At 47.3% G+C, this 133,283-nt stretch overlaps 7 protein-coding genes across 24 annotated transcripts; 6 read left to right on the forward strand and 1 right to left on the reverse strand.

Annotated features, from left to right (window-relative positions):
- The first annotated feature begins 2,028 nt into the window (after window positions 1–2,028).
- On the forward strand, window positions 2,029–9,212 carry atp6v1c1b (ATPase H+ transporting V1 subunit C1b). Its single transcript, XM_061821395.1, has 13 exons — window positions 2,029–2,243; window positions 2,818–3,000; window positions 3,723–3,790; window positions 4,143–4,228; window positions 4,308–4,402; window positions 4,653–4,744; window positions 5,143–5,241; window positions 5,538–5,606; window positions 5,694–5,786; window positions 6,421–6,514; window positions 6,579–6,676; window positions 7,678–7,801; window positions 8,240–9,212. Exons 2-13 carry the CDS (start codon window positions 2,869–2,871, stop codon window positions 8,336–8,338), a joined length of 1,149 nt encoding a protein of 382 aa, XP_061677379.1. The 5' UTR covers window positions 2,029–2,243; window positions 2,818–2,868; the 3' UTR covers window positions 8,339–9,212.
- Window positions 9,213–9,369: 157 nt separating this feature from the next.
- On the forward strand, window positions 9,370–11,968 carry si:ch211-215i13.3 (brain and acute leukemia cytoplasmic protein). 4 transcript variants are annotated; one of them, XM_061821400.1, is made up of 3 exons: window positions 9,370–9,759; window positions 10,306–10,469; window positions 10,966–11,968. In XM_061821400.1, exons 1-3 carry the CDS (start codon window positions 9,630–9,632, stop codon window positions 11,047–11,049), a joined length of 378 nt encoding a protein of 125 aa, XP_061677384.1. In that variant the 5' UTR covers window positions 9,370–9,629; the 3' UTR covers window positions 11,050–11,968. The 4 variants fall into 4 exon arrangements, with proteins under 4 accessions (XP_061677384.1, XP_061677380.1, XP_061677392.1 ...); XM_061821396.1 differs by having other exon boundaries at window positions 10,995–11,968; XM_061821408.1 differs by having other exon boundaries at window positions 9,372–9,759; window positions 10,306–10,457; window positions 10,966–11,966.
- An 819-nt stretch (window positions 11,969–12,787) lies between these two features.
- spire1a (spire-type actin nucleation factor 1a) lies at window positions 12,788–35,308 on the forward strand. 8 transcript variants are annotated; one of them, XM_061821365.1, is made up of 19 exons: window positions 12,788–13,364; window positions 16,443–16,474; window positions 22,093–22,350; window positions 24,907–25,032; window positions 25,268–25,342; window positions 25,421–25,585; window positions 26,246–26,332; window positions 26,429–26,558; window positions 29,089–29,136; window positions 29,375–29,508; window positions 29,603–29,681; window positions 30,709–30,857; window positions 31,107–31,127; window positions 31,444–31,473; window positions 33,060–33,320; window positions 33,403–33,473; window positions 33,542–33,569; window positions 34,611–34,762; window positions 35,004–35,308. In XM_061821365.1, the coding sequence occupies exons 1-19, from the start codon at window positions 13,022–13,024 to the stop codon at window positions 35,278–35,280; spliced, it is 2,466 nt and encodes an 821-aa protein (XP_061677349.1). In that variant the 5' UTR covers window positions 12,788–13,021; the 3' UTR covers window positions 35,281–35,308. The 8 variants fall into 8 exon arrangements, with proteins under 8 accessions (XP_061677349.1, XP_061677358.1, XP_061677368.1 ...); XM_061821384.1 differs by having other exon boundaries at window positions 12,789–13,364; window positions 33,156–33,320; XM_061821390.1 differs by having other exon boundaries at window positions 12,790–13,364; window positions 33,183–33,320.
- A 2,315-nt stretch (window positions 35,309–37,623) lies between these two features.
- On the forward strand, window positions 37,624–46,913 carry fam91a1 (family with sequence similarity 91 member A1). Of its 2 annotated transcripts, XM_061821422.1 has the most exons (23): window positions 37,624–37,930; window positions 38,670–38,754; window positions 38,852–39,003; window positions 39,274–39,331; window positions 39,912–39,979; window positions 40,124–40,237; window positions 40,308–40,398; window positions 40,487–40,549; window positions 40,622–40,728; window positions 40,787–40,825; window positions 40,899–41,011; window positions 41,087–41,196; window positions 41,271–41,470; window positions 41,549–41,678; window positions 41,815–41,963; window positions 42,878–43,012; window positions 43,227–43,340; window positions 43,408–43,480; window positions 44,603–44,749; window positions 45,180–45,281; window positions 45,349–45,472; window positions 45,541–45,610; window positions 46,404–46,913. In XM_061821422.1, exons 1-23 carry the CDS (start codon window positions 37,859–37,861, stop codon window positions 46,587–46,589), a joined length of 2,502 nt encoding a protein of 833 aa, XP_061677406.1. In that variant the 5' UTR covers window positions 37,624–37,858; the 3' UTR covers window positions 46,590–46,913. The 2 variants fall into 2 exon arrangements, with proteins under 2 accessions (XP_061677406.1, XP_061677415.1); XM_061821431.1 differs by lacking the exons at window positions 45,180–45,281; window positions 45,349–45,472; window positions 45,541–45,610; window positions 46,404–46,913 and adding an exon at window positions 45,022–45,173.
- A 2,561-nt stretch (window positions 46,914–49,474) lies between these two features.
- triqk (triple QxxK/R motif containing) lies at window positions 49,475–108,803 on the forward strand. Of its 5 annotated transcripts, none has more exons than XM_061821554.1 (5): window positions 49,475–49,604; window positions 53,478–53,635; window positions 99,993–100,067; window positions 100,183–100,268; window positions 102,940–105,497. In XM_061821554.1, exons 3-5 carry the CDS (start codon window positions 100,007–100,009, stop codon window positions 103,045–103,047), a joined length of 255 nt encoding a protein of 84 aa, XP_061677538.1. In that variant the 5' UTR covers window positions 49,475–49,604; window positions 53,478–53,635; window positions 99,993–100,006; the 3' UTR covers window positions 103,048–105,497. The 5 variants fall into 5 exon arrangements, 4 of the variants coding, with proteins under 4 accessions (XP_061677538.1, XP_061677518.1, XP_061677545.1 ...); XR_009795242.1 differs by lacking the exons at window positions 49,475–49,604; window positions 53,478–53,635 and adding exons at window positions 97,634–97,774; window positions 107,119–108,803 and having other exon boundaries at window positions 102,940–103,103; XM_061821534.1 differs by lacking the exons at window positions 49,475–49,604; window positions 53,478–53,635 and adding an exon at window positions 97,634–97,774.
- Window positions 49,598–52,654, forward strand: lratd2a (LRAT domain containing 2a). 2 transcript variants are annotated; one of them, XM_061821511.1, is made up of 2 exons: window positions 49,598–50,323; window positions 51,411–52,654. In XM_061821511.1, exons 1-2 carry the CDS (start codon window positions 49,781–49,783, stop codon window positions 51,729–51,731), a joined length of 864 nt encoding a protein of 287 aa, XP_061677495.1. In that variant the 5' UTR covers window positions 49,598–49,780; the 3' UTR covers window positions 51,732–52,654. The 2 variants fall into 2 exon arrangements, with proteins under 2 accessions (XP_061677495.1, XP_061677504.1); XM_061821520.1 differs by having other exon boundaries at window positions 51,447–52,653.
- Window positions 55,001–61,218, reverse strand: trib1 (tribbles pseudokinase 1). Of its 2 annotated transcripts, none has more exons than XM_061821491.1 (3): window positions 60,664–61,218; window positions 59,816–60,108; window positions 55,001–57,657 (listed from the first exon to the last, which is right to left on the reverse strand). In XM_061821491.1, exons 1-3 carry the CDS (start codon window positions 60,979–60,981, stop codon window positions 57,210–57,212), a joined length of 1,059 nt encoding a protein of 352 aa, XP_061677475.1. In that variant the 5' UTR covers window positions 60,982–61,218; the 3' UTR covers window positions 55,001–57,209. The 2 variants fall into 2 exon arrangements, with proteins under 2 accessions (XP_061677475.1, XP_061677483.1); XM_061821499.1 differs by lacking the exon at window positions 60,664–61,218 and adding an exon at window positions 60,293–60,642 and having other exon boundaries at window positions 55,002–57,657.
- Window positions 108,804–133,283: the final 24,480 nt, after the last annotated feature.

Raw genomic sequence — 133,283 nt, forward strand, 5'->3', positions numbered from 1 at the left:
GTGGTGCCTCAGTTCTCGACCACAATCCGTTCCAGAAGGCGGTTCGAGAACCGATTTGTTCGAAAACCGAGTCAACCGCCGCGCGAGTTACCTTATTTCTGTGGTTTTTTTCCGGGGTTCGTTCGAATTGACAATAAAAGAAGCGCGTCGTGGGTGGGTCAGCTGGTCGGGCCGCTTATGTTCTGTTATTTCTGTTTTTTTTTGGGCAGGTGGGAATTCACAACAGAGCGCACCGTGGGTCAGCTGGTCTGGCCGCCCAGGTTCTCTTACATCCGGGTTTTGTTAGGGGCGTTCGAGTGCCGATTTTCGTTCGAAAACCGAAGCAAAAAAATCTACAATGCAGGATTCAAATATCATATTGCAGTGGTGCCTCGGTTCTCCACCACAATCCGTTCCAGAAGGTGGTTTGAAAACCGATTTGTTCGAAAACCGAGACGTTCGAGAGTCCAGTGTTCGGTCTTTAATGAGCATCAGACTCAAGTGGTCGGACGAACCAGTAGCTAACCTGAGCAGCGGATTTCAGTGCTTTGGCTAACTTGTAGCGGCTAACATACGTAGTTGTCTTCAGTCGCCGGCTTTGGTGTGAAACGTTCATCTGTTTCATCCCGTAGGGCAGAAACGCACTCACAGGATATTTTCCCCATTTCACGCTGGTCACGCATCTGGTTTAGGGTCATTTAATTGCAATATTTCAGTGTTGGAAAAGGGAAAAGATTGGTTCTGCTTCATTTTGTTCCATTAAGCGTGTCGTCGGTCACGAGCTCGGATTCGGAAGGCCAGCGGGGGACAAGACAAGACAACAGTTTTTTAGGCATCTGCCCTTTGAGCACTCTTTGTTTGCAGATTGCACGACTTCAGCAGGCGGAAAAACCACAGCCGAATGATATACGGTACGGTATGTGACTGGTTTGGTCTTGTACTGATTTAAAAAAAAAAATAAAAATCATCTTAGCCCGGGGAAAAGGAAATAAACAAAGCGGTGTGAATAATGAGTCCAGCTCGGTCACCTAATCGATTATGCAGCGTCGTAAGGATGATATCTATATGCAGTATCTGGATCAGATTGAGTCGGGAGGACATCCACAAGGTCACGAGGGAAGTCTTAATTATGCCCAAATTATTGTTTTTTTTCCCTTAAAATTTCGATGTTCAGCCATCCATTTTCTGAGCCGCTTATCCTCACAAGCGTCACGAAAGTGTTGGAGCCCATCCCAGCTATCTTCGGTCACTTGCAACTGTGAGGATTAATGTTATTATTTTGCTCGTTTTTATTGGGACACTTTTTTTTATCATCAATATCCTATTAAAATGTATTATTTTCTATTTGTAGTTCATATTTAACTGTTGGGAAAGTACTTGGGATGATCAACCAAAAAACTGACATTTAATGACTGTTGAAAATAATGATAACAGTAATAAGTTCCTTAGCATGCTATAATTCGGTATTTAAATCATAGACTCATAATAATGTTATTTTAATCGATTTAATTTTCAAAGAGACTTTTTTTTGGTCCTTGAAGGCAGCATCTTCTCCATCGATGCAAAGAAAAATAATGCTTTTAAAGAAAAGATTTCCTTGCGCATGAATCACAGATGACCCATTCACAATTTCCGCACTTAAAAGGGTTTTATTTGGTCTTGGACTTTTTTGTTGTTGTTGTGTTTTGATAGCAGATTTCAAGTTAACGAAGCTTTTTCGGTCACTGGTGGCAACATGACTGGAGGGTCATGTGTTGCAATGCTTCAATTTCACCAAGGGCGTCACTGTTGAGTCAAAATCGCTTTGGAGTCAAAACAAACGCATTATGCGTGATGCGTTTAATCATCCGAAAATAGAAACCCCGCTTTACATTCATTTACAGTGCTCCGCCGAGAATACAACAAATAACGATTTAATACGTACGATAAATTGTGGTATGTACAATGTAATATATATACATTAACTAATACGTTTTAAACACTCCTTCTTTTTCCTTTTAAAAAAAAGTTTTTAATTTCACGAAGCCGTTTCGGACAATGAAGGCGGCGCGGTGATGTTCAGCATCCCGGTGCGCATGCGCACACCCCATCCGCCAATCAGCTGACTTGAGAAAGATGCTAGCAAGGCTGAATTGAAGGACCGCCGCGTCTAAACGCCACAATTATTACCAATAATAATACTTTTCTGTGATGTGAATGGGAATCTGCGACCTTTTGACTGAATCGCACCGAGACATCACACGGTGAAGCCTTTTCACGTTTCGGTAAGCACCGCGACGAAGCCATTTACTGGTGTCGTGACACGGCTAAATGCTAACTGCAGCTAGCACGCTAGTCAAATATTTAGTTGCGTATGTTTCAGTGTACAACCGTGTACGTGTTTGAAGTTTTTTTTTTTTTTTAAATAGTAAATTTGTCGAGATCATGTTTTGTAGCTTCTCTTTTGCGTATGACGGTCATATGACAGGTCTGACGTCATCAGCATGCTGCAGAGGTGAGCGAGAGAAATAAAAATGGAAGCGAAAAGAGGAACAAGTCTTGAGGATTTCAAATGACTCACATGAGGACAGATCATTGGATACATTTACACCAGCTATTTTCATCCCATAATGACAATAAACCTTCCTTTGCACATTTTATCAAGCACATTTTTAAAAAATTACATTGTGGTAGTATTTTGCAGTGTTTTGGCTCAGACTGACAACTGTTGTTACTAAAATTGTGGCCAGTGAGTAAATGTCTTGTATCTTTTTATATATGTATGTTAAAAAAAAATGTAGTACACCGTAGAATTGATGTATTTTTGCATCTTTTTCACACTGTTATTCTGTCCTACAGTACTCCTCCCAGTTTTAGTTGAAGCATCCCAGCCGCCTGAGAGCAGCAGCCATGACGGAGTTCTGGTTGATTTCGGCGCCGGGTGAGAAGACGTGTCAACAGACGTGGGACAAGCTGATGGTGGCCACCACGCGCGCCAACAACCTCTCCGCTAACACCAAGTTCAACATCCCTGACCTCAAGGTGATCAGACAGGGAGTACCGTTATTTCCGGCCTACAGAGCGCGCCTGATTGTAAGCCTCGCCCGGTACATTTGGAAAGGAAATACCATTTGGTACACGCACAAGCCGCACGGGTGTAAAAGCCGCAAGTGCCCACATTGAAATCCGAGGTATTTACAAAGAAAGACGGTACACAGAAAGAGTTTTCAAAGTTTTAATACCTTAGCTTAGCTTAACAGAGCAACAACACGGTAGCACAGCACTAACAGGGCCGGTTAAAAAAAACAAAAACATACCTAAATCACTTGACACATGACAGTAACACAGCAGCAATGCGTTAATGCTAGCGCGGTGCTAACAGGGCCGCTTTAAAAAATAAAACATGCCGGTAAAAATCACTGAGACACAGCAGCAAGACGCTAGCGCAGTGTTAACAGGGCCAGTTAAAAAAAAAACATACCGGTAAAAGTCACTTCCTCGGCACATCTATTCCACCATCCAATCTTACCTTTTCTGCTCGATTGCCCCCCTGGCGGCCGTTGGAAAAAACTGCACAAATTAGCCGCATCACCGCATACACCGCAGGGTTGAAAGCGTGTGAAAAAAGCAGGGTTGAAAGCGTGTGAAAAAAGCCGCATATTATAGGCCGGAAATTACGGTAATAGCGCTACTGACGGTATGAGCTGCGCGCAACCGAGGTGGCATCTGTAAAGCTGAAGTACTTATTTTGCCGTGGGCGACAGGTGGGCACGCTGGACGTCCTGGTGGGTCTGTCGGACGAGCTGGCCAAGCTGGACACGTTTGTGGAAAGGTGACCAAAAAAACTGAGCGTTATCATCAGAATGAAGGGACATTGCTATATCTAATATTGTGATCAGATGTTGTCAAAATGAATTTATTCAAAAAAAACAAATTCCATTAGATTTTTATTAATGTAAAATTATTTTAAATCACAAATGATAGCTGTCAATGTATTTGGACTTTTCAGATTATTTTTTTTTTATATATGAAAAGCAGATTTTTGATACATAATTGGCCATTGACCCTGATACAGTAGGATTCGGCATCAATGTAAATAATATGAACAAATAATATTTTAAACATTTGGGACGGTATATTGGTGATTTTGAGAAGGTTCAAAATGTCTTTTTTGGTGAATTTAGCGTGGTGAAGAAAGTGGCTCAGTACATGGCCGACGTCCTGGAGGACAGCCGGGACAAAGTTCAGGAGAACCTGCTGGCCAACGGACGTAAGACACCGAAAACACGTCCGCGGTTCTCCTCCTCCTCCAAAACCTGTGCCGATGAAGTCAGGTTGTCTCTGCGCAGTGGACCTGGTCACTTACATCACCCGGTTCCAGTGGGACATGGCCAAGTATCCCATCAAGCAGTCGCTGAAGAACATCTCCGAGATCATCTCCAAGGTGGGTCGGAGGAGAACTCGGACCGGTGGCGCCGCTTCCCCGACGAGCTTTTTCCACACGCGAGCCGTCATCTGGATAGCGCTGTTCCAACCCTCTTAAGCAAGGAATATTCGAACATGTAAACTGCTTATAACAATACTAAGGCATATATTCTTTATCCTCTGCGAAGAGCAACAAAACTGATTTAGTTGTACAGTAAATAAAGTGACAAGATGGGTCACGGAACCGGTTTGTCCTCCGTGCCCCTCAGCAAGCGACGCAGATCGACAACGACCTGAAGGCCCGGGCGTCGGCGTACAACAACCTGAAGGGGAACCTGCAGAACCTGGAGCGGAAGAACGCGTGAGTTCATTTGTCCACATCAGGGGTGTCAAACTCATTTTTGTCGCCGGGCCGCATTGTACCTGCGGTTTCCCTCACAGGGCCCGTTATGGCTGTGAAACGATAAAAATCTTCGACCGCCTCGTCATATTTACACGTGAAATTTATTAACTGGTTTTGGAATCAGAAATCAAGTGGAATGGGTTTTTCCAACTATTGTTATGACGTTATCATTTATGGTACGACTATTTGAAATTTGGGTACAGATTTGAACCAAAAAAAAAAAATCACAGAAGTTGATGCACATGATTTCCCTCCGCGGGCCACATAAAATGATGCGGCGGGCCGGATCTGGCCCCCCGGGCCTCGAGTTTGACACCAGCCATTGACGCGATCTGCGCGCTCGCGTCGCCCCCTAGGGGGAGCTTGCTGACCAGGAGCCTGGCCGACATCGTGAAGAAAGACGACTTCGTGCTGGACTCGGAGTACCTGGTCACCATGCTGGTGGTTGTTCCCAAGTAAGTGAACATTTCCGGACTGGCAACCAAGCCTTGACTTAAGAACTGAATCCGTTTCGTTAAATCAGAACACTCAACTGGAAATTTTCATCCATTGGGAAAAATGGAAATGCCAAAATAAAAATGTTTGCGCCGTATTCTAATTTGAGCTGTAATAATAATAATAATAATAGTACCGTCATTTCCTGCCTCCAAGCCGCGACTTTTTTCACACGCTGCGGTGATGCGGCGCTAGCGTTAGCATGGAGCTAGCGTTAAAAAGCTGCTGAAACGAGCTAGAATTTTTTTTTTGTCAGGACGAGCTTCGTGGACTGGCAGAAGACGTACGAAACCCTGGCGGAGATGGTGGTGCCGCGTTCCACAAAGTAAACGCTTCTACGCCTTCCGGGCGGCGCCGAGGCGTCAGACGTCCGCGCTAGCTTCCAGCGCTAACCAGCCCGTCGTGCCCGCAGGTTGCTGTTCGAGGACAACGACAGCGGCCTGTTCAGCGTCACGCTCTTCCGGAAGGCCGTGGACGACTTCAAGCACAAGGCCAGGGAGAACAAGTGAGCTCCTCTTCGACGTTCGCAAAGTCAAAGCTGGAAGCTTCCCGTCCGAATAAACAGCAATTTACAGGGACTATAAAAAGTGTACACACCCTTGTTCCATTGGGGGGGGGGACCCAAAATAATCATTTCAAGACAGTAGAGTGACCAGCAACGGATATTACAAAAATATTTTGGACTGAGAAAGTAACAATGAACAAAGAAAATGTGGTTGCAAAAGTGTCCACACCCTCTTGAAATTGGTAATGTGTTCAGCGCTAACCACATTTCCAAGCGTGCTAAATAAATGGGAGTCAGCACACAGCTGCCACCAATGAAGGTGCCTGTGGTTAACCTGGAGTAAAGTTCTGATGTTCTAGAAGGCTTTTCCTGACATTTTTATCATCACGTTTAATAGCACAAAGTTGGGTCCACCGGGGAACTTCCACAGCACTCACGATTTAAAGGTATCAGCCAGGAGAAGGTTCTAGAGTATTTCCTTAGGCCTAAGTGGTGGCAGCATTGTGCTTTTGGTCTTTTGTCAGTGTGGAGGGAGTCGTCGACAGTTTCCGTTAAATTATCCTTAATAAATGTATGTAAATAATGCATGTTAGCAAACGAGTGGCGAAGTTATATGACCGCGTGTTGTGTTCAGGTTCACCGTGCGTGACTTCCAGTACAACGAAGAGGAGATGAAGGCCGACAAGGAGGAGATGACGCGCTTGTCCACCGACAAGAAGAAGCAGTTTGTATGTTGCCCGCACTTGCGCGCCCACGCCGGGCCTCGCGGTTTACCCGTTCCTGGGTTTTTAGGGCCCTCTGGTGCGGTGGCTCAAAGTCAACTTCAGCGAGGCCTTCATCGCGTGGATCCACATCAAAGCGCTGCGTGTTTTCGTGGAGTCGGTCCTCAGGTGAGAGAATGGAAGTCGGGCCAGGAATGCAGAAGTGATGAGTGGAAAGAGACGGGAGAGGAGGCAGCGACATTGCAGCAGGAGCAAAAGTGCAATACGGACACGGGAATGACTAAATTGCTCATAACGTAAATAAGTTGGTCCCGTCTAGTGACAGAAACGAATGCCAGCGGTAGTGACAATAGTGAGGATTACGTGTAGCGAAAGACTATAGACAGATGTAGTGGAAAGTATTAAAAATTAAAAATTAGCAGTGGGGGGGGGGGGCACAAACATCTTTGAGTTTGATTAGTATTCTTGTTTTCTACATATGAATGTAAAAATATAGGAATATTTAAAAATCTGAAAGAACGAGTTAGTAATATGTACATATATCTGGTGACGTATGTATGGAAATTTAATTAATATTTAACATTTTTAAATAAAATGTTTAAAATGTACTGACTTTAATTGATGTATTTTTTTCAACATAAGTAATGACTTACAATTGTAACGTCTCCATATTTCAAAAAATGAATAATAATAGATGGATATAGATATAATCATAGAATAATAAAAAAATAAAAATTGTATCTATCTCTATATATATATATATTAATTATATATTACATCATATATATATGTGTGTGTGTGTGTATATATCATATTTAACTGAATTGGTCTCATTGAGATTAAAAACCCTTTTTTAAAAAGAGAACTGCCCTCCATTGACCATACTTTTTTTCATTTTTCAAAATAAAATGCATAATAACTATTTTAAATGATTATTTATATAATTTCTATTTGGAAGAGGGAAAAAAATGCAGATTTTTAAAATGTTGGAAAAAAAATTGGTCACGACTTAAATAGAACGTTGTTATTTATAATTACAGACATGTACAGATATTTAATATATTATAATACCAATGCGGTGGAAAAAAAAGCAGCGGCATTAGTTGGTTGGGCAGCACTTTGCGTGCGATGGAGTGCCGGAACACTCTAAATGTTTTTGTCGCGCACAGGTACGGTCTTCCGGTGAACTTCCAGGCCATGCTGCTGCAGCCCAACAAGAAGAACATGAAGAAGCTGCGGGAGGTGCTGTACGACCTGTACAAGCACCTGGACAGCAGCGCCGCCATCATCGACGTGAGCGAAAAACCGCAAACTAGCACGCCGGCCACCTCCGCACGTGTTCGACAAAGCCCTCATCTATAAGCGCACACGCTCTGTCGTCGCCGTGGCGACGAGACGAAAACACATGCACGCGGTTAGCGCGTCAGCTAGCATCACCGAGCTGATATTGAAGTTTGCGAGCTTTCAATATGGCGGAAGCTTCATTTTATTTTTATTAAAAGTGTTTCAGTTCGCTTTGAAAAGATGAATTCCAAAAGAAATTGTCCCTGCCACCACTTTCATCGATTTGATAGTAAATTAAATTGGATGACGCGCGAAACGTGTTTTGGATCCATGCCTGAAATTGAACAGGAAGTCAGCCATTTTGGCTCAAAGCAGCCATTTTGGGTGACGATAAGGCTTTCATTTTTTTCTTCTTCGTCTTCTTTTTTTTTTTTTTGTCCCCCACAGGCCTCCATGGACATCCCCGGCCTGAACCTGAGCCAGCAGGAGTACTACCCGTACGTCTACTACAAGATAGACTGCAACCTGCTCGACTTCAAAGTCTAGCGGCGGCGGAGGCGTCACGGTCGCGACGGGTTTTACATTCGCCCGTTTCCCGTGCTCACCTTTGTCTAACTTGCGTTGAAAAGTCAAGAGGGATCAATAAAAAAATCAATATTATGAAATAGTGGCTGTAAAACCTTCCAGATTTACCCTCTCGCCGTCCAAAGACGTTCCATTTTTATCATCGCTTCATCGGGTATCGTCACGGCGGTACAAAAAAAACGGAGACGTTTGTGATAAATATAGTATTTATTTTAAGCCTCTGAAGAGTCTGTGAATATTTTTTTTTGACAGTGACGTGTGTCTTTAGCGTGTTTGTTTCCAGTTAGGTGTTGATCATTCCCCCCCCCCCCGGTTGAAGAAGCAATACGTTTGCTGTCTGCGCGCTCCCCGTCAACTTCTCTACATTCGATCGGTCGTCGGACTTTTTGCGTGGACGCTGTCATGTCGCTCTTACGTGAGTCGCGTAAACATATTTCAAAAGAGAATTCAAATAAATGTGAACGTAAGACTCATGTGAAAGACTGGTCGCTTTATTTCACCTTTGAGCAACCTGAAAAAAAAATACATCTTAGCAACTGGAATAATTGCATTTGTATTTATAATTTGTTTTTGTTAGTAACCATCAAAGGAAATGTGTACGTATGTTTTTTTTTTTGTTTGTTTGTTAGATTTTTAATCTTATGAGAGGAAATTTTTTTAATGTATTACCTATAAATTGGGACCAGGATGTCATTGTAGGGTGTGCCTAATATTTTATTTTTATAGTACGGACCTAAGTGACCTAAGCAGGATCATTTTACGGCGTGTCATAATTTGTACATAATAAATGACAGGGTGTGCACTTCATAGCTGTCACCAAGCGTTGCTGTCATGCCAATTGACATGAAAATGATTGCATATCTAAAAATATGAACAGGACGTTCTCCTGATTTTGAATCTAACCCAAATCATTTTTCTGTGTTAAAATTTGAGTTCGCCACGTGTACCTAATGTTTTGTCCCGTGAGCGCTTGACAACGGTCATGACGACATTGATGGCTTGCGCTCCCAGCCAATCAGCGCCGTCGGCTCGACTCGGCCACGCCCCCTCTCGCTCCGATGACGCACGGCGTGTGGTCACGCGGGTCAGCTGATGTGAACCGAGAGGACCACCACACCGCCGGACCACCAGAACCGCAAGCTCACCGCGGACGACGGCGTCCGCGCTGGAGGTCATGAAGCACGGCGGCCGGGCGGGGATGAGCGACAGGACGTGAGGGGCCCCCGCGCCGCGCTCGGCACACCTGTGGCGGATGATGGGCTGCGGGGGGAGCAGGGCGGACGCGATCATCGAGCCGAGGTACCACGAGAGCTGGACCAGGGAGACCGAGTCGACGTGGCTCACCAACACCGACGTGGAGGCTCCTCTGCCGGTCGGCAACGGTAAGAAACGCCGCCCCACCCCCGGACTTTTGTTGTTGTTGTTGCTGTTGTGTTTTGTTTCGGTCTGTTACGTGCACGCGATACGTTCATCCTGAGTGGGAAGCCTCGGTGTGGACCGGAAGGTCCGTGGGCCTTCGGTCCCTGTTTATCATTTTTAGACATGTTCACCCATTTTTTTTTTGTTTTTGTTTGTTTTGTTTTTAATAACGTTCATAGTTCAAGTGTGGCGAGTAGGTGTGTGAGGCAGGCAAGCAGTGGAAAAAAAAAAAAAAGCAAGAGCTCGACTATTTCACCTCATAAAATGTTGTTCTTCTTCTTCATTTTTGCATAATTGTCCACCAATCAACTTGTTGATGATTCATGGTAGTTTTGCAAGTGTGGCAAGTCGGTTATGAGCGTGAGATTTTTTGATTTTTGATTTTTGCTGTTATTAGACTGCTAAGAGACCATTTCCGAGTAGAGCGAGCGGCGATCCGTGCAAGCCGGGCGAACGGCGGAAGAATCGCTTCCGTTGACGCTCAAAAGGCCGTGAATTGTCGTCGCCAGGTAAAGCGTTTGAGGGAGGCTTGCGTGAGAAGAGGATGGTGACCACGGGCACGCAGTGCGGCAAGCAGACGCTCGCCGCCGCCGCCGCCGGCGCCGCCGGCTCCGGCTCCGGCTGCAACCACCATCGGAGGCCCAGACGCTCCTTCAGTGACGTAAGCCTGACGGTACCACATTCATTTCATGAAAATATGAATCAATTATTGGATAGCAAATTCAATTATCCAACCATCCATTTCCTGAGCCACTTATCCTCACGAGGGATGCGGGAGCTGGTGCCTATCCCAGCTATCTTCGATTTATATTTAATATGAAAACATTTAAAAAAAAGATATTAGGAGATGTCATGTTAAAAAGATGTTACGGATACTGAATGTCGTCTACATAGTTTTAGCATGACGCTATATGAGGCCGTAATGCAAGCATGTACAGATTGAGCAGAAGGGGTCCTGAGATTGACCCCTGGGGTGCACCTCGGGTCAGAGCTATTTGGTCTTTGAGACGCTGTTGTCAATTTCGACAAAGTTATGCCTGTCCTCTTGAGATATGATTTGAACCAGTTTCGAGCATTAGCAGATTATTAAAAAAAAAAAAAAACATCACAAGCCATGGACATTATGTCTGCATTTCCTTTATGTAAAAATGATTTTTTTTTTTTTTTAGCTGAACTCGCTTTTCCGTCCACCTTGCAGCAAGCCGGTCGCGACCCCAAGCAGAAGACGACGACCAAGGAGGCGGGCGCCTTGAGCAAGGACGCGCAGTCCGTCGGCGGCGGCGACAACGAGGCCGCCAAAGCGCGCGACGAGAGGTGAACGCCACCCAACGGAGCGGATGCCGTAGACGGGCCAGCCCCTCCCCGCCCCCTCGGTCGATGGGCGCGGAGATCGCCGAGAACGCTTCAACGCACCGCGCCGAAGAGCTCGGGATGCTGCATCTTTTTGCCCCCCGCCCCGGCCCCTCCACGCATGCCAAAGCAAATCCGGCGGTCAGGGAGCGCCGCGCCACACCGCTTGCGACCGGCTTCACTTCATTTCTGTGCACACGTGGTTGGTTCCCCTTTTCAGAGTGCGTGAGGTGACTCCCTTGTTGTTTTTCAAGAGAAACCAGAAGTGCTGTTTTGTAGAGAGTCTCTGCAAGATGTACAAATATGCCCGCATGTGCCTACACTTCATACGGACGAGCCCCATTGTTGACGATATTGTGTGGGTGTTTTGACACTTTTTCTTGTTGTTCGGAGTCTTGTGTTACTCACGTGTACAGAGCACCAGATTAAAAAAAAAAATAATAATAATTTGCACGAAAAATGGTTTATTTGCACAAAATACTAACTGGCACACACAAAACGCGACCAAAAACAGAAACAATGCTAATTATCGCACACAAAATACTCATTTGTTTGCATGAAATTGTGCAAACAAATATTGAAACTAATACCCGATAAAAAGCAAATTTGCACAGGAATTGGAGGATTTGCGACACAAATTAATTTGTATTTTTTTTTCAAGTTACGTCTGGGGTTGTGTTCTTATCTGCATGTCCAAAAATGGAGGGGAAAAAAAAAAGATACATGTGCCAATAAACAACCGGTGTATTCGAATGACATGCAATGTGCTAGATGGCCGCCGGAGAGCGCTGTTGACACGGGAGTGCTCCTTTGACGAGCAATTCTAATTGATGCTTTTCATTTAAATTTAATAAAATGTAAACAAAACATGTCTGATGAGTCATTAATCTACTATTATGGTTTAAAAAAAAGATCCATCTCACATCATTAGTATGGAAATGGATGATAATCCAATACAACTGAGCTGAGATAAAAAAGCATGTATTTTATTTCATTTACTTTTTTTTAATCATTTATTTTCATTACAATATTATTTATAGAAACCATTTTCCCAATTTTGTTAAACTTCATTTCATATGCTATTTATAAACAGTAGTTTTTTTAGTTCTAATATTTTAAGTTATTAAATTCAGGGTGTAGTACGCCTTTCGCCCGAGGTTAGCTGGGATAGGCTTCAGCGCCCGCGAACCTTGTGAGGATAAGCCGCTCGGAAAATTGATGGCTGGATAGAAAGGGAATCCTGCCAGGTGATTGTTCATTGACGTCATTCTCCGCAACGGAATACAGATGACAAAAATGTATATATATTTTTTAGGATTCATCTTCGAATAATGTTGACAAATTATTTGACAAATAAAATTAAAGTAAATAATTTTCTCAATTTTAGACGGCAGTATTTTGGGGTGGGATATAAACATTTTCAAATGCCGTGGCGGACGAAGCGGATAGCAGTGTGAAATCCAGATCCGGTTACATTTCAGAATAAAGTTAATAACTGGACGAAAACGCAATTTTACAAAGTAATCATTTGAATAAAAAAGGCGTCTTATGGTTGTGTAAAATCAGTACAAGAGCTTTGTATATATATTGTAAACCTTTTGATGACAAGTTCCATGGTAGGAACGGAAGGGTGTATTTCCGGTTCCGGACGCAGAAAGCTTCAAAGTTGAAAGGCTCAAGGGCTACGCGGAAGGTTGTGGACGAGCTGGAATTTGCTCCCGGGCGGTTTGTCAGTCGTCGCTCGTTCGTTCTACAGCCGCCAGCCGAGTGGTCGCCGCCGGCAAACATCTCGGCGTTCGAACGCTTCTTTATTCGTTCAAATAGTTTTCCCTCGTCGTCGTCGTCGTCATGGCGGTGAAGTAACGCCAGCCGGGCATGTCGGGTACCGACGACGGGCCCCAGACGTCACCGAGCGCCCCGCAGTCCGACTTCGCCGGCGGCGGCGGCGGCGGCGGGCACGTCAACATGGACGCGACGGCGGAGGAGACGGAGAAGATGGACGTCTCCCTGGCGGAGATCCTCGCGCTGTACAGCCAGCCCATCAACGAAGAGCAAGCCTGGGCCGTGTGCTACCAGTGCTGCCGGACGCTGGCGGCGAGGCGGCCCGCGCGGAAAGGCTCCAAAACCCCCGGCGACTGCCCGCGGAGGATCGAAGGACCCGGGGACGTGAGGATCGGGCGGGACGGCACCGTCACCCTGCGCTTTGAACGCACCACAGGTAACAACAACAACAACAACAAAAAATCCCTTTCATTTCATAATAAAAGGAAATCTCTCAATGGCGCAGTGACGTCACTGCATCGCATTTCCCACAGTTGTGCCATTTTGAAAAATGGCATGAAAAATGACATCATTCAGATTATCGGAGGGGTGTGCGCGCTTGTGGTGGGCCAGTAAACAAAGTACCACGTGACGGGGGCACCGGCTGGTTTTACAGGCTGCAGCAAAAAAAGGCTCGAAATGCTAACATGGATGCGCCTGATATTAACTAGATTTAAAAAATATATATACTTTCGTCACAATAATGACAGCTGCTGTATGCTAATTTCGATGAATATCTTGCAAATGACAGCGGTTATTATTTGTATCTTGCTCACATGTACAGATATGGAACAAATACTTTGAAGATTTGTGCACGAAATAAGAATTCGGAAGCACGAAATTGTCATCCGTCCACAAATATGAAAAAAGTAGTTTGAACAAAAACTCGTCAATTTTGCTAAGAAAGCCACTTTCGTGAAAGTTGGCAGGCACAAAAAAAAAAAAAAAAAGTTTCAAAGCCGTGCTGGAGAAAACACGAAAAAGTTCTCCGTTGTGGTTTGAAGCGGCCATTTTAGGCCCAATTTCCAAGGGACCACCAAAGGTGCAGCAGTCTCTGCGGAAGGAATTTCACTGAGCAACGTGAACTTTGGTAGACACGTCCGTCACGAGTCGACCCACAAAAACATCTCAAGAAGCCTTGTTCAGAAACACAGGAAGTTGGCCATTTTGTTTCTAAACAACCATTTTAGGGTCAATTTGGCCATCAACGTTTGCTCCAAAGACGTAATAATCATCTTTGACAATTTTTGCGATTGATACAAAACTTGCCATTACATTGCAAAATATTGACGTTTTGGGATTACGTGTGACTGCAAACCTTGACGTGTCCCAGAACGACCGTATAGGGCCCGTGGGCCGCAGGTTGCGCCCCCCCCCCCTTTTCGCGAAGGCCTCCCATGTCGCGAAACGAGTGACCGCGAATGTTCATGAGCGTGTCGGCCACGCCCTCGGATCGGAACAAACCCGACGCGAACGCGTCGTCGTGCCCGGCCCGCGCCGGCGAATATTTTGGGGAGGTTTCGGCCTCCCAACGGGGCCGCTGATGAGCCCGACGTGAGACCAATTAGGATGAACGGAAGTACGAGCGCTCACTTACGCAACAGACCCGTGGCGGCCCGGTCCGGACGCTGTCGCGTGCGTCAGTGGGTGTGGAATTTAATCGCATGGGCAGCATTTTTTTTTTTTTTCGCACGCTTTATAATAAAAAGGACAGACGCCACATCATAGAAAAAGTCACCATCAAAGTATGAAATATTTCATAGATTGCAGTATGACAAGTGCTAGCAAGGACTTAAAGTAGCCCCAGTTTCACGCATCTGTTTTGTCCACCCTTATGAGGTCATTAAGAAGCCTTCTGGTGAAATCAGTGAAATCAAAACAGCAATTTGTCTACGCTGAAGACGGAGGATTAATATTTACACGTGTCGCATAATTCTCATCCTATGACGTTTGTTTGGATTTTGTCTACGTTGAGAGAAATACCATCTGATATCAAACATCTTTTAAAATTACATCTCAAGCTATGTGCTTATGAAATGCTAACATTTGCTCCAAAATGTCCACAGCTGTCATAGCGAAATATCAATTAATATTAGAACCCATTCCCAGATGTGAAATACATTTGTCAAAACCGCACACAGTCCCCTTTGCTGTTGCCACCTGAAATGCTAACATTAGCCAAAAATGTCAGCAAACGCTCCCGTTTTGCATTTGGCAACATTTTGGGACGTCTCCAAGGCAACGTACGGTTTATCGACTCAAACTGCTGTAAAAACATTGCCTCTTATCCTCACGAGGGTCGCGGGGAGTCCTGGAGCCTATCCCGGCTGTCGACGGGGCGGAGGCGGGGTGCGCCCTGAACTGGTCGCCAGCCAATCGCAGGGCACGTAGAGACGAACAGCCGCAATCACGATCGCACCTAGGGGCAATTTAGAGTGTCCAATTAATGTCGCATGTTTTTGGAATGTGGGAGGAAACTGGAGTACCCGGATAAAAGCCACGCAAACTCCACATAGGGGGAGCCGGGATCGAACCCGGGTCCTCAGAACTGTGACGCCAACGCTTTACCAGCTGACCCGCCGACTCTGAAACATCAAAAATATTTACTTGTCTCATCATATTTGCATCATCAATTTATGAACTAGTTTAGGAATCAGAAATCAAGGGTAATATGTTTTTCAACTGGTCACACAAAAAAATGCTTGTAATATCTCGACTTTATCGTCTATGATATATGACAATTTGAAATTTTGGTCCGGGATGTTGAAAATGTAGATTTGGCTTCGCGGGCCACATAAAATCACGTGGCGGGCCGGATCTGGCCCCCGGGCCTTGAGTTTGACACCCGCGCTCTACAGTCCCCCCCCCCCCCCCCCAAAAATAATATTTCGGATTGGTGTCGGTGAGTTGGACTCTGGAAACCGCCGTTGTCGTCTCCCGGTCTGCGACACAGAGCTCCTCCTTTTATTTTATTTTGACGTACCAACACGGAAGAAACCAAGACCGCCGGCGGCGGGGTCAAAGTACTCGCCGACTGCGCGGTGGCAAAGTCTGCAGTCCGCTCGGTTCTGCAGCCCACTTGTACGTTTCCGCCACCGAAATGTGCGAAAAGTCATCTCACGTGTCACACATGTAGCACTATTTTTATCTTTTTTTACGATTTTCACACGCACAAATACATTTTGGTTCCATTTTAATTTTTTACATTTTCATATTTGACAAGACTTGAATGATTTTTGTACATTATTTATTTATTCTTCTTACACTTGCAATATTTTTGAAACCTCCATTTTCTCGCCCCGACGCGACCGTAATGGGCCCCCAGTGCAAATGCGCAAGTCCTGCGTTGTCTTCGGCGCGTCGTCCGCTCACGGCGCTGGAATGTCCCTCACTCGATGTTCCGTCCTCGCGCAATTGTTTATGAACGATGCGAATAACACGAGGGCGTGTGTCTGTCTTTCTTTTTGTGTTGCAGATAAATATGGATCGGCGCCAACGTCACTGGAGGTGAGTGTCGCGCCCGACGCGGCGTTTTGCCCGCCGTTGCATTGTGGTTGTCAAATGCGAGCAGCGCAAGATGGCGTCGGCTAAACATCTTCTTTGAGATAGCTTGATAGCACTTTGGCCCTTGATTCTCCCATGTTTTGCTTTTTATTCGGCTTTCCTGGACTTGTTTTGGGCGACTTCATTGCTCAGGATGAGCGCCCCAGCGGTTTTTCTTTCCAAGACTTGTTTTGGCCGACTTAATTGCTCAGGACGAGCGCTCCGACATGTTTTTTTTTTCCCTCTCCTTTCTACCAGATTTGTAGCTTGTGCGCTAGCTAGACGGGTGACGCTAAGCCGCAAAACATTTCAGTCGGCCGTAAAATAAAATTCTTTTTGTGGTTGTGTGCGTACCAAGCGGCATGTGACGACTTAACATGTACGCGCATTTCATATTTGGGAGTAATTGAATCAGATAAGTAACAGTCTTTATGAAATTAGCTGATGAAATGGCCGCCGAAATCGCTACATTTTTTTTTCCCGTTTTAATTCACGCTAACTTTTCCACGCGCAGTCGCGGCTTGCTCCCATTTTTCCCGCCGCCCTCAGTCTCCCCTCGGAAAAAAGTGACGGTAATCACTTGTGAGGTTTTCGGCGCGCGTCGGACGAGCTCGTGCGTGCAGACACGGCGGCCCGTCGTCCAGGCCGTCGTGTGGAATCCTTGACCCACTTCCTCCACCTCGTCAAACTTCATCAGCGAATACAAACCTGCATGATGAATGATTTCTTTAAGTTAAAGACTAAACGATTTCTTTCGGAGACTTTTTTTTTTTTTTTTTTTGGCGAATGATTGCGAGGGTTCGGCGCGAAGTACGGCGCCGCGTCTCCGCCCGCCGGACAGCCTTAACCCGCTTTGTCCCCGAGTCCAAGTCAAAGCCGAGATAAGGCGGCGATATCCGATTTACTCGAGCGGCCGGCGTTGGCGTCTCCGTCCGCAGGGTCGCGATCGCTTCAATTGGCGAGCGCCGCGCGACGAGGCGGAACCCCGGATTTGCGAAATTGATCCGGGGCTCGGGGGTCAGATTAGTCCGCTAACCGAGAGTCCCGTTCAGTCCGTTTTCTGACAATCACAAAGCTCGCCGAACGAGCGCTGCGATGCACCGTCGCGCTCGTATTGCGACCTTTTTATACTCGTCCGTCCATCGACTCGTCTTTCGCTTAGCGCTCGTATTACCCAGCTTGCCTTTCTGCAGACGCGGCAGCGTCGACGAAAAAGCCGCAGGCAAGCACTGGAGGGGTGGGGGGGGGGTCTCCCGACGATTTGCGGCGTCAAAATAGCATCTTTAGCCTGAACTCATTCGCTCCCTCGGGCGTTTAGATTTTTCAACCGTTACCTGCCATAGACGAAAATGTCCGCCAAGTCCGTTTTTCAGTGGGAGTCCTGGAAGAACGGATCCCGGCGGGCGGCCATGTTGCATTGTTGTAGATTTCAGATTAGCACAGCTTTTGAGGAGAAGATAAAAAATTGAGTGGAAGTTACATTTTTCTGTCCTGTCACTGAAATGTCTGAATAGTATTTTTTTTTTTTATTATTTCAACTTTGGTTGCCAGGAACCCAAAAAGATTTTCCACTGGACCGGATTGCTTGGTGGAATTTTGCTCGCGTTAGCTAATAACAAATAATCAATATTGTGCTGCGTCGTATATTTTATTTTTCCTTATGATATTGTCTTAATGGAGCACGTAGATTTTGATTGTGACCATTGAGGTGTATGTCAATATTTTCAAAAGTCCTGGAAAGTATTATATCATTCCCCAAACAAAATATCATGATAGTATTGTGACTGATTGCAAAATATCATCATATTTTGCCAAATGGGGGGCGGCACGGCGGATCAGCTGGTGAAGGGTCGGCCTCACAGTTCTGAGGACCCGGGTTCGATCCCAGAACCCTCTGTGTGAAGTTTGCATGTTCTTTCCGAACCTGCGTGGGTTTTCTCCGGGTGGGCACTCCACTTTCCTCCCACGTCCCAAAAACATGCAACATTGATTGATTGGACGCTCTAAATTGCCCGTAGGTGCGCTTGTGAGTGTGATTGGTTGTTTGTCTCCATGTGCCCTGCGATTGGCTGGCGACCAGTTGAGGGGCTACCCCGCCTCCTGCCTGTTGACAGCCGGGATAGGCTCCGGCACTCCCCCGCGACCCTCGTGAGGATAAGCGGCAAAGAAAAGGGATTGAGCCCGAGTAGCATCCCAATTCTCGTACTGGCAACCGGGAAGCGACTCCTCGGCCATCGCGCGACGTTCCGCTCGACTCTGTAGATTCCTGCGTCCGCTGGCGCGGTCCAAAACCTGTGGATGGATTTAGCTCCGCTTACGTAAGCGTCTGCGTTCCTCCGGCCGAGTGCCGCAGCGCTGCAGCGCCGGCGGCGGCCTTTTTTTTTTTTTTTTTGCTGACATCCTTAAAAGCAACGGGGAGCGTTCACCGCTCTCCCAAATGTTTTGTTGCTGATTCCCCGGCCTGCGCGCTCACGCGGGTCGACGCCGCCGACACACAAACGGGCCATTCTTTAACCGGGTCCCGCGTTACTGCTTGACTCACCGACGTCACGTCAGGACCGTCCGAACCGCTCCTCCGGTCGGTTCGCACGGGCTCGATCGCGTGGCTTCAGGTTGTGTCAGCGTTAAATTCGACGTTGACGAGGAAAAGAATTTGGACCGCGTCGCCGCTAATTGATTTTAAATTAAAAATGTGCTTTTCAGTTTTAAAATTGACAAATTGAAACTGTGACAAATGAGCACTTTTTCCTCATTTTTCTGTTTTTCCAAAATGGAAAAAAAAAGTAGTTTAAAAATTAAGAAAAGGGAACACCTTTAGGTAAATGCCAATGATTGTCACTATTTTTGTATCATTTTAAGTTTAAAAATCACACTTATTTGTTTTAGCAAAAATGTTTAAAATCTCAAGATATAACAAATTGTTTATTTTTTAAATGTTTGGACATTCCAAATGCTAAACAGTAAAATATATAATACAAAAAAAAATAAATTAAATAAATATTTGTAAAATATGCTGGCTGCTCCAAAGTAGTATTCTATTTTAAAATGTATTTAAATGTTTCAAATATTGAATTTTACAATTTCACTCTTTAAATGAATGAAAATGGGTTGAATATTAAAAGCTAACACATTATTTACATCTATCTATCTATCTATCTATCTATCTATCTATCTATCTATCTATCTATCTATCTATCTATCTATCTATCTATCTATCTATCTATCTATCTATCTATCTATCTATCTATCTATCTATCTTTTTACTGTAATTAAAAAGTGAAATTTTACATGTTTATGAATTGTTAGGCGGCACGGTGTATCACCTGGTCGAGAGTTAGCCTCACAGTTCTGAGGTCCCGGGTTCGATCCCGGCCCCCGCCTGTGTGGAGTTTGCATGATTCCTCCGGGTGGGCACTCCGGTTTCCTCCCGCATCCCGAAAACACGCAACACTCCAAATTGCCCATAGGTGTGATCGTCAGTGGGGTTATTTGTGTCTATGTGCCCTGCGATTGGCTGGCAACCAGTTCAGGGTGTACCCCGCCTCCTGCCCCTTGACAGCTGGGATAGGCTCAGGCACTCCCCGCGACCCTTGTGAGGATAAGCGGCTAAGAAAATGGATGGATGGCTGGCTAATAATTGTTACCTTAGCGGCAGTGAGAAATTTCTCACGCCGCCAACCGAGGCCGTTTTTTTGTTGCCAGGTAGGTTTCTATTTGCGTCGCGCCGTTCCAAGCAAAACTGATTTCGCGAAAACCATTTCCAAGCCAGAACTGGGCGGAGGCGCCTCAGCAATTATCCGGTTAGCACCGCAGAACCAGTCCCGCTCAAGTTACCAACAGCGCAGTTGTTTACCGCTTCGCGCCGTTGTCCGTTGGCATGAGTCATTGTTCCTCCAAGAGAGGCAGAACCGACTCAGTGGGTCTTGAGGTTGGCAGAAGCGGGCCTCGGGCCCCCGAGGATGAAGTCACACCAGTCGAGAGTTCTAGAAAGCTCTTCTTTGTATGGACCCGTGCGACTCCTCCTTCCGTGCCGCGGGTCTCCGGCGGTCCGGTGCTCCACTCTGTTGTCCTATACGCGGATTATAAAATTATATAATAAGTCAACGAGGGATGGGATATATCCTTTGTTTTTTCAGCCTTGCAGGATTATCAAGTCCAAACTGACACTTCGTGAACAATGTGGCGCTAAAGCCTTGAAATCCATGGGGGTGTTTAATACCACGGCGTTCCTCAAGAACTACTTCCTGGCACACTGTTATTAGCACTGCGGTGTTTCCCAATGATGAGCCTCATAGTCCGCTGTGTTTCTAGGACCCGCCCTTAGTCCTGTGTTATTAATGCTGCGTTGTTCTTTAAGGATTGGAGCTCAGCCCCTTTTAATTTGGTCCGCGGTATTCATCAAGGACCAGGACTTGGTCTGCTGTTGTTTATTTACCCTGACCTTAGCTTGCTGTTGTTTATGGGGTGGCGTTCCCCAGTGACAAGACCTTAGCTCGCCATCGTTGACGATGTGGTGTTCATCAAGGATGAGGACTTGGTCCAGTGTCATTAACGTCGCGCCGTTCCGCAAGGATCAGCCCACAGCCCGCTGTCGAAAACAAAAGGAGTAGCTGACGCTAACCCTCGAGTTTGTCGGCACGTGGTGTGAAAAGGGCTCTTCAAATCCGCGGGAGGAACGGAAACGAAGACCCTTTCGGAGTTTTTACCCTGGAGCTCGTTCCTCAGGAGCACAGAGTGTAAAATCCAAAGTCATCCATCTGTGAAGGAGCGAGCGTGCCACTGACGCAGTATGTCAACAATGCGGCCACTTCCTTTGCCAAGCTAATCAACGCCCTGCAACTTGCGTTCCTTTGCCAGCTCCTGCTTCTTGGTACATCGAATTAAACTTTCCGCCACGCCCCTTGACGCTGCTCACAAGTGTCACCTTGGCATATCGAGACTTGAGGTTATGTCCAATTTTGCGTTGTGTAAAAACCCGTTTAATCTCGTGTGGTCATTGAGGTAAAGTAATCCTGCCGGATCACATTGGAGCCAAAAATATGAACGGGTCAGTCGTGTCTTGGTCCACAAAGGGCCACGCGGATTTGTTTTTGTCGTACAGCCTGCTGGCAAAATGTCAGCGTCGGAACAATAGAAATATGAGACATAACCGGTTCTGCGCATTTTTTGTAAGGTTGTACCCAAGTGCTCCTCTCTTCACGTCCCAAGCTTGGGCTCGTGCTATCTGTTAGCACCTTGCAGCTGAGAATCTTCAGGAAGTTTTTAAAGTTTTAAAAGACACATGTGAAGATGGCACATTTATCGGAAGCTACATGAAGTGAAGTACATTGTACACATTGTATCCTCGTTTCATAACTTGTTTTGATCAGGCGATTTCGGGTTATTCAAGACTAGTTCCCTTAAAGAACAGATGTTAGTGCCCCGTTTTTAATGATGTGGTGTTCCTCAAAGACCGCATCTTGACCCACTGTTATTTATGTTGCGCAACAACTGTATCCAAGTCTGCTGTACTTCGTACTTTACGTACTGTCTCAATTTCATTTCGCACCCTCGGCAGTGTCGTATTCTTTACGGTTCCGCAGGTGATCGACTCGCTGGGCGTCATGATCTACAAGGCCCTGGACTACGGCCTGAAGGTGAACGAGGAGCGCGAGCTGAGCCCGCCGCTAGAGCGCCTCATCGACCTGATGACCAACACGCAGGAGGCGGAGAGTGACGACGCCTGCCCCGATGAGGGGTACGAGGCCACCGAGGAGGAGGAAGAGGAGGAGGAACGGCTGGCCGTCTCGACTTCAGGCGGAACCGTCAGCCAAATACGAAGCTACCGCGACCTGATATCGGTATGACCGTAAGAGGGCAAACAACCGTTACGTAGATGTTACTACACTATAATAAATACATCCTTAAGGACCAGGATGTAGCTCATTATTAATGGTGTGGTCTTCCCACATGACCACAACTTTACCTACTAGAATTATGCTGCAATGTACCTTGAACATGTTCTTGGTTCATTATTTATCCTGTGGTCTTCCGCAAAGATCATATTTATGCCCAAGGATCACTCCTTAGCCTGCTAATATTCATGGTGTGGTGTTCCGCAAGGAGCTTATCTTAACCCTCTTACTTTTTCTTACTCCTAACATTCAATCATTAATGTAGTGGATAAACACGATTCAAAAGAGTTTTCTCCTTGGATTAGATTAATTACCTTGCCATGAACCGATTACCAATATTCATGGTGTGGTGTTCCGCAAGGAACGCATCTCAACCCCTTTACTTTTTCTCATTCTTAACATTCAATGATTAATGTAGTTGATAAACTCAGTTCAAAGAGTTTTCTCCTCGGATTAGAGTGTGATTACCTTGCCATGACCCGATTGCTAATATTCATGGTGTGTTCCGCAAGGAGCTTATCTTAACCCTTTTACTCTTTCTTACTCCTAACATTCAATCATTAATGTAGTTTATAAATTCAATTCAAAGGGTTTTCTCCTTGGATTATAATTTAATTACCTTGCCATGAGCCAATTGCTAATATTCATGGTGTGGTGTTCTTCAAGGAGCGCATCTTTGCCCTCTTACTTTTTCTTACTCCTAACGTTCAATCATTAATGTAGTTGTTAAACTCGGTTCAACGAGTTTTCTCCTTGGATTAGATTGTAATTACCTTGCCGTGAACCCCCTCCACATTCCCACAGACTCTACCACATTTGTACGTGCCGCTGATTGCGCCGATACAGCCCGTCAAGCTGTACATTCCTGCCGCCCGCAACCCCGTAAACAAATTTGTCATTTCGAGCGCAAATAAGCCAGGGAAATATTCACCGGCTTAGTTCCTCATAGGGGATGCTGTGTAGCGGCGCACAGGCACATAAAATGGGCGTGCGTCGCATTGCATTGGCATGACTTGATTCATAGGCTGACGTCCTTCCTGCGCTAGCTCCGCACAGTCATCGCTTGCGTAACGCTTAGCGTTTTTTTTTTTAATGTGTAACAAATAAGCAAATGTTTAATAATAATCATTTGCCGTAGTTTTCTTATACAGCGGTTATTTACAGCAGGCAACGTTAGCTTTTCTCCGGTGGTTCCGCTGTCCAAGGCGTCAGCAAAAAGACGCTAATGCTAAAAAACGCTTCACTTTGGAATGTTCCAAACTGTTGCCTTTTAAGTGCAGTTGGCCGCGCGGCACTTGAATGCGTCACGAGCGTCGAATTCCTAGCGTGCGTGTGTCATTATTTTTGCCCTTTGTCGTTTAAATATATCTATACATCACCGTAAAACTGCATTAGCACAAGAGGACGAGCTAGTTTTGCATAAGTTTGCCGACCCTCCTTTTTAAGGAACATTTTCGTGCATTTTTTTGTCTACAGTAACAACACTAAAAGTCCAAGATGAAGCAATATTTAATGTGTGTCAGCTGTGATTTTTAACTGCGATTATCCCTTTTGTGACAATGACTGCTGACTGGCATAAAGGGATTAAAAAAAAAAACAGACGGGGAAATGTCACCCTGACCGGACGGGCAGGTTTTTTTGGTTTTTAATGAGCAGTCGCGTGACTTCTGCGGCATCGTTAATTTTTCCCAGGCCAAAATATTCCCAGTTTTGTTGGATATAAAGACAATGTGCGACAGTAGTCGTAGAACTTTTAAACCCTTTATCTGGATTCAAATATGTTTTTTTTTTTTTTTGTTTAGCCCCAGCGAAATGATGGTGATGGAAATAATGAAAAATAGACTGACCTTTAAATTTCTGCTGATTATGTGATGTGTGCACAAAAGGGATCATCTCATACGGAAGCGTATTGCTGCCACACCCCCAAAAAAAAAGTCGCTATCACGTTATAACGTGATGTTTCACGTTACAACGTACTTCATGTTATCATATAACATATGCTCTATGTTATAACATAGATTCGATTCACGTTACAATGTAGAAAATAATAAATAAATAAATTTCACCCTGCCCCGCAAAAGGCAATTACTTCTACTACATGTTTTTTTTGGGGGGCGTGGCATCAATACGCTTCCGTAAGTACGGAAGCAACAAGTTGACGCCAACTTTTCAGGTTATAACGTAGAACTAATTAGGTTTTACCATGATATTTTTCATGTTATAATGTGATAAATTACGTGTTATAACATGGTTGATTTCACGTTATAACATGAAAAGTTTCACGTTATATTGTGAAATGAATCATGTTATAACATTAAGTGATTCACGTTATAACGTCTAACTTACCACATTATAATGTGACTTATTTATCTAACCCTAAAAAAAAAAAAAAAGCTAAATGCTGATATTGTCTTTTAATTGAGGCCCATATACATTTAATAACGTATCATTTATTTGTTACATTAGAAATTGAACCAACCCACGCCTTCTCGTCCCCTGCAGCTTTGTTCCTCCCACCTCCCGAGCCCCTCGGACGCGCCGGACCACTACCAGGCCGTGTGCCGCGCCCTCTACGCCGAGTCCAGGGAACTGCGGACGTTCCTTGAGAAGATCAAGAGCGCCAAGGAGGTAAAAAGCCACACAGACGCCATATTTCACCTGCAAATATACGAAATTCACCCGAGAGTAATCTTATGACAACTATTTAAGGATTTTAATAAGTAGCCATGCGCAATATTGCACATACCAGCAAATTAGCGTGTTACTCAACCAGACTTGTTGTTGTTGTACAGTAGACACGTTGCTAGCAATTAGCATGAGTTAGTTCATCCTTTGTTTTGACGTCGTCTCCCCTCCACGACAGAATCTCCGCAAAATGGAAGGCGAGAACCTCCAACAACCCGTTAGAGACCTGGATGAGCTGCAGAATGCAGACTGGGTAAGGAGAACCGCCAGGCCGCGTTCTAAAAATGACAACAAATTTACGCGAAATTGTTTTTTTGGGGGGTCTCGACAGGCGCGGTTCTGGGTGCAAGTGATGCGAGACCTGCGCCACGGCGTCAAGCTAAAGAAGGTGCAGGAGCGTCAGTACAACCCGCTGCCCATCGAGTACCAGCTGACGCCCTACGAGATGCTCATGGACGACATCCGGTCCAAACGCTACAAGCTTCGGAAAGTCATGGTGAAGCATTTTTTTTTTTTTTTTTTTTTTTTTAATTTTTACCCTAAATATTCCAGTAAGCATACTTAACTGTGACTTGTTGTCTTTGTGAGCGTAAAACTGGGACCAGGGATACATTTTTGAAAAACTTTACATATCTTTGAATTTGCCCAAAATGGCAGCATGAAACCAAAATGTCTGACGTGGCATGTCAACCTCAGACATTTTTTTTAATTCTGCGTCCTGTCACGTCTGCCAAATTTGACGTCAATTGGTGTTTTTTCATCGCCACCTTCTGGCCTGGCATGCTTATTGAAATGCTTAATGCAGTTTTTTTTACTGGGTTGCCTTGTAAAAAAATGACCCATATGCAGACTACTGCCCCCTGCAAGTATGGAGTGGTATTTCCTCATGTGCAAATGAGAATTTAACAATTTCTACAAATACAATAAAGTAACGTAGAAATACACAAAATATATTTGATAGTAGTAATATGTTTTGATATAAACAAATACATGGCAGGTTAAAATGCAATCATAGAAATTAAATTCCTTGTCTAGCTGCCATTTTGTCAGAGAGCATAAAATCCCCCAAAGCATAAAATTTTTTTGGGTATTTATGTCATTTAATATGGTTTGATTTCAACTTGCAGACGTTGACGACCTATTTTTGCGTCGGCAGGTCAACGGCGACATCCCCCCGAGGCTGAAGAAGAGCGCCCACGAGGTCATCCTCGAGTTCATCAGGTCACGGCCTCCTCTCAATCCCGTGAGTCGGCGCTCGCGCTTTGGGTCACGGTCACTTTTTTTTTTTGTTTGTTTGTTTTAATAAACATAACGACAACCGACGCTCGCCCGTCGCCAGGTGTCGGCCCGCAAGTTGAAGCCGACGCCGCCGCGGCCGCAGAGCCTCCACGAACGCCTGCTAGAGGACATCAAGACGGAGAGGAAGCTGAGACCCGTCTCACCGGACTTGACCCGGAGGACCCGTCTGGGTGAGGACGCGCCGCCTCCTCCACGGAACCACAAACTGAAATAATGCCGCTGTCACGATTAACAAGCTTTCTTGTTGGGTTTAAACAAAGATCGCATTGAGCGAGCGCTCGTGTTTGCTTTGATCGCACTTCCTCAAATTGTCTCCGCCCATTTCAATAGATGCCATAAGCAAATGACTACAAATAAAAGACCCATTTTCATATCGGGGAAACAATAAAAACAACACAGAAAAGAACACGTTGCTAACACACACACAGCAGGACCGACCAGGACTTCAATAGATCGGAATATGCCGTAAATCCCAGTTTACAGAGCGCGCCTGGTTATAAGCCTCACCCAGTACATTTGTAAAGGAAATACCATTTGGTACATAAATAAGCCGCACCTGTGTAAAAGCCACCAGTGCCCACATTGAAACGCGACAAGACGGGACACAGAAAGTTTGACGCTAGCGCGGCGCTAACAGGGCCGGTTTAAAAAAAACAAAACAAAAAAAAAAAAAACATCCCGGTAAAATCACTGATACACGGCAATAACATGCTAGCGCAGCGCTAACACGGCCGGACCGGTAAAAGTCACTTCCTCGGCACACATATTCCACCCGTCTCACGCTTACCTTTTCCGCTCGGGTGCCCCCTCGCGACAAATTAGCCGCATAAACCGCAGGGTTCAAAGCGTGGGGGGGGGGGAGTACACGTGGAACCTGTGTTGCTAACCGAAACGACAGCACCTACTGAGACCACAAATTGGACGACTCCTCAAATAAAAATAAATATTCTCTCAAACGTCTCATTTTCCCATGATTAAAGGTGCGATTACATCTTTGTCGTTCACAGTCAAGCCTGTTTGAATTTGCGCCGCTAACCAAAACAGCAGCACCCAATGAGGCTCCAAATACACATAAATGAAATGCCTCCCTTGAAGAAATTTCCATCGTTAAAAAAAAAAAGAACCGGGATTACGTCGCCATCCTTCACGCTGCGAATTGAGTTTATGTTGCCAAACAAATGGGCAGCAACTAGCTCATCATACGTGTCATCATATTTACATCATCGTTTTATGAACTCATTTTGGAACCGGAAATCAGGGGTGATTGTCTTTGCAACTCTTCACGTTCGTTAACACAAAAATGCTTAAAAATATCTCAACGTTATCATTTATGATGCGTGACAATTTGAAATTTTGGTCCAGATTTTTACAAGAATCGTGGAAATGGTGACACTGTAGATTTGGCTTCGCGGGCCGCACAAGACCATGCGGCGGGCCGGATCTGGCCCCCGGGCCTTGAGTTGGACACCTACACTTTTGCGTAATGTAAATTGTAATATTGCTTATCATCGCTCCTCACCTGAAATCGACGCGCCCCCACAACGGCACCGGGGTCAATCAACCCCCCCCCCCCAAAGCTGCCGTTTGTGCTAATTCAATTGGAAGTAAAACGCATTAGTGGAGTAAATATGCGCACCGCACGGTGTTCGTCCTGTTCTGGGCTTATACTTGTTGCATAACGCTGCGTATAGAAGAGATTTTACACGAGATGTATTGACTTGGCCTTGTCTTTCTCCAACCTTGCAACAAACGTGTCAGTCATTCGTCCTCTTATCACGTCGTACAGCTTTGACTCGTCAGGTAAAAAAAAAAATTCCCACACCGTCGCCTGTTGCACCTTTTTTGTTCTGCTTTTATTAGCTCCTGCTTTGTTTGGTTCTGTTTTTTCCCGAAGTGGCAAACACACCCACTGTTTGTATGTCTGGCCTGTGTTGTACAAGTATGCGTCCGCAGCACGCCCCCCCCCCGGTCACGCATCGCGCAGTTCGGTTGCTAGACGACGCGTGACGATTGGCCTCGTTGCGACTTTATTCCGAAGAGAAATGCAAATTCGCAGCGTGAGGTCAGTTGCGGTTATGAGCGTGAAATTCGGCAGGTGCGTCTTTCATGAGTAGACGCATAAAAAAAAAAAAAAAAGTTGAAGCAGCTACGCCTGCATAGAAACAGGAAGTCGGCCATTTTGGTTTGAAGTGGCCGTTTTAGAGCAATTTGGTCAGTTCGGTGTCCTGCAGGGATTTAACTACAGCAGCAAATTTTTTTTGTTTTGTTTTTTTGAACAAATGTTTCATCATTGCATGGCAGCCAATTATGATGACTCGTCGCAACGCAAAACCAGCTCGCTTGGCCGGACGTCCCTCAACACCCGGCGTGATGTTATCGGTCGTGTCACAAGAGAGATTACACACGATGGCGGCTGGCCGTCGCCCTAATCCACGCCCGCCGAGGAATATGTTCCGTTACGTAACCGGTGAGCCTGCGATAAAAGCGGCTGAAGGGCCAGAACGCATCACGGACGCGACCTCAACCCCGACGAGTAAACGGGAATAACCCCCCCCCCCCACCTCACCGCACCCCTCACTTGCGTCCCTCTTTGTTTACGCGCACCTCCCTTTAGGCCCCTCCCACTTTCTTGCTCCAGTCTGTTAAGGAGGAGCCAATTTGTCCTGCTAACGATTTTTTTTTTTTTTTTAAATTTCACAGGCGCTGGGAAAAGCATCAGCACGCCTCACGATTTGTGTCGGACCTCAGGTACGCCCGCACCGCGTGCCGGATATTTACAAACTGCAGTCGAATCAGATGGAAACATTTTTAAATTAAGCAAAAGCAAAAATGTGAAAACGCCGAGCAGCGTTTTGCATCGCTGCTCGGCGTGGGCTAGCAAAACAGTTGTCGCTCGGAAACAAAAGAAAACGGCAGCACACACGCTCTCCCCCTTTCGGACGCATTCTGAAGATGTCGCCGACGGTTTGCCGGCTTGTCCCCGCAGACACGCCCGACGCTCCCCGCAAGATGGCCACCAGCACGCAGTCGCTCGTGCGGGGCTCGGCGAACCAGATGAGCCAAAGGAAGAGGCTCCTGCACGCCCCCACGCTGGCGGAACTCGACAGCTCCGACTCCGACGTAAGACGCCGCGCTGGCCGGATTCTTTTTTCTTTTTTTTTTTTTTTTTTTGCATATCGAAGTTGACGTTTGAATCCATGAACTTTGTGGACAGGAGGAGACGACGAAGAGCAGCTCCAGCGCGACCACGTCCTTGATGGACATATCTCCAGATTCTACCAAAGGCGTGAAATGTGAGCACACCTTTTTGATATTAAAATACCGTAATTTCCAGCCAAGAGAGCGCACCGTATTATAAGGCTCACCCAGTACATTTGTAGAGGAAATACCATTTGGTACATACATAACCCGCACGTGCCCAACGTTGAAACGTGAGATATTTACAAAGAACGACGAGTTTTCAAAGTTGTAATACTTTAGCTTAGCGTAACATAGCAAAAACATGGTAGCACTAAGAGGACCGGTGAGAAGAAAAAAAAAAAACATGCTGGTAAAAAAAGAAAAAAAAACACCAGCCACGGTAGCACAGCACTAACAGAGCCGGTTAAAAAAAATATATATACCTAAATCACTGAGACAGGGCAGAAACATGCTAGCGTGGCGCTAACAGGACGGTTAAATAAAAACATACCGGTAAAAAAATCACTGAGACGCAGCACTAACACGGCAGCAACATTCTAGCACAGCACTAACGCTAGCACAACGCTAACAGGGCCGGTTTAAAAAAAAAAAAAAGTCACTTCCTCGGCACATATATTCCACCGGTCTCACTCTTACTTTTTTTCTGCTCGAATGCCCACCTACGGCTGTTGGGGAAAAAAATGCGAAAAATTAGTCGCAGGGTTGAAAGCGTGTGGAAAAAAAATCGCGGATTATAGGATGGAAATTATGGTAACATTTAGATATAATAAATGGTGTTTTGAATTCTTAAGTGGAATCAATTCAGCCGCCACAGTCATAAATCAAAACTCTCATCTATTTAAATTGAAAAAGAATTGATAATACCATTAATCCGTTGTAGCATTCCTCCACACCCCATACAAAAAAAAAATAGCTTTTTTTTTTAAAAGATAAAATAGCATTTTGGAGTACTGTACTTTATTAAAAAAAAAAAAAGTGTAGGTCCAATAATTGAATAGAATGAAAATAATCAAACACTTTGTACAGATTAAAGAGAAGCACTACGCGCACTCAACTTGAAATCTTTCAAGTTTTCGAATATTTTCTGTAATCTAGTATCACACGCTCGCTCCCCCCCAGCCCCTCCGGCGTTCCTGCCCGTGTCGGCCACGCCGCCGCCGGGCAAGCGTCAGCCGTCGGCTTCCCTGCGGCGCCACTCCATCGGGAAGGAGGCCCCCGCCGACGCCGCCCCCTACGCCGCGCCATCCAGGCAGAGCTCCAAGTCGCTGGTACGTACGCAGACGACGGCAGCCGGGGCGCCGCTGCTGACCAAAACGCCGGCGGAACTACGGTGAAACGCCGCTAATAACACGGATAATAACTTTAACGGCGTCACTTCACACGCTTGTCGCTAACCAAAACAGCAGACATCGAAAAACGCAAAGTCTTTTCCCACGTCCCAATTTATCGAATCATCTTTTGATTTACGTTGTCGTCGTCGTCCTCTAACTCGCTGACTTCCTGTTTTCACGCCGCAGCTGATGGACAAGGCCGGCAAGGTAACGCCCACCCGCCGTATTTTTACATCCACCGTTTCGCCCGTCACGAGTCTGCACTGTAATGCGGCGCAGCGCCTCTCAAATTACAAAGCATGAATTCCATCTTTTAAAAAAAAAAAAAAAAAAGAAAAAGAAATATGCAGAGTTTGAAGGGACAACACGTACAAAGCGCTCGATTAGCTGTGCTCTGGCTTTAATTATGTTTAAGCCGGGAGGTATTATTGCGTTAAAAAGTGTACATTATGTAACTCCAAAAGTGTCTCGTGTTTTGTTTCTGAATGTTTTTGTTGTTGTCGTCCTTTCCTGTGTGGTTCAGGTCCAAGCTGGTAGTGCTGCTCAGAACTCGGTATGTCGTGTCCGCCCCCCCAACACCCCAAAAATTAAAAAAAAAAAATGACATCTGGGAACCACTTGAACGCTCGTCCCTTCGCCATCTGCTTTCACGGGACATTTGTGACGTATTTAAAAATAGGAGCGAGACTAAACGCGGTCAATCAAGACGACTCCAAAACACGCCGCAAACGTCTCGCGTCTTCCGTCGCTCCAAAGACAATTCAACGCTGGAAAAGATGAATTTGTCGGCGCATTAAACCGTGCAGGTTTTTTTTAAAAAGACCTTTTTTTTTTTTTAATACTTCCGCTGTGGCGCGTAAACATGCGGCTGATTGCTAAATTTCGGGTGTGCTTGCTCGTTGATGCATGATGGCAGCCATTACGCACCATGAAATGAACGCCGCTACGTTATAATGATAACAATCATAATGACCACAATATAATAGCCTACAAAAAATTAGAAATGAATATAGCATAATTTCTGGCCTACAGAGCGCAGATTATAAGACTCAGACAGTAACTTTGTAAAGGAAATACCATTTGGTACATACATAGGCTGCACCGCACGGTATCTCAGCTGGTGTGAGTGTTGGCCTCACAGTTCTGAGGACCGGGTTCGATCCCGGCCCTCCCTGTGTGGAATTTGCATATTGTACCTTTTCCTGCGTGGGTTTTTCTCTGGGCACTCCGGTTTCCTCCCACATTCCAAAAACACTCATGAATTGGACACTCTAAATTGGCCGTAGGTGTGATTTTGAGTGCGGCTGTTTGTCTCTATGTGCCCTGCGATTGGCTGGCGACCAGTTCAGGGCGTACCCCGCCTCCTGCCCGTTGACAGCTGGGATAGGCTCCGGCACTCCCCGCGGCCCTCGTGAGGATAAGCGGCGAAGAAAATGGACGGATGGATAGATAAGCCACACCCGTGTAAAAGCCGCAAGTGCCCACGTTGAAACACAAGTTATTTATAAAAGAAGACCGTAAACAGAGTTTTCAAAGTTTTAATAGCTTCGCTTAACATAGCAACAACACGGTAGCACGAACAGGGCTGGTTAAAAAAAAAAAAAAAAAAAAAAAAAACAGACGCTGCACCTGCGCAATAATTAACGGCGCTAACGCTAGTGTGGCGGTAACGCTAGCAAGGCGCTAACAGGGCCCGGTTACATAAAACATACCGGTAAAAATCACTGAGACGTGGCAGTAATACAGCGGCAACACGCTAGCGCAGTGCTAACAAGGCCGGAAAAAAAAAAACATACCGGTAAAAGTCACTTCCTCGGCACATATATTCCACCGGCTTCACTCTTACCTTTTCCGGTCGAGGCTCCCCTTGCGGCCATTAGAAAAAATGGAAAAAAAAAAAGGAAATATATATTTTTTTTAAAATTAGCCACATAACCCGCCGGGTTGAAAGCATGTGAAAAAAGTCAGTTTATAGGCCGGAAATGATGGAAATCGCTAGAAATAATCCATTTTTTTTTTTTTTTAAAAAAAAGAAAAAGTTCACAGCATGCTTAGGCACACGTGGTGTACATTTTTTTTGTTTGTTTTTGGTCATGGCTCCTCTCGTCAGTTAACGATGCTTGTCATCTTACACGATAGAAGCCATCAGACTGTCCTCGCGGGCGTCATCGGGTGGGGCGGCGGTTCCGGTGCGGGGCCGGCGGAATAATGCCGCCGTTCTCCTGTGACGCCAAGGTCTCTCGCTGGTGTGCTGTCCCCCAGGAGGAGTTCCGCTTCCCCGTGGAGTGTCTGGCGCTGACGGTGCAGGAGGTGATGCACATCCGCCAGGTGCTGGTCAAGGCCGAGCTGGAGAAGTTCCAGCAGTACAAGGACGTGTACAACGCGCTCAAGAAAGGGAAGGTGGGGCGCGGACGACGGCGGCGGCGGCGGCGCTTTGGGTTTTGCGCCGGTGTATTCACGCCGACATTTGTGCCGCTTTCAGCTTTGCTTCTCGTGCCGCGTGAAGAGGTTCTCCTTCTTCACCTGGTCGTACACGTGCCAGTTCTGCAAGAGGTAAGAACGCTTGTCCTCCATTACGACGATCCGGGTGACCCGTTTTCTGATTTCTGGCTTCTTTCCAGACCGGTGTGCTCTCAGTGCTCCACAAAGGTAAGATTAAGACTCGAATTCACCAAAATTCTTGTAATATTGAGAAATCAAGAAAAAAAAAATGTGGCTAACATGATTATTTTTTTCTCAAATATATCATTTCCGGCCTACGAGCCGCGATTTTTTTTCCACACGCTTTCAACCCTGCGGTTTATGCAGTGATGCGGCGCTAGCGTTAGCGCAGTTTGTTATAAGCCTCAGTACGCAGAGTTTAACGCTCGCGTCGCTTTAATGCTAGCGCCGCGCTAATGCTAGCTCCACGCTAGCGTTAAACTTTCGTGTATCGAGGCTTATAATCAGGTGCGCTCTGTAGGCCGGGAATTACGGTACATTACATTAAAATAATACAACTTTATTATTGTGATATTGTGATGATTTTAATCAAGAAAAAAAATCTATTTATTTCTCAACAGTAAGACTTTTTTTCCCCGACTGATTCAATTCACTCAGTTTCAACTGTGTAACTTTAAAAAAAACAAAAACAAACAAAAAATCATTATTACATATTTTTGATCTTGGAAATCTAGATTACTTTTTTTCCTCCTCCCTTCCAAACACTCTCAAGCCTCGGTTCTCGAACAAACAAATCGGTTTTCAAACAAAAATTTTGAGAAAAGGTTTATGGATTTTGTGAGTGAGGACATGAGGACAGTTGGTATTAAAGAGGAAGATGCACGAGATAAGCTCAGATGGAAAAAGATGACACGCTGTGGCAACCCCTAATGGGACAAGCCGAAAGAAGATTTATATAAAGTATTTAAACTATACATGTATTTCTATTATGCAGTTTATTATCAGGAAAAGCTAAAAAAATGCTTTATAAAGGCTAATTTTTTAGGCTTGTAACGCATTATTTCTTTTTCCATTCATTGTAATGGGAAACATTGATTTGGTTTTTGAACGAATCACTTCTCGAACGGATTGTGGTCGAGAACCGAGGCATCACTGTATGACTTTTATGTCAGCGAAAAATGTCTTATAATATTGCTTTTTATTTGAGATGGAAGTTCACGTTTTGTCGTTTCTGTTTTTGTGTTTCAGATCCGTCTCCCGTCCAAGCCGTACGCCACGTTGCCCATCTACACGTTGGGCCCCAGCGCCGCGGCTCAAGACGAAGCGGCCGCGTCGGCGGCCTCGTCCGAGTCCTTCGGGGCGGCGCAGAACCGCCGCAGCCTCCGCAGAAGCGTCTACAAGTCCGTTTTTACTCATTTTACCAAAAAAAAAAAAAAAAATGCAACAAATAATCAAACAAGCCAACCGTGGGAGTTAATTTCACAAAAGACTTTGAACTTAATGGGAACATGTGAAATGCCATAGGTGGGCTAACAGAAATGAGCATACGTTATTTGCTAAATGAATCCATCAAAAAATATATATATATATATTTTTTTTTTTACACCCGGTTATTACATCGACGTCCGCCACCTTTCCCAGGTTGACCACGTCGGGCGCGGGCGGCGACGGCGACCCGCCGCCCCCGATCCGGGACGACCTGGACCTCCCCGCGGAGCTGACGGAGGACTGGGCGTCCACGGAGGTGTGCGTGGACTGCAAGAAGTTCATCACGGAGATCATCTCGTCCAGCAAGCGCAGCCTCTGCGTGGCCAGCAAGCGGGCGCGACTCCACCGCCAGACGCGCTCCTTCTACCGCAGCTCGTCCGCCTCCGTCGACTTCCGCCGCCCGCCGCGCGTCGCCGTCCACGAGGTGTAGACCGCCGGGTGGGGGGGGGGGGGGGGGGGAGAGAAGAAAGGAAGGACGGACTAAATGCTTGTACATAGCGTGCCCGGCGAAGCCCGGCAAGTTTTCCTCTCGTAGCACTCAGGAACAAAAAAGCGATTGTCCAGACCTTCGGGTCGTGCCCCCTCCCCCCCCAAAAAAAAAAAAAAACAAAAAAACAAAACCAGCCTTTTTTTTTTTTTTTTTTTTCTCCAACCACTTTTTTTTTTTTTTTTGCAAAATTATTCCAAATAGTTAAATAATGCTTTAATGGTGGAAATTGCCACCCTCCAAAAAAAAATCTTTTTTTTGCCCCACTTTTTTTTAAAGATTTATTATTACAGCATGGAAATATCATAATAATAATCCAATAATACTTCAGATTTTTTTTTCTACATTGGAGCTCCCCCCTCCACTGTTTTTTTTTTTTTTAATTTTTGTTAAATTAGGTCAGTCTGAATGGGAGATTGTTTTCCAAAATGTTTTAATCCCCCCCACACACTTTTTTAAATTATTAAACCAGTTAAATCAAATAAATATGTACATTTCTTAATTGCATCAATGCCTGACCTTTTTTTTTCCCCCAACATTATTTATTTATTTTTTTTTGAAAAATTATACGAAATAGAGTAATGCTTTAATGGTGGAAATGACCCCCCCCCTCCACACCTCCAAAACAATAATTTTTTTGCCCACTTTTTTTTATGATTACAGCAAAATATTTTAGACTACTTTTCACATGGAAATGTCCAATAATACTTCTTATTTTTTCTTTCTATACATTGGAGCCCCCCCCCTTTCTGTCGGAATATTTTTTTCAAAAATGTTTGCATTTTTTCCCCACTTTTTAAAATGATTATACCAGTTAAATCAAATAAAAATGTACATTTTTTAATTGCTTTTTTTTTTTTTTGGTGCAACCACGCAAAAACAAATCATGTTGTACTCTGGTGGTGGAAATGCCATCTTACACCCCCCCAAAAAAAAAAAAATCCAAATTGCAAAGTTACACCAAATAATTTCAAAAAATTTCCCAATTTTTTTTGTCTAACTTTGTGTATTTTTTTTTTTTTTTTTAGCGTGGGGGGGTCTCGAATTATTATTATTATTATCGAAATATTTTGAAGCCCTCGGGGGGCTTCAAAATACTCCACGTTGAATACCGATTTTCTTTTCAGAGGATCAAAATGTCTACGACAAATCATAAGTCTCCTCTGGGGTCTTTCTTGTCTTAATAATCATTTTTCATTTAACTTTATTCCCCCCCCCACCCCGGGGATTGCTAATAAATGAAGGATGAATTCACGATGGAAGACGTTGAACAACCTTTTGTAAACGCTGAAACAAAAACCCGACAAACCAAAAGCAGCCGGTCCGGTTCTCGAACGACGACGCTCGCGTTCCCATCAAAGCTGATTTTCATTTTTTAGGCCGCTGCCAGGAATGTGTGCATGCTTTCTTCTTCTTTTTTTTTTTTAAATGGAAGAAACTACAATAAAAAGATGGATTTATTACGCTTGACTGTCAATATCATACTTGGGTAAAAATATGCAAATATTATTTGCCGTTCTTTTCCTGGAATATAAAACATTTTTTTGTTATTGTGAATTAGTAATACACTGAAACAACTATAACTGTACCCAAATCACATAAAACGAAATTCAAATCAGTATAACAAAAAATTTTAATATTTGAGACAAACTGATTGCTCTTGAAAAAAATTACTTTATTCTTGTGTAAATGTAACATCAAAAATTATGAGACGGAATTCTCTTTTCGTGGACAATGTGCAAGTTTAATTCTCCCAATTACAAAAATCTTGCTATATGATGTGATTTTAAAGCACATTTTCCCCGATAAGTGAAAATTCATCTTTATCGTGAGCTCAACCCCAACGCCGCTTTGGTGCCCTCTGGCGACACAAAGTATGTATTGCAAAATCAAAAAATGAGCGACTCGAAAAAAAAAATCTAAAATTTTTTATAAAATAACCTCACTGCGGACGGTTTTGCTGTCGAAACAAATTCAAATCATCCATTTTGAAAAAAAAAACACATCTTTGTTGACATAAGACAGCACGTTTAGCTGGAAGTGTATTTGTTGATCCCAGAACAACTAAAATAAAACGAATAATTACACTCTCTTTACTCAGAATCACTGATTCTGGTCCAAATTTCCTTTTACTTGTAGGTGTCATATTATCAGTGGGGCACAGTTATTCATTACATTTTACATAAAAACTTCAATTTCAAGTTTCAGTCTCATCAGCGAGCTAACAAAGCTAATGCTAACATCTCCCTCGGCGGAAATGACGCAAGGCCACAATGGTGACGCAGTCTTCCGTTGGAAGTGCAACAAGGAAGTGGACGCGTCCACTGATCGCCTCCAGGAGGGAGAAACGACACAAAGCGCAACCACACTCCCCGGAGCGGGTGTCGCGTGGCTTGGTTGTCGAGTACCGGCGACGGGCGAGTCGGGCGCGGGGGGTGTCACTGGCGGTCACAGTGGACGGGGGCGGGGGGGGGGTCTCATCCTCTCGCAGCCAGCTAGCTAGCTCACTAGCTAGCTCGCGATGAACACGGACGTGGAATTCCACATCAGGCAGAATTATCCGTGGAATAAGCTGCCGGCGAACGTCAAACAGGTACGACTCTTTCAATTTTGAATTTTATTTTTAGATCAAATCGAATAAATGAACGGTGATGGGAAGACCACGTCCGGGTGAAGCTGTCAATGTCACCGCGACAAGCGGGCAGCGACCACCGTCATGTGACAACACAGCCGGTGCTGTCATACACGATTAAAAGCAAGGCAAGAAAAAAAACAAAATCATATTTTTTGGGTGGTGTAGAGTAGAGTGGCAACTTCTCGAATTGTTCCAATTTTAATTTAACATTTTGACCAAGGCAGTGAGGGAGAAAACAAGGCAAATGGCCCCAATCACGTGATTAAATTCATTCAAAATTTGACGCAGTGCAAATTCAGACATTTGCACTAAATATTTAAAAAATAATAATTCTGCTGCTCAGATTCTCACCAAAATCAGATTTCTAATTCTAATACATTTTTTTGTGTGTGTTTGTTTACCTTGCCTCGTCACACATCGAAAAAAAAAAAATCCCCGTGACGATATTTTGAGAAGATTTTGCATTTTTAATTTTTCCTCGTAGGATGCGCTTTATTTTTTTCAGATTTTTTTTTTTTTTTTTTAAAAGCGAAATCAATTTATCAGATTAATTGAACGGGAAGATCAAGAGACGAATGGATATATTATAGATTCAATGTGAATTTCCAGGGAGGAAACCACAGTGACAAGCAAAATTGTTATTATTTGTTAAATTATTATTGATTCATTTTTTTCTCATTTTTATCCATCCATCCAGAGTTTGGGCAACTCTCAGCGCGAGTACGAGAAACATGTCATGCTGTACAGCATCCGCAACCAGTTGCGATTCCGCAATAACTTAGGTGAGTGAGCGCGTCGTCGCCCGCCGTTCTTCCATCCTTCCGCCGCGTCGTTTTGCGATCGCTCCCCCCCCCCCCCCCCCCGTTTTTGCGCCGGCAGTGCGGCACGTGCGCAAGGACGAGCGCAAATACTACGAGGAGCTGCTCAAGTACAGCCGCGAGCACCTGATGTTGTACCCGTACCACCTGTCCGACATCATGGTCAAGGGGCTGCGCGTCACGCCCTTCTCGTACTACATCGGCATCATGGAGGTAAGCGTCCGCTCTGGGAACCCCGGCGCAGGAAATTCTCGCGGAACAATGCGTTCCGTTCTTCGGCGTTCCTGGCTGGAGACAATGCAGTTATTCTTAAAGAAGAATTGACTTTTCCAGCAATTTATCGTGGGGGGAAAACATCTTTTCTTTTTTTGGTACATGATGTTTTTTCTTTGGCTTCCAGGAAAAGGCACAATGTTCATTTTCTTTCTTCCTCTTTTCTCTATTTTTGGCCTTTTTTTTTTTTTTTTTTTTTTGCACCCCCAGGATATCATGAACAGCGAGAAGAGTTACGACTCCTTGCCCAACTTCACTGCTGCCGACTGTGAGTTTTGTGCAAATGACATTTTTTTTCCCCCTCAGCCGCTGCTCGCCGGGGCTTCCTTCAAATGCCGTGTCATTTTTGTACCCACTGTACGCCATATTCCAATTACAGTGATGCCTCGGTTCTCGACCGCAATCCGTTGCGGAAAACGGTTCGAGAAGTGATTTGTTCGAAAACCGAATCGATGTTTCCCATTGCAGTGAATGGAAAAAGAAATAATGCGTTCCAAGCCTAAAAAATTGAGATTTTTAAAGCATTTTTTTTTAGCTTTCCCTGATAATAAACTGCATAGTAGAAATACATGTATAGTTTAAATTCTTTATAAAATAAAATAATTTAAGAACTATATTTATTTTTGTTGAAAATGTCTGCTTTACTAGTAGAGGAACAGAATAACAAAAGTGCGCAAGTTGTGCCACACGCGTTACGTCATTTCCATTTTTATTTTTTGTGGGGGGCGTTTGAATTTAGTTATTAATTTATTTCCGGGTTTTGTCGGGGACGCTCGAGTACCGATTTTCGTTCGAAAACGGGGACGCTCAAGAACCGAGGCTTTACTGCACGTTCTGTCGTGACGCAGGTCTGAGGCTGCTCGGGATCGGGAGAAACCAGTACATCGACCTGATGAACCAGTGCCGCTCCTCCAAAGTGAGACGCAAATATTGTTTTTTTTTTTTTGTTTTGTTTTTTTTTTACAGCGCTTTTAAGTGGGCCGTGGACGCCCAATTTCTACATTAATAACGTATTTCATTCATCTGTGCTCCTCCCGATTCTTCACCTCCCCCCTTTCAGAAATTCTTCCGGCGGAAATCGGCGCGGGACCTTCTCCCGTCCAAGCCGGTGGATATCTCGGTGGAGCCGTGGTGGGTGGCACAGACGGGCTACATCACCGAGGATGATATCAGGGTGAGACTGGAATCCACCCCCACCCCCCCACCGAACCCCCAACATAAACGTCGCGTTTGCGTCGTTGCAGATCTGCTCCTCGGCAGAGAAAAAAGCCATCGATAAGATGATTGATTCCGGGCCTCAGCTGGCCGGATCGACGGAGTACAACGTGGTGCTAAGTGAGGAAGCTAATGCTAAAAGTTTTGGACGGCACATCTGGATGAATTTATTTTTTTATTCTGAAAACGTTTTAATTTTTCTGTTGAGGTTTGTACAACCGCGGCTTCATTTACTTGGACGTTCCCATATCGGACGACAGCTGCATCTCAGGTTCGTGGCGCTTCTCGCTCTTTTTTTTTTTTTTTTTTTTTTGCCCGTTCGCACTCACGCGTGGCTCCGCAGTGCCCCCGCTGGAGGGCTTCGTCATGAACCGGGTCCAGGGCGACTACTTCGAGACGTTGCTGTACAAGATCTTCGTGTCCATCGACGAGCAGACCAACGTCGCCGAGGTAGGACGCGGCGACCGGATTCGTTTGTCCCGTCTCATTCGCGTTTCTCTCCGCCCAGCTGGCCAACGTGTTGGAGATCGACCTGGACCTGGTGAAGGTGAGCGGGATTCGGATCCTGCGGAGATCCAGACCCGGGTGAGCGTCATCCGATTTTTGTCTGTCGCGATCAGAACGCCGTGTCCATGTACTGCCGTCTGGGCTTCGCCGTGAAGAAAGGTCAGGCGATCAGCTCCGAGCAGCTCCACCCCACCTGGAAGAACGCGCCGTCCCTCAACAGGCTCAAGTAGGCCCCCCTGTGGTCCAAATCGGCATTGCTCGGCCCGTCCCTATTGTGACTGACTGCCTTGTGGGTCACCAGGAGCACCGTGGACCCTCAGAAGATGCTGCTGTCCTGGGAGCAGGGCAGCCCCGTCATGGAGGGGGGCTCCTCGGCCACGGACACGGACACCACCAGTCTGGAGGACCAAGGTCGGCGTGAAGACCCGCGCGTTTTTTTTTTTTTTTTTTTGAATTTCGTGACCCCCGCGCACGTGTCCGTGCAGCCGAAACGGGCAGCGTGAGCAGCCTGAGCATCCCGGCGGCCCCCGCCAAGCGCATCGCCTTCCTGTTCGACTCGACGCTCACCGCCTTCCTCATGATGGGCAACCTGTCGCCCAACCTGAAGAGCCACGCCGTCACCATGTTCGAGGTGGGCAAGCTGTCCGACGAGACGCTGGACAGCTTCCTGGCCGAGCTGGAGAAGGTGCGCCGGGAAACCCCGTCGGGCCTGGAGCGGCGCGGCGGTCTCCAACCTTTTTTGCCGCTCTTGCGCCCCCTGCAGGTGGAAAGCACGGCGGAGGGCGAGGCTCAGCGGTATTTTGACCACGCCCTCACCCTGAAGAACACCATCCTCTTTCTGCGCTACAACAAGGAACTCACTCAGGACCAAGGACCCGATCTCCCAAATATAGGTCATCTCTCGTCCGTGCAAATGAGCCATTATTAAAGTTCGGCCGGACAACTTTGAGGAAAAAGTCGTCTGGCTCCGTTCTGAAGCGTCAACAGTGCTGGAAATGAAAAATGAAATTTGCGTTACCGCGCCCGCAGGGTTCCCCCTGGACATGCTGCGCTGCGAGAGCCTCCTGGGTCTGGACCCGGCCACCTGCAGCCGCGTGCTCAACAAGAACTACAAGCTGCTGGTCTCCATGGCGCCGCTCAGCAACGAGATCAGGCCCATCAGTAGCTGCACGCCTCAGGTACGTCGACGTTCGTATTCCGTCCATTTTCTTTGCCGCTTATCCTCACGAGGGGCGCGGCTTGTGCCCGGAGCCCATCCCGGCTGTCAACGGGCAGGAGGCGGGGCGCACCCTGAGCAGGGCACATGGCAGGGGTGTCAAACTCATTTTTGTCACGAGCCACATTGTAGTTACGGTTTCCCTCAGAGGGCCGTTATAATGCTGCAATCGCTCAATGTTATCATTTAGGTTAATTGAACAAGAATCATGGGAGTTGACACACAGGATTTGCCTTTGCGGGCCACATCAAATCAAGTGGCGGGCCGGATATGGCCCCCGAGCCTCGACTTTGACACCTCTGGCGTATGAAGGCGCTCACAATCGCACCTAAGGTCAATTTTAGAGTGTCTAATCATTGTTGCACGTTTTTGGGATGTGGGAGGAAACCCACGCAGGCACGGGGAGAACACGCAAACTCCAGACAGGCAGGGTCCGGGATTGAACCCGGGACCTCAGAACTGTGAGGCCAACGCTTTACCAACTGATCCGCCGTAATATTCATATTGTTATTTTTTCAAATGAATTGCGATACCTTTATTTTCTTGCTCCCCGCTCCACCCCAAAACAACCCCCCCCCCAAATTTAGAACTAAGGAAAATAACGTTGTATAATATTTCACACTCTAAAAGCCCGCAGTCATGACATATGTAAATGAGCCATTATTTGTCACATCTTTTTGTGTACATTTTTTACTGCTCCTTGTGGTGTATGCGCACCTCGGCCACTTGGGGGCAGTGCAACACAGACGTCCGCGTCCTTACTTTGATTTTTGCAGAGGATTGGGGGGAAAAAAAAAATCGAAGCCTGTTCATATTTCTCTGCATGTATTTGTGTTGAAACATCTTCAGCTTTTGTATTTTTGTGTGTGCCGGCAGCACATCGGGCCCGCCATCCCCGAGGTGAGCTCCATCTGGTTCAAGCTGTACCTGTACCACGTGACGGGCCAGGGCCCGCCGTCGCTGCTGCTCTCCAAAGGCTCGCGGCTGCGCAAGCTGCCCGACATCTTCCAGGTGACGGATTTGAACCGGAGGAAAAGCTCAAGGGCGAGGGGAGGAGGGAGGAGGCTCATTTTGCGGAATTGGGTCACGTCGTGGCAGCAGAAAAACAAAGAATTGACCTACTTACGCCTTTTGGTGAAAACAGACAAAAAGGAGAATGACATAACGATAATTTAGCATATTTCATGTGCTATCGTCCACCTCTTTTAACGCTCCGTCCGCTCAGGTCTACGACCGGTTGCTGATCACGTCCTGGGGTCACGACCCCGGCGTGGTGCCCACGTCCAACGTTCTGGCCATGCTCAACGACGCCCTGACGCACTCGGCGGTTCTCATCCAGGTGAGCCGCCGGAACCGTCTCGCTCGACGCCCGTCGCAGTTTTTAACGTTCCCGCGCGTGTGCGCAGGGTCACGGCCTGCACGGTCACGGCGAAACGGTCCACATCCCCTTCCCGTTCGACGAGGAGGACCTGAAAGGAGGTCAGTCGCTCATCCGGGTCGTTCGGACTTGCCGCTACACCTCTTCGGCGTTCCGTCACCGGTTAGAACCGTTCCAAACGTCGCTCATTCGGGGCATCTCGGCAACAGTTTGGTGTCAACACGCCCAAATTTTCCTCGTGTCCCACAATTCCATATTTTCCATAAAAAGAAATATGTTAACTTCGACTTCCAACACCCCACAACTTCCTCAAGGGGTTCGAGCCGTTGCGCTCACTCTGATCAACTTTTGGAACAATTCGCACAAAAAAATTCCCCCATTTTCTTTCCTACTCATCAAATTCCGTGAGGCGGCACGGTGGCTCAGGCGGTTCTGAGAACCCGGGTTCAATCCCTGCCAGTGTGGAGTGCGCACGTTCTCCCCGTGCTTTCGTGGGTCTTCTCCGGGTGGGCGCTCCGGTTTCAACACTAGTTGAACACTCTAAATTGCCCAAAGGTGTGATTGTGAGTTTGCCTGTCTCCATTTGCCACCGGTGTCAAACTCAAGGCTCGGGGCCCATATCCGGCCCGCCACTTGATTTTGCGTGGCCCGCACAGGCAACTCACGTAGTCATGTTGTGAGTGTGATTGGTTGTTTCTCGCCATGTGCCCTGCGATTGGCTGGCGACCAGTTCAGGGTGTGCCCCGCCTCCTGCCCGTTGACAGCCGGGCTAGGCTCCAGCAATCCCCCGTGACCCTCGTGAGGATGAGCGGCAAAGAAAATTGATTGATGGATGGATGATTCAAATCAACATTTTCAGATCATTTTGGATACATGTGGAGTCATTTTGAACATTCCCCAAACTGATTCTGATTCTCTTTAGTTGATTCAAACCACTCCAACTTCTATTCTCACATTCTAGCTTTTAACAATATTTTGTACCTCATAATGTCATGTATGATGCAAATATGTAACTACATCACTGGCATTGCAAAAGAGAATATTCACAATTGCCTTACTTGGATGAATCAAGGTTGAATAAAAACAAAACAAAAAAGTATTACGGCTCTTCTGCGTTAGCGTACGTTTCTGATTTTTTTTTCAACATAAATTGCCGTACGTATTTCCATTTAATATTCAACCTGACTCAAAACGCTCTGACGCGGTGTCGTTTCGTTGTGTAGAGTTCTCCTACTCCAACATGTGCGTGCACAAGGCGCTGCGCAAGCTGCGCGAGCACGTGGACCTGGAGCACCAGTGCGGCTACGTCACCATGCTCAACGCCAACCACCGGCACCGGCGCCGGGCCAGCGACGCCGTCGAGTGCGGAGGTAACGTTAGCCCGACGGACGCGTGGAAATCCTCGCCAAAATCCCCTTTGTCCGTTTAAAAAAAAAAAAAAAAAAAAAACATCAGTCCGATTGTGCCGGATTCTTACAAGGTGCCCACAGGGCCGAAATCCGGTTTGACTCTTGATCGGATCTGGGTTGTTTGTTTACATTGACCGTAGAACATCAATTTTGTCAGGAGAATTAAGGACGGGGTTATAAATATGATTAAACTCCAGAAAAAGATTGGAAGAAAATTTCCCATGTGGTTCCAGAAACCAATCCCAACTGTGCTCTGATCCAGATCGCGTGTTCACATTGCGCACGGACGCTCAAAAATCACTGGAACGTGTACCCGACAGGCAAAACCGAATACATGTCAATATTCCAATTGATATCATAATGGTCCTGAGGTGCGCCTCCTTATCTTTAGGGGACACCCACCTGGGAGGAGGCTTGGACACCAACGGGAGCACCGAGTCCTTCGAACTGGTGTCGGAAGAGAACAACGGCGACGGGCGAGCAAAGCCGGACTGTACGTATGCGACGTCCCGCCGGCCCGCAGACCTCGGCACGTTCAAATCTCCCCACCCCGTCCGCAGCCTTGTCGTGCGAGGACCAGTGGGCGCCGCTGGAGCTGTGCTTCGGCATGCCGCTCTTCAGCTCCGAGCTCAACCGCAAGGTGTGCCGCAAGATCGCCGCCCACAAGCTCTGCGGCGGCGACAGGTGAGGGTTTTGGTCTCGCGCTCCGACCGGCGGACGCTGACTTTTTTTTTTTGGCCGTCCCGGCGCAGCCTGCAAGAACTGCTCCACTCCAGCCGGAAGCTGTCCCTGAAGGTGCTGAGCTTCGTGCAGTCCTTCCAGGTAAGGCGGTGCTCAACTGGGACCTCATCCAAAGATTGAGTATTTGAAGAAGCGCTTGGGATTTGTCCTCGTCTCCTGAAACTGGTTCTAGAACACCAATCGCGTTGAATGGGCTGTCCCTTCCGACGTGCCAATCCGCGATCTGGATCGGATCCGTTACGGTTTCTGACTGCATTCACACAGCAGACCTGATTGAAAGTTTTTGATCATGTCTGGGATTTGAACCGGTTTCCCCAACCCAGTTTGCGCGTAGTCCTTTATTATTCAAATTCTGTGTTTGGATCTGCTTGTCGATCATACGAATACGCATCAAAATTTATGAAGAGGAGATGGATGGATCAGTGTAAACCCTCTGGATTCAGATTGGATCAGGACTGGAATTGGTTCAAGCCGCTATACACAATTTTTTTTTTCAAATTGAGTATTATGGTCACGTTCGTAACATGATACTTCATTTGCTATGTTTTTTTGTAATCATAGTCTGGATCAGATGCGGAATTAAATTGATTTCTAACCAAATTTTGATTGGTTTTGGCTTTTATGACATCAACATCATCATGAATATAGAACGTATTTCTTAACGCTTCCCTTTCCTAATTGTCTGTTCCGTATCTAATGTAAACAAACAATCTGGATTCAATCAGGATCGGCACTGGGGATTTTGTTTACGCGGCGTACATTTTTTTTGATTTTACAAAATGATCAACGCCCTTCGGGATTCTCGTCCGGGCATGTTTGTACAGTAAACAAACAATCTGGTTCAGACCGCCTTGTCGCTGTTTGCTACGGGCAGGACGGCGGACCGCCCTGCGAGCCGGACAGCGGGGTGACCAGTCCTCTCAGTAAGCCGCCCGCCGAGTCGGGCGTCCCCCTGCCGGCCCTCAACCTCCTCTACAAGGACGGTCAGCTGCGGGAGTGGAGCGGGCGGGCCCCTCCCCCTCTGGACATCACAGCCCTGCAGCGCCACCAGTCCACGTAGGCCGCGCCCCCCCCATCGGCCACCCTTAATTTTGCATCCCGCCATCGAACAACGGCCTCTCGGCTTCAGGATTCCCACTACCACGAGTGCTAGCGCCCCGCCAGACAGAAAGACCGTTAGCTCGCGCCCCATCCCGGCCTCCCCCACTGGATGTTTACTAGTGGCCCCCCCCCCCCCCCATGTGGTATCGGTGTTCCAAAAGTCACCCCCCCCCCCCCCAAGAACTGAGTCTGCTCTCATGTTTGGTGACCCGATGCATGAAAATCCTTTCGTTTGAGGGGAGTTATTAATTGTTTGCACTGTGCAAGACTTACTGTGGATCAACAGTTTTTGTTTTCATTTTTTTCTCTCCGTCGGAGAGCACCAAAGACTTTTTTTGTTTTTTCGCCACCACTTTCTTTTAACATTTTTTGGAAGAACGTTTTCTGCCTTATCAAAGAGTCACATTCCATCTTGCATGAGCGAAACTGGTAAGAAGTCCCGAGTCTTTGAATCCGGCCTTGCGGACTGCTAGCATCTTTTCTGCTTTAGGGTAGCTTCCTACTTGTACCCCTTCAAGACCAAGTCCAGCTCTGGTAGCTGCCCGCTCGCCTGTCTTCTAGATGGGGTTCGGCTGTACTAGGTGCCTGCTAGTACCCTTTCCTGACCAGCTTCGCATGCTAGCAGACAGCTACCTTTCTTGACCAGGTCCAGCTCTGGTTTCCAAATCCTACGTCTCTTCTGGTCGTAGTCCAGCTCTGGTAGCTACCTTTGCACATCTCTACTCGATCGAATAGCCACCTGCTAGAATACTTTTTTAGGTCCAGCTCTGGTTTCCAAATCCTACGTCTCTTCTGGTCGTAGTCCAGCTCTGGTAGCTACCTTTGCACATCTCTACTCGATCGAATAGCCACCTGCTAGAATCTTTTTTAGATTGGGTCCAGTTCCGGGAGCTGCCTGCTAGCACCCTGTATTGGTCAGCTTAGCATGCTATCAGGCAGCTACCTTTCTTGACTGGGTCCAGCTCCGGCTTTTGAATCCTACGTCTCTTCCGGTCACGGTCCAGCTCTGGTAGCTGCCTTTGCACATCTCTACTCGATAGAATAGCCACCTGCTAGGATCTCTTGTAGATGGGGTCCAGTTCCGGGAGCTGCCTGCTTGCATCCTTTCCTGGTCAACTTAGCATGCTAGCAGACAGCTACCTTTTCCAGGTCCAGCTCTGGTTTTCGAATCCTACGTCTCTTCTGGTTGCGGTCCAGCTATGGTAGCTGCTTTTGTACATCTCTACTTGATCGAATAGCCACCTGCTAGGATCTCTTGTAGATGGGGTCCAGTTCCAGTAGCTGCCTGCTAACACCATTTTTTTGACCTGGTCCAGTCCTGGTATCTAATTGTTAGCACACCTTCTGGTCCAGGTCCTGCTCTGGTAGCCACCTGCTCACATTTCGTCTTGATCAACCAACCATCTGCTAGAGTGTCTTCTGGATGAGTTCCATCTCTGGAAGCCACCTGTTAGCACGACTTCGGGATTGGACTGCCACCGGCTAGCATTTCTTCTCGGTAGGGGTCAGCTGTTGTAGCCCCCCCCCCACCCCCCTTTCCTGATTTTGGAAACAAGTGGCTGGCATCTTGTCCCGTTGGGATCCAGTTCTAGGCCAGTTTATGCAAACGCGTGTCTAGAGGAATGGCATCCCGTTGATTTCATTTTTGTTTTTGTTCTTATTAGCATTAGCATTGTTTCTCTTGCGTTTCTGAAGGATTCGCTGCCTTTTTCTTTTGGTTCTTTACAACAAGTAAGTTTTTAAAAAAAAAAAAAAAAAAAAAGTCTTGTTCACGCATGATTCATGTATACGTGAGTGTGTGTGCGTATCGCACACCCCACCGTGGTTGTGTCGGCCTTGCGCACTTCCTCGAAACGACCTGAAGTCTCCCCCTCGCAATACCGTCAGTGGTCATGAGGCCCATTCGTGGTTCCAAATGTGTTCGTTTTCTATATCAGCCTCACTTTTAGGACATTTTCGTTGTAGCTCGTTCAAGTGATGATGATGAAAAAGTGACATTCCATCTACATTCTACTCATGTTGTTTTCCGGAATAGATATGTATAAAAACAAATATGAAGATATGAAGAATAAATAAATGGTTTTCTCCCAAACGGTGGCTTTCATTTTTTTATTCCCGACCTTCTCGAGTTGCATAAGCGAGGAGAGGCGATGGCGCTAGCATCTTTTCTGGTTCCGAAGCGGTTGTGTTAGCCAGCGGCGGGAACGCTACTTAGGCGACTACCCAGGCCAGAAGTGATGCTCGGGAACGGAATACGTGGTTAGGTTGGATTTCGGTAGCATCCGGCTGCCGGGTATGGACTCCATCATGAAAAAATGGCAGCGGTGACCTACCGATCCAGACAAAATGATGGTAGCCAGCTGCCAAAGCTCGACGCTAGCGAGCAGCGACCAGGAGGCGACTTCGGTTTCGGTAGCCGCCTCCGAGCGTCACGTCTGGGTTGATGCGCTGCCAACTTGCACCTTTCGAGAGTTCGAGACCAAAGGATAGGTTTCAAATGACGTCACCACCACCTTTAGACCAATCGGATAAATTAATGATAGAAAAAAAAAAACTTCAGCTGTCACGTGTTCCCTGACCTCTGTGACACACAAGATGGCGTAATTGGAAACCTATCCATGAACCCAAAACTCATTTAACTCAACTTTATTGTTATTAAAAAAAAAAAACAAAATGCTAAATAAACGTTGAAAAAAAAAAACATGCATTGAAATGTTCACATTTCCCGCAAAATATCTTCCAAAAAGACCCCTTCCTGTTGTTTTTTTTTTTTTTTTTTTGGCATTTCCGCTTGCACTTTATTTGAACGGGCACCGGGACCTCCTTCACTTCCGGTGTAGAAACCGGGATTCGGCCGGCTTCGGGGAGCCGCACGTGAGCCTCGCTTGGACCGGACCAACTTTTTTTTTTTTTATTTTATTTTTAATTTTGCTGTGGATTTTTGTGCCGTCCGGACGCCGAAAAAGACCCCCAGGTGAGTCGGTGGTGGGGGGGGGGGAACACCTGAGGAGGGAGAGGGGGTAGGACGAAGGGTGGCTGGGAAGTCGTTTCCTCCGTAGTCCTCGCCATTTGTCGCGTAATCCGGATTGAAAGTTGCACAAAATGGCTACATTTTGACTCCCGGGGGGTCGAACCCGTTCCTCCGGACGCATGGGGAACCACATGGAGCGGTTAAGTTACGCCGAAGTTCCCACCGTGGACCCGCACGGCGGGGACCGGGATGAGGGTCCCCGCATCGGCGTCTCGTATATTTTCTCCGGCGGGGACGACGAGGAGGACGACGACGACGACGGCGGCGGCGGCGCTGGGGCAGCAGCCGACGGCACCCAAGCGAACTCGCACCCGGAAGAACCGGCGTTCGACCCGCGGGAGGAGGTGGAGTGCGTCGTGTACAAGCTGGACGAGTGCGTGTACGAGAAGAACCGCCGCTCGTCCGCCTTGGACCTGTGCTCTCCGGAGAAGCTGCTCGACCAGTGCCGAGCCGGCGACCTGGTGGAGTTCGTGGCCGCCGGCCAGTACCCGCACTGGGCCGTGTACGTGGGCGACTTCCAGGTGGTCCACCTGCACCGCGCCGAGGTCAAGAGCGCCTTCCTGACGGACGCCGGCCGGGGGAGACCCTGCCGGGTGGTCAACGAGCGCTACAAGTTCCGAGCTCGGGACCCCGAGGCGGTGGTGCAGAGCGCCCTGGAGCAGGTGGGTGTGGACGTCGGATGCAGTCCGAAACCTTGAATTCACTTGTACCGCTGTCAAATTGGAAACTGGACCCTCGGATACCCCCCCCACCCCCACCCCACACACACACACTTTTCCTGTTAAATAGCATTTCCTTCCTGCGTTGAAGTCAGTTGAGGTGCTTCATTTCCACAAAAATAGTGCTTCGCCGCTATCTCTTGCCTTCTTAGCGCCAAGGAACTATGTTGAAGTGAGTAAAGGAATTCAATTTAGATGGTGCTTTGTGAGCATTTGGCATCAGGGATTAATGTTGAAGTGAGTTTAAGATCCTCATTTAGAAACTATGTTGAAGTGAGTTGAGGCACTTCATTTATACATAAACAGCACCTTGGCTCTATTTTATGGCGTCCTGGTGTCAAGGAACTATGTTGAAGTGAGCCGAGGCACGTCATTTAGACAAAAGTAGTGCTTTACCGGCATATTGATGTCATTGAACTATGTTGAAGTGAGTCGAGGCACTTCATGTATACATAAACAGCACCTTGGCTCTATTTTATGGCGTCCTGGTGTCAAGGAACTATGTTGAAGTGAGCCGAGGCGCGTCATTTAGACAAAAGTAGTGCTTTACCGGCATATTGATGCCATTGAACTATGTTGAAGTGAGTCGAGGCACTTCATGTATACATAAACAGCACCTTGGCTCTATTTTATGGCGTCCTGGTGTCAAGGAACTATGTTGAAGTGAGCCGAGGCACGTCATTTAGACAAAAGTAGTGCTTTACCGGCATATTGATGTCATTGAACTGTGTTGAAGTGAGTCGAGGCACTTCATGTATACATAAACAGCACCTTGGCTCTATTTTATGGCGTCCTGGTGTCAAGGAACTATGTTGAAGTGAGCCGAGGCCCGTCATTTAGACAAAAGTAGTGCTTTACCGGCATATTGATGCCATTGAACTATGTTGAAGTGAGCCGAGACAGGTCATTTAGACAAAAGTAGTGCTTTACCGGCATATTGATGCCATTGAACTGTGTTGAAGTGAGTCGAGGCACTTCATGTATACATAAACAGCACCTTGGCTCTATTTTATGGCTTCCTGGTGTCAAGGAACTGTGGAATAAACGCTGCAACGGCTCGCCGCAGGTGGGCCTGAAGGACGGCGAGCTGACCTGGCGGAACTCGGAGGCCTTCGCCGCCTGGTGCCGCTTCGGCCGCAGGGAGCTGAAGGCCGGCGGCGAGCCGAGCGGCGCCGCCCGCCAGCCGTACACGCTGCACGTCCTGCTGGGCGACCGCAAGTACTCTCACGCTCTCGAGTTCCAGAGCCTGGAGGACGCGATCGCCGAGAAGAGACGGGGGGACCACCTGGGCCGGAGCGCCCTCCTCCGGGAGCTGGCGGCCCACCTGAGGACCGAGCCCGGAGCGCAGTGATGCCGACGCGTCGCAGATTTATTCTTCTTCAAATTTCCATCTCTCACTTAAATACTGCGTTCATGGAGTAGGACTTCAATTTGCCAAGTTTTCCGCCAACTCGGCAAGTTTGGCAACACCGCCCTCTGCTGTCCGACGCGATGAACGCCGCGACTGCTGCCTTGCTTAAGACCCGTTGCGGCGGTCACGTGACCAGACCTGAAAAAGACATCGCGAGTCGACGACGTGACGGGTTCGAAGAAAACTTTTGCAAGTTTGGGTTCAAGCAATGTGATGAACCGGCTACGCTAGTTAATAGCGGTCGACGGCGATCGAGTGCGCGTAACGCGGTTTCAAGCTAACGTCTCCTCCTTACGTTACTAGTAACTTTTGCTGCTTTTATAGTGTCATATGAAGTGAACATAATCATAATATTTGCAACGTAAACGCTCCTAATATTGTTACTACTTAGACGTGAGCTTGAAACCTGCCGCTGCTGTTACTAAACCAAATGTTTTCAGTACTTTATTATACATATAATATTTGTTTGCATCTCATATGAATATCTGTGAAACGTTGTAAAACCTGCCCCGGAAGTCGTGGCCTCCGTACTGCACTTCTTGTAAGGTTCAAGCTAGTTGTAGCAGAAATAACCTCTTTTTCTAGTTGTAGCAGAAATAACCTATTTTTAATGGAAATGTATCAAAATTATTTTGAGTGTGGGTATAAATTTGTTTTAAAAAAAAATATTCTTAAAAAGTGATGCAAATATGTGTAATATGTGATGTAAGGGGGCTCCCCCCCCCCCAACAAAAATTTTTTTTTTGGTGCTCGTCCACAAAGTAAACGGTTTAAAATTCCACCATTTTGTGTTCATTACTCTTTACCTGTGCCTTATTAATAATATATGCCATTTTTTTTCCCCAAAGAAAATAAACTGCTTGAAGTTACGATGACGCGCTCCTGTTTATGAAAATGACTTTAAATCACGTAAAGGGTGGAATTGCAAAAAAAAAAAAAAAAAATGAAAAAGCTAGATGAACGATAGAAGGTGACTCTTAATTTCCAAGAAAATTGCCAGTCATGAAAATTGTGAATCTAAATCCCAAAGGGACTCAAATCACATCATAACTACCGTAATTTCTATCTTACATGGCGCACCTGGTTACAAGCCTCACCCAGGAAATACCGCAATTGCCCGCATTGAAACGCGAGATATTTACAAAGAAAGACGGGGACACAGAAAGAGTTCAAGGCTAGCGCGCCGCTAACAGCGCAGGTAAAAATAAACGGCAGTTACATAGCAGCAACATGCTAGCGCGGCGCTAACAGGACCGGTAAAAATATCACTGAGACGCGCCAGTCGCGCAGCGGCAACACGCTATCCCAGCGCTAATGCTAGCACAGCGGTAACTGTGCCGGTAAAAGCCACTTCCTCGGCGCATATATTCCACCGGTCTCACTCTTACCTTTGCATAAATAATAAATTGGCTATAAATCCCAAAAGGGCCGAAAAATGACCAAACGCCATGAAAAGGATTAAAAATCATAGGTTTGATTCTGCAACACTGAGCAAATGATTATTATTTTTTATTTAATTCATAATTTAGAGTATAATATATTTTTTTAATAATTTTTTTCATTTAAATTTTAGAATTAATCTTGCAATTCAATCCCATCCTTTGTCCGTCCCTCCTCGGTCAAGGGTCCCCCTCCGCTTAAGCGTTTTGAAATGTATTTTAATAATTTTTTTTTTTTTTTCCCCAGCACCCACCTGCTCGCGGCGACCGCCGATGCCGCGCCGATGCCGCGCCGAGCAGGACAAAAGCTGAACCCAGTAAAAGGCCCGACGGCGGACCCCCAAAAAAAAAAACAAAAAAAAACAACTCCACGTCGGTGCAGGTGTAAACATCCGCTGGGAGGAAGTAAGCTTTTTCTGTTTTTGTATTTTTATATCAATATATTTATGAAAATGTTCACTTGTAGGAGGAGCCAAATAACCGTCGTCGAATAAATAATGCCTGCGGCCGCTTTGCGCAACACGTTTGTGTTTGTCGAAGGCGTCTGCCAGACATTTTGTCATAACCGCTCCTTTTATTGCCTTCTGACATATTTTGGACCGGTTTTGATCATATGTTGTTTCCCAAGACGCTTTTAAACGCTTACAGATGATTATTATTATTTTTTTTTGTCCTAAATGAACAAATCACAGACCCTAAATGACAAACGATGTCATGAGCAAAATTATTGTGAATCGCAAGAAATAAAAAGGGCTGCAAAGCAATTAAATAAATTGTAAAAGTTATGAAATTGCAGAACGTGGACCCGAAATCCCGAGGGCTCAAAATCCCACCAAACGGAATCGTCGTCAGCCTCTCCAGCCAATCGCAGCGACGCTTTCTCAAGTCACGTGACGTCACACGGTAAGAAAGCGTCGCTGCGATTGGCCGGCTGCTCGGTTCTGACCTGAAGTGACCCCCGCCTGCCGGCGCGGACGGTGAATTTCATGCAGCGAATTGTTGACGGTGAAAAGTTACGCTGAAGGACAACTTTTCAAAATGTGATCACGTTATGTTTATAATTCAAATCCTGGTGTGACATATTTACCTCCATGCGGGAGCGTCGAAAAGGGAAACCGTTGAGAAGCGTCGCCGCAGACTTGTGCGACATTTTTAAAATTAATATTTTTTTCCCGGCCATGTTTTGTGTCCCCCCCCCCCCCCCCGGCCATCTTAATCCCGCCTCACACTGCGCCCGTTGTTGAATTTTCAATAATCTCCCGTTTTCTGTATGGAGATTAACGCAGGAACAGAATTAACATTAATATTCGTCCTGCTGCTCTTAAACACATTTTCCACTTGTAAACATTTCTGAGGCTTTTGTTTTATTATTATTATTATTATTTTTTTTGCGATTAGCCTCAATCGGCTTGCAACAAACAAAAAAGATATTTGGAGCAGCTGGTACTGAGGTCCCGGGTTCGATCCCGGACCCGCCTGTGCGGAGTTTGCATGTTCTCCCCGTGGCCGCGTGGCTTTTCTCCGGGTGGGCGCTCCGCTTTCCTCCCACTTCCCAAAAACGTGCAACGTTAATTGGACACTCTAAATTGCCCGTAGGTGTGATTGGTCGTTGGTCTCCATGTGCCCCGCGATTGGCTGGCGACCACTTCAGGGTGTCCCGCGCTTCCTGCCCTTTGACAGCTGGGATAGGCTCCGACACTCCCTTCGACCCTAGTGAGGATAAGCGGCTAAGAAAATGGATGGATGGATGGAATTGTAAAAGGTTTCTTTTTATTATTTTGCCACATTTTGAATAATTCACGTCACGTGATCGAGACTACTAATGTTATTGTAACTCATACAATATTTTAATCATTTCGTTACAAAAAAAAAATAAAACAATTTGTTTTTTATATATTTGATGGGCGACCTCTCCTTGGCAATATTTGGAATGGCCACACGGGGGCAGCAGACCGCTGCCTTCTTCTCCCAAGCGAACGGCAGGGATGGAATATTTCGTTGAGTCCATGCGCCCGCCTACAAATATGATGTCATGCAATACAATATTCTGCATTCTTTTGAATTTCGCAAAGTCAAAGCAGGATTTGGATCCAGGATCAGCCTTTCAGGTCTGGGTGCTTTCCTTCAATCCATATATAAATGGGGGGGGCAATTTAAAGAAACCATTTTGAAAAAAAAAAAATCTTTATTCTTCAATATCACTCATTTCAAATATACACATATTTACATGTTTCTCCTTAGAGGATGAATATATTTCAGTGGCGATTTATTTGCCGCTGCGTTGTCACACGCACACGAATGCATACACTTCATTGAGAGCGCGCCAATCGGTGCGCTCGTGTCAGCTCGACTGCATCTGAAGCAACTAAAATTAATGGGGGGGGGGGGGGACAAAAATCATATTTGTCTCGAGTCTCTTTGCATTCAACATTCAAAACGTAATTTACAAGTAAACCGGAGACAAAATCCTGGATTGGTCGTACCGTCGTCCGCCGCGCGACACTCGTCGGTTATTGGATCGGAAGTGGGTTTTTTTCCCCCCCTTATCCAGGAAACATTAATAGTCTGAAATAATAATAATAATAAAAAAAAAACGAAGTAGAATCAAAACACTTTTTTGTGTGTATTTTGAATAAAACCAACTTTTTGGTCATGTCTCTGGAAAAAAAAAAAAAAAAACCCCAAACTTAAAAATATATTTTTTAATATTTGTATAAATATAAAAAAAATCTTTATCTGTAAAACAGCCCTTTTGATTTTTTTTGTTTCTGTACACAAAATACACCCAAAAATGTTTTGTTTTACTTCAGCCCCAAAAAATAAAAACACAAAAGAACCCCAAAATTATTTTCGTTCCGGATATATTAATCGTTGCCTTTTCCTCTTCCAGTGGCGATATCAATTATGATGGCTTTAATGCGAACTTGTATTGAATTTGAAAGTCACTCTCTGGGCCATGTGACTCATCCGCGACTGGCGCCATCTGTTGAGCCAGCCGAGCGTAGCGCGACTGCTTGGCTAGTAGCGCTTCACGACCACAATAAATTTGTTTAATCCAAAAAAAAAACTAAACATTTTTTTAAAATACAAAACAAATATTTTGTTCTATACTTTGCATATAAAACACTAGCTTTTTATTTTGATTTTTTTTCTAGCCACGAAACTTGTGGAGATTGCTGTTTCTTTGTTCTTTGGTGTGGGACGCACTTTGTCGCGTTTCGTTAAAAAAAAAAAAAAAAAGACTCCCTCCGTCCCATTGGCCGCCGGCGAGCGCGAGACCGGTTCTGACGGCGTCTTGTCACGAGAGCGAAGCGTAGCTTGAGGTCCTGGCTTTTGCCGCCTTAGCACCGACAGTAGAAAAAAAACCCAAATGCCCGTACAGTACGCAGTGGACCCCGTCGTATTCGTGGTTTGGCGTTCGCACTTTTCTCATTTTCGTCCTCCGTTAGCGAGCGGAAGTCTCGGCTAGTCGGCCGACGCGGGTAAAAGTGGGACTTTGGCGCCATCTGGCAGGGTCTTGATATCGTCGTTAGGTTTCCGCATTTGCGTTTGTCGTTGGTCCTTGAATGCGCCTCTCGCGCAGACAAAACTAATTCTTCTTTTCCCGCTTCTCTCCTGGTCGTCTCCTTTGTCGCTACAATTTTTCCCGTTTCGTGTGCCGATGCCGAAAGGTTAGCCGAATGACTTTAATAGCGTTTGTGTAAAGTGCTAGTGCAAATGTTTGTTTGCCCGTTTCAGATCAGTTTGCGCCAGCGTTGTATTTAGGCTAGTATGCTAGCTAATGCTATCGATGTCGGGTGATTGTTTACGTGCTCGAAGTACGGTGTTGATAGTTTACGATCCTCTCGGTCTTGAAGTGCTTTGCTACATCCGGACTCGATTGCTAACCCCTTTGGGGTGGGTGTCGATTACTTTTCGGGTTTTCCTTATTCCCAACCGATAGCGGGGGTTCACTGTACACAGCCGGGTCCGTTCTCGGTCAGCAGAGCAGACCGTCGTCGTCCTCGGCGTCAAACGACGGAACCGTCTGCTCCGCCGGGCTGGATTCCGGCGTCTGGCGCCGGAACCACGGGTGCGCCAGTAATTCGGAAGCGGTGAGTCTCTCGCCGGGCTCCTTCCTCAGGAGGCTCTGGACCAGGCAGCGGGCCCCGGGCGACAGTCCCTCGGGTAGGCAACAGTGTCCCCGCCGGATCTTGGAGAACAGCGCGGCCGGGTCGGGGTCGTGGAAAGGGTAGCGGCCCGCCAACATGGTGTACAGCACCACGCCCAGGCTCCACATGTCCGCCATCTTGCCCGAGTAGGGCGCCGCCCCGCTGAGGATCTCCGGGCTGACGTAGGCGGGGCAGCCGTGGGTGTCCCACATGGCGTCGTCCCGCGGGTCCTCCAGGACGCGGGAGTCCTCCAGGCTCTCCAGACGCACTTGGGTCCTGGCGGGGAGAAATAAAAACAAAACAAGTTCAGGAGTTACCGAGCGAACAACCCAACGCTCCTAATCCAAATTCCCGACCACGCCGAAAAAGCGCGATGTCGCCTCTCTGCGTCATCATTATTGATGATAAAAATCTGGCATTCCGGGACGGTCACGTGTCGACGCTATCTGACGTGGAAAAATAATAACCTCAAAACAAAAGCCAACGCCCTGGTTCAGATTCCGCGAGTCATCAGTCCGAATCGGCGCCGCCGCCACGAGCGCCCGCCGCCTTGTCCTTCCTGCCGCGTCATTGCTATTTACGGCTAAATACGGCGGCGGCAGGGGTGCGGTACCCAGGTGCGAGGTGGCCGCTGCGACCAAATCCGCCGTGAGTCACTGGCTCCTCCGCCGACTCCTCTCGTCCAGATGAAGTCTGACGGGCCGTCGTAATCCAACAGCGCCGCTCCACTTATCCTTCACGGTCCTGTCGCCGATTCATTTTGCCCCCAATCGTACTTAAACACGAGAATCCCAACTTGCAGGTTAGCATAGTTCTGCCTCAAGTTAGCTTAGCATAGCTAGCGGGACTTGCCTCTGCATTTTTTTTTTTTTTAAAGGAACAAAAATGATTGTGTTCCACAAACTACGCCGGACAGTACAAAAGATTTCACCGTGCGCGAGCGACTTCCTGCTCCCTATCCTTTTTTTTCCCTGCCATTTTGGCGCAACGTAGCGCTTGGACACGAGTTGCCGGGGAAACGTCGAGTCACGCGCAGCTCGCTAATTTTGACGATCACCAAAAGCCGTCGCGTCGCTCCGCCGGCTAGCGTTAGCGTCCGGCCTCGGCAGCTAGCACAGGCTAACGTCTGACTTGACGTTCCGTACTTTAGTGGCTCGCTCTTTGTCGTCCGCGCAGGTTAGCGCGTTTCCTCGGTTTGTTTGACTTCCTGTCGACTCTCCTCTTCCTTTTCTGTTCAGTTCTGGGTCAGAAGCACAGTTTAGCCGCGGCGTCCGAAAACACCGGTTAGCATCGCCCGTCTTGCTTAAACAGGCGACACCCGAGCTCACAACGGAGCTTTTTTTTTTTTTTTTTTTCCTCGCAGATTGGAGCCGACGACGTGCACCAAAAAAAAAAAAATAATAATAATAATAATCTGGCACGCAGCCCGCCAGCCCCCCCTTTTGTTTCCTCGGCGTGACTCATCGTTCCGCAGACTTGGTAGATATCGAGGAGTCGCCTCTCTCGCTGTCTGCTCGCGTTTGTCCGGCGTGACCTCCATTTAAAGCGAGTAAATAGTTTCTCCAGCTGGGGGAGGAAGTCGGAGGGAGGGGGGGGGGGTGTATTTGTACGCCGCCTTTCCCCGAAATTCTTTTGGAATTCGACTCATTCATGCATCGCGCCATCCCGTGTGAATGGAAGCATTTGGACGCATGACATCACGCTTTCATAATGAATGAGGAATTCACGCGGGGGGGGGGGGGGGGGCCTCGTCGTCTGGCGACTTCACCGACGCCCACCCGGCAGACACGGAAATGTGCCTCCGCAAGTACAGAACCGCCTACCCGACCGGGCGGCCCGCGGGAGAGCGTCTGCCGCCATGTTTTTTTTTCTCCGGGACGCTACATTAGGTACCCCCTGCACCATTGCAGTTGGGTGGGGGGGGGGGGGGGGGGGGGGCACAAACCAGGACTATGCAAACAGGGAAAGCAACCCGTTTGATTTGTAATTTCTCGCGTTTCGGTAATTAGCGGTAGCTGCTAGCATCGGTTAGCATTTCACGCCAGTCGTTCAGACACCTCATTAGGTACCCCCGCGGCTAGCCGCCGGTTAGCCGGACGGCACCGACGCACCACCGCACGCGCGATGTCTGACATTTTGCCTCTCTCAGGGGCCCCGTTCACGTTTCCCGGGTTTTTCCTCGACACGAGTCTGCGTTTAGTACCTTTTGGGCAATCACGCTAATGATCAAATAATCGGCTTCGTTAGCCCCGCCGTTCGTATTAAACGCCGGTTCCTGCGCTCAGATGTTGTCTGGAGTGGTTTAGACGCTTCATTAGGCACCCGTGCACCATCCCGACGGGGGCAGAATTCAAGTCTGACCTCCGAGCGTGTCCCCGAAAACTGATCCGTCGCCTCTTTCAAAAACATTTTGCCACCGGACTCCAAACCGAACCTGTTTTCGTCGGCGAAGACGAACTTGCGCAGCTTGAGGTCGCCCAGCACGACGCCGGCGCGGTGGCATCGCGCCACCGCCCGCGCCATCTGCCGGAAGAGCGGCCGGGCCTGCGCCTCGTCCAGCCGCCGCCGGCTCTTCACCAGCGTGTGCATGTCGCCGAAGTCCCGGTCCAGGAAGACGTAGGCCTCGCGCTCGCCCAGGATCACCTCCCGCACCGCCGGCACGCCCGGGTGGGGCGGCGCCGCCCAGTAGGCCCGGATCTTCCGCTGGTAGTCCGCCATGCTGAACACCTGTAAACAGGAAGTGGTCACTTTCGATCGTTTGGATGATTTTGCAAAAAAATTAGCCCGTAGCGCAAATTGAGCTGAAAATGGACGCGAGTCCGAAGTCCAATGGGAAAGTGGCCATTTTGGACACATTTTGAAATTGAGGGTAAAGGAACATTCCCCATCTCTATCGGGTGTCTTGACGGACCCAAAAAAACTCTCAAGAACTGCGGCCTGAAGTCCGACAGGAAGTCGGCCATTGTGGGTAAATTCCATTTTGATGCCGCCGACGCGCGACACTTTTAGTTTTCCTTCTTTTGCGAGCGGAACTTTGAACAAGGCCCGCGGGGGGGGGGCACCAAGTGCGCCTTTTTTTTTTTTTGTTTGTTTGTTTTTTTTATCGCGAGCATCTCTCCGGTTTGCATTTCCGCCGTGTCACAAAGGGGCGACAAGACGCGGCGTGACGCACGAGCGCCTTCGCGTGACAGCGTCGACCGAACTGCGGGTTGAGCAAGCGCCATTCATAGCCGAGAGGGACGTCGGTTGCACAATGGCCGCGGGCGCGCGCCTGCGCGTTACCTTGCACAGAAGCTCGTCGCCGGTGTCGACGTGCACGGCGCGGCAGTGCACGCCGTCGCGCTCGGCCGCGGCGGGCACCAGCAGGAACGGTCCGATCCTGGAGGGGCCCCGCTGGGTGACGGCGGGGACGTCGGCCGCGGCGGCGGTCGCCCCGGTCCCGAGGAGTCCTCCGTGCGCCTCCCCGGTCTCGCCGCTCAGCCTCCGGGCGCGCTTGGCCGGAGGAGGCTGCGGCGCCTCCGAGTCCGAGTCGAGCCGCTTGTGCGCCGCCCCGGCCGGGCGCACGCAGGCGGGCGCGGGGCCGCTCCACGGGACGCTCATCCCGGCTTGTGAGTGGAGGTCGCTGGTTCTTTCTACAGTGCCGTCGTCCCGCTATCCATTTGCGAGTCCTTGTTGTTGTTGTTGTGGTTTTCCGCGGGGGGGGTGGCGACGAGGGTTGAGGTAGGAGGAGGAGGAGGAGGTAGAGAGCCCCTCACGGCTCGAGAGAGAGGCGACGACTCAGCGAGAGGACCGCGAACGCCTCGCTCGAGTCACAAGCTCCGCCCCCACCTCTCTCTTTCTCTCTCCCCCCCCCCCCCTCCCTCCCTCCCTCTCTCATATGCTTATTTTTGCAGTTCAATTATGAAGTACGATTGAACCCCCCCCAACGACTGAAAATTGACACTCATTATAATTGCCATGAATTTAGATTTTTGCATTTCAATTAATTTTTTGTTACTTTTAATATAATATAAAATTATATTTGATAGAATTTATTTTAAAATATTTCATTATTATAATATATAAAATATAAGTGAATTTTTAATATGTTTTACATTTTTTTTCATTTAACGTTGCTGTTCACTTTGAATGTAATATTTCCAAAACAATCATTTGCTCGTCGGATTTACTTTTAATTTAGTACAATATAATGTAAATGTTCCCATTTTTCAAACTTCAAGTTTCAAACGTATATGATGATGAAATAATGAAGTTACATTTGCTTTTTGACTTGGTTTGCTTTCGTTTTTTTTTTCTTTCCAGCATTTATCCACGCCCATTTTTTTCCTTTTAGTAGGACTTTTTATTAAATGGGTCAAATGTTTGTTCCATTAAAATGACCATGAATCTCCAATTTTAATAACTTTTATTGGCAGTATATCAGTCAAAAATGCATTATGACCAGACACAAAGAAAAAAACCCTGTAATGTATCCCTTTCTTTGATACATCACTTTTTATACATATTGCGCAAATAATCTGCCTATTCAACAATTGTAAAGAGTTCATTTTTTTCCTATGCGACGTCATCATTCATACTTCACGTTCGTGCCGTCCCGTCCGACGCCGGCGGCCATGTTTGTTGTGTGAACAAACGTTGGGGTCCAGCGGGCCCGCGTCCGCGTCGTAAACAAGTCGGCCGTCAGCTGAATGCTACGCGGCCTCCGTGACCTCTGACCTGTTGCGGCACAAGGTGTCGAGCGAAAGGGTGTGCGGATTGTGCAATATGTAAACAATATATTTTGAATGTTGTGACTGCCAAACAGCGAATGTAACAATATTTGTTATTAATCGAGCTAGCGTGGGCAGGCTCCGTTTTTGTCATTTGGAACTGCATCCAATTTCTTAGCCGCTTATCCTCACAAGGGTCGCGGGGAGTGCCGGAGCCTATCCCAGCTGTCAACGGGGAGGATCGAACCCGGGACCTCAGAGCTGTGAGGCTAACGCTTAGAAGCTTATGCACCGTGCCAGAAATTTTTTTTTTCCAAAATCTGAGTTAAAAATACAATTTGTGGAAAAACAACCAAAGCGTCCAGAAGAAGTCATGAGAAATTTTTCTGCAGCCGTCGAAATTTGCGTAAATTTCACGCCGTCTGTTCTCACGGAGCGGAGCCGCACTCAGCGCAAAGACTTCCTCAAAAGACGGGCTCGGAAATTGCGACGCCGCGCTCACACGGGGACGGTTTCGAGGAAGGAAGCTCCGGCTGCGCGAAGTCGGGAGTTCAACCGAGGTCGAGCTCCCCGAGTCGGGTTCGGGTTCCGAGTTGTTGTTGTAGCTGTCGTACGACGCATCGAGGTCCGGAAAGTGAGCAAAATCGGCCGGGGCGCTCCCACAGGTGTTCCGGTTGGAGAGATGACGCGTACCGTCACACGATTTCAACCATTTATCGACGACGTTGTTGATCGGAGTTCCGATGGCGTCGATCTCAGGAGCCGCGGCGCGGGTCTTGTCTTTCGGATTCGGCTACACGATGTTGGCTTCCTAGCCGCCAAGTACCAGTGGATTCCGAGTGGACGGGGTCACGGGTTTTCAGCCTGGGATTACGTTTTCAGGACGGGGTTAAAGGTTTCAAAGTCCAGTCTAAGGGTTCCCGTCGAAGGGTTAAAGTTAGGGCTCGGTCTTGAATTTGGGTTTCAAGGATCCGATTCGGTTTTCGAGAAAAGCCTCGGAGATCTGCGACGGACGGGTTTCGAGTCACTCTCGAGGTGTCGAAAGCGTTTTGGTGTCATCGTTGCGCCGTAGAACGAAATTCACACGCAGCAGAGACATCCGCACGAACAACAACAAAAAAATACCGAATCACCTGACCGACAACAACTCGGGCTCATTTCCTCCCGGCCTTCAGAAAAAACGCTTTCGCAATCGGCGTCGTCATCGCGGCGCACATGACTTTTACAGTCACTCAACCGCTTTTATCACCGCGGCGAGGGCGAGGACGAGGACGGGGGGGGTTTCCTCTTTCAAACAGGAAGTGGACGTCCGGCGGGCCGCGCGCGACGTCAGCCGTCCGGGAGGTTACCCGAGATCGGCGACGGGAAGCAAAAGAAAGAAAAAAAAACAAACGGGAAGTGTGGCGGGAGTCCGCCGGCCGAAGGGTTGAAGGATTTGCGCTCGTAACCCCGCCGTGAAAAATATTAGTAATATGACTCGGAATATTACGTGGAGAAAGTCTCTTGGTTCTCCCGACGGAAAAAAAAACGTCGGTCTCGAGGTTGTGAGTCAGTGCGTGTTGTCGTCGTCGTTGTTGTTGTGTAGTTACGTCATTTTCCTCTGAGGTTAAAACAAAACAAAAAAAAAAAACAAAACTGGTTATTGTGCCGCTCGAAATCTGCGCTGAGTCACCGGCGTGTGCCGGCCGAAAGGAAACTTTTGCTTTTGGACGCCACGCAAACTTATTTTTCATTTTTGATTTTTGTTTTCGATTGTGCAGTTTTTCGAGGTCGCCGTCGGGATTCCATTTTTTCTTGCCGGTGGCTCGTCGACATTCCGGTTCTCGCCCCGATCGCCAAGCGAAAAACGTTTTTCATACGTCGCAGCCTTCAGGAATGAGCCCAGCCCGTGTCGTACCTGGAGAGTCACTCCCGACTGATCTATTTTTGGACGTACCGGGAAGAACAGAACAAAAAAAAAAATGTCCGCACTTCATAAACTGCTGGCCTACTTCAGCTGACTTTCCCGGAAAGGCTGCTGGAGGGAGCCAAGAGTTTTCTTTTGGGACCGGATTCTCTCCAGTTTTTCATATTTGTTTCAATATACCACTTATTAAAATCAAATATATTGCGTCGTACTTATCGTTTCATGTTTTGAGCCATGAAAAAATAGCTTCCTGCCATCGCCGGGCTTGTCTACGCTGCGACAACGAGGCGCTCTAACCCGTCGTATCAGACAAAAAAACCAAAATTAAAATGAAAAATGCTCACTTGCTCCCCGCGACGCGCGCACACTCGCAGCATACGACGAGGCGCTCTAAAGCGGTAACGAGCCGCCCGACTGCACGTGCGGTGCTCGGGCTTATTTTTGGCGGTTTCTGTTTATTTCGATTGTGCGAGTCGGCAGTTATCGTTAATAAAAGTGTTGTGAGTCATCCGAGCGCTTCCGTGACTCATTTTTGCCTTTTGGTTGGAAAAAAAAAAAAAAAAAAAAAATGTATTGCGAGACCACAGGCCAGTCCGAGCCTGCACGATTCCTTACAAATGTTGTTTTCCTGTTCCGAACAAAGAAATGAATGATATTTATGTATTTAGGAGGCGTCATCAGAACTCTCCCCCCCCGTCCCCGCACACGGGAGCGGTTTTCGTCGTGGGTATCCGTCCAAAGGTGGTTTCCGTCGGCCTTTTGTTGGGTTTGTTTGCAAACAGGATTGCACAAAAACCGGGACAGGTGCGATTTTGGGTCCGAGGAGACTTTGATTCAGGTTTTGACGCTTATCCATTCACCCCCCCCCCCCAATCCCAACCCCCACCTCTTCACTTTCGCTTACATATTTTCCCTAAACCTAAACCCAACTGTTAAGCAACCCTAAAACCAAAAACCTTGAAACGCGACCCTGAAACCTGAAAGCTTAAATGTCAAAACCAAACCCCTTCAACGCAAACCTCCGCTTGTGTCTCTGCTTGATGGTTGAAAGTGACCCTAAAGCCAAAGTCATTCATCCAATTTTCTTAGCCGCTTATCCTCACAAGGGTCGTAGGTAGTGCTGGTATCAACGGGCAGAAGGCGGTGTAAACCCTGAACCGGTTTCCAGCCAATCGCAGGGCACGTAGAGACAAACAGCCGCACTCACAATCACACCTACGGGCAATTTCGAGCGTCCGATTAATGTTGCGTGTTTTTTGGGATGTGGGAGGAAACCGGAGTACCCGGAGAAAACCCACGCAGGCACGGGGAGGACGTGCAAACTCCACACAGGCGGGTCCGGGATCGAACATGGGTCCTCAGAACTGTGAGGCCACCCCCCCCCCCCCACATTCACTCCCATTTTCGTGCCGGCGGGTTTTGGGAATTTGACGTCAATTTGCGCTTTGCGCTCACTCGGCACCAAAAGAACCAGGATAAAACCCGCATCCGGGAAAAGGGGGGACCGCTTTTTTTTTCCGTCACCCGGCTCGCGTTACGAGCGACGTTACGGCCGGGAGCGCGTCTGGAAAATCCCCCCACCCCCACCCCCCAGCGAGAAAACCGCGTCGAAAAACACGCTTTGTGTCTGCGCGTGGAGGTGGCCGTTCCCGTCGCGCTTCCTCCTTTTCCGGCGAACGCCACGTACGGTAGCGAGCGGGTCCGACTTCCTCGTTCGGTGGGGGGGGGGGGGGGGGAATCGAGTCCAGATTGGTGACGCCTTTCAAATAAATACACGAGCTTCGTGGAAAGGTGCTAACCCCCCCCCCCCCTAGCTAACCAGAGCCTCAATGTTGTTAGCATGAGCTAGCTCTGGCCCGATTCAACGATTCTACCGTTTGTCAGGACATTTTTCAACTACATTTTTTCAAGGGCCTCCTGTAAATGCTAACATGGCTGCAAAGACAGAGGAGTTACTTTATTAAAGCAATTTTTGGACTTATTCCTGTCAAGAATACAGTAAGAAGGTGGGGACTAAGGTATCGTCTGGCACCTCGGGTCTATATAAGGCCTGGAATGCGGACCCCGTACGAGACTTGCCATCTCATCACAGCGCAAAAATGCGTCATGAGATCATAAAGGAACACGTCGGTTTCCCTCAAATCTCCATCGGCGAAGACAACCGAGGTCGGCGCAAACGCTGAAGTCTCGGAAGACGCGGCGTCTCGCCATCAATCACGGCGCGACGTAAACATCCGCAGAGCGCGAGGCGGGTTTTTTTTTTGGGGGGGGGGGGGGGGGTGAGCGAAGCGCGGCGAGCAGGATGTCCTTCGGGTGAGGACAGGATACCGCAGACGGCATCTGGACTCGTTCACATCCGCGCAGCCGGATCCCTTTTTTTTTCGACGAGCTTCGATAGCTGCCGGCCTCTTAAAGGGAACACGGCGCCGTTGCGCAGCTCGGCGGGGGGAGCGACCGCGGAGCCGCTCGAGTCCCTTTGACCCGGGTGTTTTTGCACCGTTTCTGAACCCTGAAAAACGAAAATGAAATCGTTACTTGCGGACGCCGCGAGACGCGTTTTCATACGCGACGTGTTAAAAACGGTGCGGCCGGCGCCTACGCGTCACATTTTTTTCACATTCCGGTTGAAAAGCGCGGCACTTGTGTCACTTTGTGCGGCGTTCCCACGCGGAGTCGAGTGACTCGCGCGTTTGGGAATTCTTCTTCAGTACTTGGAATACGCCATTGTGAGCTACGCTCAATGCTATGCGGGCGCTAATTAAAATGTGTGACTGAGGTTAGCGCGTAGGAATGGCGCGCGCGTACCATGTAACTACTTTGGCGTAGTCAGCGCTCGCATGAAAGTCTTGTCCGTTTATTAAAAATCGGCAAACGCGGAACGGTGACTTTCCGTTTGCGTCGTGGGGAACTGCGCCTCGTGCGCTCGGCGAAGGCGGCGCGTTCTTGGGAAAGGAAAGCGTTTGTACGGTTTTTCAGGTGAATTGTTTGCGCCTCTAGCGGAAAGTGAAAAAGGGATCTGAAATCGACTGTGGATGCCGTCTCGCGAGTATTTCTGCAAAAAAAATGAAAAAAAAAAAAAAAAAAAACGGACACGTGTCATTGAGGTAGCACAGCAATAGATGAAAAGGCAGGGGGCCTCGTACACAACCCGGTGGAATGTCACTTCCTACGGTACGGTCAAGAACTGGAGCCTTCAAAAGAAATGTGCTTTTCACCGCGTCTTTCAAAATAAATCAGTGGGCCTTAGAACAGAGCCGGGTTGAACGCCACTCAACTACTTAGCTATTTTTTCTTTCTAGATAAAAGACAGACGCTTAAAACTAAACGAAAAGTCACTTTCAACACGTGAGAAATTGAAAAAATGTCGACTGGCGCTGTGGATAAAAATGTCCGCCATTCACTCGACGTCATCGATCGTAATCTGGTGATTGATCATCGTGTTTCTGCGATCGCGTACGTCTCAACCAAAAGAGAGAACAACTTAGAACAGAACCAAGCGGAATGGCTGTGATGACTAATTTCTAATTTCCGGCCCACAAGCCGCGACGTTTTCAATATATGCGGTGATGCGGCGCTAGCGTTAGCGCACCTGGTTATAAGCCTCGGTACACAGAAAGAGTTTAACGCAAGCGGTGATAACATTAGCGCACCGCTAGCGTTAGCGCACCTGATTATAAGCCTTGTTACATAGACTTTAACGCTAGCGCTGCTAGCATTAGTGCACCGCTAGCGTTAGCGCACTTGGTTATAAGCCTCGGTACACAGAAAGAGTTTAACGCAAGCGGTGATAACATTAGCGCACCGCTAGCGTTAGCGCACCTGGTTATAAGCCTTGTTACATAGACTTTAACGCTAGCGCTGATAGCATTAGTGCACCGCTAGCGTTAGCGCACTTGGTTATAAGCCTCGGTACACAGAAAGAGTTTAACGCTAGTGCTGCTAGCATTAGTGCACCGCTAGCGTTAGCGCACTTGGTTATAAGCCTCGGTACACAGAAATAGTTTAACGCTAGTGCTGCTAGCATTAGTGCACCGCTAGCGTTAGCGCACTTGGTTATAAGCCTCGGTACACAGAGTTTAACGCTAGCGCTGATAGCATTAGCGCACCGCTAATATTTTGATCGACACTGAAACTGAATTATTCATGAAACATATTTCATTATGATCCTTTTAAACGCAATTCAGTGTGCTTAGAAGTGAGCCAGGCGGGCTGCCCTTACTGGCACTTTTCCACGTAATCCGAACATGTTTGTCCAAGCAGATTAGCTTCCGCCTAATGACGCGCTATCTACAGTACACGCAATAAAACGAAAAAATTGATCGACCTCGCCCCGTACTCAACGCCCGGGGCGTCGAGAAATGCGACCGGACGGCAAAACCGGGTCGCCAGCCACCCACCCGGCCTTTTGCGACCGTTTCGGGAATGCGGGCGAGCGTGCAGGCCCTCGAAAAACATCGCTCGGACGTTGCGTGACTCGCCGGCGGCTTTCATTTCGTTATCAGCGCGCGCGTTGCTCAACTCGGCCGGCGGAACGGAGAATTGTGCAAGTGTGTCAGATGAAAGAGTGGAAAACGAGAAGGGTTGGGGTGGGGGGGGGGGCGGACGGAGGGAGGGAAAAAAAAAAACCCAAACTAACCTTTCGCACAGCTCAACCTGCCTTTCCTCTTTCTTAGAACGACGCCGTTTGCTTTGGGCGAAAGCGGCCGACGGCTTGCGCAACGGCGGAGCTCCTTCACAAACACTGCCGTCGCTTTTCGGGGATACGTTTGATCGACGTGGATTTTGGATTCGGATACCGGAGCGGTGATTAAATTGCGAAATCAATGTTCGTGAGCGGCGGCACGGTGGTTTCGGCTGGCGTCACCGTTCTGAGGTCCCGGGATCGATCCCGGAACCCGCCTGTGTCGGCGTTTGCGTGTGCTTTCCCCGCGCCTGCGGGGGTTTCCTCTCACATCCCGAAAACGTTCGACATTTATCGGACACTCTAAATTGCCCGTAGGTGTGATTGTGAATGTGATTGGTTGTTTGTCTCTATGTGCCCTGTGATTGGCTGGCGACCAGTTTAGGTTATACCGTTGACAGCTGGGATAGGCCCCGGCGCTCCCCGCCTCCCTCGTGAGGATAGGCGGCTAGGAAAATGGATGGATGGATGGATGTCCGTAAGCACGCGTGTGAATTTGCTTTCCATAATGCGAAATAGTCATAAATGGGGCAGGAATGCTTGTGCCCCGTGAAGTCTGCCTAGTAACAAGGGAGCAAGCGATATATGTTGTCATTGCTTTGGATTGGAGTCCTTGGTTACAAGTTTTTATTACAGAACATGAATGCGATTGTGAAATGTATAAGCATAAACATTTTTAGCATTGTTTTCGAAGCAATTTTTTTTTTTTTTCCATATTTTTTTTTTTTTTTGCCCCGGAGGCCATTTTGTCACGCCACGCTCCAAACGATCTTTTCAATCATTTCGTCTTCAGACAAGGCGACGTTCCGTTGTGCGTTTCACGTTTGCCGTTCCCTTAAAAAAAAATAACAAATTTGAAAAAAATTATGGATTCCGGAGCTGGGAAAGTCCACGTCGGTCTTGGGACTAACATTTTTTTTCCCCCTTTTTTAATAATAATAGCAGTGGCATAAGTGCAGCTAAAACAGAAGCGCTTGCACATGAAATTCATTCCACAGGAAATCCCCTCGCAGACAATCATGGGGCCCTCCTATAATATTCATAACACCCCCCCCCACCCCCCGAAAAAACCAAAAACATTCTTTGCGTGTCCTCTCCCATCACGCCGCCTTCGGTTACGTTTTTTTTTTTTTTCCACGCTAGCCGAATCATCTTTCTTCGTTGAGATGAATGAATGAGTGATGTTCACGTTTTCCAACCTTCCCCAAAAATGAAAAAAAAGACGTGTGCATTATTATTATTATTTTATGTTGTGGAAAATACCGACGCACGGGTGAAGATGGTCACAACTGCTCAGTCAGCTGCAGCCGACGGCCGTTCGTTGCGGAGGATCAAGAATATATGCACGTGAGTTTTGTTATCCGTGTGTGTTCAACAATCTGTTGCTAGCTTTTGGTCACGTTTTGGATAATTACTGGCAACTTTTTCGGTTTTGAACAAATTTGTGCACCCGAACGATAATAGTCAACTACACAGCCGTGCTACTATGCAATAATTCATGTTTTGCATTATTCTTGGAGTTATTTTTGATAGCCACTTGTTGCTCGGGTCTGTATGTGATCCAAAAAGAGGTTTTGAGTGTCAGTTTTAGTTTTTTGTTTGTTTTTTTTTTGTGGACTTTTTGGACACCCCGCCGGCAGGACGAGGACGAGGACGCATCCGGATGAAGCAACCTTTGCATCCGCTCCGGGCCTGTTGCGCAATCCGCGGCCGGCGCTTAATTACGCTGCGTCGCCGCGGCAACAAACTTTCCAAAACAACCCAAAAAAAAAAAAAAAGTCGTGACGCGCACCAAAGATTCTACTTTCATTTTTTTTTTTTTTTTGTTGTGGGACACGATTCGCAAGAGTTTTGCCGGGAACACGAAATGTCCTGCGAGCGCTGATCTCGCCGCCTCTCGGGTGGGTGTCACATTCCCCCCCCCCCCCCCCCGGTGGTCTCCTCGAAAGGCCCCCCCCCCCCCCCGTGACCGAGGGTCCTATTCCGAGACGCCTTCCGTCACTTCTCAGTCATGTGCAAGAGGGCAAAGCCAGGACACAATTCGTGTTTGTGTCGCTCAGCCGTGAGAGCCGAGAACCCGCATTCCGCCGAGGACTACTAAATCCTCACGGGATAGACCCCCTCAGTCCACTGACGACCGTTCCCAGGCCGTCCCGGGTTCTCGTTTGGCCGCCCCAGTCTGGCCCGTCCTCCTCCTTGACGTCGGACCTCTTATTTATTCCTGCCGCACCAAACGAAGACACGGATACAGTTAAATGCGGCTTGTCGAGGAGGACGGTGGCCGCGCCGGTACATAAACAAGAACACGCCGGTGCGCAAAGTTTGGAAAGAACATTGAAGGAAAAAATAGACACAGCAATAAAGGTGGCACTGCACAGAGATAGAAAAATAACAACACACCGTGACGACGACGACGACAACGGGAATACCACACAGAGATGGGGGAAAAAAAAGTGGCATGTCGAGGAAGGTGGTGCCCCGCAAAGACAGAAAAACGGGAATCCGTCAAACACACGCAAAAGTGGCATGTCGAGGATGACGGTGCCCCGCAAACATAGAAAAACGGGAATGCGTCAAACACACAAAAGTGGCATGTCGATGAAGATGGTGCCCCGCAAAGACAGAAAAACGGGAATGCGTCAAACACACGCAAAAGTGGCATGTCGAGGATGACGGTGCCCCGCAAAGATAGAAAAACATAAATGTGCTAAAGACACGCAAAAGTGGCATGTCGAGGATGACGGTGCCCTGCAAAGATAGAAAAACGGGAATGCGTCAAACACACAAAAGTGGCATGTCGATGAAGATGGTGCCCCGCAAAGACAGAAAAACGGGAATGCGTCAAACACACGCAAAAGTGGCATGTCGAGGATGACGGTGCCCCGCAAAGATAGAAAAACATAAATGTGCTAAAGACACGCAAAAGTGGCATGTCGAGGATGACGGTGCCCTGCAAAGATAGAAAAACGGGAATGCGTCAAACACACAAAAGTGGCATGTCGATGAAAATGGTGCCCCGCAAAGACAGAAAAACGGGAACGCGTCAAACACACGCAAAAGTGGCATGTCGAGGATGACGGTGCCCCGCAAAGATAGAAAAACATAAATGTGCTAAAGACACGCAAAAGTGGCATGTCGAGGATGACGGTGCCCTGCAAAGATAGAAAAACGGGAATGCGTCAAACACACAAAAGTGGCATGTCGATGAAAATGGTGCCCCGCAAAGACAGAAAAACGGGAACGCGTCAAACACACGCAAAAGTGGCATGTCGAGGATGACGGTGCCCCGCAAAGATAGAAAAACATAAATGTGCTAAAGACACGCAAAAGTGGCATGTCGAGGAAGATGGTGGTACATAAGTTGTGAAAAAAAAAAGAACCACAACAAAATTATGTCCCCAATTCTTCATATTCCACATCAAAATATGCATTACTATTTTTTGTTATTGCTTGAATTTGTACGGATTGTACACAACGCAGTATGGCGTATTACTGGCAGGTGCGTGTTGTCGTCAGTACCGAGAACCCGATTTATTTTGGAATTATTTTATTATTTATGTCTATGAAATTATGATCATTTTCTCTCATTCTGGGCAATATTGTTTGATTCCAAAGCAAGATGGCGCTGCCTTTAAAGGGCCGGTTGCGACGCTTCGTTGTCCTGATCCATCCTCAAAATTCCAGGAAGCTTATTGATTTTCATTTCAAAATCAGCAGTTTGCTCGTCCTCTGCGGCTCATTGATGATAATCATAATAATACTAGTATTATTAATAGTAATACTAATAATAAATCAGACCATCCGACAGATGCATTGAAGAAACTGACCAAACTTCAGACACACAACACACACAAATGGACACACACAACACACATACACAGTCACACAACACAAATTGACACACAACACACACATACACACACACACACACACAGTCACACAACACACACAAACTGACACAAAACATGCACACACGCACACACACACACAAACCGACACAACACACACAACAGACACACGCACACACATGCAGGCACACAATGCACAGGCACACAACACACACACAAACAGACACACACACAGGCACACAACAGATACATGCAGGCACACAACACCCACACAGACACACAACACACACAGGCACACAACGCACACACACACACAACACACACAAACTGACACAAAACATGCACACAGGCACACACACACACACACACACAACACACACACAGGCACACAACGCACACACGCAGACAGCGCACACAAACTGACACAACACGCACACACACGCACACAGGCACACACACACACACAACACACACACACACACAGACACACAGGCACACACAACACACACAAACTGACACAAAACATGCACACAGGCACACAACACACACACAAACCGACACACAGGCACACACACACACACAACACACACAGGCACACAACACACACACACACACAGGCACACAACGCACAGGCACACAGACACACAACACACACACACAGGCACACAACACACACACAGACACACACGCACACAGGCACACAACGCACAGGCACACGACGGATACACACGGACACACACGCAGGCACACGACACACACACACAGGCACACAACACACAGACACACAACACACACAGACACACAACACAACACAAACGGACACACAACGTACACACACCCACACAGACACACAACACACACAGGCACACAACGCACACACGCAGACAGCGCACACAAACTGAAACAAAACACGCACACAGGCACACAACACACATACACCGACACACAGGCACACAACGCACAGGCACACAACACACACATACACACACAGGCACACGACGGATACACACGGACACACACGCAGGCACACGACACACACACACAGGCACACAACACACAGACACACAACACACACAGACACACAACACAACACAAACGGACACACAACGTACACACACCCACACAGACACACAACACACACAGGCACACAACGCACACACGCAGACAGCGCACACAAACTGAAACAAAACACGCACACAGGCACACAACACACACAAACCGACACACAGGCACACAACGCACAGGCACACAACACACACATACACACACAGGCACACGACGGATACACGCGGGCACACACGCAGGCACACGACACACACACACAGGCACACAACACACAGACACACAACACACAGAGACACACAACACAACACAAACGGACACACGCCCACACAAGCATACAATACACACACACAGGCTCACAATGGACACCAACCGACACAAAACACACAAACACTCAGGCGTACAACACACAGACACACAACACACGGACGGGCACAACAAGGCCGCGAGTGAGTCAGCGCGTGAGTCACGCCCCAGCAATGTCGCCCCAGGATTTCATAACAACGATCCACCGTGCACGCACACTCTTGCCGACAACCGTACACATCCGCACGCAGCGAGCGTCGCCCGGCGATGACGGCGGCGCGGCGTCAGGGAATCCCGACTGCAAAAGTTTTTCCGTCCCCGCGGGAGCGGCGGCCATTTATTTACGAAACGGCGTCTTTCCTCGAAGAAGTCCCGACGCATTAAGCCAACCGTGAAGTCATTAAGCCCAAACACGGCAAAACTTTGCGCTGCAAATGATTCCGCGCATCTGCATATATATATATATATTTTTTTTTTAAATAGAAGATTTCAATTCCATGAATTGAATTAACGACAGTAGCTGCGTCGCGTTGCGGGCAATTTCCATGCATAAATTAGTCATAAGTAAGCCGCGGTAATATTAGTCATTCTTCGCTGACGATAACAAATATGCGCCTGTGAGTATGGTCCTATTATGTCTACATGTGTTGCTCCACTGTTTGTGATCAAATATCCTCGCTTGCACTCCATACCAATTGTAGCCGTTAGCCCCTCTATGGCGTTTTGTATTGTTTGGTAGCATCGAGCGAATTCCTGGCTACTCAAATCGGCAGCGTGTATTGAAAAAAAAAAAACGATCCGAACGACGGCTCGCGTCGTGGAAAAACTCGAATGCGACGAAGTTTTTTGTAATTGCGTCCAAGTTGCGGATCAGGCCCATCTTCATGCCTTCTTGTCTTTGTGCCGCGTGTGATTCAACCTCTCGGGCTTTGGCCCATGAGTCACCGGGTGAGGAGTTTCGCTACGATATGAAAGGGGGGGGGGGGGGGGGCGAGTGATTCAGAGCCAAGCGCACAGATGAGAAGGAAAGGGGCGGGGCTAAACGGCAAACGCCACCGACGGAAAACAAACTCCTGTCATCTATTTTTTTTTTTTAATTTCCCCAACAGTTCCAGGGCCGTGCGCCGCCACAATCGCTCCCCGGTACGCTTCGGCACCCTTTTGTGCCCTTCGCTCTTCGCAATGTACCGCTTTGCAAAAGTCTACACACCCCTCTCCAAGTGCCCGCGGTCGAAGAAAATTGAACACAAGATCAATTGTTTCAAAAGTTGTTGTTTTTTTTCCCCCATTAAGGTGAGCGATTGTCTTTTGGCAAAGTTCAAACTAGCTAAACTTTATTTGAAGTTACTCGAAAGCACTTTAAGTCGTGGCAGGTTTAGCGCAAGTTTAAATATAAGTAGGTAATTGACTGCAGGTATGAGGGGGTGTGCACAAATGTGCAACCCCATTCGCTCGTTTGTTTTTTTTGTGCGGGCTGTTTGTCAGATTCACGGTGGCAAATTTTGGGAACTAAAGGAAAGGAAGAAGAAGAAACTGTTGTCATTTATGATCTCGTTATTTATTGTTGGGATGTGAGGTCGTCCTGTACTCCATTTTCCACGTAGTAGCGCCTCCTATACAGAGTTTGTAGTACTGCACTGTGTAAATGATAACATAGGGAGACTCAAGCAAAAGTAGTGGGACGTTATCAATGAAGCAACACTGCCCTCTAGTGGCCAGACTGGAGAGGTACAGGGCGAGAGATGGCTCAAATGCCTTTGCTGTTTTCCGCTGTTAAGCCACCAGAGGGCGCTGTTTGGTTTTGCCGTTTAAGCGTCAGGTTTCCGGGTTGCGTTTAAAGGTTTTGGTTGTAGGGTTGCTTAACAGTTGGGTTAAGGCTTGGACACCCTAAATTGACCCTAGGTGTGACTGGTTGTTTGTCTCAATGTGCCCTCCGATTGGCTGGCGGCCAGTTCAGGGTGTACCGTTGACAGCTGGGATAGGCTCCGGCACTCCCCGCGACCCTCGTGAGGATAAGCGGCAAAGGAAATGAATGGATGGATGGTTTCCTTTGTTTGTGAGGCAGCTGATAGCCGTCTGTCACTTCTGGGTCACACGTCTTGCCCGAGGACACTTGCGGCAGTTCGGTTTTTAAATCAGCGGGTCACCCGGGCCGCAACCGCCCGTGGGCAGGAAGTCGGCCATCTTGCTTTTGGGCACACTTCCGGGATTTGGACTTCGGAGTGACTAATTTTGCCAAAGATCGGCGGTTCGAAAATGGGTCGTTTGAAGGGTTTCCCGGTTTTAACTCGTGAAACCGGATCTTTAAAAATCAAGCGTTCGGGGATGTGCCGCTAGCGGCGGAACGAACGAACGAACGGACGAACGAGTGTGCATTCGTGCGTGTTCGGGAATGCACGAACGTCACCAGCTGGCGCAGCTGCTCGGCTGGTGGGAAAACGTCCAAAAAGCTAAATTATCGAGCATAATCATGCGTGAGATTGAAGCCAGGGAGCGGCTTGTGCGTGCGTGTAAAAAAAAAAACAAAAATAATAAGAAAATCAAAATAAATAAAATAAAACACTCACGGTCGCGCGTCCCGAGAGGCCCGGCGTGGGCGTGTTTGCCGTGTCGCGATGTTGTCGGTTAAACTCCGCTAATTGAAGCTTTCTCCGGCTCCAGCGTCGTTTCGCTTTGTGCAAATATTTGGCCGCAACGGCACGTTTACCGACATCGCTTACGAAACACTTCTCGAGAGCGGCGTCGGACACAAAAAAAAATGTCTCCGATCTCGCGTTAGCCTTGGACGACGTTTCTAATGCAACTGCTGCTCGTTCCGGCTGCTAGCGCGAGAAGCTAACGTGGACGCTAACACTCGATGATACGACTGTGTTGCAGCGTTCCCTGAAGGACTCAAAGCTCCGGAATCCCCCACCAAAATGGCCGCTTGGAGTAGAAACGAACGACTTCCTGTTCAAGTTCAAGCACGCCTAGCGATGTTTTCTATCGTTCGTCCCGTTACGAAAGACTTGTTCCGCGAATTACGTGCCGATCAATGAACGCGGAATCGCGCGCTATGTTTTTGTTGCTAACGTTTGATCCCCGGAACTGGCCCAAAATGGCCGACTTCCCGCTCAAGTTCAAACACGTCTTGAGATGTTTTCTATCGTTCGTCCCGTTACGAAAAACTTGTTCCGTAAATTACGTGCCGATCAATGAACGCGGAATCGCGTGCTATGTTTTCGTTGCTAACGTTTGATCCCTGGAACTTGCCCAAAATGGCCGACTTCCCGCTCAAGTTCAAACACGCCTTGAGATGTTTTTTCGTACGTCCGGTTACGAAAAACTTGTTCCGTAAATTACGTGCCGATCAATGAACGCGGAATCGCGCGCTATGTTTTCGTTGCTAACGTTTGATCCCTGGAACTTGCCCAAAATGGCCGACTTCCCGCTCAAGTTCAAACACGCCTTGAGATGTTTTTTCGTACGTCCGGTTACGAAAAACTTGTTTCGTAAATTACGTGCCGATCAATGAACGCGGAATCGCGCGCTATGTTTTTGTTGCTAACGTTTGATCCCTGGAACTTGCCCAAAATGGCCGACTTCCCGCTCAAGTTCAAACACGCCTTGAGATGTTTTTTCGTACGTCCGGTTACGAAAAACTTGTTCCGCGAATTACGTGCCGATCAATGAACGCGGAATCGCACGCTATGTTTTTGTTGCTAACGTTTGATCCCCGGAACTGGCCCAAAATGGCTGCTCGTCACCAAAATGGCCGACTTCCCGCTCAAGTTTAGGCGTAAATCCTCGCGACAATCGCGATAAACATAACCATGCCGATTTCTTGTCAATCGGTGAAACCGGTTTCTCGGGAAAATTATTTACAAACAAAACACGTTGACGTCATTTTCCGCCGTTCAAAACGAAAGCGCTAACACGTGTTATTTTCTCAAAGATCATCTTAGATATGTTTTGTAAATTTTTGCATTCCGGCTGTGAAGATCCGGTTGGACATGGCGCTGTCAACTTGCAAATGAGGGTAGAATAAAATGGCCCCCCCACGTGCATTCATTAGCCCCCGTTAGCATAATTAATTCCCAGCGCTGCCGTAAAAAAAAAAAAAAAAAAAAGAAAAAAAGATGGCCGCCTCCTCCGGTTCCCCCGGCGCCCAACTTCCATCATCAATCATTAACTCGGCCCGAAGGGGGCGCTCCCCAGAGTGGGGACCCCCGGTGGCCGATATCTAAATCACAGGGTGACATTTTTATCGCCACTCCAGCTCAAATTATTAATTTATCAAATAACTCGCCGGGATGAAAGTCAGTAGAACGCAAACGCGGCGCGTGATCGCTGGTGAAGCAGCACGTGGTTCATATTTTACGCAATATTTTGTCGCCGATGACATCGCCGTGCAATTTTTTAAACAAAAGTGCAATACATAATGCCTGTATTATGTTTTTTTTCCCACTTTTATCACCATTTTGTACAACAATTAGTACGTGACTACGTGATGATTGTGACATCGCGAAAAGAGGAAAAACATCCAGTCTAAATAATAATAATAATAATATTTGATAACAGGAAGGATCATATATTAGTAGCACACGTCATTAGCATACAAGCTAATTAAAATGCTAACATTCGCGCCGTAGCTTTGAGGCGCCGTTAAAAGAGGCTGCACCACACCATAATTCATAATCTGATATTCTGTCGCCGTCATTCATCTTTAGGGTGACGACCCTTCAAACGGTGCCGCCCCCCCCCCACATCCCGCCCTTGAGATGCACGGGGGCACCTTGCGAAATAAAACAACATATTCATAAAGATGATTCACGACGCGCACAGATGGCGCGGAAATTGACTTTGCGTGGAAGACGTGGACCCGGGCAGGCATATTTAATGCGAATGATGCATATTCATAATTTTCAATGATAATGTGTCCACTTTGGGAGGGGTGAGGGGAGACGGGAAGTGAGGCTTCAGGCAGGAAGTGGTTCATATTTCCAGTCATTTTGTATTTTTGGGATTTCTGCTGTTCGGATTGAAGTCAAACTTCAGTTGCGAAATGACTCCGCTAGAGGGCAGTCAAGCTCCTCTCTCTCACAGATGACAGCCACTTTAATTCAGCGCTCATTCTTCTAATGTTCACTATTATAATTTTTATGAATATTATTATTTGCATTTATATTTATTTCAGATTAAACAATATTTTTATCTTAGCTTTAGTTGTATTGAAAATATATTTGTATTTATTTGTTTTTAATACTACTTGAAAATATGTAACAAGATTAACCAATTTTTAATAATATCTAGTTTTATTGAAAATATATTTGTATTTATTCATTGTAATTTATTTGAAGACAACTAAAATTGTTTTCTTTGTGTTTTACTGGTATTTTCTTGACTTTCATTTATTTAAAAAAAACCTTATAATTAAATTTATACAAAATTATAAATATGAACTACATAAACAAATCTCACCAAAGTGAAAAATATGAAATGGGAAAAAATGAAAAAAAAAAAAGAATTTTATATAAATGTGTGTATATATATATATATATATATATATTTGTTTTTAATACTACTTGAAAATATGTAACAAGATTAACCAATTTTAATATTATCTAGTTTTATTGAAAATATATTTGTATTTATTCATAGTAATTTCTTTGAAGACACTAGTGACAACTAAAATTGTTTTACTTTGTGTTTTACTGATATTTTAAAAAAAATGTAAACTTTCATTTTTTTTTTAAATAATTACAAATGTGTATTAACTACATAAATCCAACCAAAGTGAAAAATATAAAATGGGGAAAAAATGGAATAAATCTAATAATGAATAATTCATATATACAGTATATATATGTTGCAATACTACTATTAAAATGCTTTTTTAAAATTAATTTCCACTTATTCCATACCTTGTTATTGCTCCAAAGTACGTTATTAAAAACGACCTGAAGCGTGGAAAAAGGATAGTAGCATACTCCAATCTAAAAATAATTGTGAAAAATGTGATCATCCCTCGCGTTGTATATTACGCGTATCCCCACGCCAACACGCAACACACACGCACACATCCCCTCGTCACCTTGACGACCCGTTTTGGTCGTCTCCGAAACGAGTGGCGGCAGGTGGCGCTCATCTATTTTTAACCCGCCTATTTGCACGCCGCCCGTCCGCACCTGTTTTGTTTCAACCCCCCCCCCCCCCCCAAATACCATAAAACGGAGGCGAGACTCCGGGTGCAGACGGCTCAACGGTTGAGTTTTCTTTCCCCAAAAAGAAGACAAACTGTTGCTGTTGCGCTCTCCAGAAAGGAACAAAAATTGTTACGCTTGATTTCCATGAAAAAAAAAAACAAAAAACAAACAAACAAAAGAAAACCAAAAAAACTGAATCTGGAATCGTACGGGAAGCCTTTGTGTCGGGAATTCCCGATTTGTGAAAGTTCGGAAAAACGGATCATAACGAATTTGGCGATTGGGACGTGACGTCAACGCTATGACGAGAAACGCGAGGACCATCCATCCATCCATCCATCCATCCATCCGTGATCTACCGCTTTTCCGGGTCGGGTCGCAAGGGAATCAGCTCCCGCAGGGATCCTCAGACTTCCGTCTACCCAGCCACTTCTTCCAGTTCTTCCGGACGGATCCCGAGGCGTTCCCAAGCCAGCCGAGAGACACGGTCTCTCTGGCGTGTCCCAGGTCGTCCTCGGGTCTCTTCCCGGTCGGACGTGCCCGGAACACCGTCCGGATCAGACGCCCCAGCCGCCTCACCCGGGTCCTCTCGACGCAGAGGAGCAGCGGCTCGACACCGAGCCCCTCCCTGATGACCGAGCTTCTCACCTGTTTCTCTAAGGGAGATCCCGGACACCCTGCGGAGGAAACTCATTTCGGCCGCTTGGATCCGGGATCTTGTTCTTTCGGTCACGACCCACAGCTCGTGCCTATAAGTGAGGGGGGGGACCGTAGACCGACTTTCGCCTGAGAATTTCATTGGTTACCTTCGTTTGTGAGGCAGCTGACAACCGTTCGTCATCTACATCGCCGACCCGAGGGCGATTCCGGGGTTCAGGTCTTGCCCGAGGACACTCGCGGCGGTGCCGTTGTGAAATCCCCGGCGGAACCGGTCGGTGGATCACCGGCGCCGCAGCCGCTCGTCGGCGGGAAGTCGGCCATATTGCTTTTGAGGCGGCCATTTTGGGCACATTCCCGGGATTTGGACTCTGACAAAATTCGTCGGGGTGACCCCGAGATCGGAAGCGGGCAGAGCAGAGTAAAATAAAACCCAAAAACTGAAGTGGCACATTCGCGAGACAAAACCACATATTTCAATTTTTATTTTTAAAAGAAGAAGACAAACTTTGCTTGTTCCGAAAACAGAAAACAAAATCGGTCGCGGAGTGGCGACATTGCGTAGCGACGCAAACCACAGGCGCTAAACTCGCACGCGAGGCTCCTCGGCGCTCAAGCACACTTTTGCGCCTCTGCAAAACGCGAAAAAACATTTTTTTAAAAATAAAATCAAAACATCTGCTCGCCCCTCACAGCGTCGGCTACCCGGGCGCCGTCTCCGCTAATGCACTTTTGCTGTTGACGTTGTTTCACGCGAGCTGAACGAAGTCGCTTGTCCGGGCGACATCTGCGCTTGGGCCTTTTTTCCGGGACGCCTTAAAAAGAAAAAGAAAAAAAAAAAAAAACGCCATTAGAGAAAATGCGGGCCCGCGAGGCGGCGGATCGTGTGATGCGTTCGGACAGCGAACAGATGTGGAGCCGCGCGCGTGCACAAACGCGCAACTTTCCACCGCGTTCGGATGAGGGGCGTTCAGATGTACACAAAAAGTCAAATTTCCTACCCTCTGCTAAGGCTATTGAAGGCATCTTGCGTGCAATTAGTATCTCGTGCGACAAGTCAGTGAAGAAGTGACGCGCCGACGCACAAAAGTGTGCAATTGTCCGACACACACACACACGATGGGTGGCGATGGCTGTGGGGGGGGGGGGGGGGGGGTCGGGGGGGGTAGAGTGGGGAGCAACACCTGCTCCTCCATTTGAAAACTATTTAGGGAGGCATCAAACTCCATCAGGGCGAGTCTGATTGCGCTCGTCTCTCCACACTCGCCGAGTCAATTACCCCCATCCCCCTTTCACCTTACACACTTACACACACCTGAGCCGCATCGCCCCCCCCCCCTCCCCAAGCGGGATAATTGCGGGTGCTCCAAGGGCACCCGTCGCCACAATGGCGTCCAATTCCAGCCCCGTCGTCGGCCTTTTACCAAGCCTAATAGCTCCGGCGAGGGGCGCCGACGGGAAATTAGCCTCGGCGTTCGCGTGTTCGCGCGTCGGCGCGCGATGGGCGCCGGCACACCCCCCCTTGTTTATCCGCCGCCGTTTTTGAAATGATCAAGTTGACGCATCTGTCAGACGGCGCGGGCAGGAAAGCTAAAAGGTCAGCGGGCGACGCCGGCAGCTGCTCCCGCGCCAAAACGCCTCCCGCCGCCGCCGGATAACGCCGTCGTCATTACGCCGCAACAGATGGGACTTTCATTTGGCGGGCGCGCTCGCCGCATCTGCACCTCTGAGCAGGTTTTCGCGTACAAGGTTGCGACGTACTTTCAAGGGCGGAGGTCGGGTCTCGCTCTTCCCGAGGCGGGAACAACTCTCGGTCCGCTTTCATGAGAAGAGAAAACCGGTCCGAAGTCCTCGTGGTCACTTGTATTAGAACGGCAGAGCAATTGACTCCAGGTGAGCTCTGGTGATCATTTTTTTTTATTGCTTTATTACCAGCGTGAACAGCACCAACTCACCATTTTTTAATTTTTAATTTTTCCATTTTTGAAGCGCTTCACCGAACAGTTCTATAAGTGTAAAAATAAGTGGTAGATCGCTCGTTGCTGGCATTTTTTTTAGTTTTTTAGCAGTAGCATTAGCTTGCCAACTGTTTGTAGCTAACAGTTAGCAGGTAGCGAGCTAGGTTGTCACCAACATTAGCAGCCAACCTTAACTTTTAAGCATCGCCAACTGGGTTAAAAATAGTAAAAATAACTATCATATAGCTGGTTGCTAAAGCTAAAATTTAGTCTGTAAATAAGTCACGATATAATTATGTTTGCAGCTAGCTATCTAGCTCGTGATCAACATTTGCAGCACACTCAACGGTTCTACAAGTGTAAAAATAAGTGGCAGATAGCTAGTTGATAGCATTTTTTAGTTTTTTAGCAGTAGCATTAGCTTGCCAACTGTTTGTAGCTAACAGTTAGCAGGTAGCGAGCTAGGTTGTCACCAACATTAGCAGCCAACCTTAACTTTTAAGCATCGCCAACTGGGTTAAAAATAGTAAAAATAACTATCATATAGCTGGTTGCTAAAGCTAAAATTTAGTCTGTAAATAAGTCACGATATAATTGTTTGCAGCTAGCTATCTAGCTCGTGATCAATATTTGCAGCACACTCAACGGTTCTACAAGTGTAAAAATAAGTGGCAGATAGCTAGTTTTTAGTTTGTTAGCAGCAGTGGTAGATTGCCAACTGTTTGTAGCTAACAGTTAGCAGGTAGCGAGCTAGGTGTCACAAACATTAGCAGCCAACCTTAACTTTTCTCCAACTGGGTTAAAAATAATAAAAATAACTGACAAACAAACAGCCTTTCAATTCCAAATTCCACAAAAACAAAAAGCTACTACTCTAGTGATGTCACTAGGTGCTACGAGCTCACAGTTTGAACGCGACGGGACGCCGTGTGCGAATCCCGATTGGCAGCTGCCATCGCTAGCGAGCGCCGCCAATTTGATTGCACTTTCCCCGGACTTCGGGGCGCGGAGCGTCCGCGGCTGCCGGCCGGCGGACTTTGAGGCGATCAAGTCGGGTAAAAAAAAAAAAAAAAAAAAATTAATTATGAATGGATTAAAAGTGGATGTGTAACGGCCGCGTTCAGGAGCGCGTCAGGCGTGATGGATTCCGTGAATTAGACGTCGTAATTGTCTTCCGTGGAGCACTTGTGCATCCTTGATTGAAGCGAAAGGGGCTTACGTGTACATTATGTAGCGCTATTAACCTCTTGATATACAATTTGCCCCCCGCCCCCCGCTCACGGCGGTGGGTGCAAGGACATTACGGCAGATCAGAGCCCCTTTTATTCGACATTAGCTGATATATGACATTCCACAGTGCTGACGTTAATATTCTGTATAACACGAAGCGGACGAAAAGTACATTAAAGCAAGAAGTTTCTTACACGCAGTCATAAAATACAGAAACGTTTCTGTACTAGCTAGCAACCAAGTGCTACTTTGTGGGCTACCTAGCCAGAAATCATCTAACTAAAGCTAACAGCTGACACTTTAAAACACAACTGTTGTGAGAGTGTCAAAATGAGCAGTAGCTTGCTAGCGGTTTGTAGCTAACAGTTAGCAGGTAGCTAGCTAGGTCGTCACAAACATTAGCAGCCAACTTTAACTTTTAAGCACCTCCAACTGGGTTAAAAATAGTTAAAATAACTATCATATAGCCGGTTGCTAAAGCTAAAATAAGTTGCACCTAGCTATCTCGCTCATGATTAATATTTTCAGCACACTCAATGGTTCTACAAGTGTAAAAATAAGTGGTAGATACCTAGTTGCTGGCATTTTTTTTTAGTTTGTTAGCAGTAGCAGTAGCTAGGCAACTGTTTGTAGCTAACAGTTACCAGGTGGCGAGCTAGGTTTTTACAAACATTAGCAGCGAACTTCAACTTTTAATCATCTCCAAATGGGTTAAAAATAGTAAAAAAAATAACTATCATATAGCCGGTTGCTAAAGCTAAAATTTAGTGGGTAAAATAAGTTGCAGCTAGCTATCTCGCTCATGATTAATATTTTCAGCACACTCAATGGATCTACAAGTGTAAAAATAAATGGTAGATACCTAGTTGCTGGCATTTTTTTTTAGTTTGTTAGCAGTAGCAGTAGCTTGCCAACTGTTTGTAGCTAAAAGTTAGCAGGTAGCGAGCTAGGTTGTTACAAATATTATCAGCCAATTTTAACTTTTAAGCATCTCCAACTGGGTTAAAAATAGTAAAAATAAATGTCGTATAGCTGGTTGCTAAAGCTAAAATTTAGTCTGTAAATAAGTCACTGTATAATTATGTTTGCAGCTAGCTATCTAGCTCATGATTAATATTTGCAGCACACACAGTGGTTCTACAAGTGTAAAAATAAGTGGTAGATAGCTAGTTTCTAGCATTGTTTGATAGCTAGCTGGGTATCATACAGCATTATATGCTTGCTCATATATCCATTTTTTTAATCAGCCAACTGTTGTACAAATATAAAAATAGGTCAAACCACCTTTAACAGTTTGCGGCTAGGTTCAAAAAACAAAACGAGCTAGTTTTGCATGTCGCTAAAGTCACAAAAGTAGCTCCACGGCTAATCACGCTAATCACCTTTTCGGCTTTCACCGACGTGAACGATGACTTCCTTTAATGGGGCATCAGGCCGCTAAGGTACCTTCCTTTGTAGATTTCCCGCTCGTTTTCAATTAAGCGGCGTCGCCATTACCGTGTGCTAATGAGAGTCGTATTAATTATCCCGCCATTGGCTAATTAGCCGCTCTGGATGACGGCATTGTTGGTGACACGGGAAAGGTGTGTTCAGTATTTTGGATTTTTTATTTTTTTTCTTTCCGCTGGGCCGCGCGTGCCACATCTGCGTCGATCCTTGCCGACGATTTTAATAATTGACGCGTCCCGGCTCGCACAAAAGATGTGCACCCGCTAAAGACCGCCCCCCCGCCCCCATCATGTAGCTTTCACGCTTTGCAAGCATATGGTTATGAAATGTGCTTGTAAAATAGTAATGCCAAGTGGGTAGCGTTGTCGTTGTAGTCCTCGCTCCTTGCTAGGTGGAATTGATGGCCGGTCATCGACGTTTAGCGATGTAGCATCGTCCACCCGTCTCGTATTCGTGGTTCAAATTTGTTAGCAAAAAAAAATTACCCTAAAATGGCCGCCCGGAAGCAAAATGGCGGACTCCCTGAGCCTTTTTAGCCTTAGCTTCTTGCTTCCCTTTTACTGTTTTGATTCTAGCAGGCTGGGAAATATTGCGCTAGCACACCCGTGACCCTTGTGAGGATAAGCGCTTCACAAAATATTACTAGCTGAATGTTGGCATTTTGGTTTGGTTCGACCCAGTTGTTCTTGCTCCTTTTTCTTGGACCTCATCAATAATGTGTGAGCATGCACACGCAGCAACGCCCATGAAATATGTATATATTTCTTTTTCAATAATAAAAAGTATTTCAAAGACGGTCGCTGCTGAAATGTTGATGAGGGCGCCGCTCACTTGCCCGCCAGACAGAATTGATTTTCGTACGCGGCGTAAACGCCAGATCGGACGCGCGGCGTGCATTCTGAACGGGAATGGGGAGAAATAATAGTAATAATAATAACATATTTTTTAAAAACAATAAATAAAAGTCACACGTGAATTAGGTGATCATGATAACGGGATTGGAACAGTAATTAAAATCATGGAATACGATAAAATCAAAGCTACACAAAAAAAAATCAAATATAAATACAATAAAAAATGTCAATTATATAGTAGTAAACTCACAAAATAGAATTATATAATGTAATGGACCAAAATAGAAAAAAACCCCAACAATTATTATTGTAGTGAAATATAGATTAAGTTGAAAACATGTAAGCATTGGAAGAATCTCAACTTTATTTAAAACGATTAACAAAATGAGGAAAATGTCTGAAAAATAATTACAATTCTTTAAATTTAAAATGTAATGTAATTAATTAAAATTTATGAAAACAAGCAAACAAAAAATGCAGAGATTTCATGAGGAAAAAAAATTAAAAAATAAATTAAATCAAACATTTCATTTTTTTTAATCATTTCAACTAAAACACAAAATAAAAACGTCATAGGCATAGACATCTATTTTTAATAATTTTGTTTATAGCTTTGAGGCAGCCGTCGTTAGCGTCCACTAACCTTATTTATTTGACCGATATGACACGATACACCACGTTTACCACAATGACAACATCCGCGTCGTCAAATTGGCGACGTGGGCGAGTGCGTCGCTTCACATTTGCAGAACCGACGTCAACTTTTGCAAAACGTCTGTCGTTTTTCCCAGCATCCTCCCCGACCTGCTCTTTGCTTTTTCTTTCTATGAGGAAATCGCGGCCGTCGGTGCGACCAACCGGTTGGCCGCGCCGGCCTCTTAATGAATAGCGGGCGGCCGTTAGCGCCGCAAAGTGCTCCCAAGAGGGCCGAAGGGCGGGGGTGGGGGAGACCTGTCATGGCCGCCCCCGGTGGGAGTTGGCGTCTAGCTAATAATCTCTCAGCGAAGTAACTACTAGCGTAATGTTAGCATTTTGGTGAACAAGCTAATAACAGCGTAACCGGGCCTGCGTTTACGAGTGCCCCACGTTACGTGTTTTTTTTAAATTAGCACTATGACGTTAATATTTTGTGTACAGTGGTACCTTGATTTAATTTACAAGATGTTTTTAAAGTTACTAGTGGAGCGTAAGGATTTTGGCTAACAGGCTAATAACAGCATTATTTTACGTACAGTGTGGGAGATTTTGAGCTGTCGCCCAGCTAATTTTTCTGCTTTAGCCTGGTGAACAAATGACCTCTAGAGGGCGGTAGGGCAAAAAAGCAAACGTACGCACTCAGAAGGACTTTAGCTCGATGTTAGCCGACGCGAATGTAGCCGGGCTTGGTCGCCAGGAGAGGTGAGGCGTCGCCGTTTGATGGCCGCCGCGATCGATGGTTAGGGCCAAGTTTTTCGTCACCGTCGGACAAAAGTAGTGCGATACCCACGGAACGCCAAAATAAGAGCTGGCGCTTGTGAGACCGCATGAAAGAAAATGTTGCATTCAAACTGTTTCACTTTTTGTGGTATTTCCTTCAACATTTCCAGATGTGTATCGACACCCATGTGCGGTCACTATAACGTTACCCTTACTGCCCCCCAAAGGACCGGAGTGGAATCGTCTCACATGCCCTCCAAAACGCAATAGCTTTGTTGTTGTTTTGCAATTTAGCATTTTTAAACATTTGTTTATTTGTGTAACATTTTCTACGTACCCCCAAAAAATACTAGTGTGCTTTTTTAATCGTTTACTACTAAATTCTGTCAACGAACAGGTTGCATAACAAAAAGAAACAAACGTGCGCTATTTATTTAGACCCCTTTTCTGAAGGCAATCTTGATTTTTTTCATTTCTTATTGTTTTGTAGCCACCGTAGGACGTTGTTGATTTTTTTTTTAACTTATTCATGAATTAATAATGTTCAATCGGAAAACATATTACCAATCAGAATAAAAGCCACGTACGGCCTTTTTCACTTTTTGTAGTATTTCCTTCAACATTTCCAAATGTGTATCGGCCCAATGCGCCGTTACTGCCCCCCAAAGGACCGGAGTGGAATCGTCTCGCATGCCATCTAAACGGCAATAGCTTTGTTGTTGTCTCGCAAATGTAGCATTTTTAACCATTTGTTTATTTGTGTAACATTTCCTACGTACCCCCAAAAAATTGTTGTGTGCTTTTTGAATTTTTTAGTACTAAATTCTGTCAGAGAACACGTTGCAAACGAAAAGACTGACTGCTAATTAAACAAACGAACGTGCATTATTCCATTTTCTGAAGGTAATCTTGATTTTTTTTTTTCTTTTTTTTGCAGCCACTGCAGGACTTTGTTGATTTTTTTAACTTATTCATGAATTAATAATGTTTAATCAAAAACATATTAACAATTAGAATAAAAGCCACATACGGCCTTTTTTTTTTTTCACGAAAAAAAAAAAAAAGCAAATGGCTGACAATGGAATGAAAACCACAAGGCTGCACATTAACAATGCCACACAAACACACACACACACACACACATTTGATTAATTGTATTCACGTGTCATTATGCGGCAGCCTGCCGCTAATTAACTTAAGCGCGCTTTTGCATATTGCACTTGTTTAATTTCACAGTGAGCGCCATTAATGAAAAAAAACAAAAAGAAGAAAAAAAAACTCATTTTGATTGGGAGGCCTTTTCCATTTGCTGCCCCACGCGAAACAAAACAAAACAAAAAATAAAATAAAAAAAATGATGATGCGCGACGGTTTGTTTTATGGCATTTCCACAAACGTCTTGCATTTAAAAGAATATTTATGTATTTATATTTGCGGGAAAATTTGCCTGGTTGTGAAAATATGAAACATTTTGTAAACTCGTTTCTTTTCCTGTTGCTATGTTGCTAATAATAGAAGATGAACACATTTCCTGGCTAACAGGAAGTTGTGATACCTGGAGTTCCATTCCGCTTTTTTTTTTTATTTTTGATCACTTTTGTCAATTTTGGAATGGTTAAAAGGATCATTTTGACCATTACGATTCAGTCTTGCGCACTCTTGCCTCACGTCTCTGCGTCGGCAATTACTGCCACCTACAGAGCCGGAGCGGAATCCCGACTCGTCTGTCCGGTCGCGTCACGTAAATATAAATGTCAATAGGAATCGCGTAAATGTGCATTTGCGCGTCGAAACGGAGCGCAAACGTCGGCACGGGGAAAAAAAAAGTTGCGGCGTGGCTCGGCCCGACACGCAGCGAGGCGTGTTTGTCGTCTAAAAACAGCAGCGCAATTTACCGCAATCAGCGCGTACAAGGCTGCTCGCCCGGGGCGATACTTTTGTGTGTACCCTGCAGCGCAATAGCTGTCAACAACAAGCCCCCCCCCCCCCCCCCCATTTGCCCCCCCCCTCCCTTTTTGGTGGGTCAGCTGTAAGAGTCACGCAGTGTGTCCATTACGCACCGCGTGAGGCCCACCACGCCTCCTTTCTGTACACCCCGTTTGGCTTTTACTCTATAGGAGACGACTTGTACTTTTTATACTTAAGCGCACAAACTTAAGAAGGGAAAAAACGTCAAAGTCTATGTTCAAGCTTTTTTTGTTGTTGTTTTATATTCAATTTTTAACTTCATGTTGTAATTTTTAGACGTGCAAAACGTGTCTGTCTGGCTAACTAAACACCTTTTAAACTCTTAAACATACAGTAATGCCATGCATCCATCCATATTTATGTATTTTTTATTTTAACTTATATTTCTAGTAATATATTATTTATCTTTTTATCCATATTTATATGTATATATTATTTCTATATTTATTTATTTATGATTTACTTAGCCACTTATCCTCACGAGGGTCGCGGGGAGTGCCGGAGCCTATCCCAGCTGTCAACGGGCAGGAGGCGGGGTTACACCCTGAATTGGTTGCCAGCCAATCGCAGGGCACATGGAGACAAACAACCAATCACACTCACAATCACACCTTGGGGCAATTTAGAGTGTCCAATTAATGTTGCATGTTTTTTGGGGGGTGGGGGTGTGGGAGGAAACCAACGCAGGCCTGGGGAGAGCATGCAAAATCCACACAGGCGGGGCCGGGATCGAACCCGGGTCCTCACAACTGTGAGACCACCGCTTTACCAGCTAATCCACCGTGCCGCATACTGTAAACTCGATAAGCATTTTTTTTCCTTATCATTTCTTGTTTTTTTTTTTAGATTATTTGTTTTTGTTTTTTGGAAAAGCATTGGTCTCACAGTTCTGAGGTCCCGGGTTCAATCCCGTGGCTGAGTGGCTTTTCTCCGGGTGGGCACTCTTCTAAATTGCCCCAAGGTGTGATTGTCAGTGTGATCGGTTGTTTGTCTCCATGTGCCCTGCGATTGGCTGACGACCAGCCCCGCCTCCTGCCCGTCGACAGCTGGGATCGGCCTCCGGCACCTCCCGCGACCCTTGTGAGGATAAGTGGCTAAGGAAATGGATGGGAGGGTGTTTCAAACGGTCATATTTTTGGCCACTACCCCGAAATTGCAGCATACATGAAAAATCTCCCAATATAGCAAATTGCGCAGGATAAGAAAACTGCGACTAGCGTAGATAATCTAGATGAATAACATAGAGCGTACTAGCTCGATCCATGTGGATGTCAGAACGCGACCATATTTGGCCATGGAAACGGATCTTTCGTCCATTTGTGAGGTTGAGCCAACAATGTTGATGCACATCCAACGCGAGCGGCGCCATCTTGTTTGTCCTTTCACGTAAACAAACAATCACTTTTTTGTTGCCTTTTTTTTTTTTTTTTACATTTTTTTTTTCACTGTGAGATTGACGCGTTAAAAACAAGAACCGCCGGCTCTCGCTGTGATCGCAAAGAAATATTTATTTTCTCCCGCTGTGAAGTACTTCGGCTCAGCTCCTTGACAGAAAGCCCCCCCCCCAAATCCCGAGTGCCTTCGCTGGCTTTTGTTGTTGCTGTTAATATTTCACGCTGAGTCCTTTCAATATTTATGGCGCTCTGGGCATTTCAAATGTGGCTGCCCCCCCCCCCCCCCCCCCCTCCACAACACGAGTGCCGCGCGTGTGAATTTTCCAGTCATGAATGAAACGTAAAGTTTATAATAAATGGGCGCCGTTCCATCATTTCAATTTACATTTTTTTTTTCCCGTTCGTCCCTTGTTTGTATTTTTTTTTTTTATAATCTTTGATGTCCTTTTGTCAGATTTTTGTTTGAAAAATTAACAGATATGTCTCAATAAATCAGGCTATACTGGAAAAAAAATGTATCGATTATTAAAATGCGAGAAAGTCCAGGCTAAATTTTACACTCCGCAATATTTCCTTGTTAATAACTTTCATTGTTGCTACATCGTTTGTTTCAAAATATTTGACTTTCTGCACAATTTGGGGGTTTTGTTGACTGTCAGTTATCATCAAAATTATGCACATATATCAGAGAAATATCACAAAACATTTAATTTTGAATCTGTGTGGTTCATTTCTATAATTTGAGGACATCCTGGCCATTTTTCATCGGCTAGCTCGGCTCTGATTGGTCAGCTCGTCTCACTCAAGTTTACGAGCGGACGCCGCGACCTCTCTCTCTCTCTCTCTCTCCGTCTCTCTCTCTCTCTTTCTCCAACTCTGCGCGAAAAGCTCAGCCGACGGCGTCCACTCCCCCGAATTAGCGCGACTTAATGAGCGCCGCGAGCGACCTGTCCCCTCCTGAATGAGCGCTTGACACTTTTCCGGCGCGTGCCGTATTCAATCTTTAAAATGTCGAAGTGGGCGATGACAGCCACGTAGTTATGAATGAAGCCCTCCGAAAGCCTAACGATCGCTCTGGTGACAAGTGGTCATTCAGCGGCGACTGATTGGAGAGAATTAGCCGCGTGTCCCGCCATTAGCGTTCAAAAGGCCAGCGGGGGGAGGACAAAAAAAAATCAGCTCCACTGGTGGCGGTGGGAGCACAATGGATATTTCTCTGCCCAGAATTAGCAAAAACGGTCCACGAGAAAGTGAGAATATGAAGTCGTTATATGGAGATTGTAGCTTGAAATCCACCGCTAGCCGCTAGTAGTATCTCCGACTGATTTTGGATAGTGACTAGTAGCTAGTAACGAGCCTCCGTGGTCCTTATCGCAACGTTGCTTTATTGCTTCGTAACGTTGGCGGGCCTGCCAGGGTGCTAGTTGGACTTAGCATTTTTGTTTAGCATCTACGGACTCGCCGTTGATCACGTAGCACATATCGCTCATACAGTAGCTCGCTGTTAAATGACACACAATGATCCAAACACTCTATGAGACAATTTTTTAAATCTTTTAACAACGCTTTCAAAATAATAAGCGGCAGCAATGTTTAGCTACAAGTCGGTAATAACCCTGCGCACCAGGGTTAGCGTTGTGCTAGCATCCATTCACGCCATCGCACTCGCAAATCTGCACAGTCGAGCACGAAAAGCCACGCGCGTAAACGAGTAGAAATACATAGATATTGAAAGACGTCGCTTAGTTTGTGTGGTATTGCCGTGGTTAGCGTTGTGTTAGCATAAATTCACTTCCTCGTACTGCAGTCACTGATTTGACGGGCGCTATCGCACTCGCAAATCTGCACAGTTGAGCACCAAAAGTCACGCGCGTAAAATTTGTTAAGAGTAGAAATACATAGATAATTGAAAGACGTCGCTTATTTTGTATAGTCTTGGCAGGGTTAGCGTTGTGTTAGCATAAATTCACTTGCTCGTACTGCAGTCACTGTGATTTGACGGGCGCCGTCGCACTCGCAAACCTGCACAGTCGAGCACGAAAAATCACTCGCGTAGAATTTGTTACGAGTGGAAATACATAGATACATACATAATTCATATACGTCGCTTGTTTTTTTGTAGTCTTGACCAATGTTCTGTCTAAATTGCGTACTTGTCGCACGGTCTCAGCGCACATGAAAACCGATCCAGGCGCAGAACGGAACGCACGGTCTCTGCAGCTCAGCCTACTTCCTAGTTTACCTGACACCACCCCCCGCCGCTCTTAAAGGGGTACGCTCATAATTCCAAATAGAACACACACCCGCAACTTTACATCTACGGGGATGACTGGTGGACCACACCCGTAATTTTATATCTGCGGGCATGACTGACAACACCCCTACATTTTTTTACATATTTTTAAAGAAACACTGTCATGCGTCCGTACCCCGCTTATCCCCAATCGTCTGATTTCCGGCCCGGAACAACCTCGCGCGTCACGTTAAAGTGCACTAAAATCGGGTCGGTCGCGAAATATGAATACGTGATGACGGTCGCGGCTTCTGCCGTCTCCATGGCAACCCCCTCCTGCACGCCGCTCGCATGATTTTATTATTATTTTTTTTTTTGGTCAAGAATTGCGTTAGCGTTTCGCGCCGTCTTTCCGTTCCGGCGGGCGGGGCGGCCATCTTGAAGGCGTCGATCAAGTCGGGAAACGCAAAAGAAGACCAGACAGCGTTTGTTGACTTAAGGTGAGTCCGCGATTAAGCCAGGTTCAAACGGGGTGGGGGAGTTAAAAGTAGGCCGGGGTGAGGTGTGTGGGGGGGGCGTTAATAATTCACAGTATTAATTTAATCACATTTCATATGCCGAGTTGCCTCTAATCCCAATTTAATGACTAATTAGACGCTCGGAGGTTGATTGGAGCCGAGGCCGATTGGACTCCTCTGATGTGCGTGTGCATGTGTATATGTGTGTGTGTGCGTGTGTGCTAATCAAAACGTTATTCAGCACACCGTGTCGGGAATTAAATGAGTTTTCCCGCTGACTAAAATTGAAAAAATTGAAAAGTTCGATATGAGAGGACTTAAGGTAAACAAACAAAACAAAAAATTTTTTTACTTATAATTCAGTTTTTTTTTTTTTTAAATAATTCGGTTGCAGTTTTATGTTCTGATAGATGCTGGAAAATATATATTTTTTTAAATCTAAATAAAACGTGGTTTTTTTTTTTTTCAAATTTTTAAAAACATAATTTTCTCAGAACGGTTCTGATGAAGGGCCCGATATTATTCCAGAAAACAGCAAAACATCCATTCACCCGTCCATTTTCTTACCCGCTCGTCCTCACAAGTGTCAACGGTCCCAGCTACCGTCGGGCAGGAGGCGGGGTTAGACCCTGAGTTGCCTGTGTGGGGTTTGCATGTTCTCCCCATCCTCGCGTGGGTTTTCTCTGGGTACTCTCATTAATTGGACAATTGACCCGAGGTGTGATTGGTTGTTTCTCTCAACGTGCCCTCCGATTGGCTGGCGACCAGTTCAGGGTGTACCGTTGACAGCTGGGATAGGCTCCAGCACTCCCTGCGTCCCTCGTGAGGATAAGCGGCAAAAAAAAAAATGGATGGCCGGACGGATTACATTTGTTATCGGCAGATATTCGCTGTGTTATGATGACTAACGTGTGTTTTGTTTTGCTGATGGACAATTTCATTTGGACTAAACCATAATTATTCGCAGAAAACACGATTTGCACTATTTTAGTTTGTCGGCAGGAATTAAAAAAAAAAAAAAAATGGAATGGCAGGTGGCGGATTTTTGTTCATTCATGAAGATTGTTGCCAGGTGACGTCTGAAAACAAAGTAACGGCAATTGTCAAGCGAGGTGTTTTTTTTAAATTTTCGACAATTCCATTTTTGTTTGACATGAATTAACAGCTGATAAAAATGTCATTTATTATCCAAGATTGTTTGGCGAGCGATTCGTTTTTGGGTTGAAAACATTCCATTGGCGGTCTCGTGCGGGGTGAACTTTGACCGTCGCAGCCGTCAATCAATAATGGCCGCCCCCTCTCCCCCAATCATCCTCGCCGCACGCCGCCGCGTACGCGAACGCGGCAAATTACAGGCCGGCTTTCGCCTCACGCTGCTCAAATCCTCGGCTGACCGCCGCCGGGTGCCTCGGGGGAGGGCGACCGATCTCTGCGGTCCGAGCGGTCGATGAGCGCCAATCATAGCTTTACTTTCCAAATGCATTTTGTATTTAATACAGAATACACGCGACCTTTTGTTTGCTGTCCGGCCACCCTCGTTCATTACCCAATTGCTAAATTGCGCTAGCTCGTAGCTTTTTAACGGAGCATTTCTTGCAATAAAATGTTCATATTTTCATACAGAACTGTGTTTACAAATATACTGTCCAACTCTTCTTGTCCTTTCGATGAAAATACGGACATCTGGTCACCGCGCTAGCCATGCATCTGCTCGCGTCATGCTAGCACTTAGCTTATTACCTCAACTTTTCTCTCAATACTTATTTCACGTTTAATACAAAGAAAGATTTACAAATACACTTTTAATCATCCCAGTTAGCACTTCCTTTGCTTGCTTCATGCTAAAACCTAGCTTAGGTGCTGCCCGAGCGTCCGTGTTATTTCTTTTCAAATCTTGACTCACGCTCACCAAGCGTTCCTTTGCTAGCGTCATGCTAAGACCTAGCTTATTCCCTTAGCGGTTTTCTCGACACGTAGATTTTCAACGAAACGCGGATCGGTGCTGCCCGAGCGGCCATGTTTTTTCTTTTCAAATCTTGACTCAGCCTCACCAAGCGTTCCTTTGCTCGCGTCATGCTAAGACCTAGCTTATTCCCTTAGCGGTTTTCTCGACACGTAGATTTTCAACGAAACGCGGATCGGTGCTGCCCGAGCGGCCATGTTTTTTCTTTTCAAACCTTGACCCGTCCTCACCAAGCGTTCCTTTGCTCGCGACATGCTGAGACCTAGCTTATTCCGTTAGCGGTTTTCTCGACACATAGATTTTCAACGAAACGCGGATCGGTGCTGCCCGAGCGGCCATGTTTTTTCTTTTCAAATCTTGACTCAGCCTCACCAAGCGTTCCTTTGCTCGCGTCATGCTAAGACCTAGCTTATTCCCTTAGCGGTTTTCTCGACACGTAGATTTTCAACGAAACGCGGATCGGTGCTGCCCGAGCGGCCATGTTTTTTCTTTTCAAACCTTGACCCGCCCTCACCCAGCGTTCCTTTGCTAGCTTCATGCTCGAGCCTAGCATGTCTTTGCTTTGCTTTCAATTTGCATTTTACATAAAATACAGTGCAACCTTCAAATATGTCCCCCGTGTCTTTAGTTTTCTATGACTGGCCACCTCAATTAACAATTTATGTATGTAAATTCACGTTAACCGGGGGCTAGCTACTACGGCTAAAAAAAAAAAAACTCACGTTAGCGTGTAAAAATGTCATTCCATCCACTCCCGGGTTGATAAATTAGATACAAGACGTGCTGATGTAAAGTTTATGCCGCCAAGTTGATCACATAAGCCCGCCTCGCCGCAGATAATAACTGGAGTGAAGCGAGACAAAAATCTATTGGATGATAACGTAGCTTCTCCGGGTCCCTGGTGTAAGACGCTTAACTTATAAAAAAAAAAAAAAAAAACTCATTTGGCTGGCTGTATCTGCGTTGATGCACTCTCTCCCTCGTCAATAACGGACGAGGCGGCGGCGGCGCGCGGAAAAAATGAGAGGGGAATATTAAACAGGGGGAAATACTGCCTGCGCGATATGAATTTTATTTGCCGCTAATAACGACGAGCTCCGATTGAGAACGTAATGTAAGGGATATTTATTTGCCGGCTTTTTTTCAAGGAATTCCCATATAAATGAATTTTAAAGACATTATGAAAGAATCTGCATTGTTGAGCCGAGATTGACTTTTATTTTTAGCGGGTGTCAAACTCGAGGCCCGGGGGCCAGGTGCGGCCCGCCGCGTGATTTTATGCGGCCCGCGAGGGCAAGTCATGTATCTCAACTTCCATGATTTTTGTGAAGATCTCAAACAAAATTTCAAAATCTCAAATCATATATGATAAAGGTGATCTATTGGAAGCATTTTCGTGTGGCCAAACACGAACGATAGTCGGCAAAACCCAACACGCTTGATTCCCGAGCCCAAAAACGAGTTCATAAATTTCACGTGCGGAAGCATTTCATGGTTTCACGGTCATAACGTCAAAAATGACAGGAGACGGGATTCGCTAAAAAAAAAAGGTAGCTAGCTTCATCGCGCTAGATTTTAAATGAATTCCGCGAGTGATGAAGAAAATGCACCGCTGGGATTGTTTTTTTTGCAGACTTTATCACAACATTCGTTGAAAAACGAGTTAACCAATTTGATGTACGGCTAATCTGGACGGTTGTCGTTTCCACCGATCGTTGAATATAATTCATACGCGCAAAATAGCATAATGCGTCACCTTCTCATCTTTTAAATCAAGAGTCAATTTGTTTTTTCCTCCCCCCGTTGAAAGCAATAACACATTTATTTTATTTTTTTTTTCGCCTTCTCTTCATATCTGCCAGCACGTTTCGCTCGACGGGAAAAATGAATCACGCGCACGCGACATCCGGGGGCCGCGGTGCATTAAGTGGTTTCTCGCCCGCTGGGCTTGACGGCCATGTTAGGACAACACCAACCGAGGCCCGCCGTCCGTGCTGTTTGTTAACGGGTCCCCGGCTTGGCCGTCATGGAAACAAGTCGAGTGCTGACGCTTTGTGTTCGTGAGCATTATCATTTTGCCGATTTTTATATTTTTACTTATTACTGTCGTATTCTTACGTTTCTATGCGGATTGCCATAGATTAAAAAAAATATTATTCCAAGTCCATTTTGCTCCAAGATGTTTGATATTTTAGTACATTTTCCAAAATGTGTGTTTGCTATCTTTATTAAGCGTTCTGATCTATTATAATAATAGATTATTGGGTGTCATTTATCATTGTTATTGTTCGCTCTGTTCACTGATTGGACTGGAGCCCTCACGTGATTCTACTGCCAAAGTGGCCATTTTGGCTCAAGTTACCAAATGTTTTGTTTTTCCCCTACAAAATTAACACACTATTTTTATTTATTGTTTAAAACCCCTAATAACGTTAAAGAAAAAATATTGAGGGGAAAAAAAACTAAATAATGTTCGTAATGACAATCGTTTGACTAGAAACACCCCTTTTTCCTTATTCTCCCCGCCCCTTCGTCCTTCCATTGGCGGACGCTATCAATACCTGTATCTGATTGGACCAAAGCTCTGCCCGTCACTAGTGTAGACGTGGAAAACCCGGAAGTCACTGCGAAACGTTGCTACGCTGGCGAACGCAGAGCAAAGTACAACAAAATGCTTTTTTTTTTTTTTTTTTTTTTTTAACCCCCCCAGTTTGTTTGTTTTGTATTTGTTGATTTGCATGTGTGCGCCGCGTTGCCGCTGTGCATTCACGCGATAAACAACTTGAAAGAACACGGACTGTAAGTATTTTTGCGAATTGAATGAATGGAAACTGGAAGGATGTTTTGCCTTTTTTAAGTCGGAATAATGTCGTGTTTATTTGTACAAAACGTGACATTCGGTGCTCCTCACTGCTTTTTTGTGCTATTGTCTCCGACTGTAAACATGTCCCCAGTTAGAGCGCCTCAGTCTTCACGCTCCTTGAGCATGCTAATTATAGCCTCCTAAATTATTTTTCTTTTAACTTTTCCCTTTAGAGACTCTAAAGTAGCTTCCCCGCATTTTTTATTTCACTTGAACGCACGAGCATGATTTTTAATGTTAAAAACGAGGGAAAAAAAAAAATCAGTGTTTTGTGTCCACAAAATAGTACTTCTGATTCATGACCACATTGTACATTACTACTACAATACTTTCGTGGCCAAAATATAGCATTTTATTTACTTTTCATTTATTGTGGCAACAATTTAGTATTTAATGCACACGTTATATCTAATTACTATCCACAAATTAGTATTTCGTACGCACATAACCGATTAGTGGCCATATTTTGCGGGCAAGTTAAATTTGTAAACACGTTTCTCAATTTGTTTTTGTTTTTTTTCCAACCGCAGAACAAAACAGATGCTAGCGATAGATAATTAATTGAACATGTCCATATTTCCCCAAAGTAGACACCTCTTTCTATATGACGGGTACATAACTCAATAACTGGAGTATATGAACACCGCCGTACCCTTACCCTGATTTCTTTTCGCCTGGATGCAAATGCTATATCTTCCCTTTATGCTAACACTTAGCCAATTAGAGCCTCCCGCCCGCCGTTTATTTTTAGTCCGGGCGGCGCTGTCGGGCAAATCGGAACCGGCCTCGGCCCGAATGGAAAGCGAGGTGTCGGTGAAAAGGACGGCGAGCGAAAAGGTGACGACGAGGAATGAGTGGAATCCCACCTCGCGGATGTGCCGGGATAAACCAAACATCTCATCTTTTGTTTTTCCCACCGTCAGACTTGTTAGTGGCCCATTTCCCTTTTGTTGCGTACGAAAGGGCAGCATCCAAGTTCAGGGCCCGAAGCCCGGTTCACCCGGGAACGTAAAATGTGCTACGAATGTCTTTCACGAGCAGACCCACAAAAAAATGTCGAAAAAAGCCACAAAGAAGTCGTCATATGAAGCGAATTACGCTCTGCGTAAATAAAATAACCGCATGACTGTTGTATAGTGTGACGTCATAATGCTAAAACGCCATAGATGGGCTAGTGAATTGTGATCTTGTCAGGTGTTGAGCAATGGATAGCAGAAAACAAATGGTGAAGCAACACGTAGACAGATAATATAAAAATACTCACAGGTGTACACTTTTCACCCTCTGCGAAAAATGACTGTGTAGCATTTGCAGATTTTTTTCTTCGGGGTCTTTATTTGAGATTTGCTCCGAATGTTACCCAATTTCCTTCTAAATTCACAATTTCGGTCTATTTTTGTGATCCTTTCAGGCTGAAAACTCAGAATGGGGAAGAAGGACGCCAGCGCTACTAACCTCCCAGTCGACCAGTACAGGAAACAGATCGGTGCGTGCCCCCCCCCCCCCCCCACTTCATAAAACCGGCACATTAGGCATCTAAATAATGAGCAAATCATACAAAAACCAAAACAAAACATCCCCCCCCCCCCCCCCCCCAACAGGGAAACAGGACTACAAAAAGGCAAAGTCCATCCTGAAGGCCACGCGGCTCAAAGCGGAAGCCAAGAAGAACTCGTCCGGATTCAGAGTGAGATTAAAATTCCTTTCATATCTTTTTTTTTTTTTTTGAAGAAAGAAATGAATCTGAGTCAGTACCAAACCCCCCCCCCCCCCCCCCGCACGCTCCGTAATTGAGTGCAAATATAGCACTATTGTTCCGTTCCGATGCGTGAATAATTGGTAGCCTTTCCTCATTAATATTCCGCTATCCTGCCGGCTTCGCGCAGGGGAGGATTAAATGCACGGCTGTGATGAAATGGTCATTTTATTAAAAAAAAAAAAAAAAAATGCATCGCACAGACACGGCAGGGCCCCATTAAGCACGTCTTTTAATCCAATTAGATTAGTCGCTATCTTGAAATATTGATACCGCTGGTGAATTATTCATGTTTTTGACATGAAGACGAGGAGAGCGGTGGATTAAAAATACCTCAGGGACGGGGGGGGGGGGGGGGAATAAAACAAGTCTCGGACGTCGTCGGCCTCGAGTGGCGCCGCCCGGATGCGAAAGCGTCATTTCGGGTTGGGTTTGTGTTTTTGGGTGAGGCATCAGGTTTAGGGTTTAGGGTTGGGGCTTTCTTTTTTGGGTCGAGTCAGGGTAGGAGTCGATCTCGTAGTTAAGCGATAAGAAGGATTTTGGTCTGGGTCCGGGGTGAGGGTTAGGGTTGGGGCTTTCTTTTTCACGTTGACCGAAAGGGGTTTGGAGTCAGGTTAGGAGTCAATCTTGTGGTTAAGCGGTAGGAAAAAGTGTTTTTGCTTGAGTTTGGGTTTAGGGTTAGGGTTGGGGCTCTCTTTTTCGCGTCGACCGAAAGGGGTTTGGGGCCAGGGTAGGAGTCGATCTCGTGGTTAAGCGATAAGAAGGATTTTGGTCTGGGTCCGGGGTCAGGGTTAGGGTTGGGGCTTTCTTTTTCACGTTGACCGAAAGGGGTTTGGAGTCAGGTTAGGAGTCAATCTTGTGGTTAAGCGGTAGGAAAAAGTGTTTTTGCTTGAGTTTGGGGTTTAGTGTTTAGGGTTGGGGCTCTCTTTTTCGCGTCGACCGAAAGGGGTTTGGGGTCAGGGTAGGAGTCGATCTCGTGGTTAAAGGATAGGAACAAGTGTTTTGGCTTGGGTTCGGGGTTTAGTGTTGGGGTTGGGACTTTACGAAACGGGTTAGGGGTCAGGGTAGAAGTCGATCTTGTAGTCAAGCGATAAGAAGAAGTATTGTGGTCTGGGTTCGGGGTGAGGGTTAGGGCTTTCTTTTTTGCGTCGAGTCAAAAGGGTTAGGGGTCAGGGTAGGAGTCGATCTCGTGGTTAAAGGATAGGAAGAAGTGTTTTGGCCTGGGTTCGGGTTTAGCGTCTGCGTTTTGGGGGTGTTCCCTCCTCCCCCGTCATCCACGCCGGTCCTCCCTCTCTCTCTAGCGGAGGCAGCTGGCCTCCCTCCATGTCGCGCCAAGCCCACGTAGCGGCACGAGGAGTCAGCAGCTGCCAGGACAGCCTGCCTGGCGGCTGTGCTGCTAGCGGGGCCGTCTGGACCACTTGGCAAGGAGAAAGAGAGAGAGAGAAAGAGAGAAGAGAGAGTGGTAGACGAGCAGGACTCGTGCGACCGCAACTGTGATCGGTTGCCGGCGACGCGTGCTGTGTACACACAAATACGCGAGCGAGCGAGCGAGCTGCCGGTGGCAGCTAGCGACAAGTCGTGGCGCATGATGGAATTCCATCCTGAGAACGTTTGTTATCCGTGCTACCTGCTCAAGTCAGAAAGCGCATCTGGTTTGGGTTTTTGTGTGCTCGCCTTGGCCCAGTTTGCCACGTTCTCCTCGGCTCACCCCCCCAATCAAGCGCTCCCGCTCTCCTTTAAGCTCCCCCCGAGCCGCTGATGAGAAAAGTTTGCTCCGCTAATGACTCCGGGCGGAGGAAGTCGGAGTGGCCCTCGTGAAACTCGAGCTGATGAAGATCGTTGAACGAACGAGCGGCACTCCAGCAATCCCGTCGACAAGTGGACCGCGGCGCCGCTCGTGCGGAAAGCTCCCGTTCCGGGGGAAAAAAATGGGTCATTTCATTTCTTCGTTGAGTTTGCGATTGCAGCGAGGCTCTCGAGCCGAGATCGCGGCCTTTTGTTCGGATCCTTTGCGAAATACGCCGCCAGCCGCGTTTGGGGGTACGCGGCCAGACCAAACCAGTCCTCACGGGCCTCGCTCTTGATCTGCAAATAATAGAACGCATCTACCGTAATTCCCGCTGCACCCGGTTATCAGCCTCACCCAGTACATCTGGAAAGGAAATACCAATTGGTACATGCACACTCCCCAGCCGTGTGAAAGCCGCAAGTGCCCACGTTAAAATCGACATTGAAACGGTGCACAGAGAGTTTAACCACGCTACCGCAGCGCTAACAGGGCCGCGCCGGTAAAAGTCACTTCCTCGGCACATATATTCCACCGGTCTCACTCTTACCTTTTTATGCTCGATTGAGAGAAAAAAATGCACAAATTAGCCGCAGGGTTGAAAGCGTGTGGGGGAAAAAAGTCGCGTAAATAACGAAACATTTTTGTAGCTCTCAAGCAATGTCATCTTTATTTCGTTAAAAATACGTTTTTGCTTAACTTTTCAGTGTACTCCACATATGTAGCTACTTGTTGAAGCTATTTACGTTACGTACTCGATGACTTCCCGAAGAACCCGAGCGACAAACGTTTAGTTTTTTTTTTTCCTCCTGCCAGGACGCCTTGCTCGTCCTCGTGGCCATCGTGTTCTTCGTCGTCTGCGTCTACGCCTTTTTCTACCTCAACCTCAGCAACGAGATCGACATGGACGCGGACGTGGACTGAAACCGGCCACGGACTTTGTAGGAGGGATGTCATCGGTCTCCCGGACACTTGTTTAGGTATACTCACGGGACACGATCGCACCCAAGGCTATCCGAGCAACCCCGCCACCTAGCGGAACAGCATTTAATTGCCCTGCCCGTCACGCCGCCGCTGCTAAAAAGTCGTCTAAATTTTCCCCCGGTTTTCGTAAATCCGCTCGGTTTTTGTACAGAAAAACCCGTGACTCTTCCAGGCTTGATTCCGGAACCGTTCGAAGGTTTTAACAGACGACGAGGCTGATTTCACGATGCAAGCTTTTATTTTCGACTCAAGCCAAAAACCCTCCCGGTCCGCTCAGCAACACGTTGTGTCAAAAGTTAGAGCTTCAAAATAAAAGCATGCGGGGTAATAATACCGCTTCACCACACTTTCTTTGACCTCACGGCGGCTTGTTGCGCCGTCACGCCAGACGAACGAACACGGCGTCGTCTGAGTGCGTCCAAGAAATTGTGATGCCACGGTATTATATTGGGCTGCTTTTACTTTGAAGGCCTTTTTATTTCACAGAATTTTACACTATTTTCTGCATGTAAAATTCTCTTTTTATCATTGTTTTTTATGTTAATATTTTGGAGTGTCTGGAACAGATCTTTCAGATTTACATTGTTTCCAATAGGACGAATCGCTTTGGTTTTCATACGGTGAGATTTTCCTGATTATGGATAATGAAAGCTGAGGTTTCACCGTAACTAATAATTTCAGTGGGAATTGAATGACAGAATAGTGAAGTCGCATCATTTCCAGCGTTTGGGACTCACTAACCCTCCCGACGCAATTCTGCGCCGTCACGTGCGCCCCTCGGAAAAAAAAATGTAAATCTCCCGTCACGGGCGCAGGAGACAATCGCGTTTCCCGTCACATTCCGGCGCACCCTCGCGCCCGCCCCTCCCCCCGGCGGATGCGCGCCAGATCGGAATCCGTGCGCGGAATAGCGATGGGCGTTGCTACCTGGATTAGCATCGCAAATACGGGCCCTCTCGTTTGAATGCCGGCGGCGCAGCCGGGAACGTTCCTGCGGCGGCGGCGACTTCTTCAGGACGAGAGCCACCCGCCCGTCCGTCAACGCCTCCTTTATCCCGCCGGGAGCGCTCTCCCGTGACCTCTCACCTCCAGTGAAAGGCGGCGTGTCGAAGGAACCATTATGATAAGCGGGCGGGCTTTTATCCACACGCCGGCGTCAGAAACCCATCAAGACGTCTCACCTGGGAGCCGCCTAATATATTCTGTGACTCCGACGACGGATGCTTTATTTGTACGACTGATCTACGCGTGCCAGACATATTTCATTAGCTATACGCACAGAAATATGTCGTAACGTGGCAAGGAAACAATGTGATCTCTCCCCCCCCCCCCCCACCTTAGTCTTCTTCATTTCAAGCAGGGGTGTCAAAATCTTTCACTGACTCATTTTTGCACTGATGCGGACTTTGTATCGGTCCGTTGTGGTGAAGAGGGACCTAAGTCGAAAGGCAAAACAGCCGATCTACGTTCCTCCCCTCACTTATGGGCAAGAGCTGCGGGTCGTGATCGAAAGAACAAGATCCCGGATACAAGCGGGCCAACCGTGTTTCCTCCGCAGGGTGTCCGGGCTCTCCCTTAGAGAACGGGTGAGAAGCTCGGTCATCAGGGAGGGGTTCGGTGTCGAGCCGCCGGTCCTCCGCATCGAGAGGGGCCGGATGAGGCGGCTGGGGCATCTGATCCGGATGCCTCCCTGGTGAGGTGTTCTCGGCACGTCCCGCCGGAAAGAAACCCCGGGGACGACCCAGGACACGCCAAAGAGACTATGTCTTCTCGGCTGGCTTGGGAACGCCTCGGGATCCCTCCTGAAGAGCTGGAAGAAGTGGCTGGGGAAAGGGAACTTCCCCCACGACCCGACTCAGAAAAGCAGTAGAATATGCACGGATGGATGCCTCATTTTAAACTAGTTTTTGTCGTCAGAAATCACATAAAAAATGCTTGCAATAATGCAACATTTTCATTTATGTGACATGACAATTTGAAGTTTTTGTCAAGATTTGAACAAAAATGGGAGTTGATACAGATGATTTGCCATCGAGGGCCACGTGACATCATGCGGCGGGCCGGGTCTGGGCCCCCCAGGCCTTGAGTTTGACACCTGCGATTTAGAGCATTTGAGAGTGCATTATATCAACATTGACCTGACCCGTTCGCGGTTCCCGTTCGAGAGGGGTGCAAAGGGGGTAGGTTAAAGTGACCAATGGTGCCGTGGTCTGCAGAATATATGACGAATACTCACACTTGATTGGACCAGCAGGATGTGTGGGTGTGGGTGTGGCCCAATAACGGCGACGGTGTCTCTCTCTATACTATATTACACCTCATTTTAATTTGTTCCCAAAACGATGTATCTGTTTGGAGTGAACGTAATCGGAATAAAGCATTTTTTTCCCTTGAAATGTGATCCCCCCCCCCACTGGTTCCTTTTCTGCTTCATTGTCATTGAAGTTTTATTTTTTATTTTTTCCGGTTAATATATTGCGACGCAGTTAAAAGCAGGTGTAGTCATTATCTTCAGCTCTTAAAAGGTAATGGATATTACAACCTATAGCCGCTATTTGCTTTTTACGGCCTCGCCATTATTCTCCCCCTCTCACGTCGCTTCATTTCTGAGCCGTAAACGCGCGAGTCACGGCTGGTTTGGCGTCTTGTATTAACGTCCCCGCGTCTGTTAGAGGACGTCGGCGGCTGCTCCGGATTAACGGTGGCGGGGTGCAGAGTTGGCGCCCCGGGGTCATTCGAAGGCTCAAAACGGCGCCGGGGATCAGCAAATTTGCGCTAGTGAAGTGTTCCGTTCCGCACCGGCGATTTTCGTTATTTTGACAAAAACGGTCAAAATCTTGCTGATTGTCGTCACTTTGTGACGATAAACCAATTGCGGCTCACCTTAGTCATCGGAAGTAGAACAATAACAAATCACGAGTCAAGCTCGTTAGCTCATTAGCCGCCGGCAAGCGTCACGGCTCGGCCGACGGCCTCGCTAGCGAGCGGGCGACGCGCCGTCTGCGTTTCGACGTAAACAAACCCGCGCGTCTCCTCGCATTTTGCCACTCGGAGTTCCGGTCGCTTCGAAAATGCTGACGACAAAACGGGGAGATCGCAAGTGATGTGTTGTTGTCTATAGCATAAATAGGACACGTTGCTGTATAAAGAGGACGCGCTAGTAAAGTGTTCCGTTCCGCACCGGCGATTTTCGTTATTTTGACAAAAACGGTCAAAATCTTGCTGATTGTCATCACTTCGGGATGATAAACCAATTGCGGCTCACCTTAGTCATAGGAAGTAGAACAATAACAAATCACGAGTAAGGCTCGTTAGCTCATTAGCCGCCGGCAAGCGTCACGGCTCGGCCGACGGCCTCGCTAGCGAGCGGGCGACGCGCCGTCTGCGTTTCGACGTAAACAAACCCGCGCGTCTCCCCGCATTTTGCCACTCGGAGAGAAATGAGCTCGCTCTTTATCGCAACTATTTCACAAGTGCGCCGCGTTTGGCCGTCCTGCCCGGTGCGTTCCCGGGAAATTGTGAGCGCGGCTACAGCGGAGCGCTAACGTCGTCCCTCTGCCGGCCCAGCGAGAAGCGAAGGAGGGTCAGTACCGCCGGGAGCTCATTTAGGTCCTCTCTTCTTTCTCGGGCGCTCAGAATTCCGGATTGATGAGTCCTGACTGCACTTCCTGTTCCGACATTTTTATCAATGCTGTGGAACCTCTTTAGAAGAATGAAGTTGTCATAAAAAATAATAAAAAAAACCACCCCAAAACCAACAGAATATGTAAAAATAAATCTAACAGAAATGTATTTTATTATCGATTACGCGTGATGATGTAAGGGTACACGATTTCCTTAGATAAATACCGAATTATCTTTAAAAGTCTTGACGTATTGGAAGACAGGACGCACACAAATGCACAACATTTCTATAAATACAGTTTTAAAAATGATTCATGTTATTAATCGAGACATTATTTGGAAAAAAATTGTGTGCACGTGTTAATGTGTCACGCGTTTGTCGCGCAGGTGCTCGACAGGTGTCGGTCCATTTGCTTGCTTATTTGCACGCCGCCGCCATCCCGTCGTTGGCCGGGGGAACACCTGGGCCCGTCGCCCGGGCGACGACCGCGAACGTTGGAACACGGCCAGTTCCTGTTGCGAGTTGAAAGGCCCGAAAACGGCGGGCGTCACCCGATCCGTTCCAGAGCGAGAGAGTCGACCGTCATGAGAACTGAAGTAGGCAAACGCCTGAAACCTTCCAGGTGGTCCTGACACGACCCGCGAAGACGGGGAAAACGGCCGCGCCGATTTAGCACCTCTGAAGGACTGAACCGGACCACAACCACCGGGTGGGACGTACTTCCAGTCTGAGTTTCTGCTGAACTTGCTCCTCCATTTTGCTCCGAATCGAGTCCACATGTTAGGAAAAGCTGCCTGGTTTCCTGAAAGACCCGATCTTCCCGGCGCCACGGTAACAAAATTAGAAAGTGGAGCCGAAAGTAGGTCAAGTACAGTGGACCCCCCGCATACTCTCGGTTGGGCACGGTCGGACCCCCTCCCCCGTCGCCCCCACCTACCGTTTGACCTCGACGGCCAGTCAGAAAGGAGCTCCTGTCGCTACCTGAGAGAGGCAAAAACCGCAGTTTTGGGCTTCATTATTTCACGACAGCCGCGGCGGAGGAAAACGGGCCGCGTGGAAGACGTTTGGCGGAGGGGAAGACGGACGACATCCGCCCCCCCCCCCCCCCCCCCTTGTTGAAGCGTCCTCGTTAGCGACGACGTGACTTATGTCCGCAACGCCGGCTTATTGTTCCGCAGATGCAATTAAGGAGGCGACCGTTGCGACTTGATTGCAAACTCAGAGGCAATAAATTCCCGTTTATGTCCCGTAGCAGATATCTCGCCAAAACATTTTTCCTTCAAACTGTCGCGTTAACGTTTTTTCACGAGATTGATATCTGATACGATAAAAACTCATCACATCACATCGAATTTGATCAGTTTTCTCTCCGCAGTGTGAGGAAAACAAAGAATCTGGCCGCTAAGCTTCCTCGAACGCGATGCTAGCTCACGTTCTGGAACGGCGACCGGGAAAACGGGAGGAAGATCGTCTTACGGAGTCCGACGGAAGAGATCCCGGTGGCCGGACGGCCTCGGGGCGTCGCGCTGCTCGCCGGTGCCTGGCACTCGCTCATTTTGTTTGCCGGCGACAAGTTCCGGTCTGAATCGGAACTTCACTTTTGGGGAATTTTATTTCCCGCGTTTTGATCGGACGAAAAGTTCCAGGCAACAAAGCTGGAATCTTGCCAGACAAAAGAAGTCTTGTTTTTGGGGGATTTGGGGGGGACAACGTTTGACGGGTGCCAGTTCCACGCGGGTCAGTGGTGGCCTTGGTTTCGACGTCCCTGTTGCGCTCGCTTCTCCGGCGACGGGGGCGAGTTTCGGTTGCCCTCCTCGGGGAATCGTTTCCAGTCGCAAGTGGAGTTCTGGGGCCTCTTTTGGAGGGTCATTAACGCCCCCCTCAAAGAGCGGGCTCTTGCCCAAGACGCTTTGGACTCGTGACCCCTTCGGGGGGGGGGGGGGCGACCTCCGCACACTGGCCTCTCTGTGCCACACCGACAGCCGGCGGTCATTCCCCAGTGGGACGGGGGCAACTTTCACCAAAACCGCTTCTGTCACTGCCATCTTAGATCTTTGACATCGAAGGACAAGAAAAGGGACTTTTGAGACTCGGTCGGGGGTGGGGGGGGGAGGGGTCGTGGGACAAATTATTAGATACACCCAGGCTGACAAATTGACTGCAATCAAGCTTCGTCTACGCCGGCTCGGTTGGACGGGTCGGGCCCGGTCTGGAAAGAAAACAAAATCAATTCCTGGATTTGTTCAAGTTGGGGGTTGGGGGGGGGGGGGGTTGTTGGATTGTTTCAAGGGGAATTGACTTCAACATACCTTTTTTTTTTCAGAAAGAACATTATAATTTTTACATTCAAAAGTCTGTCTATCGAGCTAGCTAACCCTAGCTAGCTAGCTAGTTAGCAATAAACTTTGATTTTTGGGTCAAATTGGGTCAAACGTAAAAATGTAATTCCAGTTCCAAAGCGTTTCTATGTGAGTGCAAGTACTTTTCCGCGCATTTCTTTCCCACGTCCGCGTTTGGCGGTTGAGTCGCGTCAGCGTGACACGTTATCGAAACGAGTTTCCAGAAAATGCGGCCCCCGTTGTAATGGTTGTAATCATGTTGAGTGTTTTTCCTTTTGATGCTCACTTTGCACAAAGTGTCATTTGTATGGAAAGGGGAGGGGGGGGGGGAGCGAGGGGGGGGGGGGCGGCTTTCAGCTGCGAGTGAGCCGAACGCGACGACAATTGCGCGACAGGCGGATCGGCAAATTGCAGCCGAAAGTGCATCCGGGTTCAAATTGCTCATTTTCCCCCCCCCCCCTGCATAATGCGTGGCGGGGGGTGCGGAGGGGGGGGGGGCAAAGTCGTCGGCGATAAACGCAAGCGCGCCGTTTTTCCTCCTTCAACCTCGCGTTAGCGCGGCGCAACGGCCGACGCGCGGAAATTAGCAAAGGCGCAGCGGGGATCCCGTTTGCGAGGTTTTGTCGGGCTCGTCCCGTCGGCGGCCGCTCGCTTCCTGCGCCAGGCGTGCCGTAATACCAGGGCCAGAACTTTGTACCAGAGTCTTTCACCTCTTAAATGAAAAGTTGTACGTTCACAAGATTTAAAAAGAATATATAAACATTTCCGATATTAAAGGCCCACTTTCTATCCAGGAAAAACGTTTTTCCTGATTTTTACTGCTGGGAAAAAAAGTCCTAACCCTAACCTTAATATGGAAGGAACGACTACTCTAAATTCAAAAACCATAGTTAATATGTGAATAATTAGAGAACGTTTAAATTTGACTTGTGCATCGAGGGGAACTGGCCTTGACGTCCTTTGTGACGCCACTGACGACATTTTGACCCGACTTATTTGAGAGGAAGCTGCGCCTGACGAAGGCACGTTCATGCCGAAACGTTGCGCCGAGAGCTTACTCCTGGGGAAAACGATGTTTTTTTTATTATTATTTTTTATTTAAAAAAAAAACAAAACAATAATTAAAGCATCACGTAGCCGAATTTGTGGTTTGTACGGGACGTCGGACACTTGGTCTCGCATCTTCGGGAAGGAAAGACCTCACACTTCTTTGACCGGGAGATGCTCAGATTCTCTCGCCTAACCTCAAAGGAAGCACGTCACCAAACTTGTCATTTTTATGACTCATATCTTTTAAAATAACGAAATAATTACATGAACAGATTACAAAAGGAACAAAAAGTTTTTGCTCGGCAATGTAACAATGACAACAACAGTTTGTGATATTTTACCACCTGTTGCATTTCAAGACAAATTTCTTCCATGGTTTTGTATCTATTTCCGCAATTATTTTGAATTGTAATTATTCGTAACATCCAGCAATCCATTTTCTTCGTCGCTTATCCTCACAAGGGTCGGAGGGAGTGCCGTAGCCTATCCCGGCTGTCAACGGGCAGGAGGCGGTGTCGCCAGTCAATCGCAGGGCAGGACGGACGACAGTCACGCCTAGGGGCAATTTAGAGTCTCCGATTAATGTTGCATGTTTTGGGGATGTGAGAGGGAACGGGAGTACCCGGAGAAAACCCACGCAGGCACGGGGAGAACGTGCAAACTCCACACAGGCGGGTCCAGGATTGAACTCGGGTCCTCAGAACTGTGAGGCCAACGCTTTCCAGCTGCTCCACCGCGCCGAAATGCATTTTCACTGCACGTATCACCTTTAGTCAACCGCGTTGTTTTTGAAAAATATGAATGGACGTAGCCCCCCCCCCCCTCCCCCCAAGCGGCGAATGGCCTCCGGCCCGGACGGGTTGCCAGATCCCGGGCGCGGCCGCCAGGGACACGCGCAGGCCGGCGCAAGAACGTAGCGTTTGGCCGGCGGATTAACAATGCAGCCTTTCTCCAAGCCGCCTCCCGATGCCTCGGCAACGTGTTCTTTTATTTAATTTTATTATTATTATTTTTTTTTTTGCGCCGAGGAGTTTCGCAGATGTTGCGGTCCCGGCCCGCACTAAAAAGACACATTACAAGCACCTCGGGGAGCCGCCGACACCAACGATTAGAGGTGAGGTTAAAACGGGACGAGTTTGGGCGGAAGAGGCCAGATTTACTTTCACGATGTCGCCGCTAAAATAGGCCGTTAACTCTTATTAGGCCGTAAATCGAGTTTGTTTACCTCTGGGCGCCAAAATAAACCAACCGGCGCTTCCTATTTTGCAGTCTTGAGTCAATAAAGGGGCAGCTTATTAGCAGAGGAGATGCTAACGTGCGTAGCATTAACGAAGGTTGCTCTTTGGTCGAAACGTTGCAATTTTGCCGACTTGACGCAAGGGTCGTGATTAGTTGCCCACGGCGCAAAATGTGGGCGGAGCCTTTGATCCTTCACAAGGCAACGCAGGAATCAAAGAATGAAATCAAAAGCTAACGCTAACGATTCCAAACCGAACGAGCCCGAGTCTGAATCAGGACTGCGAATATTTTTAAGCTTTTGGATAAATTGGAAATTTTAGGCAGGGTTTTTGACACATTGGCTGCGATTTACCAACAACCTGACTTGCTAACGCTAAATCCCTTAGCATCAGCTGAGAGTTTCGCTTCTGGTGCTTCGGTCGATTCATTTCGCGCTCAAACACGTCGGACGAAAGACAGCCGCGCTCCGAGGGCGTCGACGCGCGCTCGGGGTCGCGAACTTGACGCCGAGTTCGGAAAGTCGGAACCCCGCCGCACGTGTTTGTCGCCGTCCGCTCCCGTTTTGATCGGAGGTGGAACGGTCCGGCGGCGTTTTTCCACCGACTGCTAAAGCGCTCAGGCTTGATGGCAAAAGCAGGATTCGAGAAAGTCCAGATTTAGGGAGGTCGGATGATTGATTTTCAAGGACCACATGAGAGCGTGGAATTTTTTATGGGTTGTGTGATTATGTTGTCTTCTGGTGGTTTGTCTACGTTGTGAATTACGGAAATTAGTCAACACGACACGTTACGACGAACTTCTGACCGTGTCAACAAAACCCACTCGGTATTTTGGACTGGAACTTGCGCCCCAATTGACATAAACTCTTTTTTTTAAAAATTTGATTATCATAAAAATGGAACTGGGTATGCTCGATGGATAGCTAACGCTAAGTTTCAATGTAGCCAGTGGGTGGAATTTCATATCTTCATCAGTTTCCCGCAGTTTGTGTTTTCCCAAATGTTGCTAACGTTCCCCCTGAATCTCCCAAAAGACAAAGACGGCGAATATTCACACTGGATCGTGGGCGCAGCTCGGCGGCGAAGTTTTGACGATTTGCCGTGAAAGTCGCCGGGTTGTTTCCGTCTCCGTGTGAAACGCCTCCCGACTGGTTCGCCGCGTATCGGACCCCGGCGGAGGCTTTGTTTACGTTTGGGTGCAGCCTTCCCGTAGACCCCGTGGCGCTGCAGCTGTCACTCTTACGGCGAGAGCCCGAGACCGAGACCCTGGCTGTAAAATCCCACCGACAGGGGAAAACAATGACGGTCTGTGACACAGCTGGTAAAGATCCAATGTTTAGCCCCGAGGACTTTTTCACACTTGACCTCCAGCCCTGCAACTGAAGGACTTTCCATGCCCGTCGAGCTCTAATCGGCGCCGCTGAAAAAGAAAAGCCAGTTTGTGTTACACACTTGAAAAGGGACGGGGTTGAGGGGGTGGGCGGGTGGGGTCCTCGGGGCAGGTTATCAGCCACCGCGGGCTCCCGACTTGTCGCTGGCGGCGGCGGCGGCGGCCTGACAAAAAGCAGACGGCGTCTGCTGGCGAAAAGGTGACAAGGGCGGGAGACGAAGTACAGTATCCGCTACGGCGTTGACAAAGTGCTCGTGATAGCAGCCGGAGACGTGACATCACAGGAGAGTCTGGGAACTTTTAAGCGCAAATGCGCGCCGAACGCTTGACCGACGCGAGCAACAGAAATTTCACTTCTGTTTTGCTGCACGACTTGGTTCAGTCGGGTTTCCACGGTCAAAAATCCCAAATATCTGGTTTTCCGGTGGCGCGAACTGAACAGAACTGGAATGGAGAGGCAAGAAAACGAAAGGATCAGTCAGAAGTCTCAAAGGTTCTGCTTTACCGACACGAACGGTGAACCAAACAGGACTGACGCGGAATGGAAAGAACACGAAAGGTACCAGTCATGGATCTGTACCGCGTTCAGAATCCTTTTGGTTCGAATTACACCGCGCATCGGAAACGCCAGCCTGATCGCTAGTTACCCGATCTCAACCGTACCGTCGTGACCTCAACCGGACCGGACTGAAATGCAATGGAAAGTTTGTCAGTCGGGTTTCCACTGGCACAAGTCCCGAAATATCCGATCCGGACTGCCTTCAGTACTCTTTCGTCACAGGGTACAGTAAGTGTGGAACGACGTCACATTGGCAACTTGCTCGCCACACAAAGAACCACAACTACCCTCCCCCAATCACATTCCGGACTCTTCCCTGGTCGGAACCCATCAGAACTCCAGCTCCAATTCACGCAACGCAACTGCAAAGTCGCCACTCCCCACTAAACCCCCCGAACCCCAAAAGAAAATTAGCGTTAGGAGCAGCTGTCTTGCAGTTTTGCGCGGATTCTTGCCAGTTTGTTCTCATAAGATTGCAGTTTTTGCAGTTTCTCATCTCGCAATTCCGCAATTTTGACAATAGTTTTGTGCTAACCGTTATCCTGGCAGCCCACCAAACGGAGGCCAACGCGGCGAACGTGAAACAAAGCAGAATCCAAACATCTTCTTTACTTTCCCCGCTCTCTACCGTTTCCTCCTTTCCTTATTTTTGGAACGCGACCCAAACGCGCGTGGCCGCGGCAGCTGTCGGGCCAGACGGCGCTCGCGCGCTGTTGCTTTCGGGGCGCCGCCATACGGGACGCGGCGCGACCGCCGCAATAACCCGCCGCTAAGTAACGCTCGCCGCCTTCCGCCAGGAGGAAAGGCGAACCGCCGCGGATTGAGACGTACCCCTGAAGACAACCGCCGCCCTCCCACCCAACCGTCGGGTTTTTGGACTAAAAGGCTTCTTGAAATTTCGTTGTTATGACGTAATTGTGGCGTGATTGCGCTTCAGGAAATGCTTAAAAATAATCTACGAGTCTGCATTTCCGGGTCGGGTCACAGGGGAAGTTGCTTCAGCAGGGATACCCAGATTTCCCTTTCCCCAGCCACTTCTTCCAGATCTTCCGGAGGGATCCCGAGGCGTTCCCAAGCCAGCCGAGAGACATAGTCTCTCCAACGTGTCCTGGGTCGTCCTCGGGGTCTCTTTCCGGTGGGACGTGCCCGGAACACCTCACCAGGGAGGCGTCCCGGAGGCATCCGGATCAGATGCCCCAGCCACCTCATCCGGCTCCTCTCAATGCGGAGGAGTAGCGGCTCGACACTGAGCCCCTCCCTGATGACCGAGTTTCTCACCTTCTCAGAGCCCGGCCGGACACCCTGTGAAGGAAACTCATTTGGGCCGCTTGTATCCGGGATCTTGTTCTTTCGGTCACGACCCACGGTTTGTGCCCATAGGTGAGGGTAGGAACGTAGATCGCTAAATTGAGAGCTTCACCTTTGGACTTAGCTCCCTCTTTACCACAACTGACCGATACAAAATCCGCATCACTGCAGACGCTGCAGCGATCCGTCTGTCGATCTCCCGCTCCGTTCTTCCCTCCCTCGTGAACAAGACCCCAAGATACTTGAACTCCTCCATTTGGGGAAGGTTCTCATCCCCGACCTGGAGACGGCACGCCACCCTTTCCCGACCGAGGACCACATTCTCGGATTAGGAGGTGCTGAGTCTCATCCCAGCCGCTTCAGTGAGAGTAATATCTTCAGATATGTGTCGATGATATAAAAACACATATATTGAATCAATAACAATCCGAGAATCCTTCCGGAAGTTTTGATCGTCCGTTGCGGTCGGAGCGACAGCGCCGCAGCGGCACTTTTACGAGAACAAAAACGGCAAACTTTTAGATCATATTTCATATTCCAGTTTGCGAAGGATTATAAATTTTATATGTGGAGTTCAGCGGCTGGTGGGGTGGGTAGCGCAGTTGGGGGGGGGGGGGGTGCCGTCCATCTGTTGGCGCCTCCAGCTGAGCGCTACAAGATGGCCGCCGTCACCTCGCTTGACTTTTCCTTGCGTTTTGCATCTGCCGGCGTCCATCCTCTCCTTTTAGTCTTCCCCACCTCTCCCCTTTGCGGCGTCGGAAGCGGGGCGTTCGTCCGGCGTTCATGAATATGAATTTTTTTTTCGGATGCGCGACGAGCGCGTTGGAGGCGGGCCAGGTGGGGAAGGGGAAGCCGGAGCGAGTCGGGGGGGGGGGGTGCGGGGGGTTGTAGAGGAAGACGAGCAGGAAGGCGGAAAGCATTTCCTGACCTCTGCCGCCCCGATAAGATGTTGCATCAATCACACGCTGAGTGAGGGGGGTCGGATGGGAGGTTGGGGGGGTCGGGGGAACAGGTGGTGGACGAGCACCTGCATAAACCCTAACCCTAACCTCCACAAAACTTTCAAAAAATGAAACGTACATATTTCGCCGCTATATTTTCGACCTTAGAAGGTATTTATGAGTATAGAAAAAAGGTCATCGTAAAGGTTAATGAAGTGTCAGGTAGATTAATAAGAGCCATCGCAGGTTCGTAAAGCTTTGAAATATGGATCAGTAATCCTAAAAATATGCGATCGGATTTCAGACATCGTGGGGTGGTTCAGAATCGAACCCCTGCGATAAATATTACTCTGTATGCGGGATATATGTGACAGCGGTTCTCTTACGGGTTGGAGGTCTTCACCCTGTCTAGGGGAGTCGGTTTGGGGGGTTGCCAGCCCGGGGTCCCCCAAGGCTCTATACTCTGCTACAATGCGCCGCCATCTTGACTTAATACAGTCAGTAATCGTAATGGCGCGATCAGCGCCGCCAGCCCCCCGTGAAATGGCTTCACAGCTGGCGGGGGGCGGGGGCGGGGTGGGGAGGGGGCGCCGATGAATTAGACAAAGTGACAGAAGAAAGTGCGGAGGAGTGAAGTAGAAGGTGGAGGCTTTACGGCGAGGCAGATGGGACGATTGATGGCGTCGAGGAAAAAGGTGTGGGGGGTGCGTGGGGGGGGGGGACCCTTAAAAGTGTAATATAGGCGTCCCCCGAGGAGGAGATTAATGGCGTGCGCCTCTCCGGCGCGCTGGCACCGCCTCGTAAAGCAGGGCCGCACATCTGGCTCAGACGGGGGGAGGGGGGCGCCCCTCCCTCCCTCGTTGTTTTACTCCGTTCCGAAACGGGCGACGGGATTTATTTTTCGTCGTCAGACTTCGCCGCCGTGCTAAGAAAGGGGATCGAACGTCAGTCGTCTTGAAAATTCGGAATTTCACGCGGATGTGAGTGAATCTCCAAAGTCGGGGAATAAATCTGAGGACTTGGTCCGAGGCCTTCCGGAGGAACGACCCCCAAAAAAGACGTGAAATCCCAATGTCGACCAATCGAAATTTGCCTTAAAAATTCTTCATTTTAGCTCGCACTAGCGGGTTTCCGATCACCTGATCGTCGTCCATCCGATCGGTCGCTTGACCTTCCCATCAGGCAACCCCCGACGAGCTCTAAAACTCAAAGGTCAACGGATTGTACTTGAGAAAATGTACCAAATACTTCCAATTCATCTGTTGATCGCACATCTGACGCGGCGCCGGCTTTGTTGCGCGACCTCACGGCGCCTGACGCAAGACTTGAAGTTCAAAATTCGACTGACGCGACTCGAGCTCAAAACTTCTATCGTAGCTTTGCCGACAAAACCGTCCGCTCGGTATCTGAACGCCCCAAACCGCGCCCCGACAAATCCTAATCCGAGAGACTGAACTCGGTCTTGAAACCTCTTGCTTTTATCGTGTATGAGCACAAATCCGACACTGCGGGGGCGGGGGGGGGGGGGGGGGGGGGGGCTGAGTTTCTTCCACACCTTTGCCACCGGCGTCGAAATTCAAAACCAGAGTGATTGAAAATCGGGCTAAAAAACCTGTTTGCGATCGTTGGGCGAATGATACCGCCGGAGCGTTTTTTTTTCTCGTTGCGTTTCTATGGAATCGAACCATCCCCCCCCCCAGTCCACCCCCCCCCCCCCCCCGGTTCCCGCCGCGTTCCGACACAGATGGCGTAATTAAAGGGAGGTGAGGCGGGGAGGTAAATTTATCTTTGATCAGCACCTCCCGCCTCTGGATTGTCATCGGCGCTGATCGCGTCGCTGAGATGGATGGAGGGGTGTGGCGGGGGGGGTGGGGGGTGGGGGGTGCGACCGCGGCGTCTCGGCAGCCGTCCTTTTGTTCGCCGCGTGCAGCCGCGGCCTCCCGCCGGGAGGAGGAGAGCCGGAATGATCTTTGTGCGGCTCTTCGCAATCATCGTCCGCGTCGAAACGCACGATCGACCTTTGTCGGCAGCCCTTTTCTTTGTTCGCGCCCCCCCCCCCCGCCCCCCCGTCCCCGATGAAAAGTGCTTTCATCTTTTCACATCAGCGCTCTTTACACTATCGATTTATTATTATTTTTTTTTGCTCCGCATACACGGAGACGATCATTTTTGGATCGCGGCGTTTGCGACTAAATGTATCGCCGTGGCCGCGGTATTGCTCAAAAGATTGGACGTGTCGTTGACCAACTTTTTTTTTTTTTTTTTTGACTAAAACGCATCCTAGTTGTACATTTTTCAATCCCTAAAATTTGCCCCCCCCTTCCAAAAAAAAAAAAAACCAACTGAAATTCAAATATCCGACTTCCTGTTTCGTTTTGCGCAAGGCCCCTTCAGGCTGTTTTCGTGGATCTCGTTCGATCCACCTTCGGAAATCCGCCATCAAATTTTGTGTTGATTCATCAAACCGGTATCCGTCCATCCGTTTTCTTTGCCGCTTATCCTCACAAGGGTTAGTGCCGGAGCCTATCCGAGCTGTCAACGGGCAAGAGGACAACGGGGCACACCCTGAGCTGGTCGCCGGCCAACCGCAGGGCACATCAAGACAGACAACCAATCACAGTCACAATCACACCTTGGGTCAATTTGGCGTGCAAATGTTTTGGGGATGTGGGAGGAAACCGGACCGGAGTGCCCACCCGAAGAAAACCCACGCTGGCACGGGGAGAACACGCAAACTCCACACAGGCGGGTCCGGGATTACACCCGGTTTCCTCAGAACTGTGAGGCCAACCAGCTGACCCACCGTGCCGCCCAAAACCGCTATCGGTAGCTAATTTTTTTTTTTTTTTATACCTCTTTCCGATTTCTGGAAAAACTTATCACCAGATTCTACAATTCGCCCCAAATTATGTGTGTGTACGTAACCCCGCCTCTCGCCCCAAAAGAGGTGGGCACGCCAGCGACCCTCGTGAGGATGAAGCACTACCGAACGGATGGATCTAGTTGAATCCAGTTCTTACACTCGCAGCAAAAATCCCGTCGTACGTACAACCTGTTCTATATTTGCGTTCTTCGCCCACCCTCGCGAGGAGCACCCGAATCGCCGCCGCCGCTTTTATTAGTATGCTGAGAATTTATCACTAATCATTAAGATGCATGGAGGCACTAATGCTAAATGGCCCCCGCGCAGCTCATCTGCGTAACGCATGGCTAACCCCTTTTTGCAATTAGCAAAAATAGAAGCCGCGTGCGCGCGACGCTCGAGGGTTTATCGCCGTGGAAAAAAAGAAAAGAAAAAGATGAAAATAAAATCGACCACGCGCACAAATACGCGGTGCGATCCTTAACCCCCTTGTTTCGTCCTGCGTGCCGCGGACTATTTTTTTTTTTGTTTTTTTTAGATCAAACGTAGCCGCCGTCCCCAAAAAAATGTACTGACAGACAGCTGGCTAGCGACGGCGTCCACGGTTTGACCGCTGAGTGGATAATTGCATCCGCAGGCATAGAAAAAGGTGGTGGGGGAGCAAAGGCTGGTATTCACTTAACAGCGCCACTCTTGTAATGCTACGCTAGCGGTAAATTGGCCCCCCGGTTGTGTTGCGCTAAATGCCGACAATACGCGAGGTAAAAAAAATATATATTATTACATATATTTGCATTACTAGTGGAGTTTGATCGTGTTTCTACGTGCCGTGCGATTGGCTGGCAACCGGTTGAGGGTGTGCCCCCGCCAGATAGCGCCGGCACTCCCGCCGCCCTTGTGAGGATAAGCAAAGCGGCTCAGATCATGGATGGATAGAGGGGTGTGTTTCGTCTTTTACGCAAAGTTTAACAACACAGAAAATGACGGAATTTTTTTGGGGCGTACAAGAGTGGTTTATCAAGGTTTAGCTAAAAATAAAAAAAAAAATCTAAAAATATCCGACGGTCGTTTGCAGCATCCATAAAAAGATAAAAGGTGCCTATTAGCTTGAGCGCATTAGCACGAGGTGGTCTTTATGAATATGCGCGGCACGGGAGTCGAAGTGGGAACATTGCCCCCCAAAACACGTCCCCCCCCCCGCCAACCCCGCCACCCCCGCCCCTCGCCTCGTCCCTGCACTTTTCAAACAGCTGGAAGAAGGTCGCGGAGGGGTCCGGCGAAGTTGCCGGCGCGCGTTATCGTGTCACGCTCGCGCCAAACTGCGACGCCATCAGCTAATAGTCGGGGCATCTGGCAGCACTAAAAAAACACATCTCGTTAATATTTTATTAAGTATATGATGTAGTGTGAGTGAGATGCGGGCGAGGGACGACAATGATGTAGGGCCGCCCCCTCCCCCCGCGACCCCCCCCCCCCCCCTCACCCCGCCAAACCCAGACAGTAAAATGTGCCTGACGGCTACGAGGGGGAAAAAAAAAAACTTCAATTGGTTGTCTTGTCCTTGATCAACTATGGGAAATATGAATCAATTCGCAATTTTTTTTTTTTTTTTCACCGTGATTTTTGCACGGCAATAAAAAGTTTCTTATGGCGTCGCTCGTTCTTGTGACCGACGAAGACGTCGGCCCCCGAGATCAATCCGGAAGCTCCGGAATGGCGTCGCCGGACGGATATCGTTGCAGTCATTTCAAAAATGTTCACGTAAAATGAACAAAATGACGTCCGCGTCTCTTTTTGTCGGCAATCAAGTTCCTACACGTGCAAAACCTTTTTAAAAAAATCAGGCTCTTGATGCTTCGGAACATCAAGTGGAGCAGCTGAACCGTACGGTAACCTGACCCTAATCCCACCCTGGGTCGGGACCCAGCCATAAGCGGAACCCTAACCCCACCCAACCCTAATCCAAACCCAACTTGTACCTTGTGTATGAAAAGTTCATTTTCTACGCAAATTCACTCTTCACAAATTTTTATACAAACCCCTTTGACACGTCCTGTCCTGTCCTGTCCTGTCCTGTCCTGTCCTCGCTTGGTTGGGTGGGGGTCCTCAGCCTCTGCATTGCGCCTACAGCAGTTCTAGGACGTTTCCGTTTTTTGTTTTTTTTTTTTTTTGCATGCACAATGGTGTGAATTCACCCCCCAGGACTCCTTCTCTGGGTGTGGGACTGATTCGCTTCGTCAGCCCCGCCGCATTTCAGTTGTGGAACCGGGTTCACGGTCCTTGTACTTCTTGTCCTTACTAACAGGGTCTCGGGCAACATCCATACTTCACCTTTCTTTGTTGTAGATATGGAATGATTTAATTTTTTCATTCTGCTTACAGTTAGCGCTTTGTCTTTGTCTCGACCCCCCTCCCATCCTCAATAAATTGAAAATACAAAGAACTCATAGAGGAACCTCAAGAACTCCTCTCTGACGCAGTAAAACCGTTTTGCTATTGCTAAGGGGATGCGGATTCTCCACTGGGAACAGGACCCAAAAAAGCCCGATCAAAATTTGAACCCCCGTTCGACGCCCACGCCGACGCTACCCTCGATCCGTTCGACCCTTGACGATAACCCATCCCCCGCCCGCCGAAAACCCCGTGGCCCGCCCAGTACCGAATGGCCGCGCGATCAACGAGCTCCGGATGCGGCAATCGGACGCAAAAGTTTCCGTGATCGGAGTGCGGCTCCCGGCGAGACGCTTTGAAGCCGAAAAACCAAAGAAAGAAATGCCAGGCGCTACGTTCGCCTCTCAAGTGGTTCTATTCGTCATAATTATGTGGTTGTAAAGAGGGGGGGGGGGACTAAAAAGGCTGTAATCAATCTGATTTAATTAAGTGCAGTCAGTCACATGAAACGAGCAGAATGGAATTAATAAGCACATTGTGGATTTGCATTTTAAAATATGTAATTATGCCAATCCCGGGCGCCTCGCTCGCGCACCTCGCTTTTATTTGGTCACGCGTTCGAGACGCTAACGCGAGAAAGAAATGGAAGCGGCAATGCTAGCCGGCGTTCATGATGATTGAAACGCGACAATTATAAATCATTAATTTTCATAAAATAAGATATCCTGATTGGCAGGTCGGAATTCTCCAACTTTTCAATTTTTGTGGAATATTGCGTTTATGAAGAACTTCATTACCCTTATTAGCCTTAGCCTCAACCATACTTTCGATCAAAACTCTAAACCAAGCATAACTTCGATCCTAGTCTTAGCCTTAGCCGAACTCTAGCCTAAACATAAACCCTGAATCAAGGTCTACCCTTCCCTGGCCTGACTCAAACTTAAAACTTGGAACTGACTCGACCGTAGTCTAAAACCAAACATAACTTCGGTCCTAGTCTTAGCCTTAGCCTAACTCTACCCTAAACATAAACCCTGAATCAAGGTCTACCCTTCCCTGGCCTGACTCAAACTTAAAACTTGGAACTGACTCAACCGTAGTCTAAAACCAAACATAACTTCGGTCATAGTCTTAGCCTTAGCCTAACTCTTCCCTAAACATAAACCCTGAATCAAGGTCTACCCTTCCCTGGCCTGACTCAAACTTAAAACTTGGAACTGACTCGACCGTAGTCTAAAACCAAACATAACTTCGGTCCTAGTCTTAGCCTTAGCCTAACTCTACCCTAAACATAAACCCTGAATCAAGGTCTACCCTTCCCTGCCCTGACTCAAACTTAAAACTTGGAACTGACTCGACCGTAGTCTAAAACCAAACATAACTTCGGTCCTAGTCTTAGCCTTAGCCTAACTCTACCCTAAACATAAACCCTGAATCAAGGTCTACCCTTCCCTGGCCTGACTCAAACTTAAAACTTGGACCTGACTCGACCGTAGTCTAAAACCAAACATAACTTCGGTCATAGTCTTAGCCTTAGCCTAACTCTACCCTAAACATAAACCCTGAATCAAGGTCTACCCTTCCCTGCCCTGACTCAAACTTAAAACTTGGAACTGACTCGACCGTAGTCTAAAACCAAACATAACTTCTGTCCTAGTCTTAGCCTTAGCCTAACTCTACCCTAAACATAAGCCCTCAATCAAGATCTACCCTTCCCTGCCCTGACTCAAACTTAAAACTTAGACCTTAATCCTCCGTAGTCTAAATTTACCACCACCTTAACCCAAAGTCTAACCCAATTTTAGCTAATGCTAAAACTGTTACTTAGTCCTAAAAGTAGTCCTAATCAATCTGTGTATTATCGCTAAATGTAAACTAACTCGCTAACCTGAAATTTAGCATTCCCTAACCTTCCTAATGCTAGCTCTATCGTGGCAATACCACGAACCTAATGCCAACCCCGACAACCTAACGCTAACCTCACATTAGCCCTAGCTTAGCCCGTCTTGTTCGCCAATGACAAGAACTCCAGTCTGGATAACGTTTGTGTTCTGTCCATTCGAGCACTTCGTCCCCCTTCGCTGTCATCGTGTAGCAGTAGCCACCAAGAGCTATTACCCGTTTGGAACGATAATACGGTGACTTCCCGGTGGCCGTCCGACGCCTTGATCTCGATGCCAGTCGCCCCGGCGCTGCGTAGCCGTAAATGTAGCGCTCGGCTCCGGCGGCACACGCGAGTGCGGCGGCGGCGTAGCATATGGGTCAGATTTAATCGCAAGCGTTTCATTTCCCCGAATCCTTCATCAACCAGATAAACGGAGCGAGTCCTGTTCTGGAAGCACTGCTGCTCTAGCGCCCAGGAAATATGACAGATAAGACGACTTGTGTAATAAGATTTTTCTTTGACGATCTGATAAACCATCAGAGCTTTTTTTTTTTTTTTTTTCTGGGCGGCAGTGCTGAAATGTGGCTAAAAATATAAGAAACAAATTAACCGTGTTGATTAGCGGTCGTCGACGGCGTCCGGGAAATTGCGGGGAGAGACGGGGGGGGGGGGTGGAGGCGGCGATAACGCCGATGCGCCAGATATCTTAAATCCTTGTCGGTGGGACCAAGCTTAGGGGAGGGGAGGGGGATTGTCGTCGTGGTTTCTGTGCCACAGCGCAAGTTGAATACTCGGTCGGTCGGTCGGAAGACCTGTTCGCCGATAGATTGATTGGTTTGTTGAGTGTCCGGCAAATGGCTGACAGGAAGCTTTTTTGGGCACAACTACGACTTGCTAGCATCGTAGGTGCATACAGAAAACTCCAGTTCCGAATTAGAGCTCAAAGACGGTAAAGGTTTCAAAGATCAGGATTCCAATTTGGATTTCAAGCTTATTGCGGTCCTCCAGGTCAGGGTTTTGTAAGAGTTTCAAATCAGGATAGGGATTTTAAGTTTTGCTTTTAAACTAGGTTTAATGTTTCAAACAAGGGTTAGGAGTTTTTGAGCATGTTTCGAGCCTGGTTTAGGGCTTCAAGCCAATGATCAAGGGTTTCAAAAAGGATCGGGGTTCCAAATGATGGTTTAAGGGCTGTTTTTATGACAGGGTTTATGGTTTTCCAACAAGGGTCACGGTTTCAAGCTCATGTAACGATCTCAAACAAAGACCCGGTACTCAAATCAGGATTGCACGTCTGACTTTGGGTCTTCAAATTCAATTTTCTAGCCTTGTTCAGGTTTTCACAACAATCGTAATGGTTTCAAGTCTCGGTGTCAAATCTGGTTTTGGATTTCACGTGATTAGGGTTTCAAGCCAGCCTGGTTTAGGTCTTCAAATGATGGTTTAAAGGCTACATTATGGTTTTTACGACAGGGTTTATGGTTTTTCCAACAAGGGTCACAAGTTTCAAGCTCATGTAACGATCTCAAACAAAGACCCAGTACTCAAATCAGGATTGCACGTCTGACTTTGGGTCTTCAAATTCAATTTTCTAGCCTTGTTCAGGTTTTCACAACAATCGTAATGGTTTCAAGTCTCGGTGTCAAATCTGGTTTTGGATTTCACGTGATTAGGGTTTCAAGCCAGCCTGGTTTAGGTCTTCAAATGATGGTTTAAAGGCTACGTTATGGTTTTTACGACAGGGTTTATGGTTTTTCCGACAAGGGTCACGGTTTCAAGCTCATATAACGATCTCAAACAAAGACCCGGTACTCAAATCAGGATTGCACGTCTGACTTTGGGTCTTCAAATTCAATTTTCTAGCCTTGTTCAGGTTTTCACAACAATCGTAATGGTTTCAAGTCTCGGTGTCAAATCTGGTTTTGGATTTCACGTGATTAGGGTTTCAAGCCAGCCTGGTTTTGGGCTTCAAATTAGAGTTTCAGGTACGTAATTTGGTGAAGAATACACAGCAGCAGTTAAATGTTTAGAAACCGTTTCTCGTTCAGTCACATTAGAAAGTGTCGCTCGCGTAGGTCGCGATGTTTCCGGTCCCCGTTGAGTGGCGTCCGTTTACTGCGTGACGCGAGCACGCGCAAACGATGTCTAATGGCTTCGGGAAAGCTTCAGAACGGGAAGCTTCGGCGCGCTCTTCACCGTCCGTTATTGCGGAAGCCGCGTTTCGGTCCAAGGACTCGATGCTAATGAAAGGAGGACCAAAAAAAAAGCAAACGAGAAGCGGATGGATGAGGAAGGCCCCCCCCCCCCCCGCATCAAAAGGCCATTACGCGACAAAAACATCCACCGCGGACGTTCGATTCCCGCCGTGTTGGACGCTCCTCTCAGCCTTAAAAGCTTTGGATGTTGTTTAAACGTGGAGACGTTTTCATTACGGCGGAGGGAATGGACGTTATTTTAGCGAGCGGCTGTTTTTGTCGCGAGCGGGGACGCAAAGAGGACGTTGAAATAACAGGACCGGTCCCCCCCAATGGGTTTGCCGAAGGCCTTCAATTTAGGTCCAGAACCGTCTTTGATATCCTTCTACTGGCGGATAAAATATTGACGGAATGCCAAAATGAAAACTTTGAATTAGGACTTGAAGGCGAAATGAGGGTTTCATGTGAAGGCTTCACCCGGAAACCGCAATCCTGACTTGAAGTCATCAACCAGCTCTTAAAAAACAATAAAACAAAACCTTAAACCTGTCTTAACGCACAACCCTAACCCTAATTTGAAACCCTTTGCCAGATTTAAAACCCTAACATGAAACACAAGCCCGACATCATCGGGGTCCAACTCATGGCCCGGGGGGACCAGATGTGGTCCACCAGAGCAGAAACTGTGCTGAAATCCGGATCTAAATTCCAAATGATCGTCATATGTCCGGTAATGAGAAATAATGTTGAGGTCTTGCAATTTTCTGTTCCCAAAACCCGTTTTTACTGGCCCTTGAACAACAGTTAAACAAAACATTACCCTTGTCTTCTGTGTTTTCCCATTTTTAGCCCTCATCAGGGCGCTATGACCCCCATCCCCTGTAGTCTCCCCCACCACCCCACCACCCCGGGGGGGGGGGGGGGGGGGGGCGCCTCCGCAACATTTCCGAGTCGGCCGAGTCACCCGGCCAAGCTCGTTAGACGCAACGGAACGTATCATTCGGCGCTAATTGTTTTCCCGAGTCCTCCGGCTGCACGGACCCTCGGCTGCGCCTGCCCCCCACCCCCCCCCCCGAATTCCAACCCCCCCCCCCTCTCCCGGCACACCCCCGCCCACTAATCGCAGCACGCGTACGAGCGTTTGCCTGCCTGGCGGCGCGCCGACACGTGCGAGTGGGCGGCGAGGTTACGCCAGTTCAACTGCAGCCGTCGAGGCTTTTTGTGTCCTGTCAATCTTGGCCACGCATTGTGAACAACAACAACTTTAATATGATCCATAAATATATTTTGTAAATTTGGCATCCCACAGGCAAGAGTGCCACGCCGTGGAGCGAAGGGGTGCGCCGAGCTAATTCACACGGCGGCGCCGTTTTGCGCCTCTTTTGGTCGTGCGTGCCAAATTAAACGCGACGGCTTCAAATGAACTTTGGTGATCGTTTTTTTCCGTTACATTTTTCGTATTTCCTCACGTGATGATGAATTACGATTCGAGAGGGGGTGCGGCGGGGAAGCTAATTCGATCAAGTAGCGAAGAAGAATCAACAAAATATCTTTTAAGCGGGCTTTGTTTTCAATTTTTGGAAGGCGGTCGCTAGCTTGTTGTAGCTAATTTTACGAATGATTTTGTTTTGATCGCCTTTACTTTTGTAAACATAATTCATTTAAATGAGATATGTTTTGATAGGGGTGTGAGGAGGAAAAGCCACGTACCGAGTTTGTGCTAACTCATTTTTTTTATAAATATTCTTTTCACGTATTTTGATCATTTTAGGCTAATTGACCTCGCTACGTGTTAGTGGCCTTTTTTGGGGGTGACGTTTTCCTCCAGGGCTTGTGCGGGGGTGAGGGTGTGGCCTGTCTTGCGGTACCCAAATTTTGGAATTGCTCGACGCCGCGCTGGGTCGGCCGGCTAAGCGTTGGCCTCACAGTTCTGAGGACCTGCGTTCGATACCGGACCCCGCCCGTGTGGAGTTTGCGTGTTCTCCCCGTTGCCTGGGTGGGTTTCCTCCGGGTACTCTGGTTTCCTCCCACACCCCAAAATCATGCAACATTAATTGGACACTCTAAATCGACACTAGGTGTGATTGGTTGTTTGTCTCGATGTGCCATACGATTGGCTTGACCCCGCCTCCTGCTTGTTGACAGCTGGGATAGGCTCCTTGTGAGGATAAGCGGCAAAGAAAATGGATTTATGGATTGTAGGAGCATGTCTTCGTGATTAATCATGAGGCCTGTAAACCTTTTTTTTTTTTTTGGGGTGGGGGGGTATGCAGAGGAGAGAGCGTGCACTTAGTAATTTATAAAAATATTATTGTCATATCTTTTGATTACATTTGCGCAATTAAAAAGGCAATTTCAATCAGCTTTGTTTTAATTTTTAATTTTTTTTTCTTCTCCAAAGCGGCTTATGGAGGAGAGCGGATGCGCCAAGTACTTTTTTTTTCCCCTTTTCTCGTACGTTTTGAGCACATTTTTACTATTTTGCTCCACACAAAAAGTGTTTTCCAAAGGTGAGGAGCACAAGCGCGCCGTTGGAACTTTTTCCCACCCTACCTGGCGCTAATCCATCAGAGGGGCACCGGGGCTCGCCGCCCCCTCCCCCCGACGCCCGCCGACAGCCATTGTCGCAACGCCCCCCCCCCCCCCCCCAGATGGGCGGCTCGTTACCTGATGACTGATCGCTTCATATCAGGTGTGCGCGAGTGGCGGCGGGGGCCCAGCTGGACCGGGATTTTTGCAGGGGGGGACTGAATGGCAGGGTCTGGATGATGATGATGATGGATGAAGCCCGAGGGCAACGATTTTGGGGGGGGGGGGGGGGTTGTCGGTCTCGTTGCCAAACTCAACACATGGCGAAGGTTTTCATTTTTGGATCGATCGACCGTTCGAGAGTCGATTAAAAACCGAAGTCCAGTCCAGTTCAGTCTAGGCCAGGGCTCGGCTACTTGGTGAGCACCGATCGTACGAAGGGCTACGTCGTGACCCGTTTGCGGCAAATTTCATTCCACGTACATAAATATGTTTTTGTTTCCAGGTGGTTCTTGTCCACGGCACCGTTTATGGCGAAACGTGTGACGATTCGCCACTTAAACGACCGCCGTGCTAATTCGCTGTCGCGTCGTCAATTCGTTCATCATTCGTTTGGATCAAAGTGAAAATATATTTTTTACATGATTAATATTGGATTTTATGTAAATATTTATTTTTAAATTAAAAATGAATTTAATATAGTTAATTAAACCAATATTAGGCATTTTCCCACCTAGCGGGCGGCCACCTTTGTCGCCGGACCCCACGAGTCAGGGAAACAAGCGCGCCCACGCACACAAGGGAACAGCTTACGGTAATATAGTTAATCAAACAAATATTAAATAAAATGAAGAATTAAAAATAGATTTACTGATGGGTTTCTATCCCCCCCCCCCCATCTATTATATGAGCCGCATATCCTTACAAGGGTCGCAGGAGTGCCGCAGACCAGGGCTCGGCAACCTTTTTGAGACCGAGGGCGACTTCGTAACCCGTTTGCGGCAAATTTCAGACTGTTCGTTACACGTACGTAAACATGTTTTCGTTTTGATTTATTGTAGGAAATGATATTGCAGGTATTTTAAAATTTTAACTTATGTAAGCAAGTCAGATTCAGAATTGAAAGCACAAATGAAAGTAACAATTTGTGGCCTCGGGAATATTTAGAACGTACCTCGCGGGCGCCTTATATGGTTCTCGCGGGCTACCGTTCGCCCGCGGGCCCCGCGTTGGTGACCCCTGGTCTAGACCATGGAGCAGTTTTTGATACGGTACAACGCCCAATGTGATGCGTCGTGCTGCAATACCAGACAGCAATAAATAATAAGGAAATATAGAATGTGACACAATGTACAGATAGAATTGTCTCGAATTTGTACGTGATAATATTGAAAAAAAAAAATATAGATATGATATGATGTGATGGGACGTAACAACACAATGCGATACGTTGCGCTACGAAACGACGGAATAAGATATGATACGACCTTATCGTGTACGACATCATGTCCCGCAACACAACAGGAAAATATGAAATAAGATATGACGCAGTAGGTTCGGACAAAAATAGAGTATGACGCGTCCCCAAACTTGACGACGTCTCATCCCTCCCTTTTCATTTTCCTTTTTTTTTTTGTGTCCTCCGCGCAGCACAATGCCGTTGATTATGTTTTTGACGGGTTCAATTCTCGGGTGGCAGATAATTTTTTGGTTGTTTTTGTTTTTTAATTTACAAAATCCCTGACTCTCTTTCTTGCAATTAACCTCGCGGGCCTTTCAATTACCGCCGTCTTTTTTTTCTTCTTCTTGCTTTTATTTCATCAAGCATTCAAGTCGGGCTGAATGAGCGGAGGACAATCGAAAAACAAAACAAAAAAAAAGTCATAACAAAAATAAAACGTTGCCGTCACCTTGGCCGCAAATTGCCATCTCCCAAAAGGATTTTACTTGCTCGCCCTCGAAGCAATTTTCTCTCCCGTCGAGTCGTGTCGCGTCTTTGTGCCGCCGCGCCGCGATTTGGCCTTCCGACGCTGAATGTCAGCAGTTGAAATAAATAACGTGGCGTATAAGACAAAAGGAAAAAAATGTAAGTTGTCGTAAAATATGATGACTTTTTGGATTTATGGACTGGAATCCCAAACTTGTTGGGATTTAAAATTGTTACCGCCACCTTTCAAACAGGTAACGTCCATCCATTTTCGTCGCCGCTTATCCTCACGAGGGTAGCGGGGAGTGCCGGAGCCTATCCCGGCTGTCGACGGCCAGGAGGCGGGGCACACCCTGAACTGGTCGCCAGCCACTCGCAGGGCACGTAGAGACGAACAGCCACAATCACAATCGCACCTAGGGGCAATTTATCCGTCGATCCGTCCATTTTCTTCGCCGCTTATCCTCACGAGGGTAGCGGGGAGTGCCGGAGCCTATCCCGGCTGTCGACAGCCAGGAGGCGGGCACCAAAAGGTAATACGTACCTTAAAGAAATTGAATTGGTTGTATTTTTACTCTTTTTAACCGTGCGGGTGCGCCTAGCATTAGCGGTCTTCTGCAAGTACAACAGTATCCGTTTTCCAAGAACCGAAAGTTTATCGATCGTATCGTTTACCAATCGAAGTTTGATCATCTGTAAGTTTGCGAGTCAACGGGATCACGCAAACGTGACCGACCCCCCGAAAAAAATGGATTGGGTCGTCAGCCAATTATGTCAAATTGTCCAAAACCGATTTCAACAAAATTCAGTTTGTTTGTCTCTTGATTAGCAGAGACAGATGAAAACGCTGTAAACAATTTCTCGCAAACTGGATTTAGTCTAACGGTGCAGAATGAAATTTGAAACTTCCGAATTTCCGAATTCACAGGAAAAACCATAAACCAAGTAGCCAATTTCCAAGAAAATTTTTGGGGGGTTAAGATTTCCAATTGAAATTTATAGTTTGCCAATTTGAAAAATTATGACACAACTGATCAAAGTTGTTGCGTTTGTTAGTTTAGGTAAGCAGGTTGATGTAAAAAAAAAAAAAAATAAAAAATACATGTAAACAAAGTTTTAAAAAAAAAAATCTACAAAATTGAATTACGCTGAATTCAGTTTTGAGTTTCTCAATTCTTTTGTGATCACGATTACGCGCAAACGACACACAAAAATAAACTTTGGTTTGATAATTGGCACAATTGCGCAGAAACGACACCCAGCAAATCCCTCCAAACAAACACTTGCCCCGAACGCTGAGATTCGTCCGGCGTGAGCGAGGAAGTCGCGTGAAAACAAACGCGCAAACAAACACCAAATTCAACAACGGCTCGCGAGGACCTCGTCCCGCGGCCGACAATCGCGAGCAAAACATCTTGACAGCCGGAGATGCCACCAGGATAGGCGGCGGTGAGGAAACCCGCAACGGAAAAGTGTGCGTGTGATAATGCCGCAGCGGCAGGAAACATACAGCGCCTGTTTTTTGCTGCCGGTGGGGGGGGGGGGGGGTTCCTGGAAGTCGAGTGCCCGGTGCCATGGGCCACGCACGCACACACACAGGATAACCTCGCCTCCGAAAAAGGGAAACGCGATACGCGCGCGCAGGCGAGCGGACTTCCTGCGTTTTCCCACCTAGCGGGCGTCGGCCACCTGTGTCACGAAGTCGCCGGACCCCGCGAGTCAGGGAAACAAGCGCGCCCACACACACACGAGTGACCGTCGCGGCCCGTCTTCCAGAAGGAAAAGTGCCGCCGCTCTGTATACGCTAGAAATCGCTCAAGGTTGAGTCGTGACACCCGGTCTGACCTCAACAACAAATGCGAGATCCTAAAAATGAGGGTTTTCCCATTTTCTCAAAGCAAGCAGATCCAAAATGACTACAAACGGATTTCAACTTTCAAGTTAAACACAACTGAACCGAACGATTTTGCGAATTGCTCGAGGGAGGACACAATTATTATTATTATTTTTTTTTTTTTTTGCATTCCGTTATGTCTTATCTATAAATTTTTTTTCAAACCTATTTTTCTATTTCTCAACTATGAGGGAATAAATTCAGTTTCCCTTTACATAACTCCAAATGATTTACATTTTTTATTTTGCTTGACCCTGCTAATTTTTAACTTTTTATTTTTTTTTTTAACGTAACCTCGTTAATTCTTTACTTCCGAAAAAGTAGGTTATGTCGTTTTTCGCATAATTCTTCCAATTTAAAATCTCGGGCGATGATCTTAACGAAGCGGGGCGACGTTCCACCGCGACGACGGTTTTTATTTTCTGTAAGTCTCCAGAAGTTTCTCACGCCCGCCGAACATTATCGCCGCGTCGTGGCTTTTGTCCCCCCCACCCACCCCACCCCCGCCGGCGTCTTTGTCCGCGAGCGCCGACGAGGCGAAGCCGGCGGCGAGAAAGAGAAGCGCGGCGCGATCCGTTGCCCGCTAACGGCGTCGTCTTCTCCCCCCCCGCGGGGACGGCGCGGCGGCGACAATACGATGGAAAATCGGGCGCATAGCTCACGTCACGCGACGGACAAAGGCGCTCGCTCGACGGCGGTGTGACAAAGAGATCCATTTGGGGCGTGCGGCGGATAGAAAAAGTCGACACACCCCTTTTCAAACACCGGGTTGTCGTGATATAAATAATAACAATGAAAAAAAATTGAGACCGAGATAAATGGTTTCAAAACGTCCTCCGCTATTAATGACCTACGACCTGGACCATCCCATGGAGGAAAGGAAATAATGATTTGAAAGGGGAAGTAAAAAATAAACAAGTGAGATCATGCGCTTGGACAAGTGTGCGCATCTTTTTATAACTGGGATGCGGCTATGAAAGCCTACTAGAGCAGCCAAATGATTTTGGGGTTAAGGGGCGCCACCTTAAATGGTGGCACCTATGAGCTGGCTTTCGAGTGAATGTGATTGGTTCATTCTAAACACACCCACAGTCCCGGATGCAGGGTGTGCACACTTATGCAAACATGATCTCAAATGCTAATTTTCCCCAAAAATCCAAATGATCACCAATCCAGTATTTAAAAAAGAAACTATTTTGCTAACCAGTGAAACCAAATCTATCTTTCCCCCGAAAATTGGACATTATTTTTGTTTTTGTACTTAGCGAGCACGGTGGCGGCTCGCTGCGGGATTTTACGGGTCGCGGCAGCTTCCGCAAGTTTGCGTTTGAGCGACTCCGCGGCCCAGATGACTTCCAGATGGTGCGGCCGACACGTTTGCTCGAGGTCGCTCGCCCAGGCGCACACATGCGGTCTGTATACGCACACTGGACAGACGCACACCAGTCAAACACAGCCCGGAGGTTCCGGCTGGTTCTTGTCCGCGGCACCGTTTGGGCGTAGCGTGCGACCATTCGCCGCTGCGTGCTAATTCGCTGTCGCGTTGTCATTTCATTCATAATTCATTTGGATAAAACTGAAAATATTTTTTTGAAGTAAATATTTATTTCTAAAAGATTTTTTTAAAAATTAAAATGAATTGAATATAGTTAATCAAACAAATATTAAATCAAATGAAGAATTAAAAATACATTTACTGATAGTTTTGTATTTTTTTCCCCCGTCTATTTTATGAGCCGCACATCAAATTACTTTTTTTTTTTTAATTTAAAAAAAATTTACTGGGCATTTTCAAATCAAATTACATTTTTTTAAATTAAAAAAACATTTACTTTGCACACAAGCCTGAATTTTTCACATCAAATTAATTTTTTTTAAATTAAAAAAAACATTTACTGGGCATTTTCACATCAAATTACATTTTTTTTTAAATTAAAAAAAACATTTACTGTGCACACAAGCCTGAATTTTTCACATCAAATTACATTTAAAAAAAAAAACATTTCCTGGGCATTTTCACATCAAATTACATTTTTTTAATTGAA

Source organism: Syngnathoides biaculeatus, chromosome 1 (assembly GCF_019802595.1).
Source record: "Syngnathoides biaculeatus isolate LvHL_M chromosome 1, ASM1980259v1, whole genome shotgun sequence".
In the NCBI taxonomy this organism is placed as follows: Eukaryota; Metazoa; Chordata; class Actinopteri; order Syngnathiformes; family Syngnathidae; genus Syngnathoides; species Syngnathoides biaculeatus.

Excerpts from the sequence above, each read along its gene's own strand:
- trib1 (XM_061821491.1), bottom strand. The coding sequence starts at position 60,981 with ATGAGCGTCCCGTGGAGCGGCCCCGCGCCCGCCTGCGTGCGCCCGGCC. Across the intron at positions 60,109-60,663 it reads GCGACGAGCTTCTGTGCAAG|GTGTTCAGCATGGCGGACTA; the intron begins GTAACGCGCAGG and ends TCCTGTTTACAG. Across the intron at positions 57,658-59,815 it reads GTCTTCGCCGACGAAAACAG|GACCCAAGTGCGTCTGGAGA; the intron begins GTTCGGTTTGGA and ends TCTCCCCGCCAG.
- si:ch211-215i13.3 (XM_061821396.1), top strand. The coding sequence starts at position 9,630 with ATGATGGGCTGCGGGGGGAGCAGGGCGGACGCGATCATCGAGCCGAGG. Across the intron at positions 9,760-10,305 it reads TCCTCTGCCGGTCGGCAACG|GTAAAGCGTTTGAGGGAGGC; the intron begins GTAAGAAACGCC and ends TGTCGTCGCCAG. Across the intron at positions 10,470-10,994 it reads TCAGTGACGTAAGCCTGACG|CAAGCCGGTCGCGACCCCAA; the intron begins GTACCACATTCA and ends TCCACCTTGCAG.
- spire1a (XM_061821365.1), top strand. The coding sequence starts at position 13,022 with ATGTCGGGTACCGACGACGGGCCCCAGACGTCACCGAGCGCCCCGCAG. Across the intron at positions 29,682-30,708 it reads TTCTACCAAAGGCGTGAAAT|CCCCTCCGGCGTTCCTGCCC; the intron begins GTGAGCACACCT and ends GCTCCCCCCCAG. Across the intron at positions 31,128-31,443 it reads TGATGGACAAGGCCGGCAAG|GTCCAAGCTGGTAGTGCTGC; the intron begins GTAACGCCCACC and ends TGTGTGGTTCAG.
- atp6v1c1b (XM_061821395.1), top strand. The coding sequence starts at position 2,869 with ATGACGGAGTTCTGGTTGATTTCGGCGCCGGGTGAGAAGACGTGTCAA. Across the intron at positions 4,745-5,142 it reads AACCTGGAGCGGAAGAACGC|GGGGAGCTTGCTGACCAGGA; the intron begins GTGAGTTCATTT and ends GTCGCCCCCTAG. Across the intron at positions 5,787-6,420 it reads CACAAGGCCAGGGAGAACAA|GTTCACCGTGCGTGACTTCC; the intron begins GTGAGCTCCTCT and ends TGTTGTGTTCAG.
- lratd2a (XM_061821511.1), top strand. The coding sequence starts at position 49,781 with ATGGGGAACCACATGGAGCGGTTAAGTTACGCCGAAGTTCCCACCGTG. Across the intron at positions 50,324-51,410 it reads TGCAGAGCGCCCTGGAGCAG|GAACTGTGGAATAAACGCTG; the intron begins GTGGGTGTGGAC and ends CCTGGTGTCAAG.
- fam91a1 (XM_061821422.1), top strand. The coding sequence starts at position 37,859 with ATGAACACGGACGTGGAATTCCACATCAGGCAGAATTATCCGTGGAAT. Across the intron at positions 40,826-40,898 it reads TCGACCTGGACCTGGTGAAG|AACGCCGTGTCCATGTACTG; the intron begins GTGAGCGGGATT and ends TGTCGCGATCAG. Across the intron at positions 43,341-43,407 it reads ACTCGGCGGTTCTCATCCAG|GGTCACGGCCTGCACGGTCA; the intron begins GTGAGCCGCCGG and ends GCGTGTGCGCAG.
- triqk (XM_061821554.1), top strand. The coding sequence starts at position 100,007 with ATGGGGAAGAAGGACGCCAGCGCTACTAACCTCCCAGTCGACCAGTAC. Across the intron at positions 100,068-100,182 it reads CCAGTACAGGAAACAGATCG|GGAAACAGGACTACAAAAAG; the intron begins GTGCGTGCCCCC and ends CCCCCCCAACAG. Across the intron at positions 100,269-102,939 it reads AGAACTCGTCCGGATTCAGA|GACGCCTTGCTCGTCCTCGT; the intron begins GTGAGATTAAAA and ends TCCTCCTGCCAG.